Raw genomic sequence first — 141,043 nt, 5'->3', positions numbered from 1 at the left:
GTGGCGATAAAATGAGGCTGTATCATCATGTCCACAACTTTTATTAATAGCTAATATTTATTGAACAATGTTCAAAGACCTTTACATCTATTAATTCGTTTAATTCTCAAGATAATCCAATGAAGTGGTTGTATTTTCACACTTCCCTTCTTACAGAAGAGAACACGGAGGCTCAGAGAAGTTGCCTAACTTTTCCCAAGGTCACACAGCTAGTAAGCAGCAGAGCCAGGTCTTGAACCCAGGCAGTCTGGCCCCAGAGCTGGCATTCAGAGCTGAATGAATATACATTCTGTATAAAGTACCATATTGCACTGTCAGCTGAGGCAGGTCTCATGGGCCGGGGCTAGGGACCTGTTCAGTTCAGTTTGGTTCTGCTCCCATAGAGGTGGGAGCATTTACCGAACTGACTTGGCATCAGCTCACATTACCATCTTTGTTGTGAGAATGGTGCTAAGAATACCTTTGTTACATCAGGGCTTGGTGATGAGGACCCTTAGGAAAGTCTCTGTCCAGCCTTGGTTTCCAGAATGCTTGGGCTTCCAGGATGGATGAGTTGGGTCTTGTCTCTTCGACACTAAACTGTCCTCTAGGAAGCTTAGCCCCAAATCTGGGGTTCACCCCCATGGCAGAGTGGAGTCCTTCGGGCAGAAGATGTTGCATAAGCCCCAGTCTCAGCTGTGTTTTATCACCCTGCCCTTGTTTTTCTTTCTCCCTCTTCTGTCCTGATGCCTTGCTGTATAATGTGTGTCTATCTGTCTGCCTCTGCAGCTGCCTGAGTGTCCCCTTTTGGAGCAAAATAGGGATAAAATTTCTATAGTAACTAAACTTTTCAAAGTGTCTCTCCCCTCCTTCTTTCATGTGTGGACACCCTCAGAGACCTGTCCGTGGACTGGTGGTGATGGGCTGGTTGCATCGTGGCACCTGTGGAACTTTAAAACTCACCAAGGCTGACTCCCCTTCCTGAAACCCTGATGTGAATCCCCGTGGGTAGGGTCTGGCAGTGGGCTGTTTAACAAACTCCACAGCTGACAGTCCCTGAGACAGAGACAGAGGCTGTATCTGTTCCCCTGAGCCTGGAGCATCCTGTGCAATTTACCCCAGGCCCCTCGCCTGAGTCCCTAGCAGTGCTTCAGGGGCCAGTGGTGGCAGTCACGAGGGTCACAAGGAGTTGTCAGTAAAAGTCCTACCATGCACCGCACAGTTTGAAAGTATGGGAGAGTTAAAGAAGGGGAAGCAGTGGGATTTAGTTTTTTGGAGCAGGGGGTGTTGGGTTTTGTTTTGGTCTTGGTTTTGGTCTTGGTTTCAAACAATAAAATCAACTGAGATTTGCCATCCAGAAGAAAGGAGGTTTCAGCAGAAGCTTTAGGAATCCTTCTCCCACCTCTTTTGGTTGGATTCTGCCCCTCCCAGAAGCAGTCTTGTGGAGTCCTCAATAAGGAAAGGAAGTCAGCTGGTTCCTCCAAGGGAAACTGAGGCCTGGGTGTGGGGAGGGGCTGGGAGGGCCAGGCAGGCAGGGGTCCTGGCTCTCCTGGGTGTCGCCTGCATGGAGGGCAGGCCCCAGCAGCAGCCTCATGTGGCCACGCCCCCATCCTGTCTGCACGCCCCCTGCCCTGGGTGCCGGCCTCCCTTCAGAAAACTCTCTGCGGCCCGAAGGGCAGGGATGGGTCTGCTGACAGCGGGGACTCCCCTGAGCCTAAAAAGGGTGGGGGCAAGCTGAGCACAAAGGGGCGGAACTGCCTGCCTGAGAGGCTGGGAACTGCCTGCCTGAGAGGCTGGGCACAGCCTTTCCGGGGAACGCTGGGCCCCTATTTCCCCTCCTGGAGGCCATTATGGGTTTTCCCAAAATCCTGACTGGCAGGAGGCCACACGGGCTGGGCCTCCCCAGCCCCCTTTCCTGTCTTCGGACCCACCCGCAGCCCCCCAGGCCTCCCCGATGCGCACAGTCTTGGTCTTTCCTTGGCTCAGGCATTTCCCGCTGTGGCCAGCTTGCCCAGTCCACCCCGCCCCCCGCCAGGCAGCTCATTCCTACCTGTTTTTTTTTTTTTTTGGGGGGGGCCGCACCACATGGCATGCAGGATCCCAGTTCCCCAACCAGGGATGGAACCTGTGCCCCCTGCAGTGGAAGCACAGAGTCTTAACCACTGGACCGCCAGGGAAGTCCTCTACCTGTTAAGTTCAGCAGGGGAGACCCTGCTGCCCCCAGAGGACACATCTTCCCCCCAAAGGCTGTCACAGGGCCTGGGATTCTGCCATCCAAGGGCCTTCATACCTGAAGTCACCTGTTATGCTGCAGTTCCCCTGTGAAGGTGCCTCTTAAACCATCACTTGGAGGTTTCCTGCATCGGGTCATGCTTTGACAAGGTGACCTGTAAGGCAGGAAAGGAAAGGTAACCTCTGGCGACAGGGAAGCAGAAAGGGGGCTGGTTAAAGGGACATTAGCTGAGGCTCTTCCAGGAACAGCCTTAATGACTTCTGTGTGACCTGGCACTGAGGTTTCCCAGGCGTAGGAGGAGACTTGGTGACATGGGAGGTGAGGGTGGTACTGCCACCTCCAGCGTCTCCCCACTCCATAGAATCAGAGTGTTGGAAGGAAAGGCGTTATGTGCTAAAAGGAATCCCCCATAACATCCCTGGTTTAGGTTCTCAGGCTTACATACCCTCAGTGACAGGGAGATCACTACCTTACACAGCTGGCTGTTCCCTGATTAGCCGGCTCTGGCTGTAATGTTGTGTGTGTTCTTCATCTCGTCAGAGCTCCAGACCCACTCAACACCTGCCATCCCACTCCTCCAGCATGTCTTGAAAGCACCTCAGATTCAATGTCTCTAAGCTGAGCAGGACGTCTGGCCCTCCCGAGCACCCCTGCAGGCCCAGCACTGGCGTCCAACTTCACTGACTCCAGGCCCTACCAACCACACCTTCTCAGCCTCCCACACACCTGTCTTCTTCTTGGTCTCCTGCCTGCACTTCCCCACCCGAGCTACCCTTGGTTCTCGCAGGCCACGGCAGGAACCTCCTAACTCATCTGCCCCATTCACTGTGCTCTAGCCCTTCATCATCCTCATGGCAGCCAGAATAATCTTTCAGAGACTCTAAATATGATCACCACATTTCCCTGATTACAGCCTTTTCGTGGCTTCCTATTGCTTCCTAATATGGTCCATGAGGCCTGCAGGGTGGGGCCTTGCCACCCTCTGTAGCCTCGTGGCTCTCCTTCACTCACTTGTGGAGTCCAGCCATATGGTTGTACACGGTCATGGCTAAGAGCACAAACTCTGGAGTCAGATTGCTGGGTTCAAGTCCAGCTCTGCTAATTACTGGCTGTGTGACAGTGGGCAAGTTGTTTAACCTCTCTGTGCTTTGGGTTGTAGCTCTACAAAGTGGGGTGATGATGATAAGAGTATCTCCCCCTTATGAGTGTTGCTTTTAGGATTAAAAAAAGTTAAAACAAGTGCTTTGAGCAGTGCCTGGCACTCCAGTGATAGATGTTGCAATCTCCCGAAAAGAGCCAATCTCCCTACTCCCCCACCCCGCTAGGCACAGGCATACGGGGAGGGTCATGGGCTCAGAGCCAGGTTCAAATCCTGCCTCTGCCTTTCTTGGCTGTGTGCAAGTTAATTCACCTGTTTCTGTCCTAGTTTCTGTGTTCATGAATGGGTTGCTGTGAGTGCTGAGTTAATATGTGTAAGATTCCTGCCTAGTTCACAAGAAGCACATTATTATATGAGATCTTAGCCGTTTCCCCTGTACCTGGGCCCCTCCCCTGGACAGTTACTGCTCAGCCTCAGATGTCAGCTCAACTGTCACTTCCCCACGATGAACCAGCCTAGTCTGTGCCCCAGGACTGGCTCTTAGCACCTCTCCCCTCTTGGCCAGCGTTCTGATGACAGTGGCTGCTTCACGTTTCTGTGTGTGGTTGGGAGGCTCTTGTGTGCCTCTCCCTAGAGAGGAAGGTCCGTGAGGGCAGCCTCCATGTCTGCTCTGCTCACATGTGGGTCCCCAGGACTCTGCATGGCTCTGCAAACACAGATGCTCAATACCCATTTGTGGAAGGGAAGGAAGTGGGGGAGAGGCTCTGATTTCCATCCCAGCACTCTTGCCCCCAGCCCCTCCCCCTCCACTGCAGGGGACCCTGCTTCATCCTGCACTGGGTCCAGGGATGACCTCAGACCCCCTGAAACTGGAGGCCCTAGGCCCCATGCTAACCCAGCTCCCACCCACGTCCACATAGTTCCAGGGCCCAGCTCCTGTGTCCCCTGAGGCATCAGCAGAGCCTTAGTTTAGCTGGAAGAACTTTCTCATGTGAAGGCTGGAAAGTTCACACCAGGGTGGGCATCTCCTTCCCCGATTTTCTCATGTGCAGAGCCTGGAGCAATATCTCTTTGTGGTTCTGGTGAAACGGAGGGGCAGAGGCAGCTTGTGGCATCTGGAGGATCCTCCAGCCCGTTGCATGGCCCTGGGAGTCTACGATCGGGTGCCAAGTCCTTTGCACAAAGAGAACAGGGGAGGGAGGGAGAAGACAGTTCCTCTGGCCCCCCCATGGCACCCTCTCCGGGGCCCCAGCACACAAGCTCCCAGAGCAGACGGGGCGAGTCCAGTTTCGGTGGGTGTGGGTTGAGTGTCTCGATTTCCTCCGCTTTGATTCCACCCCGCTGAGCTGCCTGCGCTCGGGGGCATGCAGCCACACAAGGGCCTGTCCCCTTAACAAAACCCATCTGTCCCTCTCCTGTGGTCCCTGGGATCCGGCCCACAGAGCCAGCACTGTGCGGCCCCTGCCCTGCCTCCGTGCCTTTGCTTCTCCCTGGATTGCCCTCCCCCACCCTCATCTCCATCCATCTGAATTCTGCCCAAACCCAGGCTAAAGCCCACCTGGGACCACAGGAATAGATCTTAGGGAAACAGACCTAAAAATAACTAATTTGGTTCAGGTGTGAATCAGAGACACCAGACCAGGCCCTGCCCTCAAAAGGCCAGCTCAGTCTCCAACGGGGCGCCGGCCCAGGAGCAGCTGTGGCACAGGGTGACGAGAAAGCCCCAGCAGCTGGGACGCGGCACCCCCTCGCTACCAGCATTGTGATCACAAAGCGCAGGGACCAGAGCTTTGCCCAGCATGGTCATTTCAATGGGCAACTCCTTCCTTCAATTTCTAGTTCTTGTGGTCAAAAGGCAGGGCTGCAGACAGGACCCTCACTCACCCTCCCCGTTGTGGGAAGGGGATCTGAGTTTCCCAGGACGGGGAGGGGCACGACCACGCGTCGGCAGCGGTGCACGAGGGAAGGCTCCCCTCACCGTGGCAGGTGGGAGGAGGCAGGCCTGGCACCAGCTCAAGAGAGAAGTGGCCTTCATCTGGCCGCTGAGAACAGGCTGGCATAGCAGGTGCTTGCCCTTCTTCACATCGGGACCCCCCTTTCTGTTTTCTGATCTCATCTCATTGTCCCCCTCCAGCCGTCCTGTACGGTCCAGCAGACAATTGCTATTATTCCTGGTTTATGGATGAGGAAACCAGGTCCAGAGGGGTTACATCTCTTGCTTAGCATACAGCTAGTGGGACTCCTGGGACTAGGCCCCAAGGTCCTGGCACTCCCAAAGGTAGCTCAAGCCCATATCGACACCACCAGGCTCCACACAGAGTGATGCTTCATCAAGGTGTGGGGGCCAGCTGTGCTACCCCAAAACAGAATCCCATTGTAGCCTCCAAGGGCAGGTGGGTTCTAACGGAAGTCATAAACTAATATCAAAAATTAATTACTAAATGCTAAAGCACTTAGCACGGTGCCTGGTATATACTGCTCAACATGAGTAGCTATTATTAATATTAACTCATGTGATAATTCCACCTGATAAGTTCTTCATGGTTTCCAAGGCACTTTCCATGGCAATACTTAAGAGGTTGGCAGGTGGGTAACATCCCCATTTGGCAGATTCTCCGAGAGGGAAGGTACCAGCCTCAAGGTCATGGTTGCGGAGTGTGGAGCGCACCTGGCCTCTGCTCTGGGCTCCTTCCCTCACACCACAACTTGGACCCACCCACATATTACAGAGGCCCAGGTCGAGCCTGAGCCCTTTAAGAGCCCTGGGGCTGAGCATGGGGAGGAGTGGGCCCTAAACCCCAGGCCAGGCTGGAGCCACATTCTCTGGGGAGAGTGAGTGGCTGCTTGGCATTTTCCCTTTGATACTGATACAGGCATTTTAATAGCTGCAGTGATCAGGCAGGTGGTATTTCAGCTCTGGCGGTGCGGGGCATTCCAGGAGGCCCTGGCTGCCTGCGGGGGTGAAGCAGGAAGGCTTTTCTGTCCAGGGCCGCTGGGGGTCCATCCCAGGGCCTCAGAAAGTTTTATACCTGCCCCGAGCCTCAGCCTGGGGATTTCAAACCAAGGGTCTCAAACCCAGATGTCTAAGGGGGGCAAGCTAGTGGCCTCGAGTTGGCGAGACTAGCCGGGGCGGGGGGGGGGGGGGGTACTGTGGTGACCTGGACAGCACACGCCCACCTAAAAGGGGCAGCCGTCACTCAGCACCACCCAGTTGTTACCACAGCCCCGTGCTGCCAGATCTTCCCATCAACCAGAGAGATCAGAAATCCAGACCTAGGGAATTCCCTGGTGTTCCAGTGGTTAGCACTGCACGCTCTCAGTGCCAGAGGCCTGGGTTCAAGCCCTGGTTGGGAAACTGAGATCCCGCAAGCAGCACGGCACAGCCCCCTCCAAAATAAAAAGAGAAGTGGCCTGCCATGTGCCAGGCCATGTTCTAGGCACTGAGGATACAGCAGTGAATGAAACAGGTCGAAATAGTCACGTCCTTGTGGAGCTTGCTTTCTAGGGACAGGGAGAGGCGATAAGCAAGATAAACAAGGCGGCAACAACAACAAAATCTGAAGGAGAAAATAAAACAAGGAGGAAGGCTAGCAAGTATACTGCAGAAGAGCGCCGGCGATAAGGAGGGCCGCATGGAGAGCGAGCCGGGTGCAGGGAGGGTAAGACCCTGGCGGGAGTGGTCCAGGGGAGAGCAGGGACACGCCCACCAGGAGGGAGTTTTTCTAGGGAAAGAGCTAAACAGAGTCAATGAGGATTTTTCATTTCTTTTTAGGTGTTTTTTTTTTTTTATTATGATGGGAGGAGGAATAGCATGTTTGCATAAAGATTGCATCGGGGTGGGCAAACGACCACTAAATCCCACTGGCAGGCAGTTTTTATAAGTACGTTTTTTATGGGAACACAGCCGTGCTTATTTTGCTTTTCGCCTACGACAGTAGAGCTGAGTGGTTGTGACAGAAATCATCTGGCACATATAGCTGAAAATAATTACTAGCGGGCCCTTCACAGGAAACGTCTGCTGACTCCTGGTTTAAGTGACCCAGGTTACTGGCGGGAGTGGGGCTTGCCTGCAGGCTGGTGGACGGTTGGCCTCACCTGGGAGCACAGATGCAGGTTGGGCAGGTGTGCCTGGGGTTGGGAGCCTCTGGAAGGGCTCTTCTTCTGCTGCTTCTGTTTTCTATTCTCACAGGGTCATCAGGTGACAGTGACATTGGGGTTGGGCAGAGAGAAGGTGTGAGAACTACTAGGACAGTGAGATGGAGGGACTGGGGTGGCTTGCTGGGCTTTCATCTAAGATAACGATCATGGAGTGAGGCCAGTCAGCAAGGCTGGGCGCTTTCCCCAGCTTCATCTGCTGCTCGGGTGCCTGCGTTGGGTAGGTGGAAACATTGCACCTAGCAGGTTTGTGGCTTGGCTGGGAGCACATGCTGAAGGGGAAGAGTGTCAAGACAGCCAAGGGTGGAGCCTGGGGAGTGATATAGTCACTGACCACAGAATTTGAGCTGGGAAGGAGAGAAGTGACACATGGCAGAAGGGACAGTAGAAAAGTAAAAGGACTCATGGACTGAAGGACTGGGAGGCTGGAAGGATCCCTGGGGTCGAGTATTAGAAGGAATGAGTTGCAGATGAGGGTCAGTGGGTGAGATCGAAGCCCAGACTCTGAAAGGGCTGAGGTGATGTTCGGATTTAAAGCTTTTCAAAAATAACTACTGGGCAGGCCAAGAGAACACACCTGCAACCTGAACGTAGCCAGTTTCCCATCTCCGTGTCCCTGGTGGCTTTACCCTCTCAGATGTCTCCTGCCCCTCCTGATGGATGCTCCTGATTCCCGGATCCGCCTCTCTCCCCCCACTGCCCTGGTGTCTCTCCTGGGTGCCAGAGCCACATGTGCCCCTGCCTACCTGGACCCGTCCACTAACGCAGCTTGTCCTCAACCAAAGTCAACACCTTCCACAAGCCTGCCCTTGCCACTGTCCTGTCTCTGTGGGGGCATCTCAGCCACCCACGGCAGAGCCTGGGCCCTATCCCCACACCAAGTCCATCCTGTGCCCTGTCCGTCCTTCCTCCTGCATACCCTATCCCCTTGCCCGCCGCTCTCTGTCAAGCTGCCAGGCCATAGCCTGGACCACCAACGTCTCTCGGTTGGATGGGTGACTGACAGGCTTAGGAGAGGATCCTCAGCCTGCAGCCTTCTCACTGTCCCTGTCTATTCTCAACATGCTGCTGGAGGGCCCTTTCACCAGCCAGATTTGACCACGTGCCTCCCCTGCTTCAAACCCTTGGTTGGCTGCTTTGGGCTGGACCCTTACCTGGGCACACAGGCCCCCATCACCCACTTAGCACTCAAAGTCTGCAGTCTGCTGGACACTTCTCAGTACGCTTCTCCCAAGTGAGGCACAAGCCCCTTTGCCAATGGGGGCTATTTCTTGTTCTCCATCATGCAGTCTCACAATTAGTAGAAGCTCCATATATAATGGGATGGGTTGAACAAAGGTATTGAACTGGAAGGTGGAGGACCTGGAATTTAAGCCCTCTGGCTTACCTGTTCAAGGCAATCCCCCTTCCCTCTCTGAGTCTCAGTTTCCTTTATTATAAAATGGGACTGCTTCGTGGCCTGTCTGTTGCACAGGGTGATATTGAGGGTCAGGTGAAGGCTTGGAAAATGGGAAAGTCACTCGCAGATCTGCCTTCGGTCAGGTCCCAAGGAAACCTCTGAAGTGGAGCTTCGTGAGCAAGAGGCTTATTGGGATCGATATTGGAGAAGGTGAGGGAGACAGGGTGGGTAGAGGGTTGAGCTGTGATGTGATCACGACAGAGGCCTCAGCTGGTCCCCTGGGGCTCGCATCCTGAACTGAGGCATAGGGGCCAGACGGTATCTATAAGTAATTGGGTTGCCAAGGGAGTGGACACGCCCCTGATCAAGGCAAGTCCTTCAGCTGAGAGTGGATCCTGGCGAGGGCTGGGCCACCAGCAGCCAACCTGCCCGGCAGCTAAGGGCGAGTAGCCTGACCCTGACCGGGAGACCCGGGTGGCTCACCTCAGCATCCGTACTAGCTCTAGAGTTGATGGCCATCAACAAGCCGTGGGAACGTCAGGAATCTGTGTGCTGCTAAATTCGAAGCCTCTGCCCGTGCCCTACTGATCTGCCCTCCCCCCACGTTCCTATCCCTCCTCCCTCACCCGAGTCACTCCTGCCACTCCGTCCCCTTTCCTCTTCCTTGAAAGCTCCACACACAGTCCTGTCTCTGAGCCTTCGCTTCTGCTGTTCCTTCTGCCTGGAACATGCTTCCTCCAGATCTCTCTACAACTCATTTCCTTACTTCCGCCAGCTCTCTGCTCAAATGCCCCCTGCACAGAGGGAACGTCCCTGACCCTCGAGTTTGAAATACCATCTTCCATCACTCTCTGTCCACTTATCCTGCTTTATTTTTCTTTATAGCACCCATCACTGCCTGGATTATACATTCATTTGTTTCCCTATTCATTGCCTATCTCCTCTACTGGGAGGTGAGCCCAGGAGTGCAGGGCTCCTGTCCATCTTGAGCTGCATTCTCTATCTCCAGGGTCCAACCTGTGTTTGGCATCTTGCTGTTACTGAATGAGTGACAACCCGAATGGTTGCAACCTGTAGCCAAAATGCTGCACACTCAAGCTGGCCTTGGCTTGTCAGCCATTGACTGGCTCCTTCATTTAGCAGACTTGTGACTTGTGTCACACACCTACCATGTGCCAGGCACAGCCACAAATAAGTCCCTTGGAGAGCCCACAGGTTGTTGGTGGGAAGGGATGTGGAAGTAGTTATGTACAGTCCCTTCCTGGAAGGTGGTACTCGTGAGCTAAGCTCAGAGCTGGGCATCACAGGGCCTTCCACCAGACCTTGTCCGGGGACGTCCTTGGTTTCCCTGGTGGCCACTCTGTGCCCACCTCAATATGTATCCACCTAGTATTGTGTGCCAGCCTCCCTTTCTCAGTGAGGGGCTCCCCTTTGGCACATTCCTCCCTTTCTCCTCCTCCTGTGTGTTTTGACCTCCAGCCCGCTTCCGCCCTTCTCCCAATACTGTCATCTGCCCCCTCCCCCAGCACACACACGCACATACTCTATGACTGAGCTCCCTCTCCCAGGATGGAGTAGACTATATCCCCTGAGTTCTCATCCCACATCTACTGCATACTGGCTGTGTGACCTTGGGCAAGTCACTCAGCCTCTCTGAGCCTCACTTTCCTTTAGCAAGAAATGAGGTCACTATTTAACCTACCTTAGAGTTTGATTATGAAAAATAGATGAGACTGCCCGTGTAAAAGCACCCAGCTCAGCACCAGTACACAGTGGGGGCTCAGCAGACATTAGTTTGATATGAATCCTCAGGAAGCTTTCCTGACCATCCCTCTCCACCGCCAAACCAGAGGTGACACCAAATCCTGGGACACCTTCCATGTGACTTCCTTCACCTCTCACCCTGAGTGGTGGAACTACACAGTAGTGAGGAGTGCTGGGGAAATGCTTGTAGGGAGCCCGCTGGCATCCTAAGTGGTCAGCACGTCAGGGTGGGACCACAGTGCACAGGACAGTCAGTCACAGCCAGGCACAGAGGACAGGCCCCAGGAGGCCAGATCGTCCAGTTTTTCAAGAGAGTTTAGAAACACGGACTTTCATGTGAAATCAACCTCTTCAAAATATTGGCGACAAATTCAGTGAAAAAAAAATCACTGTGAGAACCAAATAAAATACATCTAAGGGCCAATTTGGCTGTGGGGCTACCAGATTCTAACTGCAGCACTGGATTCAGAGAGAGGGGGTCCAACTCCCAGCCTTCCTCCCCATGACCTTGGCCAGGTTGTCTCCTCTCTGTGCCCAGGTCCCTCCCTGTTAAATGAGTGTAATAATAGCTAACATTTATGGATGCCTCCTGGGCATCAGGCTCCCTTCTTTCTATGCACCAACGTCTTGAATCCTCTCCGTAACCAATGAGGTTGGGACTGTTATCAGCTCAGGGTCCGAGAAAGGCCAGGAGCGCAGCAGTTTGGCCCCAGAGGCACACCTGTTAACCTCCATCTTCCCTCCAGCCCCCTGCCTTGGTGGTGGTGAGGAGGGAGGCACTCAGTGGCAGGCCCTTTCCAGATGTCAGGGCTGGCAGGTGTGTACGCGTCATCCGTTCATCTCCATGGAAGTGGCAGCTCCTTGAGGGCAGGTGTCTCAGTCTTCTTGTTGCAGCATCTTTGGGGCCTTCCAGATTGGTTCAAGGACAGGCAAGCTGGTGAGGGAAGGGGTCTGATGGAGGAGCAGAGGGCCTGCCGGTGCCTGGCTCTGAGAGCGACATCAGAAAAACAGAGGTCGCTGTCCCTGCCCACCCCCCATCCACGGGCGCCCAGAGCTAGACAGGAAACAATTAGCAGAGAGCTGAGAAGAGCAGCTCGTTGTGCCCCTGAGTGTCGGGTGCAGGAAGGGCACACTGCTTTATAGGGTCCTGTGCTCGAGTTAATTTCCTTCAGAGCTCTCCCAAGACATCAGACCCCGAGGTTACCAAGATGGGACCTCTCCATCTGCTTCTTATTATCCAGACACCCGGTGGCCAGTCTTTGATCCAGGATCAGTCCTCCTACCAGCCCCCAGACAGCTCCTTTCCCCCGTCCCCGTGCCCACCCCTCCACGCCCGCCCCCCAGCCCACAACCGCTTTCCAGGGCTTGGCATTTACAACTCCCAGTGACTCCTCTTCTCTGTCTCCTTGTGCAGAAATGGAAGCTTCACTCACGGAGGCGCCGGGAGACCCTGAAGACGTCTCCAGGGTGTCACTGCCCGCCAGGTAAGGAGCCCTGCGAAGGGGTGACAAGGACGGGGACACACCAGAGGCTCTCTCAGTGGCCTGGCCACACCCTGTTCAGAGCATCACTTTTCATTTGGAAGATGGGAATGACAGTGTCCTTGATGTTCACCCTCCATGTAACCATTGATTGGCCCAGAACCCCAGCGTCATTCATTCACTTATTCAAGCTTTCATGTATTCATCAGCTCTTCTTTGGGCCACGTACTGTGCACACCAGCCTGTGAAATCAGATAAGATAATGGGTGTGGCAAATTGTGAGATGTCACACAGAGTTGAGAGGAGAAGCCCCTGAGGGCAGAGGCCTGGCTTATGAGGTTCACCACTGTGTCTCCTGCTCCTGACACATTGTAGCTTCAGAAGCGCTTGCTCCCCCAATGAGTGAGTTACCATAATTGCAAAACCTTGCCTGCCCAGCTAGGTGGCTTAGGGGGCTGTGTGTTCACTGTCTGGTGTCTAGGCTGCACGCGTGCACATGAACACACACTTGCAAACAAGCTGAGTGACCACGCTAACCAGTCTGATGAGGATTCCGAGTCTGCCTTTGCCGTTTCCTCCCCTGTTGGGCAGCTCCCTACTGAGGACGCCGTTCCAGTGCTCTTCCCCTGTGCCATGTGGCCCGCTCCTCACCACGTCTGCTCATTCGGTCCCAGCTGTGTCCTGAGTCCCTGTTCCGTGCTGTGTCCTGAATCCCAAGCACAGAGGTTTAATTGCATTTTCTGCAGTTAGTCATACTGACAAATCATGGTCAATGAGGACTTTTCTAGGTTGCGCACCATTGTTATTAAGCTATGAGAGTGACAGATGGGCAAGTTTCACTGTTCCCATGAGTAACCAGAATGAGCTGCACCCCTTTGGGGGTGAGGGAGGAAGCTCCAAACAAGGGTGTGGGAGGCAAGGTAACACTTTCACGGAACCGCAGAGGGTTTGCCCTGCTCCAGGCCGCTGCCGACTCAGGGTGTGGTCCCTGGATGCCTGCTGTGGCAGGACAATCCCTGGGCTCTCTGGCAGGCCCTCCACTGGACACAACGGCTGAGGAGCCCCCACTCAGGGTCCCCAAGCCAGGAGGAGAGGCCAGCAGATGCTGAGCAGGTGGGAAGTGGAGGGACCACACGCGCTGGAGAGTGAGTGGGCTGAGTCACAGTTGGGAGTCACAGTTCAGGTGCCACGGGAGCTGGTGAGACCGTGACGGGCTTCAGCTGGCCTCAGTCAGAAGAGGGTCGTCTGGGTTAATTAAAAGGGTGTCCAGAAGCCCTGGGAAGCTCCCTCCCTCCCTTGGGGCCCCGGAGATTGAGCACTGGGATCTGGGATAGCTTTTAGGAAAAGAATGCCAGGATTAATGAGATGAGATGAAGGTGAGAGTGTGTTGACGGGGCCTGGACAGAGCGGCTGTGTGTGTCTGGGTTTGTGAGGCAGCCCAAATTTCACATCACTGTGTCCACTGTGCTCATGAGTCTTGGTCCATTGCAATTGTTCTTGCTTGAAATATAAAATGCTGGTGAAGGGCAGGAGATTTGGAACCATGGAAGATATAGGTTTGAATTCCAGCTCTGACATTTACCAGCTGTGCGACCTTCAGAAAGTTATTTAACCTCTTTCTGCCCTGGTAGCCTTGTCTGAGAAATGAGGATAATATCCACCTTGCAGATATATGGTGGAGGTTTAGTGATCTCATTGTGGAGAGTACTTAGCACTTTCCTGGTTCCTAGTAAGCACTGCTATTATTATTTTTCTCCTGGATTCTTCTTGCACTTTAACGATGCACTGAAATCCTCATCCAAAACAGTGTCCTGGTGTTGGGGGTGCATTTCCAGGCAGACAGGTTCATCCTTCTCCCTTCCCTGCCTGATTGGGTTTCTCGTATCCTGCCCGCCATCAAAGTGCGGGCCTAACCAATAGGTATCCATTTTGTGCTTGGGAGAGTTTGGCTCAGGTGGTCCTGGGAGGCTGGGAGCTAGGAAGGGATGTGGCAGGAGGGAGGAAGGATCTGGAAGAGTGTTCCAGTTCTTGGATGGTGAAGAGGAAGCTGTGTAGCAGCATCAGCAGCTCAGAGGTGGTGGGGAGGAAGGATGCTCAGAGGTGCTAGGGAGGAGGAAGAGCTTGATGCAGGCCCTCTGTGGGAAGGGCCACCAGCAGGGACTGAGTTGGCCAGGAGACGGGAGGAGAGTGAGCAACGACACATGCGAGGGGTGTCCCAAGGGTTGGAGAGTTCCCTAGACGGCAGTTTGGCCCAAAGTATAGATCAGAGCCAGGTGGACAACACCAGGGGAATTTAAAGGCCCCAAACTGAGGCAAAATCAGAAGGAGGGTAAGATGTTCTCCCAGCTTTTTGGAGAGTCAGCAGAGAAAGACTGGAGGACTGCACAGAGGCGTCTCAGACCTCGGCCCTGCAGAGTAAAATGCATCTCCTAGGATGGGCTGGGTCCTGCTGGTCCCTGAGCCTGCCCCCTCTGCCCAACCTGAGGCTTCTCACCCCATGGTAAAGATACCCCTTCCACATTAAAGCCTGGGCCACATGGCTGCCAACCTGTGCTGAGTAACAGCGGTCACTGCCGCTGCCCCTCACTGGGCACCCACCCTGTGCCGGGCACAGTACTGAGCACTTGACATTGATCGATGACCTTCCCAGGATGCTGGAAACAAGCACAGTGGAGTTCTGGCCTTCTGAAATGTCTGCAGTCCCCAAAGTCAGTAAAACACCACTCTCATTCTTGTGCCTGAATCATGCATCTCCAATGATTTCCTTAGGGTCAGAGTTTATAAACTGCTTTATGAACCACTTTAAGGCTCCTGGTGCTTGCAGAAGGACTTACACAGTTGTAAAGTGCCACAAAGCATTACTCACTTTTTTCTTGCCAGCACCTAATGTTGTGCTCCACACATAGTAGATGCTCAATGGATGTTCAATCAGTTATCATCAGAAACTATTCCTGGATGATTGGATGCTTTCGGATGTTTTCCATCTGACCCCCTGTTGGTTTCTGACACCTCCCCCACACCGAGACCACTCTTTGCTGATGCTGAAATCACTTGCTGTTAGGACACAACAAATAAGCACACTCTTCCTGCCCACTGTGGCCACTAGATTTGGAACCTAGAGCCCCAGACCTGTGCCTGTCCCCAGTTTGCCCCTGCGGCCAGCCGGGCCGAGGCTGGAGCCCTGTGGTGGGTGTGTTCTTCCTTGTGGCAGCCTCGGGCCCCTGGGCCGCATCCAGAGGGCTTGGGACACATAATCGTGGACAGAAAACCCACCTCTTTCCCTTCCTACTCTGACCTCGCCAGCATCCTCCCAGGATCCTCCCTGTCCCAAAATAGCCATCTACTGGCTGAGATTTGGCTGCATCCTGCTTCTGGGCTGCGTGCACTGTTTGCCAGGGGACCGATGGGCCGGCAGCCCTGGGACGGGATGCCAGAGGTCGGGCCTTGTTAGAAGGGTCACAGTGGTCAGAAGTTCAGAGGAATAGGTGTGGGCCATTTGCAAAGCATATGGCCTGGTGGGACAGGAGAAGGGCCTCAGAACAGATATACAGGCCGTGGGACTTTCTAGGCCACTTGAGAAGAATACACAGATCGGGGAAACTCCCCATTCTCTGTCCCTGTTCTCAGTAACAAACGAGGATCAGAACAATATAGGCTCCAGCCAGCAAGGAAGCAGCTCCTTCAGGCCTGCCATGCTGGGGCTGGGTGGGGCGGGCAGCGGGCGGGATGGCCCGCGGTTGCACACACAGGGAGCTGTGACCACTGAGCCGCTGCAGCAGATCCCTTCACAGGCTGGGCCTCATTTCTAAGGCGAAGAATAGGTCAGAGTCACGTGCTGACCACCAGGCTGAGAGGTCTAGACTTCAAGAGTAGGGGCAAGAGGGTGATATGGTCAGGTTTGGGCCTGAGCGCCATCGCCAGCCCTGGTCCAGGGGATGGATACAGGGAAGAGACATTGCCTTCAGCCAGGCTAGTGGGGGTGGGCCACAGCCGTCCTGGGCCAGCGTGAGGTTGCACGAAGTGCAGGACATGCAGAGGAGCCTGGAACTCTGGGTAGACTTCACTGTGGAGGTGGCACTGGCGGGTGGTTGTAAGGAACAGGAAGCAGGCGGGAGGGCGTATAGTCATAGACTCCGCTGCCACCATTACCAGAGACACACATTAAGCTCCTCCCCCCACCCCCTGCCCCCAGCCCCTACCAAATATGGGGATTCCAGCAAGGTCTCTTCCTTAGCAGGCCCAAGGACCGTGGTCGAGGCTGGGAGGCTGGCCCTGCCATCTTCATCGTGTGGCTTCCATCTCTGGGCCCCTGGCAGCTGCTTTGCTCTCACATCAAATGGCCAGTGTGAAAGGGAAGGGGCCCAGGGGAGTATATGCCCAAACGCTTAAGAGCAAAACTTGGGGAAAAAAATAAAACGTGCATGATTTCTGCTCATATCCCAACGGCCAGCACTTAGCACACGGTTACCCCCAGGTCCAAGGGAGGCCAGACAGTGTTTTTTGCTGGGCGGCTGTATGCCAGGTACAACTTTACTGTTACAGGAGGTGGAAAAACAGATACTGAGGAACAACTAGCAGTCTGCATAGAGGCCATTCCAGGCTGAGTCACAACACAGACAAAGGCTCAGAGGGTGAGAATAAGTCAGGTCTGTTTAGGAATGGCAAGCAGCTGAAGGAAGCTGGAGGTTAGAAGCAGTGATGGGAAATATGGGTGGGAAAAGACAGCAGAGGGACAGGCTGAGGAGCTCTGGCTCTCTCTGCTCAGTGGGAGGCAAACAGTTGTCATCCTGGGGGTGGTAGTTGCTTGGTAATGGCTGCCTGCAAGGCTTTGCTGAGTTAGATTCTGCGGCTGCTTCCAGGCTCATTAGAAAATGTGGTAATCGCTTAATGATGTCTGCCATGGGTATAGGCGTGATGGACTGCTATGCCTGTGCCCTGGCTTTGTTACCCCACAGGAGATCATGCGGTGTCAGAGAAGGTTTGGGGAAGCGGCAGTGTGACCTGATCCAGTTCATATTCTAGAGCCATAACTAGCAACGACATGGAGGATGGCTTAGAGGGCAGAGAAACCGCTTCCAGCACAAAGTCTGTGATTCTGTGAACAGAGCTTTATTTTCTCATGTGCTGCTATTTGTGTTGAGGTTGAAACTGCCTCTCGGGCTTGGTTATTTTCCATAAGTGGTGAGAGCTGGTGTCCACATGTCTTGAAGTCTTTCCTTTGTCTAGCCTGGCTCTGTTTGTCCTGGCACCAGATTTCACCCCCAAAAGCCTCATGGCATTTACAAGGGCAGAGCCTAGGACCAGAGCTTCTATCCCAAATGGGGCTACAGTAGAGCAGCTTTATAGCCTCCCCCTTTCTTTGTGGTTCTCCTTGTTTTAGACTTGGCTAACGCAGAAAAGGGAGAATTCAGACCAAAGTATCCTTTACTGCCATTGGTGAAGAAAAGGATTGCAGAGCTGGTGGTGATTTTAGGGAAAACATTTAAACTAAAGAAATACTGTTTTCAGGTACCTCAGAAACACTGCTTTACATGCAAATAATTGATGGGTTAATTCTGAGGCATTCTTGGCTACTCCTTAAAATGCATCCCTGAGGACCAGTCTGGGAAGAGACCCTCCTATTCAATTCAGACTCTCCCTGGTCCTGCTTTCACAGGCTGTGTTAGCTTTGTTCCCCCCTCCCCTGTCCCACCTCCTCCTCCTGACTTTGCAGTCCTCTGCAGACCCGTCTGACCTCCCAGACACTCAGGCTCTAACCCATTGTGGCAGCATCAATGCCCCCTCCGCCGGCACCCACTGAGCTCCATGGGTTGCTGGGTTCTGTCAATTCCACCCCTCTGCTCAGAAAGCATCCACAGCTCCCTAAACACCCCCTACCCCAATGGTAAGCCCACCTTATCTCTCTAGCCTAGTCTCTGACCAGCATCCCACCGTGCTGTACTCCTTTTCATTCAGTAAAATTGGGCTGCTCACCTGTCCTGCCTGTACACTGGTGCCTCACCTGTGCACATCCACTCATGCTGTTGTGACATCTTTGTTCTCTGTTTCTCCCTGATGAACTCTTCACCCCTCCAGGCCTGCTACAGCATCCCCGCAGCTCTTTCTGTCCCTCTCTCCCACCATAGTTCTGCTGCTCAGCTACTATGTTAACATAATGCCTGGTGTGTGCTCAATGGATAATCCAGCCAAAACCACCGACTGGGACAAGTAATTTGTCTTCAAATGAGAAGTGAAAACAGACCAAATATATACACCTGCAAAGGTTTCTCCTTGGCCATGATCATTGATTTGATTTAGATTCTACAGGTGCTTGACAGCAATCCTCAGTGTGAGGCACTTACATAGTGAGAGGAGCCTTTGTGGGTTTCCAGCCAGGGGGAACCTTCCCCGCCTACGAACCCCACCAGGCAGCCTCCTTGACATCTCCCCCGGATGAGCTACAGGCCACCCATCCTCAAAAGGCACACGGCTGAAGCCAGTGTCTTTGCCCCGCATCTGGCCCTTCCCAGTATTCCCTGCCCTGGGGGTTGAGGCCATCAGCACACCTAGGCTGGAACTGGGCATCAGCCTGAACACCACCCTTTCCTTCCCATCCCCTGATCAGTGGGTCTCAGGATCCCACTCTGCCAATTCCCTCCATCTCCACCACCATCACCCTTGTCAGGCTGCCATCATCTCTCACCTTACTCGCTGCAATAGCCCCTAACTGGCCTCCTCCAATACCCCTTCACCCAGAAGCCAGAATGGTCTTTGTAAACGTAATGCATAACCCTAGTTAAAGCACTTTCTATCACCCTTAGTATAAAGGCCCAAATCCCTAATGTGACCTGCCCACCCCCCAAGACTCCCCTCCTGCCATTCTCCATTCCACATGCCCAGCAGGCTCCCTGGTGACACCCATGCTGCTGGTCATCTGATGGCATTTGGATGGACAGGCTGTAGGTGAAGGGAGCTGCAGCCGCAGCAGGGACGTTGTGCTTTAGAAATCAGACAACTAGTCAAGAAAGCTCGGACCTAGGCTCCAAACGAAGGCACATCCTGGAGGCTGTATGGCCCATCAGCCACAGCTTGCCCCAGAAGAGGCTGACTGTTGCCCTGGAGAGGACACCTGGCTGTAAGGAAACCCTGGCTCTCAAGGCACGTCCTGGAGGGTCAGGGAACAGGCATGGGAAGGGCCGTAGAACCAGGAGCCAGGTGCTGCCCCCAAAGAAAACACTGCCCCCACCTGCCCCTGGAAGCGCCTCTCCTCTCAAGGCTGTCAGCTTGGAGTTTTAGAGCTGCCTGGGGAATTCTCTAAAGTTAATTTCTTCCCCATTTCCTCTCGAAAGCAATTCCAGATCGCCAGCCCTCCTGGACTACGCTGATAATGTGTTTCTCCTAGATCGGCTCTGATAAGGCCCACCCGGGTGGTCGCGGCAATTTGTAGAGAAATAAAAATAAGGAAATGGAGGGTTCCGGACAGGCAGTGTGCTGCGCCCGGAAGGGCCCTGGACTGGGAAGTGGTCCTAGACCCTAAGGACTCCGAGCAGATCTCTGCCCTGTCTCTGGGCCTCAGTTTCTTCACTTGTAAAGAGAGGTGAATGCCTTTGAAGAACAATTTGGCAGAATCTGGTCAAATGTGGGAAGCCACCCCGCTCCTGGCCACATCCTAGAGAAACACTCACGTGCATTAGAGAGGGAAGGGTGTCCACCTTGGCACTGTGTGTGCTACTGACAAAAGGAAAAGAAAACCTAAATATTTGTCAGTAGCTAAGTGAAGACACGTTGTGGGATATTGAATTGCGGTACTTTCATCAGTGAAATATCTTACACAGTGAGCACGGATGGACTTGACGTCCAGACCAAGCAATGCCATGGATGAATCTCATCCTATTGAGGGAAAAAGCAAATGACAAGAGAATATATGCAATATAATTTGTATTGTAAATTTATGTAAAGTTAGAGTTGTATAAAACAACACCATACATTGTTCAGGGAATATGTGCATAAGTAATAAGTATGTAAAGAAATACATGGGAAGGCAGTGATGAGCATCAAACTTAGTGGGGGGGGGTGAGGAGGAAGGGGAGGAGGGGGAGGTAGAGAACAGGGTCCCCGGAGGTTGGCTGTATTGGTAACTATTAAGCTGGATGGTGGGTATGCCAGATTCATTATATTTTTTTGTAAACCTTTTTTTTTTTAAACAACTGTTTGTCCCTAGGCATTTGCTTGTTTATTCATTTATTTATTTATTTGATTGGTTGCACCGGGTCTTAGTTGCAGCAGGCAGGCTCCTTAGTTGTGGCATGCAAACTCTTAGCTGCAGCATGTGGAATCTAGTTCCCTGACCAGGGATCAAACCTGGGCCCCCTGCATTGGGAGTGCGGAGTCTTAAAAACGGTGCCCCTAGGGAAGTCCCTGTAAAACTTTTTAAAGATATAATTCACATATACAATTCATCTATTTAAAGTATACAATTCAATGCTTTCTAGTATATTCACAGAGATGTGCAACCATCACCATAGTCAATTTTGGAACATTTTTGTCACCTCAAAAAGAAACCCCACACCCTTTAGCAGTCATCCTCCATTTCCCCAACCTTCCCAGCCCCAGGGCGCCACTAAGCTATTTTCTTTTCTATGGATCTAGTGTAATGTTTTCAAGGTTCATCCATGTTGCAGCATGTGCTAGTTCGTCATTCCTCTTTATTACTCAATGACACATCATGGTAAACCTTTTTGAATATCTAAAACATTTCAAGATAAAACATTTTTTAGTCATAAGGTTGATTAGAGGTTGTTGCTAAGTTTAGAGGGGGTTGAAGGACGCTTTGGTACCAATTAGGTATGACTCCGGGATACCTAATTGGCATTCTTCACCAATGAGGATGGGCTATTGCTTGGAGCTTAAGTCCCATGTGTGGGGCCTTTGCCACCCCTGGCAGCAGTAGTGCCAGCCCTACCAGGATGCACGTCTAGAGGGCCAAGCCTTGCTCAGCTGGACTCCAGCACCCAGTCCCCTCTTGATGCTGTACTGCCCCCTTTCCCTTCCTTTGCCCCACTCAGTGTCACCACCTCTGAGACGTTTCCCATGACTCTCCCCAGCACGCTGGTGGCCCTGGGAGCAGCCAGGCCTTGAGGGCTGACAGCCCTGCAAGGTCCTTATCTTTTCTGAGCATCTGTCTCCACCACTATAAACGGACGTTACTAGGGCCCGCCTGACAGAGATGAATATTCAATGAAATGTTACGTATCTATTATCCAGACTCTTGTCTTTGTCAGGATTTGCTTTTATATCTCTGTGTTCCCCGTTACAGGAGGATGACCCTGGGCAGGGCTGTGCTGTCTGTAGGGAGAAGCAATTGCCCGGCTTCAGTAACCATGGTTCCCCGTTGACCTGCCTGCAAGAATCAGGCTAACCAAGCGCCAAGTGTGGGCTCTAAGTTCCAGCATCCCCAGCGTCAAGTCCCAGAAATCCCATTCGACGCCTATTAGTCGAGGGACCGTGGCTGAGTTACTCTCTTGACCTCATGTAAAGTGGGAATAATGATAGTGCCCACCTTACTGGGCTCAACATGAGGCCGGACGCATACTTGGCTCCTGGTAATTGTTAGTTGCCGTGACGGTGATGGGGAGGTTGAGTGGAAGGTGTCTTTGCCCAGTTGCATCCAGCCATGTGAGGGCCTGGAAGAGAATGCACATCAGTCACTGAATGCCACAGGGGAATGTGGCTGCGGCTGCAGAAGGTGCTCGCTCATTCCCACTTCCCTCTCTGCCCTGCTGGAGGCTAAGTCATTCCAACACTGACTTAAGTTCTGGATGCCTTCGTACAGGACAGCGGGCTGGGCCCTGCAGGAGGCACTGCAGGATGCAAAGCGGGTGTGCTGCACGCCTGCCCTCAAAGAGGTGATGGTGACATTTGTGGTGGGGTGGGAGCCCTTAGGGGCAATCCCAGCTCTCTATGCCTTGCTTTTCAGCATCGGAAAGGCCATTTAACCTCCAGAGCTTCCTTTAGCTTATCTCTTATGTAAAAACAACAGTCTCACCAGATCACTGCAAAAGTTGTTGGTCAATTGTGGGATTCTGTAGAAACGAAAGATACCAGAAGGAAAGGAATTAGACGTGCCCACAGTCTGGTGACTTAGTAGAAGGGAGACTGTCGAGTGCTGTGGGATGTAAAGAAAGGGCCGTGGACAGTGACAGAGAGAAGCTTACTAAAAGTGCGGTGATGGTTGGCTCCTTGGTGGGGGTGTTGAGGTTGCTGCTGCCGCTGGTACTTAAGACCAAAGGGCCTCGAAACCTGGTTTCTGAAGCAAGACTCCCCTTCGCGCCACTCTTTCCAGCCGCAGCCTGGAGAGGGAACCACGGGGCAGTGGGGTTTTTCTGAAGGGTTGTGTTCCTGCACCTTATCCATAAGGGGTCAGGCAGTCAGCCTTCCTGAGAAGGGGAGGGGCCCCATTTGTAGCAGCTTTGGTTGGGATAGGGGCGACTTGGAATTTTGCAGGTACTCCAAAGAACAAGGGACCTCTGTCTGGCTGGGTGGTCTCGCAGGAAGATGGTAGCACTCGCTGTGTGTTCATTTCTCCCTCCCTGTCCAGCTTTGCCTCTGAGAGGCCGGGGAAGGAGACGAGGAGAAAGAAGAGACCGTTTGGTCCCGGGTCCCAGGGGATCACCACTCCTGGGTTGATTCCACATGTTTGTATCATACTCACCTGTCAGAGCCCCTTCTTTAGAACCTGCCCTGTGAGGGCAGAAATTGTGACCAGAGGAGTTAAGTAAACCCCCATCTCCCACCCCCTTACCTCGCCAAGCAGAGGCAGGCCAGGCACCAGTGGCCAGACTTCCGGGCTGGCTGTGTGCTCTTTGGGGCTCCAGGCTGCCTGTGGGCCACATCAGCAAGGGGATGTTGGCCCACCAAGGGTAAACAGGGCCTGATCCTGTCCGGGGTTAGGTAAGTGCCAACCAGAAGCATAAGCATCACATTTGGAAAGTGAGAGAGAAGGAGTGATACTTTTGAAGAGTGGAATCAGGAAGGGCTTCATAGAAGTGGCATCTGAAGCAGGCCTGGCAAGACAAGTAAGATGTCAGTAAATGAAAATGTGTATAAGGACATTGTAGGTAATGGTAATGGTGTAATAAAAGTGTATAGAAAGTGTTTTCCACTCTGGAAAAGGAGGAATAATCTAGAATGACCATAGCAATCTCACATGAAGGGGTGGAGTAAGAGAAAAGGATGGGAAGAAAAGTTGGGGTTCCGGAGGCAGACCATGAAGGGAGTTGGACGGCACACCGAAGATGCGTGGAAGATTTCTCAGAAAGGGTGTGACTTGAGCCAGCTGAGTGCAGCTGCAGTTTGGAGGACAGTTAGTGTCAAGGAGAGGAGCCAGGAAGAGGCTGCGATGACCCCGCTAAGAGAAGACAAGGAGCATCAGGTGGAAGAGGCCGAGGGGTGGTAAACTTGGCTACTGGTTAGGTGTGGACAAAGGAGGGGTCAAGGCCGTGCTGAGCCTGTGAGCCCAAGTAACCAATGACGGTCATGCGTGTGTTTATGTTAACAGAGGTACCACACCTCACGCTTACTACAGTATTGCGTATATTCCCATCAAGCATTCTGGGCTGTAGGGCTGTGGTTATCCCTGTTTTGAAGATGAGGGAACAGGCTCAGAGATGTTCAGGGATTGCCCAAAGTCTACAACTAGGAGACAGAGCCTGAGGCTTCCAGTGCCAGCGCCTTTGCCCTCAGGGATGAGGTTGAGCAGAAGGGAGTAGGGTGGAGAGGAAAGAGGCAGAGATCTATTTTGGACAAGTGGGATGGGGCAGATGGGGATGCAGGATGTTACTGTGGAGGTGCGGAGGGTCCTGGGAGGGCTTATCCCACGGAGAGGGCGAGAGAGAAGCTCTGATTCTGTGGCCTTAGAAGAGAAGGGCCTTGCCTGTGGCTGGCAGCTGGCTGGCAGCAGAGGCCACTGCTCAGGACATAGAGGGCAGGGCGCACCTTGCTAGAGATCCTGCTGGAGGCATCCGAGCTGGAGACTTTGTGTCCCAGGAGTCGTCATCTATCCCACGGCGAACCCCAGCCCCATGTGCGCTGAGGACACAGGGCTCCCTGCCCCACACTCAGTGGAGGGTTCCCTGGTCTAGCCTCTGCCCACTCTGCCCTGCAGGGTCCCAAGAGAAGTTTCTACTGCAGTGATGCTAAAGGAATGCCAGGTGCTGCTTTGCAGGAAAGGGGCAGTAAATGGGAAGGGCTGTGGCTCTTATAAGAGGCTAGAAGGTAGGGCACGCTGGACATGCGGGTGCAGCCCTCAGTTCTTCCCAGAGCCACCCCACTGCCCACTCCCTTGCTGGAGGCCCCACTCCTTGTCACAGCCCAGCCAGCCTCTCAGCTACTCCCAGACCATCAAGGAGGCCTGGGTGGTCTCTGACAGCAGCGAGTCTGACTGCCCACTTTGCACCTTGCCCATCTCACTTCGTCCTCCCAGCCTGTCTCTGAGGCTGAGACCCACATGGCGCCATCTTCCAGGTGAGGGCTCTGACGCTCTGGGCACTCTGATAGAGGACACAGGGTTAGGAGGCGGCAGGGTTGGGACCTGAAACAAGCCCTGAAACGTCAGAAGTTACTTGCTTCTGATGTACATCCTCCAGCCACCAGAGTGCTCCTTGAGAGCAAACTAAGGCCTTGGCAGTGGCCATAATGCTTGTCCAGGGAGGTGGTGACAGATAAGGCTGGAGGATATTAATTGATAATGGTAACGACATGTACTGAGGGCTTACTCTGTGCCAAGCTCAGGTATAAGCGCTTTATCACATTATCTCACTTAGTTCTCATGATTACTTTATGCGGCAGTTACTATTAATATCTCCATTTTACAAATGAGAAGACCAAGACCCGAAGAGGTTCTGTAATGTGGCCAAGGTCACAGAACTAGCGTGTGCTGGAGCCAGAATTATTTTACCCCAAGAAGTCTGACTCAGTGCAAACCAGAGCAGTGTCAGGGTGCAGACGTGCTCTCCCTCCCTCCGTCTCTGTCACTTTCACTCACTCACTCACTCAACAAACACTGGCTCTGTGCCGTGCCCTGTCCTCAGGAGACTGGGAGGAGCTCACCATCCAGGTGAAGGGATGCACAGGTAAAGAGACCAAGGACTCCTGTGGGGGCAGGCTTGCAGGTGGGGGCAGGTGGGTGCTCTGTGTGGGGCAGTCCAGCTGCAGTCCTGGGGGCACCTCTATGAGGCGGGCCCCAAGCAAGGTGGGGACCAGTGCTCTCGACAGTGGCCTGTACAGCTGGCATTTGTGCTAAGGCCCTGGCCCAGGGAGGTCAGAAGAGACCCAGTAGCTCAGCTGCACTGGGCTCCTTGGTGAGAAGCAGGAGAGACCCCCAGCTCTGCATGGGGGTGGGGGGTGGCAGAGGTTGGTGGGGGCCGGGCAGGTGGGGGAGGGAGGGAGGAGAGGCTTCCAAAAGAGTCTGACCCTGCAGTAGCTGAGGGCAGCAGGGCTGGCTCCGGGCCTGCCTGCTCATTCGCTGCAGCTCACTTCACGAACTCCTTTGCAGCCCTGCGCTTCTTCCTGGCCCCTCTGGCCTTTGCCATCTGCGTGTATGTGGCGGGTACGGCAGGCAAGGCACGTGGGACTGTCTCCGGTGGGCAGGGCTGCAGCGAGAGGAGCCAGGGATGGCAGGTCCAGCACCCGCGGCACCACATCCCTCGGCAGGCAGACACCTCCGCCCGGTGGAGACCCTGGGGAGGCCCTTGGGGGCTGGCTGAGGGTCGCGTGGGCAGAGGGCTCCAGCAGTGCCACCTGCCGCTCCGGCCAGCCCGAGCAGGGAGGAAATGTGTGACCGCCTGGCGTGGAGCCGCAGGAGCGGGCCCAGCAGGCGTGGGTGCCTGAGTGGACGCCAGCTCCCCACATAGCTGTGCGCGCTGTCACAGGGCAGCCTGGCACACGGGGAGGGAGGCCGGGGCAGGTCCCAGACCTCTGAGGGTGGCGTGGACAGGGCAGGGGGCCGTGGGCTCCCAACATGGTGGCGTGGAGGGCTCTCCCGGCCACTCCTCCAGGCTCCCTCTTGGACACCTAGGGCCCCAGGGCTTCGGCTGCCGGGATGTCCCCTTCATCGCCCTTCAGGCTCAGAAGCTGGTGCCAGTCCTCCTTGGAGGAGACTTTCCTCTCCCTCAGGCGCTCATGAGTCTGGACACTGGCCGCAGAGACGCTCCTGTGGCCTCTCCCAGTCGTCGCACCGGCATTGGTTCTGATTGGCGGGTCTCCGTGTTGCTATAGTTCCCAGTACTTGCCAGCATCAGCCCGGCTGCTTCTCTCGTGTTGATTGGCACTCAGAGGTGCTGCCTGGAGCACAATGTTGTGTTTTCAGCTCAGGGAGTGGGGACGAGGAAGGGGCAGAGGACTCACTGGACTGAGTGTACGCTGACTCTGAGAAACAACGCCGGAAGCTCACAGAGATTTTTTCTTTAATCTCTATCATGTTATTCTTGTGAAGTCATGTGCCCTTGACTCTGAAAAGTCTACTCAACTCTAGAAGAATCCAGCTCCCAACTCTTACAGTTATAAACCTGCCATCTGCCAAGTGCTTCCCAACTTAGCTGAGGAAGGAGCAGGAGGGGCACGCTGGGAGTGCAGAGCCTTAAGGTGCGGGGTGACATCGGCCTAATTCTGGATGCTGACCAGGTGTGGAGGCGGGCGTTCCCGCAGGGATGGAAGGGGGCATGTCTCCTCTTCACAGCTGCCAAACCCAGAGCCCGACACCAAAGGGACGTCGTCAGAGGCCACTTTGGACAGGGAGGCAGCGGCAAACCCTTTCTTTGAAGGGCAACTTCCCTGCAGTCCAAACTTTACCCGTCATGTAAACACAGGAGCAGAGCCCGCAGGTGAGATCGGGTTGTCCCACTGGTGACCTCTCCAGGCACCTCGAGGCTCTAGGAGAAGGATTCAAAAGCCACTGGTGTCATCCAACCTATTCATTTTGTAGTTGGGGAAAATGAGGCCCTAAGAGGAAACAAGGAACTTGCCCAATCTGCACAGCCAGATGGGGAGTGACTGGGCTCTCTCCACCATGTCTTATCCTCCAAATGGGTCCCCAGAGGCACTCCTGGGGCCACAGGGAGAGAGGACTTCTATAGAAACTGAGGCAAGGCGAAGGACTGTGAAATAGCCCAGTGGCCAGTGTCAGCCAACACTGTGATGCATCCTGAGGCCAAGAGTTCCTGCCAAGCTGGGTATCTGGTTCCGGATTCATGTGTCCATTAGACAGCCTGTCCTTCCTGCCAGAACAAAAGATGCTGTCATGTCCCTAAAGCTGATTGGCCCCTGAAGCCACCACCCACCACAAGACTATTTCCAGGGATGAAGTCAGATCCGATCTTCTAGACTCCTCCCCCGGGGCATGTCTCACTCACTCTTCTTGCTTCTGTGGAGGGGGTAGATCTCTTGAGAATTAGAAATGAGCCTTGACTCTCACTTCTTCTGCATCCTCTCTGCCCATTCCCCTGTAGGGTGGACACATAAGGCAGTAGGATCATGTTTCCACAGAACAACAGACTCAAAGATTCTGCTTAAAAAAAACAGAGACATATAGAGAAGGAACAAGAGTTTATTATCCAAAGGAAGCCCAGGTTGGGGACCCCTTTCTGATGCTCCTTGTAGCAGCTGTGTGGTGGGGCTGGATGCACTCGCAGCATTTGCCCACCGCGACCATCCCTGTGGCTAAGATGAGTCATTCTCTTAGTCTTGGGCAGCTCCAAGATCCCCCGGCCCTTCTCCATTCCCGCATGACCTGGTCTTTGTCATCCAGCCAGCAGAGGAGATCAGGGCCCTGGAGATTGGTCACCCCTGGGCACTCCATCCACCAAGTCCTGGGCAAGGTGGGGTGTGCCCCTGCTCCAAGGCATCCAGCCAGCCCCTTCCTCGTGTTGCAAGGGGCCACACATCCTGCTCTTGCCCTTCCCAGACGCGTGTCAGAGCCGGACAGGTCCAGACAGGATCTAGTTTGAAGTTGGGCTTAATAGACAGAGCCTAAAACCCAGAGAAGGCAGAAAGTTCCTTCAGCTGTGTGTGGAAGCATCTGGACGAACAAGTGGCAGGATTGTCTGCTGGCTGAGTTCCAGGACTGTGTTACAGTTACTGGGCAAGTGACTTAACCTCTCTGAGCCTCAGCTTTCTCATCTGTAAAATGGGGATAATGACAACATCTATCTCATTGCACTGTCATGGGCACTGAGATCTAGGTAAAGCCCTTGGCACAGTGCCGTGCACAGGGGAGGTGCCTACTAAATGGTATTGAGCTGCTGTTACTCAGCTCTCCTGAACCCCCACCCAGTACTCTTTTGACTGCCCACATTGCCTCTCCTCCTGAGCCTCTGAAACACCACTGCCCTGGGACCAGCCCTTCCAGAGGAATCTGTTTGAACAGCTGCCTGTTGGCTGCAGCAAATGCAGAAAACTCCACTGAGCCCTGCTGTATACAGAGGCCTGTGCACTCAGGTGGATACAACCTTTGTGAAAGCTTCAGATCTGCACAGAGTCCTGGCTCTTGTGAACACGGTGTGGCCCTGACTCTCTGGGCCTTGGCTCTCCCATCTGTAAAATGGAGCTATGGCAGTCTCACCGAGTCTCTCAGTGAGTTCACGTGTCTGCAACCTCTTTGAAAGCTCTGAAGTGAACTGCCATTTGCTGTGAACATACCGGTTGTTATTTTCATAATTTACACAAAGACAAGCAAGACCTTGTCCCCACCTTCTAGAAGGTCATCTCCTAATTGGGCCCTAAGCAGGGTCCACAGGAATCATTTCACCACTTATATCCTGCAACGTGTGCATGGCGTTTAGAGAGTGTGGTAGTCTTAGAAGCCTCTCTGGGGCAGGGGACCCCCTTCATTCATTCATTCTCAGGGGGAGGCACTATGCTAGGCTCTAGGGATATAAGGGTCAAGTTGACTGATAGGCCTTGCCCTCCTGGAGCTTCCAGTCTAGAAGAGAGAGCTAATAAGTATAATAAAAAAGTAAATAAGAAAGTATCGATTGATTATTATGATGAAAATGAATCAAAGGTATATTTTCTATGGCGCCTGGTAGTGGGGGCAATGGTATCTGCTTGATAGTGGTCAGGGAAGGACTCCATGAGAAGGTGACATTTGAACTGACAGGAGGGACCCAGACTTGTGAAGAGTTAACAAATGATTCAGAACTTGAAAAGTGCTTAGACTAAGCCTGGCATAGAACAAAACACGGTAAAATTGTCTATTAATTGATCAATCGACGGATTAATTCAGAGGATGGGGTGTGAGCGTTCCAGTCAGCAGAAAAAGCATGTGCAAAGGCCCTGAGGTAGAAATGAGCTTGGTGTGACTGAAGAAGAGAAAGACGGTCAGAGTGGCCTGATGGAGTGAGTAAAAGGGAGAGAGGTCATGTTGGCAGCCCTAAGTTACCATGCACAACTCTGGCCTGTGGGGTTTGTAAATTTCATCATTAGTGAACCAGGAAGCCACTGGAGGATTTTAAAAGGGGAGCCACACACTCAGAGTACAATTTACCTTCCTCTTGGCACTGATAGAGAATGGATTACAGGGGCAGGGTGCAGAGGTAGGGAGAGAAAAGCCTGCTATGGGTGTCCAGGTGAGAGGCATTGATGACTTGGAGATGGGAAAAGTGGAGCGGCTTGGGCTATGTTTCGGTGGTGACATTGGCAGGCCTTGCTGCTGGGCTGCCTGCAGCAGGGAAAGACAGAGAGAAGCCAGGCAAGACTCAGAGCTTTTTGGCTGGAGTCATTGCCTGGCTGGGCTGTACAGGGCGTGGGGCTGGAGCACAGCTGCAGCACAAGGTGCCAGGTTCCTGGAGGCATGGCAACAGGCCTGGAAGAAGAGGCCGGAGGGACAGTCAGCAGCACTCAAGGCACCAGTTACTGCGGGGTCCTGTCATTTACACACACACACCCACCCCCCACCCCACCCCCACCCCCAGCTGTGGCATCTGTTGGCCGGAGTGAGAAGTCGGTGGAATGGCCTAGTTTCACTTCCAGTTCATCGGTTCATGCCCAGCTTACTCGGCACGCAGAGGGGCCCGGTTTGGGGAGAGGGAGATCAGGCCTGTCTGTGTGGTTGTGGGAATGCAGTTTGTTGGCTGATGTGATGCAAAGGGCCCCCAGAGTAACGATGTCCTGAGTTCCCCTTCCCACCACACAGCTCTTGGTGCATTTCCTTCTCCACTGACTCCCGACAGGCTAGGATAATGGGTTCCCTTTGAAACTTGAGCCAGGTAAGTTTAGGACAAATTAAGGAAGTCCTGCTTCTCACGTGACTCGAGAGCTCAGGGGACTGGTTACCCATCGAGGTGGTCCAGGCTGGGAATGTCACAGGATCCCAGAGGGACCTGGGGAGAAGGACAATATGTGGAGCACTCAATGTCTCTGGAGAGGAAACCTGGGATCTGTGTGACCTTTAAGCTGACGTCAGGGAGGAAACCAGTCCCTTGAGGGCTGTGCTGGCCATGGAGTCAGGAACCTTCTTAATCTAGCTTTGTACCCCCCGGGCGCCAGAGCTGGAGGGGCCCCAGACTCTGCTGACTCAGTCCTCTCCTTTTACCCAGGAGGACACTCCTCTGTCGTCCATCTGCTGGAAACCCCGCAGCGGCGCCAGCGCCTTCACGACAAAGTCCACCTTGGCCCCATCTGGCCGCATCTCTCCCCACTGCCCCCCGGCCCACCTTGCCGCCTTGCTAGGGCTCTGTCCCCCTCGCCCTGCCCTCTGCCAGGAATACTTTTTCTCCATCTTTGCCTGTTAACTCTCTCTTACCCTTCAGATTGGGCCTTAATTGTAATCCCCATCCCAGGAGTCCTCCCCGACTTCCAGCCTCTTTGCCATCAAATGCTTCTGCAAAAAGCTTCCTTACAGCCTGCTGGTCCTCCAAGCAGACCCTTATTCCTCTGTGGCATCATGGCCTGTTTAAATGTCTGTCTCCCCTCTGCACAGCCAACTCTGTGCCCTCCCCGGCACCTGGCATGGAGTAAACACTCTACAAATCATCATTTAAGGTATCAGGCCCAGAGAACAGAATTGCCTCGCACACAATCCCAGTAGCATCCTTGGTTCATTCATTCCTGCATGCTTTCAACTCATGTTACTGAGCCCCCGCTCCATGCCAGGACTTTCCTAGGTGCTGGGGACCTGAGGGTGTGCAAAGCAAGTCCCAGAACTTACCGTCGGGTGAGGGAGGCACCTCCATTGATCGCACTAGTAAATGTACCATTGCAGTGGTGACCAATCCTTCCGAAGGGAGTACAGGCTTTCATGACAAGCTAGGAAGAGTCTTCAGGGTCAGGGAGGTCCAGGAAGGTTCCCCTGAGGAAGTGACCCTGAAGGAGTAGAAACTGACCAGGCAAAGAGGAGAGGGAGAGCGTTCATTCCAGGCAAAGGGATCAGCATGTGCAAGTACCCTGAGGTGGGAAGGAGGGTGGCAGGAAGGAGGAACAGGAGGAGCCACGTGGCCAGAGCAGGGACCCTGGGGAGACAGTGGCACAAGGCGAGATTTGGAAGGCTGGCGGGAGCTGGAACATGGCTTGTGGACCATGTTAAGGTTTTGGCCTTTCCCTTGAGAGCAGTGGGGAGCCGCCAAAGGGTATTGAGCAGAGCCATGACCTGATCATATTGGTGCATTGAAAAGCTCAGACTGGTTTCCATACAGAGCAGGGACCAGAACCTGGGTGTCCTCACACCCAACCCCCAAGTGTTGTCCGTGTTCTGTACCCCCACTCCCTGAGGTCACTGCACCTGTAAGGATTCTCTCCCGTTCTCCCCTCCCACCTCCCGAGCATTCATCTGCCCGTGCTCCTTTGGGCACTAACATCCCCACCCTGAATGCTGGCTTCCCATGGGGCCGCAGTCTCTATGCCCTTGTCTCCAGCAGCCACAGCAGGCTGTGGGTGCCCAGATGCTGACCCCAGTGTGCTGCCAGGGGGCCAGCATCCCCAGCAGCACCCACAGGGCAAGGACTGCATCACCTAGGGCTTGTTCCTTCCAGGTCCTACTGTGCAAGCGTTTCAGACAGGAGCCACAGTGATTGGCCAGCGACATTGACTCCAGAGCAGTGGCCCTCACAGGCCTCAGGTCTGCAAACATTGGAAGTCGGTGTCAGGACCAAGCAAGGTTAAATCTTCCTCATTGCCTGGGCTGCAGAAACGCAGTGAGAGTAAACTGTTTATATTCTCCAGCTGCAGAGCCTGTGACCAGAGGCCTCCTGCAAAGAAACTGCGCTTCGTGGGATGTGGGTGCCGGAGGATGTGGGATCATCTCCTCCAGTACTCACTGTCACAGCAGGAGAGGAGGGCCCCGGGGAGACCCAGGGTCTCACACAGGGCAGTCACGCTGCACAAACCGCCAGAGGATTCAACTAGTGGTCACAGAGGTCACCAGCCTGCATTGGAGCTGGTATGATGATGCTAAGCTTCTCCTCACTGCACCCACAATCTGGGGCTGAGAAAAGGAGATGGAGTTAAAGCCTCGTGGCTCAAAGCATGGGTTCAGGGCCAGACAACCCTGGATGCAAGTCCTGCCTTTATCACTTGCCTGCTGTGGGTTCTTGGGCAAGTTACACAACTCCTTCCATCTGCCTTCATTTACACTGAAATGTCTACTGTGACTGCTACTAGCCACATGTGACTATATTTAAATTAATTAAAATTAGAGAAAGTTTAAAATTCAGCTTCTGGGTCACACCAGCCTTATTTCAAGTGCTCATGCAGCTTGTGGCAGTTGCGTTGCACATTTCCATCATTGAAAAATATCCTGTTGGACAACTTTCATCTATAAAACGAGGGTGATGAGGAGACTTATCCTACGGATTTGGATGAGGATTAGATAAGATAATGAATGTCAAGCAACCTGACAGCACTCTGGGTAGAATATGTGTCGACTAATGTTTACTGTGACGGTGAAGGTGGTGACGGGATTGGTGACAGTCTGTTCATTTCCATGTACATTCTCAGTGTCCTGCTGCATCCACCAGAGAGGGGCTGCCATCCAATAAAAAGGTACTGGAGCTAGGCATCAATAAACCTGGGTTTATTTGTCAATAAAAGAGTGCTGATCCTTTACTCTGAGCCACGCTCCGTAATAAATTTTCGATGGGTCACAAACTGGAACAAGAAATGGTCCTCATCCTCCAGGAGAGAAGCCCACAAATAAAGTGTAAAATGTAAAAAGAACCCAAGGAGAGTCAGAAGCAAAAAGCCCTGAGGGCTTCCCAGAGGAGGCGTCATTGGAGCTCGGTCTTAAAGGAGGAGTAGGGCTTGATTTTTGGAGAGCAGGAGCGCAGCCCGTGCCAGGGAGCAGCATGTGCTAACACACGGGCCATGAAAAGCACGGCTGGTGCGGAGGGCATGGGACACAGGCCCCGTACTCAAATGCCAGATACTCAGGACTTGTGGGATCAGTGATCCGAGGGAAGGTTGTAACTGTGCCCTGCCTCCCGGGGCCTCACATCTGCTCCAATTACACCTCCTTCTCTACCTGGAGTTACTGGACCCAAAATGAAATTCCCCATTTTCCTCTTGAACCCGCTTGTCTCTCTCATATCCTCAGCCTCAGGGAGAAGCAGGCCTCGCCGCCCACTACCATCATCGCTGAAACTTGAGAATCGTCGCTGCTTCTGCCCTCTCCCTCACCCCTTGGTCTACCAGCCACTATGACTTGGCCTCCTTGGCATTCCCCATTGTCTGTCCTTTTCTCCACACCTCCTGCCACAGTCTTACTCCCACCCTCAGATCCTTGTCACAGCCTGCTACCAACTGCCCCTCCTCCATTCTGGTCCCCTCTCCCTACTCTCCACTTTGCAGCTAGAACAGTTTCCCAAAACTGCCAACCCAGTCAAGACCTTCCTTGCTGAAGACGTTCACCCGCCCTGGGACGTGCTCAAGATCTCACTTCTTGCTCAGCCTGGTCTTTCCCTACGTTCCAGCCACAGCAACCTAGGCTTTACCCAGGCCGCAAGCCTCCTTTACCTCTCCCTCTCCCTCAGCCTGCCTACCCTCTGCAGCAGAAATCCGCTTCAGGCCACCACGTCTAGAAAGCTTTGCCTGCTTCCTGCATCTGTCCCTACACGCTTTCTCAGCACTACCCCTGCTCCTCCATTCAGCCTTCCTCCCCGTCAACTCTGACATCCACCCGCATGAGAATCACCCACTCTGCTTAACCATGCAGATGCCCAGGGCCCACGAGGACCTACAGCGTCAGAATCCCTGAGGGTATGGCCTAGAACTCTGCGTTTAGAGAGGCATTTCCAGGTCATCCTTCTGCCCACTGAGTTCTGCCACTGCTGTGCATATGCTTCATTTTAGCTCGTTCGTTTGTTCTCCTCTCTCTTTCCGCCACTGGACGGCGTGTTCCTGTGGGCGGGAGCTGGGGCAGGGACAGGAACGCTGCCGTGCTATCTGTTTCCCCAGTGCCCGGTACAGGGCCTGGCCCAGAGCCCATCCCAGGCAATTCTGAATGAACCATTCCTGGATGTGGCATGGCTCCCGTGCCCCACTCCTTCCAGCTCGTGCCGGAAATAAGCTTTTATGAAACCTTTTGTGAGTGGTTTGTGTTCTCTCTGGGAGGCCATGCAGGTTTCCCTTGGTTACAGGGGAACCTAGATGAGGGGTGGTCCAGCCCTTGGTGACAAGGCACCGGGGATGGGGGTGGGGTGGCCCCAGGACAGGGAGCCAGGATGAGGCAGGGGTCTGGTCATGCTAAAGGGGGTTGGGGGAGAGTGTCCTGGTTCTTAATCAACAGGAAGGGCCTTCTTCCTCCAGGATCACTTTTCAGCCCAGCTGCTTGGACATAACCTGAGCTGGGGTTGGGGCTGTGGGGGGAGGGGCAATGACAGACAGGCCGATAGGGAGGCCAGCAGCTGGACAGACAGCACGTGGCCCTGCAAGCCTGCCCAACTCCCGCACACCCCCAGTTCCCGGGGAAAGGCCAGTCCAGGGAGAAAGCTCGGCTGGTAAGCACATAACCCCCTCCTGCTTCCCTCCCCCAGCCCTCTCCTCCCTTCCTTCTGCTCTCTCCAACCTCAGGGACATTCAATCCTTCCTTTGATGGACAGCCAAGAAAAGACTTCTTTCTTCCACATCCTAAATTTGTTAGCACCAGCTAATCATCTTAACCTTCCTACCTCCTGTGCTCCCAACAGGGGCCTCCTTAAAGACATAGGGTGGTTTTTTGAATCCCAGCAAGGAGCCCCAGGAGGGAGCAAATACCCTATCCCCAGCCCCAAGCATCCCTCCTCGCTACAGGGGCTCCTGGTGAAAGCTGGTGTGCAGGCATTTGGGGTGGGGGCAGTGGCTGCAGCTCTGCTGCCTGGAACCCTCTGGTTCCCACTCCCTTATTCTTCGCTGGGGCTTCCGGGCGGGAGTTGCCGTTCTCCTTAGGGGCTTACCCGCAGGGTGCTGCCGGAAGACGGAAGACGGAAGCCAGGCAAATCTCAGGCAAGCAGATGAGATCTCTTGCTCAGACACTCCTCCTTACCTCTCTCCTATTTTCTTCTCTTCTCTCTCACCCCTCTTCCAGCCTCTCCCTCCTCCTCATGACAGCCACCGTCTACTGCATGCTGTCCAGTGTGCCAGGACCCATGCTTGGGGCTTAGCCCCAGCTTCTCTAGAACTCCAGGAAGTAGACATTCTTATCCCCATTTTACAGATGAGAAAACTAAGGCACAGAGAGGTGAAGGAATGTGTGTATATGAAGTCATCCCATAAGAGTCAGGGCTGGAGACTGGACCCAGGCCTGACTCAAGAGCTGTGCTGTTGACCACTGTACCATCCTGTCTCCGAACACACACGTCTGCATTGCTCACACATGCCTGCACTTCAGTTAAAAATGACCTACTGTGATCTGTTCAGTGAAGTCGCCCCTGTAAATACCTCATACAGGACCAGGCACACAGTAGGTCCTCAACCCGTGAGTGCCCCTTCCTCCATCACGGCCCCACACCTCTCTCTCTCTCTCTCCCCCATTCTCCTTCTCTCCCTGCTTATAACCCGGGTGAGAAGAGCCAGGACAGAAGAGAATGTGGCCCCGACCTCATCCTGGCCCTAAGCCTCCCAATAAATAATGGGGCTGTGTATAAACCTCCGGTCCTGCAGCATCTCAGCTCAGGAGGACAGGCGTCTGCAGGCAAGGGATTAGGAGCCCGGGGAGGGAGGGACAGGGGCTCCAGCCAAGGCGGGGGAGGGGCCCTGAATCACTCACCCTTTACCCTCCCCATCTGTGACACATAAAAGCAGCAGGCAGGCCCCACAAAACCAGCCAAGAACTTAAAGTTCAGTAGGTTCTTCCCATCAAGGTCCTCAGTGGGGGTGGGGGCCCTCAGGGGACCACGGAGGAGGCCCTCTCCCTGCAGAGGGCTGCATCCTGACCCACAGGAATGGGAGCGCCTTCTGAGAGTCAGTGTGCTCCCAAGTCCAGCAGGAAGCACAGCCCTTCTAGTCCCCTGGCTCCAAACGCCTTCCCCTTCCTAGCCTGTCTGGGTTCTGAGAGTGGGGTTTGTCTCGGCCTGATGGACTCTAGGATCATTTGCTAAGGCGGGAGGTGAGGGAGCCCACGGGAGCAGCTGAGACGAGGAGCTCTGGGGGAGGGGTAGGACAAACGCAGAGGTGGCCAGAAGGGTGGACAGAGGGCTGGAGGGTATCCCGAAGCCGGACAGCTGGGGGTGCTGGCAAAGCGGGAGCACACTGTGGCCTGAACTGAACTGGAATTGCCCCGCGGCAAACATCCTGAACCCAGATGGTGGCGGAGTAAGGACAGCAAAGGTGCCATTCATTGAATGCTTACTCAGTGCAGGACGCTCACATCTGTATGTCCTGCCCTCATGGCAATCTTGCAAGGTGCGACTATTAGCTCCACTTATAAATAAGGAGACTGAGGCCCTGAGAAATTAAAAGAAACTTGTAGGGGACTCCATAGCTACCGAGAGTCACTGGGATTTGAACCGAGGTCTGTTTGGCTCCAGATCTTATGTACGGTCGCCCGCAGTGATATAAGAAATGCTGGGAGAGTAAACAAACTCCCCTCTGTGAAAGAGGCGAGAGCCCAACAGGTATGGACTGATTTTCTGTCTCACTTGGACGGCATCTGACTCACCTGTCTTACCTGCCTCAGACTTCCGTGTGTCTTTCTAGAGACAGATGAACAAGGATGTTTCATTGGACCAGGAAGCGCTCCCCCTCCTCTTATGAAAACCGAATGAAGCATTCCCCATAGAGAAAACAAACAGCACCGGGGGGAGCTTAAGGGCAAGAAAGGCTACACCACAACCCCCCACATCCACCCCGCAACAGCTCACCTTGCACCTACGTGTCACGGGCAGTGCGGACATTTGTGCAGCCAAGAGCTGCCACATCCAGCCGGCATTTGCTCCTGCAACACCATCCCCACGGGGTATCCTGCTGTTGGCACTGTCCCCAGCAGCCCAAGGTACCTTCCTCCCCTTTCTCTGCCTGAGCCATGCAGACAGTTCATCTCTGTATTCCCCTCCGCTCGGATGGACTGGAATTGCCTTAACAATTTTACCAAAAACACAGAAAGGGAATTCCCTGGTGGTCCAGTAGTTAGGATTCTGGGCTTTCACTGCCAAGGGCCTGGGTTCGATCCCTGGCTGGGGAACTAAGATCTGATAAGCCGTGCAGCGTGGCCAAAAAAAACTGCACAAAAAACAAAGAGAAGTATTAAAACCATTATTTATTTATTTTAAATAAATTTATTTATTTATTTTATTGGCTGTATTGGGTCTGTTGCTATGCACGGGCTTTCTTTTAGTTGCGGTGAGTGGGGGCTACTCTTTGTTGTGGTGCAAGGGCTCCTCATTGTCGTGGCTTCTCTTGTTGCAGAGCACGGGCTCTAGGCGCGTGGGCTTCAGTAGTTGCAGCACATGGGCTCAATAGTTGCGGCTCACGGGCTCTAGAGCGCAGACTCAATAGTTGTGGCGCACACGCTTCGTTGCTCTGCGGCATGTGGGATCTTCCTGGAGCAGAGATCGAACCCGTGTCCCCTGCATTGGCAGGTGGATTCTTAACCACTGCACCACCTAGGAAGCCCCTAAAACCATTTTTTAAATGTCTCAGAATGTTAAAAGATTCTTAAATCACAGTGCCTACAAGGAGCGGGTTCATGACCCTTAACCCACAGAAAGTCACGTGCAGGCCTCAGCCCCATTCTCTGGTCCCACCAGAGACAAGATGGGATTTCCTTCCTTTTGAATTCTTTTTCTGCTTCCTCCAGAATGGGGGCTGAGGGCCGGCATAGATGCCCTGGTCCCCTGACCAGGTGCTCGAAGGGGACTCGGGCAGCAGCGCTAACGCTCCAGTTTCCTCCACGCCACCACGGAGCCCACGGGCTGGGACCAGCCTCCGCAGCCCTTCTGCCCCGTTTTTGGGAAGGGTTGTGGGAATTTGCCTCTCAATGGCAGGTTTCTATTCTTACTTTGTTTCATACGAGGAGAGGATGCGGTTTCTCTTTTTCCACATCTCTTTTTGATCTTGGCGCCAGCCCTACCACCCCGCACCCCAGCCCCAGCCCCAGTTCTGCAGACTTTCTGACCCTAGTAGCATGGGGGCCCTATTTCTTCAGAAGCCAACTGTGTGATCTTGCATCATGTTCAGGGGCTGGTGACAAGGATAGTGTCTCCTGACATCTTCCCAGGCTGCCTCAACCTGTCCCTGGGGCAGGTCACCACTCTTATCCCCAAGTGACTCTTTTATGGGTGTTTTTTCCCATTTGCTGAAGTCACAATGTTCCTGGCCTCTTTCCAGGCCTTGCCCACTGTGCACTGCCTTCAGGGGATTTCAGCTTCCCTGAATTGTCCTGCCCCAGTGCCTGGGATATGCAGTGGTCCCACAGCCAGCTCCTGAATGAGGTCAGAGGTCAGGAGAGTAGCTTGGATGGGCCATCCTGGGCTCCACTGAATGGTTTACTAACCACTGTCTCCATTAGGGGCTGTTAGCACATCAAAGCAGTATTTTTAGAGCCTGGAAAAGTGGTGACTATGACAGACATTACATGGTAGCTGTAGTTACACCATGAAGCCCTCCTTGGGTGAGGCGGGGGTGGAGGGAAGAGTGTCACTTTGGTTCTTGACTACAGCAAAGGCAAGACGAGACCCAGGTGGCCACGTTCCTTAGCATGAATGTGTGCTTCAACACATGACATCCTTGAGTTCAGAGCTCTGTGAACGTAGGCTGCCCAGTGCACTACAGGCAGAAGAGTGGATTCTGGAATCAACAAGATCTGGGTTCACATCCCAGTTCTGGTATCTGGGAGCTGTGGGAAATTGGGCTCATTATGGAGTCGCTCAAAGCTCAGGCTTTGCTTCCAGAAGGAGGAGGACTACAGGGCTGCTCTTAGAGGCCTGGTAAGGGAACCTGGGACCACACATGGAAACTGCCTGGCACAGGACGGTACTCAGTGAATATGATTTCTCACCCCCCGGGGCATGTCCAATGTGGGGGCCCTTTGGCGACTTTCTGGTGGCCACCCCCACTCGGAGGAGGCTGCCTTCTGGCCAGGGCTGTGCTTGACTTAGTGCTGTCGTCATGGCGACTACTTTATGTTCTGACTCCTCCACTGGCTCCCAGCAATGGGCAAAAGGACCGGCTGTTCTCCTGTGATGCTGAGGGGCTGAGGCAGATGGGACACCCTGGGAAGCTGACTGTGAAATGAGTGAAGGGAAGGGAAAGAAGCATGGGTGGACAAAGGGAGAAGGTGCGCTGTAGTGCCGTCTCAAGGAAGGCCCAGCCCACCCTGGGGAGCTCTGGAGGTGGGATGGCCCTTTAGCGCTGTCCCAAGTTGGGCTTGGTGGCTGGCCCGCTGTGGGGGGGCCTTGGACAGGGATTCTCTTCAGCCAAGGCAGTTCGTGAAAAGAACTGACAGTGCGGGCTGTGTGTTGGCAGTACCTCTGCCTTCATTAAGGGGAGCCAGGTACCCCCGGGGGAAATACTGGGTTCCGGGGAGTTTCTGGGACATTCTTGTATACTCTTCAGAACGTGTAGATTTGTCAGACTCGGTCAACATGTCTGTTCCCCTTCGGTTCTGACTTTGGAGGATTCCTCAGGCTTGGAAAAATGGGAGAATCCGAGGGAGCTCCTCCCTACCCCTGATCCAAAGTTTGGACGCCTCAAGGGTTTCCCTGTGCACTTAGGACAAAGGCCAAGCTCCTTGCTCTGACCTTCCAGATCCTTTGAGGTCTGGCCCCTGCCTGCCTTTCCTGCCTCATCTCATGTCAATCTCTCTTTTTTTTTTTTCTCCTGAAGCTCTAGGGCAGAGCTGCTAATAGAACTTTCTACAATGATGAAAATATTTTTTACCTGTGCTGTCCAATACAGTAGCCATTAGCTATATGTGGTATTGAATACTTGAAATGTAGTTAGTGAGGCTGAGGAACTGAATTTTTTATTTAATTTAATTTTAATTGTAATGTTCACAGGTAGCTAATGGCCACCAAATTAGATATCACAGCTCCAGCTACAAGGCCTTTTTTTCTGTTGCCCAGACACCCAAGCTCGTTCCTACCTCAGGGCCTTTGCACTTGCCGTGTGGCCTGTATGGAATACTTTCCCTTGGATCCCCTCACACTGGCTGCTTCTCAGTTTTTAAGTTCCAACTTAGTATCACCACCTCAGAAAGGCCTTCCTCTACCACCTAAGCTGAAGCATTTTCTCAAATTCCAGCCTCTCTCCATTACATTACCATATTTTAACTTCTTCATGGCAGTTATTGATGCCTGGATTTTTCTCATTTATTTCCGGTTCTTTTATCTATTGCTTGCAACTAGAAAGAGTAATGACAATGTAAAATCCAATATTTACATATCACTGACTGTATGTTGGGTACTGGTTTAAGCACGTCACATATATGATCTCATTTAATTGTCACAGCGCCCCCACGGTAGGTATTGCTTTACCCTCTCACCCCTGCCCCCTCCATTTTACAGATGAGGATACTGAAGCTCAGAGGTTGACTTGCCCAAGGTCACACTCCAGGACTGTCTTTTTCACCTCTGTAGCCCCAGCATCAATGTAGGACAGTGCCAGACACAGAAAGCAAGGGGTCCATAAGTAACCATTGACTGTGGGCTGGCTAGGACTTTGCTGGGTGGGGAGGCTGGGCTCGTGTGAGCTCAGGATGGCCTCCAGCTCCGGGTGTAGACACTGGCCCTGCAGCTCTGTGGAACCCCAGGCTGGAACAGTGGGCTGGAGAGGAGGTCCTGGGGGGTGCTGAATGTGGCCTGCAGTCATACCCACCCAGTCCTGGGAGCCCCCAGTGGGCTGGGTGGGGAGAGGAGTGGGGCCTGGCTGGGCTAAATTGGCAAACATTTCTCCTGGGCAGTGATGTGATGCTCTTGGCCAAGGTGGACTCTTAGCAACGAAGGCAGGGGCTGGGCTGGGAGGGGCTGGGCCTGGGCCAGGGACTGGGGCTGGACTGGGGCTGAGCTGGGGCTGAAGCTGCTCAGCCTGTGTTTATTGTGCTTTCCTGGTGCCTCGGGCAGAAAGGGACCAGAGCTCTGGAGACCACCCAGCCTTTCCCTCCACAGAGAGCTCTCACACCGCCTGGCCTCCCCACCGAAGCCCTGGCCTCAGGCTGTCCAGCTGCAGGGGGTGGGGTGGAGGGGCTGTGTACAGTGGGTAGAGGCTTCTCTGCTGTGAGTTTCCTCATGGGAATCAGCACCTGATAAGACAACCTGGGCTCCCAGGGTGCCCTGCCCTCTCTCAACAGCATCTTCTCTTCATTAAAAAGTCAGGCAGGGCCTCCTGTCGGGAAGCAACGTTCCATGAGGAGGGGACACTGGTGGCCACCAGAGAGGCTGCACCCTCCTCTCGATGCCACGTGCCTGTTTCCCGTGGGCTGTGCAGCCCACCCCTCTCCATGTGCAGCCCCCCACCCCTACCCCCCCCCCCCCGCCCCTTCAGGGAGGGCTTATGGGCACGCAGGAGCTTTGGATGAGGAGCCTAGAAGGCAGGCATTGGTTCCACCGAGACCTCTTTTTTGCTGGGTGACCTGGAGTAGGCTTCTTAACCTCCCAGCTGAGGTACGGTGCTCTGAAAACTCTGAAGAGTTTAGACACATGTGAGGTCAGAAGCAAGGGCAAAAAGTCCGAGCGATGTTCAGACAAGGTTTCTTGTTAACCCAATAGTCTCACTTCCTTAGCCTAAGAAAATAATTCATCAAAAGAGAAGGGCTAGATGCACAAAGATACTTGTCGTAGCGTAAAATGTAAAAAACATAGAGACTTCCAGATCGAGTAGCCAACAAATCTAGGCCAATCATAGTGTATTGTGCTGCCATTTACAAAACGTCCTCTGGAAGGCTCACAGGGTGGGAGTGCAATTACCTTGTCGTGTGAAATGAAGAAAGCAGCAGCTCCTATTGCGTGCTTGCTAATTTCAACCCTGCCTAGGTATGCACCGTGGAGGAAGATCAGAGGGAAGAAGGGAAAATGGAAACAGTTGTGTGAGAGCAGGGGGCTGGGGGATGATGCTTTTCTTTCACAAAATGTCCTTTAATGTTCCTAAGGAGCTGTTTTAACAATAAATACATGTCAGAAAAACAAACCAAACTTTTTTTCAGAAAGCAAAGCCAAATGCAAGATCCAAAGCGTTTTCACTCTTCTCAGCTCAGATGTATCCAGTTCCTTGGCCCCTCTTCACCGCAGCACCCCGCAGCCCCAACACAGACACACAAGGTCACCCAGCGCGCCTTGCAAACCAGGCGGGCCCCCTAGCCTGTCTGGGTTGGAACAGAAGACCACGAAGCCCAACTTCATCCTTTCTTTTTCCTTCTGCCTCTTTTCCTATCACATGTTTAAGGCCCTCTCAGTGGAAAAGATAGTGGTTTCCATCTATCTCCACTTGCCACCAGACTCTGGTTAGAGTTTCTACATCCTCAGTTTATGAAAGTTGTTTGACTTGCAGTTGTGCTAAGACCCTGGCCAAGGATGGCAAATATGTTTCCTCATGGGAACCAGATGTGATTGATTGGTTGTGGCTGCCGCAAGTACAAGAAGCAGCATAGAAATAGATGAGTTATGTCTGCCCGGGGCTCTGGATAGATGAATAGTGGTATGTACCCCAGGTATTGCTACCCCAGAGTAGTCTGGTACTACAAGTAGGGCACTGACATCTGGCCTTTCATCTCAACCCTGCCAGTACTTTCCTGGAGCATCCTGGGTACTAAACAGTTCTGTCCCGTTTAAGGAAGAGTGGATGTGCCCGGTTCTTTAGGCAGCGTGCTGGTGTGGAAAGAGGATGGACTTTGCAGTCTGATGGACCCAGGAGAGAATCCCACCTCCATCATTTGTTAGCTATTTGAGCTTGGAAGATCTGTTTAACCTTACTGAACCTTGGTGTTTCATCTGTAAATGAGAATACGTGCAGATAAGTTGTGTTATGAGGATTGGAAATAGTGAATAAGAAGTGCTTAGTCTACTGCCTGTCACACACTAGCAGTTGTCCTGTTCAGTGGGTTTGGTGGTACCATCCAGGCAGGTGGCATGGAAGAAGGCTCATGCCAGATTGCCAGGCTGCTGCCCCTGAGGCTATGTAACTATTTCATCACGGCTAACAGGCCCACAAGTACATGTGCACGCCCTAACCATGACCTTGTGGGCAGATAGCACAGCTGCTTGAGACATGATTAATTAAGAGACAGAGACAAACAAATTTTCCACTTGATTATGCTATTATAAGGCAAAACACTCTGTATTATTTCCAAACATTAACATTTATTAATTGTTCATCACAGTATATATTTTTAATTGCGTACAATTTAAAGTAAGATTTAAGAAAAATAGATACCCAGGGCAATTAGGCACCTCGCTAATTGTTAATCTCAGTCTCTGCTCAACATAACCCTGCTTTACCTCCAAGTGTGAGTAAAACTCAGCTTTTTAACTCACCTGCCACCCTGATGCTCAGGCCTTGTTCAGTGCTAGTCTTCAGCTCTGGGCTTCCACGCCCAGCAGGAGGAAGGAGGCAAAGGGGGAGGGACATAAACATGCTTGAAGTTGGCATAACTAAACACTTCCGCACTTGGTTAAAGCTAACTCTCAAACATAAGCTCAGTTTGCAGATGCTGTTAGGACACTGTTTCTTCATAGACCTCTAGCTTGGTGTTAACCAGTGGACGCACCCATCCACCTATTCATGTCCTCAGCAAGGATCTACGGAGCACATATCCTGGGCTGTGGAACTGGAACACATCAGGCCTGGAAGGCTTCCGGAGGTTATGTATTGTGAATTAGCAGCTTGAGGACCAAATGCAGCTTTGTTTGGCTTGCAGAGTAGTTTAAAAAAAAATTTTTAAGTTAGTATCAACGTTTAGAAATCAGAAGATTTTGCAGAAAATATCCAATTTTGGCTTTTCTTGACTATTTTCAAGATCTGACAATAGTGTGTCTGCATCCCCACCTGGCAGTACGTGGTTGAACTGATAGGCAGTAACTCCATTTTAGGCACACAAGCAAGCCCTTAGCACTTTGCCACAGTCTCTACCACTCCCTATTGCACTACACCTGGCCTGCTTCATTCATGTATTGCTTGTCTGGCTTTTCATAGGCATTGGAGTTGACAGCATCTAATCTCCCTCAACTTCTCTTAGAACAGTGACCGAAGAATGAATTATTGCACCCATCAGAAATCGTACAGTCTAATAGAAAAGACAAGAAAGAAAAACATGGAATCAGCATTCTCATATAGAAATGAGAACAATAACTAACTGAATATTTTGAGGGCTTGGAGAGAATTATGCATAGTACTCTGGGGTTGTGGTAAATCAAAGCCAACTGCCTGGAGGAGGTGGTGTGGAGCTGGTACATGCTGTGATCTTTGCTGGAGAACTCTGCGTGCCTTTTGGATGTGGCAAGGGAACATCGCTTGCACAACTGCCGACTTCTTGGGAAGGACCCAAGGTGAGAGGTGGGGGTGGTGCAGGAAGTAACTCTCCTTGGGAGATCTCTCCAGAGCTGTGAGGGAATCTCACTGCTTCTTGGAGATTCAGTCAAGGGCGACAAGTTCAAGTGAGGCTCCAGATCCTTATCAAAATAGGGGTCAGAGCCAGCAGAGTCTGAGGGGTGCCCCAGCCCTGACTGATTTCCACCACGACAATGCAGGAGGTATCTTGATAGAAAACCTCTCCCCATTCCCTGGGCGCCCTGCCCCCATCGGTGCTCAGGCAGCCCAGCCCCTCTGCCCTGTGCCGGAGGCCACTCCAGGAAACTGGCTGCCAGAGAACAATGCCTGCCCTTGGCCTCAATCTGCAGAGTTGGGCCTGCAATCTCTATCAGCAAGACCTATCCCAAGATTTCCTCACTCAGGACTTCTGATTCTGACCCCAACCTGGAAGTGTCGGGGCCCAAGGAAGCAAGAAAATACGTAATTTTCCCCACAGGTTCAACGCTGGTGACTTTCATCTGTACTAGTTTATTCAAATGGCAGCCCAGCCCTATCCATCCTGCTCTGCTTATCTTAGCTTACGCTGACCCCTGCCTGTTTGTTCTTCGTGGCTTCCAGAGTTTCGGGGGCTCATCTGGGAGGCAGTGCAGCATGGAGGCTAACAGCCTGGGCCCTGGAGTCGGCCTTCCCCTTGCCAGTTGTGACCCTATGCAGGACACACCACCTCTCTGTGCCTCAGTGTAAAATGAGGGTCATAAAGGTGTCCATCTTATAAGGCTAGTAAGGGCTGAATATGGTCATGTCCATAAGACGCTAAGAACGGTGCCTGGCACATGGCAAGAGCTCTCTGTGTTAGCCGTACTTACGATTAGGATGGAGGGAGGTATACCTTTCTGGGCTAGGATGTCATTTTTTCCAAGTTCATAACCATAGTAATCATCCCAGCTATCGTTTACTATATGCTTACTCTAAGGAACAGTGTTAAACCTTTTACTTGTATTCTCTCATTTACTCCTTGAACTCTAACAAGGTAGATACTATCATTACCCCCATTTTACAGAAAAACACACCGGAATTCAGAGAGGTTAAGCAACTTGCCCAAGGTCACACAGCTAACAAGTTGGAATTTTAACCTGTGACTGTTCGGCTCCAAAGCCCATGCTCTCACCCATGATTCTGGGCAGGAGCCCAGTTTGATAAGTGAAAAGTGCAAGTTGTCAAGTTTCTATCCCACTACTTCTAAATAAAGAAAGGAAGAATGAAGCCATGAGACCCAGTGTGCGTGCGGCTGGCTGTAGTTCTTGCTCAGACAGGCTGTGTCTCAGTGGGGTTAACAATCAGTCCTCCATGGGGGCACTCGGGGAGCCAGCTTAAAGAGAGATGGGAGTGGTCTGAAGTTAGACCACGGATGAGGCCACACGGTCCTCAAAGGGACTAGAAAGGACTTATTGGAGATTTTCATTCTCAACAGTCTAGCCCTCTCACCCTACCACCTAAGTCTTGCTGATTCATTTGCTTTCACGGAAGCAATAAATGTAGGGGTTAAAAAGGAAAGCTTTAGGGTATAAGTGATTCCAAATGCCAGCTCTGCTTCTTACAGCTGTGTGACTTTGGACAAATTATTAAACTTCTCTGTGCCTCAAGAGCCCATCTGTAAAGTGAAGCAATAATAGCACTGCCTGTCAGGGTATTCAGTGAGGTAACGCATAGCTTTGCAGCAAAGGACATCCCTGGGATCCAGTTGTACGACCATGGGCAGCTAATGTAACCTCTCTGCCTCAGTTTCCTCATCTGTTAGATGTGGATAATAGTAGTGTTCCCTTGCAGGGCTATTGTGAAAAGTAGATGAGACGATCTATAACATGCTCTGCTCTTGATAGAGGTTGGTGAATACTTAATAAATATTAGTGTTTATGACAATATGAGACAAAAGACTCAGGATGCCAGCCCCATAGTGGGTTGTCAATAACTGTGACTTTAATATAACAGAAAAGGTCATCCTTGGAAGGTACAGGCCTGGTTGTAAAGATAAGACCTATGAAGCCTGTGGCCTCTCCCAAGCCTCTGGGCTGGGGGCGGGGGAGGGGCGGGTGGTGGTGGTAGCATCCCATGTGGGTCTCACCAGGGTCTCGACCCTTGGCCAACCCCTCCCCTCTCCCCCTCCTGTAGTTGCTTGCTGGGGCCCAGCCAGCAGAGCTGTGACGTTTGAGCTGCCCCGAGCAGGGCCTGCCACAGGAACATCTGATACGGTGGCAGGATACGGTGGCCAGATCCGGTGTCAGGAAGAAGGTCTGGGGTCAGAGGTGTGGTGCCACAGAGGCTCGTCCTCCTGCAGGACCCATGTGACAACCGAAGGAAAAAAGCAAGCCCCGGCTCAGGGCTCGAGTACAGGGGGGTGGGAGGAGGGTGGCAATCAAGGGTCTTGTTAAGACCACCTGCCGCTTCCAGTGCACTCACTGGTCATTGCACCCAAGTCTGCAGGCGAGCCAGCTGCTCAGGGGCTGCAGCCAAAGGTGGAGACCGGAGTTTGCTGGGCAGCACTTCCCCTGCCTGTACCTCAGCCCCCCGCCCATAAAATGGGGCCACTGACACCTGCTCCAATCTTTCAGGGTTGTTTTGTGGATCAAAGAAGGAAAGATAAAACAAGAGCCTTGAGAGGGTGGAAGGCTGAGTGTCCATGGGACAGCCCAGTGCAGCCACATGGCACCCCAGGCAGGAGCTCGCCAGGTGGGAGGCAGCCTGAGGGAGAGAGGACAGCATCCCTCCAAGACACACAGCAAACCCGGCTCTAATCTGAACAGAAGTCAGGGTCTGGCACCTGAGCCCAGGGGGACAGGCGCAGTCTGACTCTGGGGGTTCCTGGCTTCAGTCTTGAGGAAGGAGCTGGCCAGAAGCTCCAGCCGAGGGATGGAGTATCTGGGTGTCACTTGGAGTGGGGAGGCACCTCCTGAGCTAGAAGAGCCCCCGGGAACAGGGGCGGTGTCTGCCTTTCACAGCATCCAGCACAGCATCCCAACACGTGGCTGGTGCTGAGCAGATGTTTTTAACAATAAACACTCATGCAGGGAGCATGAAGTGGACACAGCTCACATGTGCAAAGACACAGTCGTCTTCCCCTCCTAATACTGCGCTCAGCTTTGCTCTCAAGCCCCTGCCTCTGCTGAGAGGGAGAGAAATAACCCAGAGAAACTCAGCCACTTCCTGTTTAATACTTAGCCCTTCAGTCTCATCACTTGGTCGGTTCAAGACACCGTCCCCTTCTCTCTCATCCTCCCAGGATTACAGCTTTCGTGATGCTGGGGAGGGGACACAGGTGTGGCCATCTTTGGCCTCCGGCCATCTTTGGTTGGATCCATTGTCCATTCTGCTGGTGCTGCTCTCTGTCCCCTGGGCAGAGCCCCTGCAGCCAGGTCCCCACTCCTACTCTCCCTGTCTGTGGCCTCCTGCCGGCCAGCAGCCCTCGTGGCCATTTCCTAGAGCCTCAGGGCTACTTCCCCATCACCAGGCATGTGGGAGTCTGGGGTGGTGGGAACTGAGGTGGTTGGCATGGGATGTTCCGTCCCTCAGCATCCTTGGCCGTGGGCTTCCTCTTTGCCTGCGCAGACTTAACCCCCACCCAGAGTCATCTTCTCGAGGGTTCCTGGCCCCAGACACTTACCCTCACCCATTCCCAGCTAGGCCTGGGACTGGCTTCCCTGGAGACACAGCACTGGGTGAAGAGTGTGCGGAGACTAGAACAAAATCGGGGTTCTGTAGGAAGGAGGAAGGGAGGACGGGTGCTGGGGAGACAAGGAGAGAGTCTGCTACCCAGGCACCCCCCTCCACGTCCAGAAGTGCAGTGCAAGGCACCTGAACCTCCCCCGTCCCACCGCCTCCACCTGTCCCCAGGCCCTCACCAAAGAAGATGAGGAGCAAGGTCATGAAGGGTGAAGGGAGAGCTTTGCCAAGGGCAGAGGGGTCCAGGAGCCCCTGGAGCTGGCCCTGAACCCAATCAGGTGGGAAGCCGACTTCCATGGTGTCTGCAGGAAGGTGACCACTTGAGTTGCCCTCCGGTGGCTCCAGATGTGGCAGCAGTAGGTCATCTGGGGACCTCCTGGGGCCAGGACAGGAACTAAACCGGAAGGGATGTTGCTGGCTCTTTTTCCTTTTCTGTTCATACCTCCCCAGTCCCTCTGCCAGTCGTGACAACTGGATGGGGATGGGGAGAGAGGGCTGTAATTAATGCTAGTTCCTACCCCTGGCATGAAGTACAGCTGGGGAATCCACCTCTCTACATCTGCTGCCCCTCAAGTCTAGCCCAGTCCTCCCTGGTAAGTCAGAAAATGACCCTCGTACTTTGCCTACTTGTTTCCCTGTGTCTCACCCCCCAAACAGCTCTAGTTCCAAAAGGACTAATAGATTTCATCTCATGTGTCAGCTTCTGCAGATTGATAGTGACCAGGTTGGAAAAAATTGTGAAGCCTTGCCAAAGTGCATTGGGGGAAGCCTAGCTGTGATTGATTAGCAATGTCTGCCACGAGTGCAGGAGTAGAGAGTGTGGTGGGTGTGATTTTAGCTGCTGCCAACCCCTCTCAGGACCTGTTACTCTCCATCAGCCTGAGCTGGAAAGGTCTGGGGATGTCTTAGGGCTGACATCATCATGGGACAGATCAGAGTCGCAGTGTGCTTGAAAATGCTTAACAGTTGGCTCTTGGGGTCACAGTGAGGCTGCTTTGTAGCTTTTGCCAATTTCTGTGGTGTGAATCCTCCCACCGTGGCTGATTTCTAGCTGCCAATGTGAAGTCGCTGAACGCAGAGTTGGGAAGAGATGAGCACAGTCGGCCCTCACAAGACACCCTCTGAGTATTTGCATATTTTTTTCTAAGAACTGTAAAGACTGCCACCCCTTAAAGCTCTGCCAGTGGTGAGCTGTTCCAGGAAGGGCACTGGACTAGAATTCAGGATCCCTTACCAGCCATGTACCATAGGCAAATAACATCCCTCCTGAGCCTCAGTTTCCTCATCTGTAAAATGGGAGTTGGGTTGTGGTGAAGCTCCATGAACTAAGATACGTGGAAGCATTGGTCACAAAGCATAATTTGTCAGACATGCTCCTGGGGCACCAAATCCAGACACTCTGCCCAGAAATCTGCCGTGACCCTCCCTGGAAAGCCAGTATCCCCACCATGGGGCTGCACGGGAGGAAGGCTTCCTGTTCTCTTTGATGTCAGCCTCAAAGGGCAGAGGCTGCCTCAAAGCTCGTTCAGTTTCCCTTAACAGGCCATCACTCCTGTCACTGATGAATTTCTCTCCATGGTTTTTGAGATACTAGTGTTTCCCTCCTTTGCCACTCCTCAAGGCAGTGGTTGCTCGCTTTATTTATCCTACGTGTGTGTGCCTCCTTCAGGCACGGGGCCCCATGATCCTGGAAGGTTGTACCAAACTGTGTTCACACCACAGTAGTGTCCTGCAGGCCTGGGTTCGAGTACCAGCTCAAGCACACATGAGCTCTGCGACCATGAACACATGCTTAATCTCTCTGGGCCTCAGCTTTTCCATCTGTAGAATGGGACTAATAGTAATAATAGCTACTTCACTGGTTTGTTGGGCGGTACATAAAGTTCTTTGCATAGTGTCAGGCACAGAATAACTGCTCAATACATGAATTATTATTTGTCCTAACAAGATCTTGAGTGGAGGCAGACCAGACCAACCTATAGCAGAAGATCCCCAATGTTGGCAAACCACAGGTGGGATGACAGCCAGGCCTCGACCTAGGAGCACAGGCAGGACTGCAGGCACATGGGGAGCCCAGAGACAGGACCATTTCTGTTAGTCCAGTGCAGGATTTCTCACTCTTGGCAGTACTGACACTTTGGGCCAGATAAGGCATTGTTGCCGGAAGCTGCCTGTGCATTGTAGGATGTTTAGCGGTACCCCTAGCCTCACCCACTAGAGACCAGAGCAGCCTCCCAGTTGTAGCAATCAAAAATGTCTCCAGATATTGCCAACTGTTTCCTGAGGGGCAAAATCGATCCTGGTTGAGAACCCATGTTCCAGCAGACGGAGTGTGACAGGCACAGTTGTTAGCCAGATCCTCAGAGAGCCTGGGATGCAGAGCATCTGTCCTGGCAGGATGGGTGGGTCGGCACGTGGCAGAGCCGAGTGGCAGGTGGTCAGCTGCAGGCAGCCTGGCAGCAGGCACCAGGCAGCGTGGGTCGGGGCTAGGACCCCAGCTGCCGGGAGCCCAGGAGTCAAGCAGAGTCAGATCACGGCTCATATGACGTTGAACCCGGGCACACTCTGTGGTTCTTTACTTCTCTGTCCAGGACAAGGACTGGATCCAAGGTCTGGACGGGGCAGAGCCCTCTGTGTGGGGGTAGGGCAGGGGGGAGAGGGGAGGGGCCGTGGAAGGAAAGGGAGGGGAGGGGCCCCACCCAGCCTGATGACCTTCATGACCTCCAGTCTGGAGAGCACAGGCTTCCGGGTGAGAGACCAAGTTTAAACCCAGGCTCTGCTTCATGGAAATTAAAGCTAAAAAAAATAACAGATGCTGCCATTTAAGAAAGGGAGACCACCTTAGGCAGGTTACTTAACCTCTAAGCCTCAGGTTCTTCATCTGTGAAACGAGGATAACGCCAACCTCATGTGGTTGTTACAAGGATTGAATGTGCTGTTATAATGACTGTATTTAGCATTATGTCTGCCACGTCATAGGCACTCGGTAAGTGTTATCAATTGAATGAATGAATGAATGAATGAATGGGTGAATCCTCCTACAGCAAACCTTTCTCCCTTAAATCCTTTTGTTGGTTTTAGTTCTCGTCTCTGGAATCTCTCCAGCTCTCTGACATAGGAAAGTGTTGATTTCTCCACGGGAGGAAATGAGTTATTCATCTCTGTATCACTAGAGCATCAGGCCTGCTAGATGTCAGGTGCTTAAAAAATGAAGTTTTCCTTCCTCAGAGGGCAAGGACTGTGCCTTATTCATTTTTATAGAACCATAGCCCAGCACAGAAATTGACACACAGCAGGCGTTCATTAAATGTTTGTTTATGTAAATACCTGTGCAGCCAAGGCAGCTAACAGCAGGCAGGGCCATCACCGGGGCTGAATGAGTAAATGAACATGCTAACAAATGGTCGAAAGAAAGGTGTGGTGTAGAACGCTACCTGGGATTCTTTACTGGAATCCATCCCTATGTTTCTCTTCAGGAGGAACGTGACTACCTTAACTGGAGGAGGTCAGCCAATCCCTGGGAAGGGAAGCAGTGGCTTCACTGAGGTGGTAGATGAGGGGATTAGCTACACAGGCCATGAGAGACACTGTAGTTTGTTAGGAAGACCCCTGGAGAGGGATTCAGGAGACCTGGGTTCTGGTCCCATCCGTGTCACCCATCTATGCAGTTACCCTGGGCTTCTGTTTCTCCATCCATTCAGTGGGTACTTGGCCATGTCTTGGGGTGACTGTATCTTTTGGTGCTTGGCCAGGGTGACCAGTCAGTTAATAGCCATGTTACTGAGCGTGGCCAAGTGACCTACTTGGGAAGCTAACCAGTGACATCAAAGCACTACTGATTTCCCAAAACCATCGGCTCCCTGGCCACCTTAGAGCTGCTGGGCATTGAATGCAGCTCCAGGTGAAACATCTGCTCTGAAATCCAGAGGTCTAATGGCAGCTAGCAGGACAGGGCAGCAGTTAGATTTTCCAAGGGGCCTAAAGATTTTCCAGGGGGACCCTTGACAATCATCATTAATCGGGGAAAAAAATGTTAGTGATAGAAACAGTCTTTATTGATAACTCCTCTATCCCTCTTCCCCTTCCTAAGGTACGGAATCAACTAACACATGGGCTTTTCCCATCCTGAAGTCTGTGTGAGTGACAGGTGAAAGAACGCCAGCCTGGAAGAGCTTGGCAGAGCCAAATTCCCTTGCATCAGAAAAAGGGGCCTGTAAAAGAGGGATAAGAGGTTGGGTCCTAAGAGAGGAGCCAGAGGCTGAACACAAGAGGCATCCAGGGAGAGCGCTGGAGAGGGAACAGGTCTGCGGGTGACTGGGGGGTCAGGTGAGTTGCTTTTTGAGTGAGAGGCGTGGAGAGAGGTCGTGAGAGGAAGAGTCAGGAGCTCTGCCGGTTACTAGCGCCTTGTCTTTGGGGGAATAGCTCAGCCTTTCTGTGCCTCAGTTTCCTCATCTATAAGATGGGCATAACAGAATCTACTCTGTAGTGGAAAACACTTAGAATTGTGCCTGGCTCACAGTGAGGACCACAGAGGTGTGTGCAGTGGTGGTGATGGGGATTTATAAAAACCCTTGAAATCGTCAGTAGGATTTACCTCACCTGGGAGGACCCAGCAAACTGCCCTTCAGGGACCCGGTTGAGTGCTAAGTCTCATGCTGGGTGCCTGGCAACATCTGGTGATAGCTGTGCGGCCAAGGCTCCTAACAGCAGGCAGGGCCATCACTGGGGCTCTGCTGTGTCACCAGGGACCCATGCCCCCCGACCCCTGCCCCCCGCAAGAGTATGTGCACTGGGAGCCCAGCGGGTGCAGGACATCTGCTCTCCATGTGGCAAAACCATCCCCAAATTCCCGTGGACTGAACTTTGTCACCAGCCTGTTTCTCACGAGGACACTTCCCCTGGCCAGGAGGCACGGACTTCCCAGCTGGGCTGGCCCCTCTGGCAAGTGCACTCGGGGGATATTTTCAGATTCTGGGTGACATTCCGCTGCCCCTCAGCCTAATAGGTCCCAGATGTCCCCTCCTCCCTTGACCTCCCTCCCTCTCACTGTTCTGAAACCTCACTGTCGGCCTGCCTGGGGCCTCCTTGCCCAAACAGTACACCTCTTGACTCTTTTTTTTTTTTTCCTTTTAATTTAAAACATTTTGTTCCCCCGTAACGTGATGGCTTGACAGAGGCCAGCATGAAAGGCTGTTTCCTCCTGGAAGGGGACCAGGGTGGAGAAGCAGGCAGATGCAGGCGGAGAGAAGGAAGCTGGCTTTGGGAACGTGAGGAGCAAGGAGAAACATAAGGCGTCTTTATTGGCCGAGCATAAAAGAAGCGACGAGAGTAGCAGCTGTGTTAACGTGGCCAGGTCACCAGGGGCTGGGCAGACGCACCGGGGCTAGCTGGGAATCCCACGGGCCCTGGGGCTTTGGTGACTCATGTTTGCAGAAATGCCTTTCAGTTCGCTATCTTTCAGCTGCTGCTTTTTTCTCTCCCTTACTGCGCCACCCATCCTCCTGCCCCCTTTGCGGAACATTTGAATTTGTAATTCTCCGCTGTTGTCAGTAATGAGATAGTGCTCTCGCTAAGGTCTGTGGGAGGGAGGAGGGAGAATGGCCACAAGGAGGAGGAGAGAAAGGAGAGAGGCTGGAGGGAGGCTGGGGCAGGGGCACAGAGCTGGGTGGTGAGAAAGAGGGAGTGGGCAGCGGACCCAGGAGGGCAGAAAGCCCGACTCAGCTTAACAGAAACCAGGACAAGCCTGATAGACATCAGGCAGGGAACCCAGGCAGAAACCTCCTTCGGCCCCTGCTCTTCCTGCCTGTTTTCCGTGGCATTTCGTGGGAGCGTGGAGAGACAACGGGCGTGCTGTAGTCGCGGTCTCCAGGTCCCGTAACACTCTGAGCCCAGGCGAAGTGCCTGGGTGCCCAGAGCCCCATGTTCGGCAAAGCCACCGTGTGCCCGAGCTGGGGGTGGGTCCCACGGAGCCCGTTTTTGGGGGCCGAAAGCTGAGGTGTGGAAGGGACCATTCAGGAAGCTAGGGCCCCAGGCCGGCTGCACCTAGGGCCCAGGCCTCTGGATTTCTCACCCAATGATGAAAATACGGACATGAAATAAAGGGGGAAGAGATTATATTGGTGTCAGTGGGCCGGGAAAATACAGACTTCGAAGACCAGATGGAAACCCCTCAGCAGAAGAATTCCTAGACGCTGCTTCTAAGCAGCCCTTGTGGCAGTGACACTGACCCTGGCTTTCTCTCTCTCTCTTTCAGGACCGCCTGTAAGTACTCCAGCGAAGCCTGGTCTCACACGCCTGAAAGGCCTTGCTCCCTGCTGGTAACCGGGCCCTGGGGGGTGGGACTGAGCCCCCTACACCCTCCCCTGAAGTCTGCAGGGTCCCTCCAGAAGGTGGACACAGCCGTCCTTCTGCTTTCCACCCACCTCTGCTCCCTCCAGGGCCAAACCGTGGCTGTGCCCAGGGCAAAGCCCGTCCCAGGTGCAACTGAAATGCTGGCTTGCCCTATTGTTAGCCTCCTCCTTTATGCTCCAAAGAGGCAAGTGGAGTCAAAGAAGCACCAGGTACTAGAAAGAAGAAAGAGAGAAACTCTACTCAGGTCTGGTCCTTGAAAATCCCCTGCCCTTTCAGGAAACAGGTCGGTGAGCGGCTCTAAGCATGGACTGCTCCTGAGGCCGTGGTGTCCGCACTGCTGTGCGGGCAGCTCCATCTGGCCAAGTCACTTCAGGCAGGTGGTGGTTGTTGGTGGTGGTGGTGTTTTTACGTAAAGAGAATGATGTCAGCTGGTTAGATTGGGAAATAACACAAATTAGAGGCAGCCTGTCGGGCTCCTTCCCCTGGCATCTCCCTAAAGCCCAGGGCAGGACGGGGGAGCCGAGTCATTTCCAGAGAACCTGAGAAGAGCTCGAGGAGACTGTCTCCCCGAAGTAATGGATCCAGAGAACAGGAGCGTGTCTTCTGAGGACAGCATTTGATATCCCAACAAAAGGCCCGGAGGTCGCCAGGGGAGCTGGGGATTGGAGTTGAAAGGGCCGAGCCCTCCGCATCAGATCTTTCTCAAGGATCCTGAAAGCAGCCCTATCGTCATCCCTTCCTCAGAGAAGTCATTTCCATAGCCGTTCTCTTGATCTGTACCGGCGAGAGCAGCGGCCCCATTTGTAATAAGACCGTGATGTTCATTCCATCCGTGTCCTGAAAGGCACAATGAACCCCGGTTGACGATCCAGCCCAGTTCGCTCGCTGCTCAGTCACAGAGAGGAAAATCCTGTCATTCGCCGAAAGGAGGAAGGATGATTTATCATGCATGTTTTGGATGTCAGATCACAATTCCTGTCATCAATCTTCCAAAATAAACTCTGCCATAGGAAACGTCGACGGACCACCTGCTGGAAACGGGCTGCTTTTCCCCTTCTTTTGTGACAAAGCCGAAGAGAGTCCTCACCTCCCCCACTCCACGGACCTCCCCCATGTACCTCGTCCCCACAGCCAAGCTGTGGGGCTAACCAGAGTCGGCTCCGGGTCCCTGCCTGACTTGAGGGCTGCCCTCACCGGGAATGCAGTGTCCCGAGAGCGTCTACCGACCTCAGCCCACAACTGTCCCCAGCCAGGGAGGGTAGTGCTGGGGGCTCTGCAGTGCGGGAGCAAATGAGGGGTGGTGGTGGGTATGAGCCTTTCCTCACAGTGCCTGCCCACCCAGCCACCACTCCCATGGAGTGAGGGAGAGGAGCCCGGGTAGCGTCCCTGAATTCTCAGCCTGAAGTAGAAGACGCCTGAGTCTTCACCCAACTCTGGCTGAAACCGCAAGGCAGGATGAGGAGGAAGTGGGAAACTGGCCAGCGTGGGAATCACCCCCTAGCCCATTCTCTCTGCTTCCTGCAAAGGAAGACCACTGCAGGCCAGAGGCAGGGAGAAGGAGATGGCACCTGGTCGCAATGCCTGTCTGCCACCCTCTGGGTGTTTTTCAGGGGTGAGTCTGGTTCCTGTGGTCAGTGCCTAGAGAACACAACCATGGAGGATGGATTTAAGTAGCAGCAGGAATCATCTGAGCAGTGGGACCCACCACTGCCCACCCCTCCTGCCCAGGGCAGACATTGCTAATCAGTTAGGAGGCTTATTAACAGAGTGCTGTACTCAGTCACTACCAATCCCCTGGAGTCCGCACTCAAGCTGACAGTTGCTGGCTGTTCCTGCACTAGATTTAAGAGAGACTTTCTTAATTATGGGAACTGCGAGGCTGAAACAGATGACCAAGGGAAGTATGCATATCTCTTTCTCTGAAGGAGTATAAGGGAATATATGATGTCCAGCTGCCATCCCTGGTTGGAAGTGTTCCTTACTATGTGTTAGGCACTGTTGTGTTTTTTGTTGTTGATGTTGTTTTTTTAATTTATTTTTTAAACGTTTATTTTATTGTTTATTTTATCGTTGGCTGCGTTGAGTCTTTGTTGCTGTGCATGTGCTTTCTGTAGTTGTGCAGAGCGGGGACTATTCTTCGTTGTGGTGTGCCGGTTTCTCATTGCGGTGGCTTCTCTTATTGCAGAGCCATGGGGGCTCTAGGCACGTGGGCTTCAGTAGTTGCAGCACATAGGCTCAGTAGTTGTGGCTCACAGGCTCTAGAGTGCAGACTCAGTAGTTGTGGCACATGGGCTTAGTTGCTCCGTGGCATGTGGGATCTTCCCGGCCCAGGGATCGAACCCACGTCCCCTGCGTTGGCAGGTGGATTCTTAACCACTGCACCACCAGGGAAGCCCCACTGTTGTGTTTTTATGGACGCAGTGTAGTAGAGTGATTACAAGCATAGACTCTGGAGCCAAGATGCCTGGGTCTGGATCCTGGCTCTGCCACTTCTAGCTGTGTGACCTTGGACAAATTACTTTACCTCTCTGTGCCTCAGTTTCCTCATCTGTAAAATGGGAATAGCAATAGTATCTGCCTCATCCAGGTGTTGTAAGGAATATATATATATATTATGTGTATGTATATGTGTCTATATATACATATGATGCATACAGATATAAATGTGTGTTTGTACATATTTTTTCCATTTAGAATGTATTAACTCATTTAAATTCTAGAAACAGAAGACTTCCCTAGATGATCCCCAAAGATTCTGACAAGTCTTTAATTTTCAGAGGAAATTATTATTCTTTGTATTTTTATTAATTAATTTACTATTTCACTTTATTTCTACCCCACCTTATTCCAAGAAACATTTTGGGGTGATTTACAAACTAGATAAAGAAACAATGGAGGGGGTGTGGAGAGCAGAAGCAAGAAAACAAGGAGAATCCAGAGCTGATGACACCCCAACCTCCTGGGCAGATGAGCCACAGACTCAGCTTTGAGCTTCCTGTTGGTCAGAGCAAAGAGAGAAGCAGAGTTGTTGCAAGAGCCAGGGGGCAGTAAGGTGGGAGCGCCCCTGGCGGTTGGGTGAAGCACAGATTTCCCTGGCGCTTAGACCCTAGAGAATTCCTCCCGTGTGCAGGTGATGTCAGTGGTCAGTACACAGGTGCAGTTGGTAAACTGCCCCTCTGTCCCTGTCCGGGTTAGACCCCCTGTGTGAGGCTGGGAACCCTCCGCAGGCCTGTCTGCCTCCTGGGACAGGAGGGAGGCGGCCGCCCCTTGTTGGCCCACTCTCTGATAGCATTTAGAAATGCCAGGAAGAGGGATTGGCTCAGCATCACAGCTGTGGTTTGAGGAGGACACTGGGTGCCCAAGCTGTCCTTGTGGAGCTGGGAAAGAAGGGCCTGCATTCCCAGGTTTGTGGTACCCGCCCTCAGGTTCATTTGTTCACAGACATGAGTTACAGACCTACTAAGAGCTCAGCACTTCTTAAGGCACTGGGGACACATCCGTGAACAAAACAGAAAGTGCCCTGCTTGCCTCGGGAGCTTATGTTTTCGTGCCCTAGGGGCAAAACCCAGCAGAGTGAAAGGCTGGGCCTGGGCCCTGTGCCCACGGGGCCACTGACCAGTGTGCCCCGAGCTTGGTTGTGTGCGGGGGCATCACTGCACCCTCTGCCTCCTGGAGGTCCTCAGGAACGAGGAGTGAGGGTGGGGTAGGGGCAGGGGGCGTGATCCCTGCCACTGCCTGCGTTGCCTCAGCAGCCCTGCAGTGGACAGACTTATCTCCGGGTGGGCACCCTGAGACCCACTCCTGTGGCTGCCGTGGGTTTATGGGAAGATCAGGAAGGAGAGAAACGCACCTGATGGCAGAGCCTCTGGAGGGAGAGACCAGAGCCCGCTCCACGCACCTCCCGGCCAGTCCTCTCCTCTTCTAATGATCGCGATACTTAGTGCTCGCTCCATGCCGGCGCCTGTGCTGAGTGCTCCACACACGTTATCTCATTCACTCCCAAGAGGTAGATATGATTGCTCTCCCATTTACAAGATGAGGCAACCTAGGTACAGGGAGGCCAAGCAACTTGCCCTAAGTCACCAACGAGTAAGTGACAGCCAGGCGGGGCCGACTCCAGAGCCCTGCTCTTAACTAAAGCCCGCTTCTTTCTCTCTTACCAAGACCCCATCTCTCCTGACCCCCGGCCCCGGCCGCGCCAGGGTGGGGGCTCGGCTCCAGAAGCTCCCTCCAGGTGGCCCTACCCCTGTGCACGGTGCCCCACGACACCCCACCAGGCAGCTCCTAGAGCAGTGTCTTGGCCACCTTCTTGTGTCAGATCCATCTGGAAGCTGAGGGCCAGAGTGAAAAACACATGACTTTCTCAGAAGCTGCTTTGTTTCTGAGCCGCCTCCTGTGCATATACGATGAGAATAACTGTTATGATCGTCACTTTGTTGACTGTTTTCCTCTTTTCAATGGGATTTCAGATCCATCATATGGCGTCTTTAGTCTACACCCAGAATTGTGCTAGGCAGGAGTCTCGGGTTATAAATAAAGGGTTTGAGAAAGACATGGCTGTGGTCAGTGAAGGCAGGCTCCCGGAGCCACGCGGGGTGGGGTCCAACCGGCCACCTCACCCCCAGTGCCGACTCATTGTAGGGAGGGTGGCCTGGAGCCAGTTAGAGACCTTAAAGGAAGGAAGTCCCACTACCACCCTCACCATCCCAACAGAGGGGAAGAGGCCCCCTGGAGAGGCCCCTACCCCTTCCCACCCCCTGCTCCATGGTCACGGTCCATTGGCCCAGATAGGGCAGGTCCAGCAGAAGTGTCCCAGGCAGACCGGCTCCCTCAGTGCTGGCGTCTGGCTTTTCCTGTGTGCTAGAGCAGGGAAGACCAACGGCCAAGCCCTCAGGCCCTTCCCCAGGCCAGAGCCAGCGCGCATGAGTAAGGGACACTAAGGCGCAGAGGCTCAGAGGGAGGGGACATGCTGGGGAGGCCCAGAGCCCTGAAGACCCTTCAGGGACAGATATGTAGGGACATTCTTGTCTTTCTGTTCCCTGCACCTGCCCTGGGCCTGGGACAGAGGAGACCGCTGCTGACTGCTCTTCTGAGTGAGTGAAGGAGTGAAGGAGTGAGTGAGTGAAGCCATGCTGGAACTGAAAGCAAGCTTAGGGATTACGGCCCTCTCTTCATTTGGTTCATAAAATCACAGAGGCTCGTAGAGCACGGGTGACTCCAAGGTCACACAGCTAGTTGGACTTTGGAACCGTCAGATACTATTACACGGTACTCTAGCCTTCCTAAACGTCACTCTTTCCCTCTTGATTTCAGGGTCCTGCTGGAAGACCCGGCCTCCCGGTAAGTACCTTCTGTGTCTTTTTTCCTCTGCATCTCTCTCACAGGCGCTTTCTCAATCTAAGGACGGGAAAGGTTGGGTGGCTGCTTTCCTCCAGGTGTGTCTGGCTGGGAGTCCTCTCTCCAGTGTCGCTAACCTACAGCTGAGGCTGAAGCCCCTTGGCGCCTTTCCTGGGGCCCCAGGAAGGCATATGACTGCATGCAGGCACATCCAGGGCCACACCTGACTCCCAGACTGGTGACCCTGCAGTGGGGGCTGGGTGGGGAGGCGGCCCCCTGGCTAACTGGGTAGTCTCCTGCATACCAGCTTAGTTGGCGGCCACTGTCCTCACTTTGTCCTGTGTTCCCTGGTAAGAGTAAACTCAAAAACTTTGTTTTCCCCCCAGTTACCATTTCTGAGTGATAGAGAGACTAAGTCAAGTAACCATGGGGGCTCTGGGACAAAAGCAGCAATAATACGAATAGCCATCTCTCACTGAGACCTTAACAGGTGCCAGGCACTATGCTAATCCCTCTTTATACGTTTGATGTGTTCACCAGCTCAGTGAAACCGGTATTATTATCCCATTTTATAGATGAGGAAACAGAGCGGTAAACGCTCTGATTGTCCAGGCTCCAGTTGTAGACCTGTTTGAGGCCCCATGTTATAACACACCATCCCATACTGCTGTTTCCTGTGGTCTATACTCGACATTTGAGAGCCATCTTTAACGTCTTCAAAGACATTGCCCTGTGGGCTGTAGCCTGGGGCACAGATGCATTGAATACTGGCTACTGTGGGCCCTCGGATGGATAGTGGCTCAGGCAAGATGCTCTAGCCAGCCAGAGGGCCAAGGTGGGCGTGGAGGGGGAGCCAGGGCTGGCACCAGGCTGCCTGCTCTCCCTGCACTGAAGGCCACATCCATTGGCTTCCTTCTGTGCATCCCTCTTATCCCAGTTACTCCTCCTCTTTTAAACATGAATTATTCCGTAACCTCTAGCAGCTTCTAGAGTTCATGTTCAGCAGTGACTTTCCTAATGAAATGCATGTGGGAGAATGTTTAGCCTTGAAAATGAAAACTTTCCCAGGAAGTACAAGCCCTGGAGCAAAGGAGGACGGGAGGATCTGTCCCATGAAATCCAAGGAGGGGAAAAATCAGATGACTGGGAGAATGTGGGCAGACTTTGTTTTTTTCTGACTATGTCCACCTTTAAAAAGCATTTGGGGGCAATTCGTAGAGCAGGGGCTGCTGCCCAGAGTTTCCAGTCTCTGGCCATCCCGAGCATTTTATGGCCAGGACTGCAAAGAACATTAGTTTTAAAAAATAAAGGAAGAGAAACCAAAACACACATCCTGCAATATCATTCAAAAGCCCAAGAGTGAGTGGGCCGTCGGGATGTCACAGCCAACGACCAGCAGGCCTGGCGTCCTCAGCAGGAAGGGTCACAGTCCTGCTCATGCTTCCGCATGAAGGGACCTGGGAGTGACCCACAGAAAGATTTGCTGATGCTGGTCCCTTGTTGTGAAATGCAAAATGTGAAGTCCACACATGCTTATAAAAATCACTTGCCCGTGGCTGTGCTGGGTTCACTACCTGTAGATGCAGTTTACATAGCGCTCACCAGGTGCCAGGCTGTTCCCGGAGTTAGCTTTCCAGAGCCATCCTCTCTTGGCACCCTCCTAGCAGCCCCGGGAGAGAGACCTGGATGCTCAGGGAGGTTCAGAAAACAGATCCATGTTTATAAGCATCGCTATAACCCTGCCACCCTCTCCCAGAGTCTGAACGCTTTACTAAAGACACCTTCAGTCTTGACAGTGCACGTGTAACAGGAGCCTAATTCCGAGCTGGTTGCTGTCTCCTGGTGCGCCCACATATATCTTGGGATGCTAATTGTCCCTCGGGGCGTGTTCCCTAAGCGGGCCAGCAGACACAGAATCACCCCAGAAATGCCCACCCTTCACGGGAACCCACAAACCCAGCTCTCTCCTGCCGGGACAAGCACTGTCTGATTTTCAGCCCCTGTTGCTTTCCAGCTTTCCAGGCTCCTAGCAAACCCCAAACCCTACCCCAGATTTTATGAGTCTGCACATATATGATTACAAAAAAATATTCTCTACCAAGAGAGGGAGGAACAAAACTTAATAAGCAGATTTCCCGAGGGAGAAGATGTAACCCCTGGCTGCAAAACAAAGCGGTTCCCTCTGAGCAGCTGAAACTCGTGATGCAGCCGAATCCCCATGGCACACTGTTGGCGCAGGGGGTGGCGGCGAGGAGGGCAGGACTCCGTCGGTAGCCTTCGCAGACAGAGGGGCTGGGAAAGAGCTGGGGCACGTGGCAGAGACAGACCAAGGGAAGTGGTCCATCCATCTGCCTGCCACCCGTGAGTGGCAGGGGAGCTGCCACTCACCCTGCTCCATGCCTTGAAGTTGAGCGTGACAAGGAAGCGACCAAACAGTCTGTGGGACTGAAAGGGGTGAGTTCACCCACATGACACCTGGGAATCATCCCAAGTGCCCATGCAAACCAGGTCTTGGGTGTGTAGCTAGCCATGGGGTCCTTCCCATGCTGGCCCGGCTCCAGTCACATCTGTATGTTTCTGCCTCCTTCATCAGGGGGACAAAGGTGCCATTGGGATGCCTGGACGTGTGGTGAGTTGGAGCATCTGTACCTGCTTGGGTGGCCATTGCTTGCTTCCCCGTGCTGGCCTGTCCTACAGACCATGGTGAGGCGTTGCCTACCCCACCCCAAGGAGGGGATGGCACCTCTCCCCTCCCCCGCCCAAGTTTGCTTCAGAGAGGGACACCCAAGGAAGAGGGATAAGTTTTATGCCAATCCTTCAGATCTTGCAACATGGCTTTACTCTCCAGAGAACTGCCACGGCAAAGGAAAAATCCAAAAATGGCATGAATAAAGCTCTTTGCCAATCGCTACTGAGGACTCCCACCCGCTCCACTCCCTAACCTCCCGAGGCCGGCAGCTCACCCTCAGATTTATAGCTGCTCCTGCAACCATCCCCTGGCAAGAGCAGTGAAGGATGGCAAGAAATGCAAACTGAAGCTGCTCGACAGAAACAGCAGTGGAGCCAGCTTCCGGAGGCATCTTCCCACTAGACAGAGGCTAGTCGTGAAGACAGGGCCTGCTTCCAGGCAGGGTGTCCAAATCCTTGCCAGGAGGCTGGGGGTTAAAACATTTATCATTTCCTGCTGAAAAAAAATAAGATGATGAAAGGGAATGTTTGATAGAGAGTGTATATCTCAGAAATGGGAAGGTTGACACTAGGCTTTGAGGTCCCAGCACCAGGGTTTTTCCTTGTGGCTTCTAGCCTCCAAGGAGCTGGAAAGGGCAGCACCTGGTGGCAGCCTAAGGCAATGATGGCCACACGCCGGCCTCACCACTCCCTAGACTAGTCTAGGACGTGGCCGGAGCTGCTCTCCCTGTCTGACCTCTGACTCCTCACCAGCCGCCAGCCTCAACCTCCAGCCTGGCCCCTGGTGCCCCCTGACCAGTTCCGTGCCATCCCTCCACATCACTCACATGCTTTGCCTCGTAACCTCACCTCCTGGGCTGGATTGGCCTTAGGCCTGGGCATGGCATCCTGCTTGAGTTTGCTGGCCTGACGTGAGCCCAGTGCTCAAAGAAAAGGCACCAAATCATAGCTAACACTTGAAAGTGCTGCCTGTGTGCTGGACATTGTGCTAAGGGCCTTCTGCATATCCGCTTATTCGGTCCTCATGAGAACTGCATGAGGTGGGCACGGTTTCCACCCCCATTGTTCAGATGAGAAAACCAAGGCTCTGATGTTGAGTGTCTCTCCTCAGGGTCACAGGTCCAGGAAGTGGCTGATCAGGGACGTTAGTCCAGGCAGTCTGACTCCAGACTGTGCGCTTGACCCTAATAATGAAACCCTCCTGCCCCCATCACTGGCATCACAGCTCTAAGGAGGGTCTGATCCTTACGATGAAGCCACAGTCCAAGGCCTAGGACCTGGGACATTTCAGAAGCTCAGGACACGTGTTCCATGTCACAGAGCTTTGAGCTGCCCAGGGCCACCCAAGAACTGTCTGTCACAACATGGAGGCTGGGAGCCCTGGGCCCCCCCACGTGCGGCTCTCCAACCACGTCCCAGAACACAGCCCTGTGGAATGCCTTCCTGATGCTGTCTTTAGGCTTCAAACCCTGGAGTTCTCTAACTCCTAACCCTGAGTCTCCCAGGCTGTCACTGGGTCCTTCCCTGTGTAGATTAGGGAGACAACAGTCAGCCAGCCTTTCTCAGGGGCTCGCTGTGGGTGGGCCTGGGCCAGACGTGTTCTCCACCGAAGCCCTCTGAGATTCCGTTTATCAATGAGCATGTTGACACGCATTTTGTCCAGGATTAGGGTGGCATTGGGTCTTGTACCCAAGACACCAAAGCCCTCGCTCCGGACAGGGAAGCCTCGGGAGTCTCTACCCTGCGTGCAGCTGCCAGCCTGCAGAGAAGGCTGCAAACGGCAAAGCAGTCACCCCAGGCCTGCCCCCTCCTGCCCTCCTTCTTTGGCCCTGTGGGTGTGTGCCCCCGGGAGGTGTGCGTCTGAGCCTCCTTCTGACCACAGCAGTGGGGCAGGAAGGAGAACCACAGGACATCTCCCCATTTCCTTCCACACAAAGCTATTTTCAAACCACTTTGGTGCTTTCGTGCGGCTTGTGCTATTTTAAAGGTGACAATGGACCCATTGGGCTGCCCAGTGGGAGGCCTGGCATGAGCCACCTGATGAGAAGTGGGGTGGCCAGGGGGTGTGAAATGCCTGAGTTGTTCTCGTGATTCACCGGAGGTGGTGCCACTGGCTGCTGTGAGAGAGGGTGGATTGGGACTGTCTATCCACTGGTCACTGCGGGTACAGCGGTCTTTGGCCATGACCCACTTTTCCTCTGCGTCCCGGACACATCCTCCGTCCTCCCAAGATGTGTGCCTCCTTCTGTCTGTTTTCCCATGTTCCTTCTTGCTTCTTGGCTGGCCACCCCTAACGACACCTGTCGCATCTAGCTTGGCAGTTTTGTGCTTGGTGTTCAGTTGAACCTTCAAAACAGTTAGACTCCACCTTACCACACAGACCTTGGGAAAGTCTCTCCCACGCCCACCCCCTCCTCAAATGACCCAGGCAGCTGGGACCACAGCTCCTCAGGAGATTTTCTGACTTGGGTGTGTTCTCCATCTCTCTGGCTCTGTCTGTCTCACACACAGAGACACACACACACACACACACACACACACACCTGTCGAGAGGGCCTCTTAAGGCCGCTGCCACTGTTGCCTTCTTAGTTATCTGGCTGGGGCTGGCCCTCGGGCTGAGACAACGGCCGCCCACGTGCTGTGCTTGTTGGGCTCAGGACCTGTTGTGTGTCAGCATCTGTGTTTTGTTTTGTTTCTTATTTCACCGTGATTTCTTGTGTTTGGTCGTTGTGCCATTAACACGAATCCTCGTGCCTGTGCCTCTCTCTCATCCTCTCTTTTTTCTCTCCCTCCCTGTCTCTTCCCTGCACCCCGTGTTGCATGTGGCTGCCCCAGGGAGGAAAGGGCCAACCAGGCGAGAAGGTGAGTCCACACGTTGCCCTCCATGCTGCCACCCCAGCCTCCACCTCTGCCCCCTGGATTCCTTGGGGGTCTTTCAGAGGCCCCCATCCCAGCGCTGCTCTTGGCACGCAGGCCCCAGCGGGGCGCGCCAGCCCGGCCTGATCTGCCCTCACAGCCTCTCACGGCCCGGCTGCCTAACAGCTTCCATACCACCAAGCAGGCGTCTTGGGATTCCTGGGCTGAGGTCCCAGCTTCCCTGGCTGAGGGGGTCTCGCCTGCCTGCAGAGGCTGCGCGCAGCCTGCTCGCACTGGTTTCAGGCTCAGGCAGCCACCCTCCCCAGAGGCCAGGAGAGCACGACTGCTGCCCTGCACAGCTGGTCCTGGCCCCGCCCCAGCCCACCACCACTCCCGCAGACGCAGACACTCTATTTGTGCTGCTGCAAGGAGAGGCCCTCAGGGAAACACCCAGGTAGACTCCCGGGGTTATGGAGCGGAATCTCCCAGGAAGCAGAAAGCCCGCGAGACGGTCCTGGAACACCAGCCCCAGTGGGTTCTGAGGGATTACAAGAGCAACACGCTATCCAGCTCCATCTACAGCCCAGGAACCTGAGGCCCGGAGGGTGCGGGGTGGGGCTCGCCCAAGGTCCCACAGCAATAGGGAGGACTGGGTGCTAGGAGCAGACCTCCTGGTGCCCAGCTCCATACCGCCGTGCCTGGACACTGCCGTGTGTATGTCTGCAATAAATAGCCTCCCCATCACCAAAATAACAATGACAGCAGTAACAAGAGCAACTACCATGTATTGAGCACACACTGTGTCAGGCGCAGTTGTTAAGTGTTTTGCTCTGTTCTCCCAAGTAACACTGCCATGGCCCTTCCAGGGAGGCTTTAGTAGTCTCATTTCCATGAGAGCAGTCACAGAGAGGCAAGGTCAGGTACCCAAAGTCACAGAGCAGAAAGTGACAAAGCTAGAGAAGAGCCCCCGGGTGCCTGACTCCAAGGCTGGGGCCCCGACCGCTGTGCTGTGCTGTCCTCCAAATGGAACAAAGACGGTGGGTCTCACCCTCACAAGGGGCTAAACCGCCCAGGAGAAAGGCAGGGGACACAATCACTGTATAAGGACAATAGCTAACACTTGCTAACCCCTTCTTGGACCAGGCATTGTTTTAAGCACTTTACACCATTATCTAATGACATTTTCACATCCACCCTCTGAGACAGCTGCTATTATCCCTGCATTACAGATAAGGAAACTGAGGCAGAGAGAAGTTAAGTAGCCCAAGGTCAGCTGGCAGGGAGCAGAGCTGAGCTTCAAACCCAAGTGTTCTGACTCCTAACCCTCACACTACACTGCCTTGTATAAGTTATTGCATAATTTACATAGTTATTGTATCATTGCAATGGCACAAAGTTACTAATTTGAAATCACTCCTCCCCTGCATTCGAGGCATGACATTTTACAAATGCATTTCCATCCCTTGCCCCATAAGGGCAGCAGAGTTGCTCTCCACATCCCATTCACAGAGGAGGTATGTGGGCTCAGAGAGGTTCCACGACAGCAGAGCAAGACCTGGGAGTGCGGCCTGGGTGTCTCCTCTGCGAGGAGGAGTGGGCTTCTGGTGGCAAGCAGCATCTTGCCCTCCTCCAGCTGGGCACAGTCTGGATCCTTCTGCCAGAGCATCACCTGTCACCCCCACCTGTGTTCCATACACCCTTCATCCTCCTTCTGTCATCCTTCCCAACCCCCCATGCAAACACACACACACACACACACACACACACACACACACACACACACACACACACACACACACGGGTTTATCTAGGCAGCTGGACCACGTGGCACTTTGAGCCCCCAGCCCAGCATCCACCATCCTCTCTGGGCTGAAAACTCTGCCCCGACTTAACCCACTAGGAAGCCAGGGCAGCTCTAACCTTCAAGCTCAGGGCTGCTGGGCCCACACAGCTCCAGCCCGGGGCGGGCTGCTGCTCCGCAGTTACAGGGTGTGCAGCTGCGTGGGCACTGGGGGCTGGGGAAGAAGACCTCAGGGGGTGTGAGCCTTGGCTGGGGCTCGGGCAGGTTGGCGAACATCCTGAGTAGGGCCCTGTGGGGATGCCTCTGGAGCCTGAGCAGCCATGGCTGAGCTGAGGCCCCCTCCCTCCCTCCCTCCTTCCCCCCACCTCCCTGTGCGGCCCTCTTGTCCATCACTGCACTGAATCTTCTTCTCCCCGCTTCCCGGCCTGGGGGCCCACCGCCCTCTTTCCCTGGTCCCCACATCGTGTGCTCTCACTCACATCTCTTCTCTCTTTGTTCCTCCTGCTTCCGCACTGCCCTTTTCAATCCTTTCCGAATTCTCCATGCATCCCCTTTTCATCGCCTCTCCTCTGGGTCCCTCATCTTCCTCCATATCCTCTGCCCCACTTTGTCCTCCGGCCTCTGGCTCTTGGGGGCCCCCCCTTACCTGCTCCGCCTTCCCCACCTGCCAGCTGCTCCCTTCTACTCTTCCCCCCTCCTCTCCGCTCCAACCCCTACCCCCCTCCCTCTCCCCTTCCTCCCTCTTTCTGTCCCCCACAGGGGGCCCCAGGAGATGCCGGGATGTCCATCATCGGTCCCCGTGGCCCCCCTGTAAGTGGTTTTTACCCTTCTTTGGGGTGGAGGGATGGGTGGGGAGGGGGAGCGCAAGCCCGGGCTGTGCCTCTGAGTATCAAGGTCACCACACGGGATGCGGTCCGCCGGCCGGGCCCCAGTGCTGCTGTTGCTGTTAAAGTGACCGGACTAAATCTACCTCAATTACAGCCTCTTGGGAGGGTTCACAAGGGCCTACCCTCTAACCACAGAACGACAGCAGCTGTGAGGCGTCCCTGCTGTTTACAGGCAGAGGGAGAAGGTGCTGGCCCCTGGGCTTGGGGCGGTGGGAGTGGGGGTGGGGATGCTTCAGCTTTCCAGGGGACAAGCCTTGTTTCCGGAAGCCCATGAAGCAGTTCCTCGAGAGTCCACGTTTCCTGACCCAAACACCTCCTCCTGATCTTGGCAGCGCCCAACCCATCACCACCCTCAAAGGCTCTTTTTTTGTGCTCAGTGCTGGGTCCCAGTACCCTCCACCCAGTGGCTGGGGGTTTGGGAAAAGCAGAGGCTTCCCCTCAGATATGCTTCCTTAGGGACCAAAAGGGGGGCATGGGTGATGCTGCGGGAAGATATTGTGACTATGGGAAGGAGGACTGGCTGTTTTTCTCAGAGTGTCTGACCCACGGGGCGTCAATAACATCGCCAGATGTCAGGGTGGAAAGGACCTCAGGGATGGTCTAACGCAGCCTTCTCAGAAGGAGAAACTGAGGCCCAGGGAGGGGAAAGGGCTTGGCCAGAGTCATACATAGAGGCCGAAGCAGGGTTAGAACCCAGGACCCCTGGCGCCCAGGGTTTCCCCCACAGCAACAGGCTGCTGTCTCCATGCTCTGCTACGCTCTTTTCCTGGCTCGTGAGAGGGGAGGGATGTGGAGGCCTAGCCTCAGACTCCCAGAGCCTAGCCCGGTGGGTGACGAAGCCCCCCTGCCCATTCCCCTGCCTTCAGCAGGAAGCAGGAGTCTCCTACCTGCGGACTAGGGAGAGGGGTCAGAGAGCAAATTGCTAAGATACCTCCAAGAGAAGGGGCCCTGATGGCTCCGAAGCCGGCGGGGGTGGGGGGGGGGGGGCGGCGGTGTATGGTGAGAGCTGAGAGCAGAGAGGGAGAGCCCCAGGAGGTCAGAGAGGGGAGCTGAAGGATGGAGCTGGGGAGCAGGGCTGGCGGGCAGGTCAGGGGCCTGGGCTGGAGGCAGGGCTCGAAGGGTCCTGGGCTGCATAGACAGGCCTTCTCCACAAGGTTTCTGCCAGCTCAGGCCACACGATCGTGCTGAGGGCTGGTGCTTTGCACTTACTCTGTGGCAGGCAGTACCCTAAGACCTTTACACAGAGTAGCTCACTGAAGCCTCACGAGAACCCCACAGTGAGCTACTGTTAGCACCTCCATTTTATAGTTGAGAAAAGCGAGGCACAGAGAGGCTGAGTGACTTGCTGAAGGTCATCCATGAGCGTGTGGCCATGCTGGGATCTGACACTCAGCCCAGGCCGTGTGCTCAGAGTCCGCACTCTGACCCTGCTGCTGTAGCAGACTACCTGGCTGCGGGCTTCCCATCACCTGTGCTTCTGGGCTCACGTGGCTGCCACCCCGATGGGCTGTAAGCCCCCTCGTGCATTGGGGGAGCCACAGCACGGATGCCCTGAGCCCGTGTTCATGATGAAGGTGGTGCCCAGCCAGCGGGCGACTAGAGGTGGGAAGGTCACAGAGAAAGACAGTCCCCCAGGTTCCAGCAGCTAGGACTGAGCCTGGGGTGGGTCTGTTAGGAGGACGGGGAGTAAAACAGAATACAGGTGCTACCCTCTGGTCACCATCTCTGTCTGCCTCCACAGATGCTCCATTCTGTGCCGCAGGCGGGTCCTCTCATGCCCTCTTAGCAGCATCTTTCAGAAGTGTCATGTCAGCAAGCTACCTGGAAGTGGTTGAAAAGGCCCCACTTCTGGAGAATATGCTTGTGGTCATGGTCTGCCTCAGTTCCCCTGCTTCCAGACCCGCGTGCGTAAATACATCCACCATGCTGGACATGGTTCCAGTGGTGAAAGTACCTTTTATTCTGGTAACAGCAGTAGCTTCTACCTCCTGGACTCCCAGGAGACATGCTAGGCCCTACGCTGAAAGCCCGTGTATGTGCCAGCCTCCTTCAGTGCTCCCTGCCCCCCCAGGAAGGCTCCGCCAGCCCATTTCACAGAGGGGTAAACAGAAGCCTGTGACTGGCCTGTGGTCTCCCGGCTCCTCAGTGCTGGAGCTTAGTTTGGGCCCGGTTGGCCTCATTCCAAAGCCAGCATTCTTTCCCTAACACCCGCTTCCACGTTTTAAGCTCTACTGTTTAAAAAGGATATTTACTTTGAGAAAAGAAAGCCTCCCTGTGGGTGTCATGTTGATGTCAGGAGAGGCTTCATGGCACCAGGAGGCTTGGCCGAGCCCAGGGCCCTCCGACTTCGGCCTGTGTGTGTGACCTTCACCCAGATGGCTGGGCTACCCCTGCTGAGTCCTCGCCGGACATCAGGACAGTCCCCTCACCACTTCCCAGGAAACCACCTGGAGCTGGTGAGAGCAGAGGACCGCAGAAGACCAAGGGACCGATTGTAATTAAGGGGTAAAGGTCAAGTGGGCAAGCCCTCTGCGGCCCGCGATGAGGGGGAACACGTGGCTTTCCACTCAGCCCGGAAGGGCCCAGGATACACGTTGCTAATGAGAAACAGCCTTGCAGCTCTCAAGGGCCACCTGCCTCCTTTCTTGCAGCTTCATAAATGGCCCGTGCAAAGGGGGCACTGTCTGGGCACTTTGGAGAAGGGCGGTTTACATTCTAATGAGACAAGCTGCCAGAGCAGCGGGCCCCATTAAACTGGGCAAGAGGCTGGGACCCCGAGATGCTGCTTGGCCCCGCAGACACTGGGAAGGTCATCTGCCAGACTAGGAAATGCCCCCCATATCAAAAGGAGCTCATTCTTTCCCGGAGCCCCCAGCTTCTCTTCAGGAGCCAGGAGGGGCTGTCTGAACTTGCAGCCCTCGTTCACAAGGAGACACCAGGTCAATATACCTGCTGAGTGTTTCTTCGTTTATTCATCCCATTAATATTTGTCAGGCACCGACTGTATTCTAGGTGCTTGGTAGACAATGAAAACCTGACTGCAGCCTCTTGCCCCTCTGCAGAGAGAAGCCATCCCATAGTGATTATAGTACAGACCGTCAGCGCTCAACCAGGGACGGTTAGGGAACTCTGGGGACATGGAGGAGGCACCTGACTTAGGGTGAGGGCAGGCAGGGAAGGCTTCTGGGAGGAAGAGGTAACTAAACTGTGATCAAGGAGGAGCAGAGGTCCCAGATAACAAGACAGGAGGAGTACTGAGCCTCCACGTAGGAGTGGTTCCTGTAAACTGCTGGAGAAATGGGGAACGTTCTTTCCAGAGCAAAGCAAGAGCAAGGGTGATGAGAGGGAGGTTGGCGAGGTTCGTGAAGGACGCAACGCCCAGGAGTCGGGACTGTATCCTGAGGGCAGTGCAGACCCCTTGGGTTGTGTTCTGCTGAGGAGGGATACGATCAAATTTGCGGTTTTAAAAGCTGCCCTGCTCCTTCCTGCTCCAGCACGGAGCGTGTTTAGAAGAGGCTGCCGGTGCGGGGCTGACTGGAAAGAACTTGTAATCATTAAGGCTTGGACTGGAGCACAGTTGGTGGGGCTGGTGGGAGGGCTGGACTGGCAAGATGTATGGGAGGTGGAATTGACGGAATTTAGTGATGATAAAAAGTGAGGATTGACGGAGAAGGAGTTGTGCAAGGTGACCCCGCATTTTGGACTTGAGTACCAGAGCACGTGGTGGTGCCCTTGCCCAGAGGGAGAAGCGGACTTTGCCAGGGGAGATGAGTTTACTCTGAAGGTGATGGATTTGAGATGTCCTTGTAATGTCCGAAGAGAGATGTTTGGCCCTCCATTTGCTGCTGGAGGTCAGAGTGAGTGGACGCGGCTCACCAGGATGGGTCATACACACCCCCTCCCAACTCTGTGTTCAGTGACATCACTTTTCAAGCTTAAAATGGGCTGTGGTGGGAGTATTTACAGAATCTCAGATTTACAGAAATTGGCAAATGCTGTACAAAGCAGGGCTCTCCTCCCCAGCTCTCCCCAACGTGATTAAGCAGTTACCAGCACAGAGTCTTGTTTAAAAGACAGTCAGCACTGACTTGGGGTAGGGGAGGTAGAATAAGGCAGGCTCTGGACAGATCCACGACTGACCCTCTTTCAGGGGTCAAATAGGAAGGAAGGGAGAGCTCCTGGTATCATCTTTCCTACCAGAAACTTCACTTTGTCTATGCGGCTTTACCCCACACAAATACAGGCAGGAAGAAGGCAGGGAGGAATAGACGTAGGGGTCCACTTCCAAAAAACAGGGATCCACTTGGCTCCCTCTATTCCCTGGCCTTGAATTAAAAGGAGAGATTTTAGAGAGCAAAGTAAAACTTATTTCCCTTGTTCTTGTATGGAAGGACATAACATTAATCCATAAATTAATCTACAAATGAATCTATCATCCGTAATTTTAACATGATCCTAATACCAGTGAATCTGGGGTATGGGGTTAGAAGTCCAACAAAGTAATATTCAGTCTCATTTGGAAAAAAAAAAATGTGAGAATTTCAGAATATTTTTGAAAAATAGATTAAGGGGGGGTAGGGGAGGAGGGGTGTAGTTATTCTACTAGACATCAAAATTATAGAAAGAGCAATTAAAACAATAAATAGAACAGAAGTAAAGCCAAATGCATCTGGAAATTTGGTCCATGATAAAGGATTCATTTCACAACAGAAAGAGAATATAGATTGTTCAGGAAATGATGCTGAAACAACTGACAGTTTAGAAATCAGAATTAATTTCAAATGAACAAAATACTTAGATGTAAAACATGCAACCGTAAAACATAAGGACAAAGCATGAGCAAATATTTATAATTATGAACTGAGGAAGGCCCTTTAAAACGTGACCTTAAACCCAGAAGCCATAGGAAAAGATTGATGTAGAACTTCCATATGGCAGAAAGTATACCACAAAAGAGACAAATGACAAATTGGAAAGAATATTTGCAACACATATGACTCTCAGTTACTATTCTTGATGAAGAGCTTTACTCAAATCAGTAGGAAAAAGATAAACAACGTAGTAGGAATTTCTGGTAAAGAGTACAAACAGGCAGTTCACAAATAAATGGGACCGGTCAATAAACACTGAAAGAGATGTCCACCTTCAGCATAGATATGAAGAGATAGAAATTAAAATCCAGTTCCAAGCCTCTCCAAGTGCCTCCCCAAGGCCCATTCTCTCCAGGAAGTAGAGTCCCAGTTTCCATGGGGTCAATGACAACATTCTTCCCAAGATCCCTGAAAAAGCCTTGGTTAGCCCTGAATTTGGCTCTGGGTTGGAGAGATGCGTCCTGCTACCAGGGACGGCTCTGTAATTAGCCAACCATGTGATTATCCCTACCATGTAAACATTATCCAGAGTGGGACTTGAAGATGTTTCTTGGAATCCTCTCCTCCTGACCTTTTCTGCAGGCCTCTCAGCATTCAGCGTAGTTGAAAGTTTACACTGGGAGGTTTCCGGGTTTTCTCCTTACTGCTATTCTTAGCATCACTTATCCTGGAGAGGAGAGAAGCCTGGGGCCCTTCTGGTACACGAGTGGCGTCTCCACCCTCTTGCCCTTTTGGGTGCTTGCCACAAGCCCATTCCAGGCCCGCAGCATGCTCCAGCTCACTCCCTGCCTGACCAGTGCACGGACCCTGACAGCAGGGACCCCATCCCACCCAGCTTTGTCCCCTGAGCGTGTTCCCCGAGCAGAGGCCTCTAGGCACTCATGTCCACAGCTTCAAGGAGGACCCAACCAGCCTGGAGATGTTTCAGGTTTACAGCAGATGGACCCAGAGAAATCTTCTGGATAGGGTCTGACTTTGAAACTACTGCTTGCCAAGGACAGACCTCCATTGAGCCTAAGACACATTGGATCAAAGGTAACCTTGCTTTATTCTGGTGCTCCTGGGCTCGGTTCAATGTAACAGACATCCGACGATAGCAGATGCCATTCCAACAGGCTTTACAAATATAGTTGAATGACCCTTTGAGTCTGTACAGTTATTCCCATTCTATAGATGAGGAAACGGAGGCACAGGGAGGTTAAGCAGCTTGCTCCCCGTCACACAGCCATCGGTGATGGTGAGACAGGATTAGAACTCAGTCTGCCAGACTCAAAACCCCAAGCTTGGGAAGAGACTGAGGCCCTCTCAGTCAAGGGGAGACTCCAAGCTGAGAGCTAATTGTGTGAAAGATGTGGTGTGTCCAGGGAAAGGCAGGTGAGCCCGGCCGGCTGAGCAGGGAGTAGGTGGGAAGATGAGGCAGAAAAGGGCTAAAATGGAGGATTGGGATGAGATTGAGGCTGACCTTGAATGATAAGTGGGCAGAAGGGAACCGGTGCTGGTTCCTGAGAAGGGGAGTGACAGGACCCAGATTTCTTAGCTCTCCATCACCCTGGACCTCCTGGTCAGCCCGCCCCAGCCCAGGATCTGCATAACCTCAGGCTTCTTCTTGCTTCCGCACTTCTCTTTTGTCTTGAACCTGGACCATAAACCACTGGGCTGTGGCCAGTGGACCCGCTTCTGATCTCCAGCCTGAATACCCATGTGTGCTCTCTGCACCTCTGGGAAAATGGGCCTGATTGCTCTGCCTCCCACAAAGATTGGGGGACCCAGAGATTGCCCACCCAGGAGAGCCCTGTTAGCCAGGACGAGAGGACTGTGAGCAATGTGACCTGTTCTGGCCTGAAAACACATTCCGAAGGCCAAGTTCTTATATCCAAACCATCCTTTGGTAAGTTGCCGTGAGCAATGACTGTGTAAATGAAGAGGACTTAGACAGTCGTCGTCTAGGAGTTCCGCGTGCTGTCAGCCGAGTCTCCACTGTCCTTGCTCTCCTGCCCGTTCCCATGCTGAGGTTCAGAGCGTCCAAGCGGGCAGTGCGGAGCTCTGGGAGGCTAGTTCCCAGAAAGACCCAAAGGATCCTGGCCACCTGCTTCTCCCTTCCCCACCCCGCTCCCTGGAGGAGATTTCCTGTGATGGTCCATCTCCATCTTTCTCTGTCCTGCCTCCCAGCCTGCGTCCCACACGGACAATCATAGAGGAGTGGGAAGGAAACTAAGGTCCTCTGGGAGCCAAGGGGAACCAGGGACTAAGGTTTGGCTTCCTCTCTCCCTCCTCCCTCCTCACTCCTCTCCTGCTCTTTTCAGGGTCAGCCGGGCACTCGAGGTTTTCCTGGATTTCCGGTAAGTGGAGAGGACTGGTGAGCTGTGTCCCCAGCCACCCCTGGGCCTGGCCGGGTCAAACCTCAGGCAGGGCCTGCCCTCGAGCTGCTTTCGCCATTCCAAACCCCCATCCGTAAGGCCCGTCTCCCGCAGCCTTTCGTGGAGAGTGACCGAGGAGCGTAGCCCAGCAATTGGCTCACAGTGCAGGAGGAAACAGGGACATCGACACGGAGCTAGAGGGGTGGCAGACAGGACAGGCTGTGACGTCACACGCTGGCCAGCCCTGCAGGACCCTGCGCTGTGGGGCAGGTGATGCACTGCAGGAGAGCCACCTCTGACCTGGCCTTGAGAGCCGATCCGCCTGGAGAGGGCGGTCACGTGGCCACCTGGATGTCCTGGGAGCCCTGCCTCAGGCCTGAGACAGCTTCTGAGAGTCGGTTAGGGAGCAGCCGGCTCCCCTTTCCCACAGGCCTCGGCGCCGGCCGGCCCTGCTTTCCAGGACGGTGGCCATCCGCTCTCCACTCGAGGTGAAAAGGACTTTGCCACCATGGCGACTGCCACCTGTCAGGTTCTCCCTGTTGCCAGGCACGGCGCAGGTGGCATTTTGTTCACTCCTCACAAAGACCCCTCATGGGAGATTCTTTGACTCCCCATTTTAGGATGGGAAACTGAGGTTTACGCTTTACCCATGGTCTCGTAACAGCACGTGGTGAAGCAGAGGCATGAGCCCGAACTTGTGACCGTCCAGAACCTGTGCCCTTAAGCACCCCCCAGGCGGTCTCTCCACCAGGACAGCTGTGATGCTCGGTCTTTACATCTGGCCTCTTTCTCTTTCAGGGTCCCATTGGGCTTGACGGCAGACCGGTGAGTGGACCCTCTCGGGCCGTGGGCTTCTCCCCCTCACTTAGTCCAGGTCACTAACCCAGGGTCTCTTAGTCCTTCTGTAAAAGCCTGACTTCTTGAAAGACACAAGATAAAAATGCATGTTCTTGAGGTAGAAAGCCATTGCCAGTGGGAAGGGGAGGAGAGGCCATTAGAATGAGTTGCCCTGTCTCCCATGGGCCTCCCCTGGGTGCAAGTCCACGGCCGCCCACCTGTGCTGTCAGCATCTGGAGCAAGAGACAACCTAGAACTTGCTGATTCCGGGGCCTCCTGAACGGGGCTGGGAGGGAGCGAGGTGAGGAGGCAGCGGGAGAGGAAAGGGCTGGAGAGCTCAAGCTGCTCCTTCTGAAAGGAGCCTGGGCTCTGGTTCACACCCTCATCACGAGCACCTCAGGGTGCCTCCTGTGTGCGCCTGGGACGCTCCCGTCCTGGTTGAACCCCTGCACATGCCCAGGTCCACATGGTGGCCGCTTCCCATGCAGCTCCTCTCTGTTCATTTCAACCCTTTTGACTTGGCCCCAGACACAAACGTTCATGGGAGGAGCCATGTGCAGCTGGGGGGGGCGGGGGAGGGAGGGGGCTGCTTCTGGGTTGCAGACAACTTACCTAGCACGCGTGCTCCTCTCCTTCCAGGGTCACCCCGGACCAAAAGGGGAGATGGTAAGACCAGCTTTCCTGCCTTCCCTCAAGGGGTGGGGTGTTGGCCTGGCCCTCATGGGCCACACAAGCTCTGCCCGGCAGCGGAGGCGGCTGCCCCGCGGTCACTCCCCAGCGGGGTACAACGCCGCCCCCTAGGTCCTCACGCAGCACAGGGAGGAGACGGGGGCAGCAGGCTTCTCCACCTGAAGATGAGGAAGGGGAGGTCCAGAGGATGTCTGCGCCTGGCCAGCGTCACACAGAATTAGCAGCTAGGGTTCCCAAACCGCCGCTCTCACCCAGCACTCACAGTGGGGGCGAGGGGCGCCCATCCAGCACTGCACCCTGAGCCTGATTTCCTTGTGTTCCCAAGGCTCCGGGCGCTCCTGCCCCAGACAGGCACAAGGCAAACCTGGAGACGCAGACCTCTGCCCCCACCTTCCTCCTGGCCCCTTCCCACCTTCTGCAGAGCTTTGACACAGCCCGTGCCACCCCAGAAGTCATAGCGATGGCCATCAGTGGGCACTGCTCCAGAATCCTCATAACAGCTCATCATCCCCGTTCTACAAAAGGGGAGGTGGAGGTTCAGCGTGGTTGAGTGTATGGCCTGAGGTTACACAGCTCCTAAATAATAGAATATGGATTGGGACCCACGTGGTAGGATCTTACCCTCCACCATGTCTCCTTTTGCTGCCAGGCCCTTTGTTTAGAAAGAAAAAGACACTTCTAGGGGGCTCCTCTTCCTGCCGTTCCTCTGCCCCACCCCACGTAACCACCCATGAGTCTTCCCCGTCTGTTCCAGGGTCCGAACTAACTTGCACGGGGAAGGGGGGGCCATCTCTTCTCCCACGAGCTCATGTCAGGATGATAGATCCCCCATCCGCCTCATAGTCATGCATCAAAATCTGACAGGCTGCAGAGCCGTTAGGCTCCTGTTTGGCTTGGCACAGGGACCCCGAGCTATTAGTTCAACGCACTGTCTGGTGTAGTTATCTTGGCTGCTTGTCATCTGTCCATCTCCCCCTCCCCTTCCTTCCTGGATGGTCTCCCCTCTGCTGGGCGTCCAACACGGGCGGCTGGGCTCACCCTCACATGCTTCACCCGTGTCCTCACATGGCAAAAGTGGGTCCCCTCTGCCCTCAGCCACCTCACAGTGGCCCCGAGGACCTGACGTAAGGCACAGACCGCACCAGGGTCCCCCAGGCGGCGTAGAGGAGAACCAGGACTCCGGATGCAGGTCTTGTCCCACCACTCACAGGGCTGTTCTGAGAGTGGGAGCAGTAAATTCACACCAAGGGCTTAGAACAGTGCCTGGCACAGAGGAGGCAGGGCGGGCGCCCTGACCGGTCCTACGGGGGCGGCCGCAAGGGCTCATCAGTGCCATGTGCTGTTGGACCTTGAAATCCTTAAAAGAAACTTGAAATTCAGATGTTTGTTGTACTCTCCTTGCTCTTCAATATTTCAATTAATTGAAATAAAACTGTGTGGGACCAACAAAATATGTTGGGGACTGCAGTTGTCCCATGGGCCACTCTTTGGGACATCTGAGCTTAATCCTCCCAGTCTCTGCAGTCCCAAGCCTGTGGGTTGATTTTCTGGGCCCCTGCCCCTCCCTCTCTGGTCATACTCCTCTCTCTGTCCTGAGAGAGGGTGGCCTGGTCCCCTGCAGTCTTGTTCCCTGCCAGATGCATCACATTCTGCTCAACCTGTTACTAAGCACTTGGTCAACCACATGGGCTGGGGTGCCACACGGATTGTGCCAAAAACCACTTGTCCCTTCCCACAAACCTCCTGGGAATTTTTCAGTTTGGTGGTTGGTCCAGTTGGCAAGTCAGGGACAAAAGAAGGCTTTCCTCCCACCCAGATAGATCTGCCCTGGGATTCCTGAGGTCTTCAAGCCCCAAAGAGACTGGTCTGGCCGGTGGGTCCTCACAGGCCCTCAGGATGGTGACTGGAAGGGACCTCAGGGCCCCAGGGGCTGGGGCACTGCCTATGGCCCGAGCCAAGTTTAGAAGCCCTGCCCCCCCCCCCAAGGTCCAGCCCAGTTCAGAGCATGTGACAGAGTGGACACAGCTGGACCTTCGAGGTCCCAGCGCCACCGCTCACGGAGCCGCTGGGCCTTGTCTCCATCGCCTCATCCAGGAGGTGGAGTGAAGCCAGCGCCTTCCTCTCAGGCCAGCGTGAGTGTGAGCTCAGCACACGCCGAAAGCCTGCCTCCAAGGGGGTCCTCCAAACAAGGTGCACCATTCTCCCCCATCCCCTCCATACCAGCCGAGCGTGAGGTCCCCTCAGCCCCGGCCTCAGGTCAGGCTCCTGAGAGAGCCTGGGTCCTCCTCAGGGACCTAGGGTCCACCCTGAACCCAGGCTCCTTTCTCATCCCTGCAAGCTCCACAAGACACCCTGGAAGGAAACCCCAAGGCCTCTTACGTTCCTCCGAGGAGCCCAGAACATGGCTTAAGTTGCCCACTTCCTGCTTCCTCTCTTTGACCAAAGGTTTCTCCAAAACCCCCAATGTCTGCAGTGCTGCCTCCCCCCTCATGTCCCCAGAAGGCCTTCTGGCTCAGTGGGATGGATGCTGAGGCTGTGGAGGGTAGGAGTCAGAATGGGCTTTTGGCTCCACGAGGACATGGCATGAGAGCACAGGGTGTCCCACAGTAGCAGAGCCCCACCTGGCATGTGGTTGCCGCCTCCTCTGTGGCCAGCCCCCGAGATGCTGGTGGGTGCAGCAGTGAATGAAGGATGGCACCTGTTCTTCACTGTGGCCACATGCAGGGGGCAGGGCATACCTAGTCACATCCATGGTGGATGAAGAAGCTGGGCCACACCAGCTGGAACCTCTCGGGCACAGGAAGACCAGGCGTGGGTGGCCAAGCCCAGCCTTTGGGACTCCTGGCTTTCAAAAAACTTTCTTGCACAATCCCATGCAGGCCTGCATCTCTGACTCTGCCCGCCTTCTGTGTCCCACTGGCTTGTGTGTGTTTCCTTCCCACAGGGCCTGGCGGGTCCCCCAGCACAGCCGGCTGGTACCTCACCCCAATGTTCCCCGGCAGAGAAGCTTTGGGCCTGAGTCCTTAGCCTCGGTTCCTAACTCTCTTGTGTCTGTCTCTTTGTAGGGACCTCCAGGACAAAAAGGAGAAAAGGTAAGCTGATGGAGGTTTTCTAGAATCTTCATCTCAAGAAGCAGCCTTCCAACAGGTAGAAAGGGTTATTTTCAAACTTCAGTTTTTATCAGCAGAGCCAGGGAATCCCCCGTATGTGGCACGCAGTACATGAGGGAGAGAAGGGAAGCTGCCCTGGGTGGGGATCTTTTCTTGCGGGGAGGAGTCTGGCCCTTCTCAGCCTCTTCCTCTGCCCATCCTGCCTGCCACCCCTATGCTATTTCCTGAGCACCTCCATAAGCCCCTAGGATTTTGAGGTGTCAGTTTGTAAACCACTGGCCTGGACCTCTTCCTGGCCTCCTGCATTCTCTGTCTCTTTGAATTTCTGATGGGGGCTCTGCCGGGCTTGCCCCCAGGCTGATGGTGCAGGGACCTGGCACCCCCGGTTCAAAGAAGGCATCTCGGAGGGCCCCGTTGCCCACCGCCTGCCTCGGTGTCCACTGTTCCCTTCCAGGGGTTCCTGTTCAGGGCCATTGGGTGGACCCACCCAGAGGATCGACCTTTCCGGAAGATACCCCCAGCCAGGCATGGAGCGTAACCCCTCACTCTGCCGTCACGGCATGTGGTGTATGGTGACAAAGTCCTGCCCGTGGCTCTGTGGGGCCACGTCCAGGCAGGCCCTGGGGGTTTATCTCCTACTGTCAGCCAGGCTCAAGGGAGGGAATCAGTTCTCCTGCCTCAGAGAGCTCAGCCCAGGACAGAGCAGGGCAGGCAGGTAACGCGTATGCGTGGTGTGTCCCCAAGTCCTAGGGCTGCCCCCTAGTGACAGCCCCCCCACAAGCATCTAACACCTGCTCTCCTTCCCTCTCTTCCCCAGGGTCAGTGTGGAGAGTACCCGCACCGGGTAAGTGGAAGCCCAAAACTGATCCATTCCTGAGGCACAGCCCCCGGATCAGCCTCATCTTCCCTGCAGAACTTGGGGCCCAGGAGCACGTAGCCTGCTCTGGGCTCAGCAGCCAGAGTGGTGCCTTCACTGTGGTGGTGTGTCTGGCCGGCGTCCGGGGGCGCGCCTGGTGGTCAGTGTGGGTGTGTTTGTGCAGACCTGTGTGTCTTTGTACATCTGCCCCTGCTCTGGCTGGGCCGGCAAGCCCCCAGTATGCATGTGTGTGAACTCCGCGTGCCTGGGTGTGTGCTCCTTTGCACATGGCCTTCAGCATAAGGCCATGCGGCTTGTGCCAGTCTGGGTCTGGCTCCCCACCCAGCACGTGCGCGAGTGTGTGTGTGTGTGTGTGTGTGTGTGTGTGAGAGAGAGAGAGAGAGACAGCTTGTGTGTGTCCGTCTGCTTGCCCTGGCAGAATCAGAGGGAATTTTTGGTTAGTCATTGTTCCAGATGACCCAAACCTCCGTGGTGGGAGATAATTGGAGGCTGACTGTACCAATTCAAGGGTAAATTCTCTGCTTTGCTTCTTTAAGAAATAAGGAAGGCCCTCCAAGGAAGATGGGGGATTCCAGGGCTGGGACAGTTTCCCACGCTCCCCCAGCCCCCCCTCCTTCCTTTCCCTTGCTCTCACCTGGGATACAGAGCCCAAAGCCCGCTGGAGTCCTGTTGGGAGCCCTCAGATGTGTGCCAACACCAAAGAGCCATTCTTGGGGACCAGGTGTGGGGTGGGGGAGCAAAGGTGTGCAAGAGCCCCAGTGAGCTGGGACCAGAGAAATGTCCCTGGTTTTGTGTATCGGCCTTGATGCTCTGAGACCTGGGCAGTGGGGGCAGGAAAGACACACATCTTTAGGTGTCCATCCGCCGTCGTGGGCTGCGTTGTGCCCACAAGCACCTACACAGTGTGGCCGCCCCGGCCGCCCACCCCTGCCAGGCAGGAGGCTTTAGGGAGTGGAGAGAAACACAAGCCAGGCTCAGAGTCCATCAACCTGGCTCCAAAAGGCCACTGGGAGGACCTTGGTAGCAGAGTCCGGCCACTCAGACTCGGACCCTTGGTTCCCAGGCCAGGGAGAGGCCGGGGTGGCAGGGGGGTGGGGGCGGCCTTGCATGTGAGTGGCTGGGGTCAGGGCGAGGCCAAGGCTGGGCAGGGGGCGCAGGCCGGCAGCAGCGCAGACAGAGCCAGCCTGTTGGCGGCATGTGCTCCAGGGAGTCAGGGGCCCTGGTGTTCCGGCCAGCCTGATCCTGATACAATAATAGCAGGTCAGCTGTGTTTATTTGGAACGATGGGCTCACAGGATTGTTATGTTACCCGAAAGAAAGACAGCATCCCTCCAGCACAAAAGACAACACAACTGCAGCCGCTTTGACAGTGTGTCATCCGCCCCGAGCGGACGCGTGGGGGTAGGAGGAGAGGAAGGCTCTCTGCCCCTCAGCCCAACCCAAGAAGATGGAGCCGGCAGGGACCGAAGGCTCCAGAGCACCATGGCCACAGGGTGCAGAGAAGCCCAGGGTTATGACTGCACCAGTGTGGGTCACAGTCAGGTCGGGTGAGGGTGGATGTGCGGATCCAGCCGATGGGCAGGCCAAGGCAGCTGGCACCTTCTGTTCACCTGGAGGAGGGTAGAAGGCAGGGTGCTTCTAGGGGAAGGGGTCTGTTGGTTTTCTGAGGGATCTGCAGGCCTGATGGGGGTGGCAGGCCTCCTGGCCCACAAGATCCAAGATCCAGGCAATCTGGGCCTCTGTCCCCGCCTGCAGCATCTCCAAGGGAGGGAGGGGGAGGAGGGTGGGCAGTGGGTGGCTGGGGTGCCCTGGGATGGGGAGCTGGTGTCTGGGCCCGACACTCACTCTCCGCATTGTCCTGTCTCCGCCTCCACCTTCACCCCACACCAGGAGCACCTAAGCAGCTCTCTAGCAGCTCTGCGCTCCAACCAGATAATTACCCTGAAGGTTTGTAGGTTCTGGAAGGTCTGTGGGTCCCTCTGCGGAGAGGCTTCCTGGACGCAGAGCCCAACATTGCATGTCCCCAGGCCCCACAGGGGGAGGGGTGGGGCTCTGTGAAGGCAGCAGTGACCCGGAAAGGCCATGATTGGGCTCCCAGGTCCCTGGCTGGGGGTGTCCTCAGCGCAGGCGGCCCCCGCTTCCTGATGCTCATCGCAGCGGCCTCATGTGAGTTACAGTGCTTTCAAAAACAAGAGGTGGATTATATGCCGTCTTTGTTTCCCCATGTGTTCTAACCTCTTTCTAACGCCATAGGGTGCTCAGCACTAATGGGTAGAGAGACTGGAAACAGCCAGAATTTCCAGAAATGAAAATTACATTAGGTAACGTGATTGCAAGCTGCCTCCCCCCCAGAAAAGGTGGTTGAGCACTGCGGAGACGTCTTTGTCCAGCCCCTATGTTCCAAGCTCCTTAGCCCCAGGGTGAGACCTCGGTAGCACTTGGCTGGTGCCTGCACTGGCCACACCCTCCTCCCGCTCAGCCCCCCGGAGCCAGGCTTGGCTCTGCCCTTGACCACCCTCCCCAGAGTCGCTGACACCAGCCCTTCTCGTTTAGCCAAAAAAAGAACCCAGAGGTTGCCGCACACCAGCCTGGCTTCAAGTACCCATTTAGGCTGGTCCTGTGGCTCCCAAGCCAGAGCCTCGGAGTCTGCTGCTTTCAGCCCAGCAGCCTCTGTCCACGACCTGGGACCAGCGGGGCTGACAGTGCAATGTTGGGCCGCGTGTCAGGGGGCCTCTGTGGCCCAGCGTGTCCGCGGAGGGCAGTCCTGGCCAGGGGGTCCTCTCCCAGCCAGGGAGTGTGGCTGGCCAACACCCCAAGGGCCCCCCTCCTTCCAGGGATGGGGTGCCATCCCAGGGCGAGCTCAGCGCTGCACCCACAAGCCTTGAACACCCCATCCACGCCCTCCCTCCTGTGCCTCACGCTCACTAATCTCTCTTCTCTCTTCCTCTCCTCCCTGCCTCTTGGCCACCCTGCCTTCCTGGCGGACTTTCGACCCTCCTGAACACCTGTGGTCTTTGGCCTTGGCCCTCTGGCCTTCCACCTCATCTTTCTTCTCAGCTGCTGCCTCTCCTCAATTCAGTGCGGCTGGCTCCACCCCCAGTCATTAAAAGGCGGACCTTCCAGGTAGACACCTCCCTTGCCCAGACCATGTGGGGCTTCCCAGGGGCTGGCGAGTCTCTGGGCCCTGACAGGCCAGCTGGGGCTATAGACGAAGCCAGAATCTCACTGCACCCCCATTACATTAACTGAGACAAAAATGGACCCATGAATGCCATAGATGTGGAAATACACGCCACCCAGGCCCAGGGGCCACAACCATTACCTCACCATTACTGCTCACAACAGCCACCACCAACAGCCATCTCTGTGTACCAGCCACTGGGCTATGTGTTTTACAGGCCTGATTTCATTTAATTCTCTCAATGGTTGTATAAGTTAGGCATGATCATCCTTATTTCACAGATGAGGAAGTCAGGCTCAGAGACATTAAGTAAGTGGCCTGAGGTCATATAGCCAGTAAATTTCAGAGCATCCAGGTTCTCCTTCTCTTACTAGCTGTGTGATTTGGGGCAAGTTACTTAACCTCTCTGTGCCTCAACGTTCTCATTTGTAAAATGAGGATAATAGCAGTTCCTACTGCATAGGGTTATTGTGTATGCAGAGCACTGGGAATAATTCCTGGCATAGTTTAAGTGCTGTAATTAAATTGAGGCTCAGAGAGGTGAATTTGTCCCCACGGTCGCACAAACAGCAAGAGGCAGCATTCTGGCAGACTTGGGAACTGGCAGCCAGGTCTTCGGATCCCACATCCAGGGCTCTCTCCGTTGGACCTACACCCTTTATATTTAGAAATGCAGTTTGCTTAGCATCTGATCACTTGTAACCTGAGTTTGAGAAGCAAGGGAGTTTGCAGAGGAAATGTAGCCCACAACCAACAGGTGTAAACACTGTGAGCAACTGCTTCCTTCTTCCTGCCTTCCTAAGCCAAGGAGGCTGGGATAGGACCAGATCACAAAGAACAAGAGACCACAGACCCAGGGATCTAGGCATAGGCACTGCAATTTGATGCCAGGCCAGGAATTCCATGGCTGCCACCCCCGCCCCTAGGCTCCCTTACACTGGGGGTCAGAGGTTATCCCCAAAGCCACAGGGGTGCTGGAAGTGGCAGGCTCTGAGATGCTCTCTGAAAACCTGACAGCAGGGCCTGGAGCCACCACCTGGCCTGACTCAGGAGCCCAGAGGCCTGCATGTTCAAGCACCTGATTGAACAGGGCTGAAAAATCGCTCCAATTAACAGCTAAAAATACAGAGGGACATGTGATACGTGTGCTACCCAAGCCTACATATCCCATTACACCAGCCAAATCCTCGAGAGCCTCCACGTGCTCCAAGTGCTCACCCCAAGCCCGGCTATTCAGGCGGCCCACTGGCAGCTCACGGAAGCACCAGGGCCACCCCGCACTCAGCCACACATCCCCGTGTCAGACCCCATTTCAGGAGAGCTGAGTCCTTGCTCTCAGAGTGGCCGTTGGCCTCAACCCCCAACAGCCACCTCCTGGCCTTAGTGGCAGAAGCTGCTGTGTGTTGAGCCCTCGCTGGGTCCCGAGCGCTGTTGTAGGAATCCTAGGTGGGCTGTCTCATGTGACCCACACGGGCCACCTGGCCCTGGAGGTGGCATCACCATCATCGCCACCTTACAGATGAAAAAGCCGAGAGGTATGTTACTGCCTCACTTTTCAAGAGCGAGAGGTGGATGAGCCAGAACTTTCGGGGCTGCTCTGACCTGATTTCCAAAGTAGAGAGAAGAATGGGGGCCCTGTTTCACCTGCTACAGATTCTGCCTAGAGAATGAGGTTTTTATGCTGTCAGCCATGGTGAGACATAAAAAGGCTTGTCCATTTCCTATCAATAAACCAATATTGATTTCACAGGCTCTATAAGATGCTTAAACATTGGGTCTAACATTAGGTGAAAGAGGAAACTTTATATGAGATACGACGTGCTTAGCAGATGGTGTTGGAGGTCATTGCCTAAGTGCAGAAAGTTGGACTGCGAGCAGTTTTTGCTGGGGGCTTATTTGAAATGAATAGGAATAGTCTGGTATTCTGAGTTTAGGTCCTAGCTCCCCCCAAATTCTCCATGTGACCTTGATCAGGGAACTCAACTTCTCTGAGCCTGTTTTCTCTTCTGTAAAGTGGGACTTGTGACCCATTTCTGCACCTGCCTTCTCCATCATGGACACTTGGAGCCCTTAAGTGGCTTCTCAGAGGGTGTGGCAGGTTGCAGCCCAGGCCCCAGAATGGCACTGCTGGTGGCATCTGCCCTAGATGTCCCATCTGAGAGATGATTCAAACAGGAGCTGCTAAAGTCTTAGTTCTTGTTCTGAGGTTGTACACTCCTGTCTATAATCACCATTTCCTCTATGGAGTTTGCAGCAAGCATCATCAGCTCCCTTTCTCATGTAGGGAAGCAGAAGTGTCATAAAGGATTCCTGAGATCACACTGAGAAGGCTGGGCTGGCCTGGAGTCTGGCCACCTGAGTCCCCCTGCATCCCAGCCTGGAGAGCTCACACCTGCCAGGCTGTTCTACTTTAGTCTGCAGGGCTGAACCCCTCGTCAGGAGCTGAGCCCAGAACCTCCCTGGAAAGGTCACGTAGAAAACAACCTAACGATACTGGTCTGCAGAGATCTAGGGTGACTCGGGCCGGCCCCCAGCCCCAAGATCTGGGTCACATGGGCCAGGCTCTCTCCTCCTCCTGAGGATCCCACCCCTACCTCCCTGGGCCCCGGGTCCGCCCTGGGCACATGCTCGATGGGTGACAAAGTCTGGGGGATAAGGCAGAGGAATAATAATAGCAACTCCAGAAAGGCATAAAGCTCTTTACACTTTCAAAACTCAACCAAGGGAAGAGTTGCAAACTCAACTGTCCTCTGAGGTCAGGCCCAGATCACATCAGTGACAGAAGCAGGCTGCACACAGGAAGGATAGGGAGGGTGGGGCCTGAGGCACCTGGAGAGCCCAGTTGATGGCTGCCCCCCGAGGATGTGGCCCTAGCTGGCCAGGGCTCCAGGTTTTCATCAGAAGCCACCAAGCCAAATTGTTTACATGAAATCTCTTGCCCAATTGTTTGGTGAGCCAAACAAAATTCTGTGGCCTCTGACCTAAGGATTTCAGTTGATCCTCTGGGCCAGATAATTAAAGACGGCAAAAAGCGGTGACAGGAAACAAGGAACAGCTGTTCTCATTTGATGGCTGGGAGGCCAGGGCGCAGAGATGGTAGACTCGCCGCCACTCAGAGGGAGGGGCCGAGGCAAGCCCAGACTGCTGGCCACCTGAGCTGGACCCTGGCCATCTGACCAGGCTGAGAACAGGCCTTTGTTTGGGCCAGGGGGCATCTCACCCGCTCTTCTGCCTCTGCCACCGCAGCAGGGCTCTGCCCTGGGGACCAGCAGCTCGTGCAGCGTGCTCTCTGGAGGCCCCTCCTCTGGGGGCCTGATGTCTTGGCTGTCCCCTCACTGCCACCGGCCCCTGCATGTAGTCACCACCACAGCACCATCACTGTCATGCCACCACCGCCTCCCCAGAGCCCACAGCGGGGCCTCACTGGGTGCATGGCACGGGGGTGGGGCCGCTCTGCAGCCCAGGCTCTCTCTAACACTTGTTTCCACAAACCTCAGGGTGAACAGGGCCAGGCTGGCATCCAAGGCCCACCAGGGCCACCAGGCCCTCCTGGACCGGGCGGACCTCTGGGGCACCCAGGACTGCCAGGGCCCATGGGGCCACCCGTAAGTATCCCTCCCGCTCTCCCCTGCTTCCTCTCCTTCAAGGTTTGTCCCCAAAATTCTCTGGAAGCTTCCAAATCTTGCATAACCCATGGGAACCTTGGTCCCCGCTGAATGAGCAGATATACCTCGGCAAGGCCGGTGGATGTGGCTGGCCCGTGCAGGAGCTGCCTGTCCCTGTCATACTCACCTGTTGCACTCTTGTTCTGAAAACACACATCCTGGGACCATGTGCTCCACTCCAGTCATTGCCTCCCAGGGAGGAAACCATGAACAGGCCTCACCTCTCCCAGGCTCAGCAGAGAGGAGCTTGGAAAGAAAGTTCCCAGGGCTACTCTGATGGCTGTCCCCGACCCCTGGGCTTAGGAAAACCTGAGTTGGGGGCAGTGTGTTCTAAAGGAGGTAGCAAGGGGGCGTCCGGCTGCCTGGCATCCCTAACAGACATGCCTTTGCTGGTAAATGTGTGTTTCACACTCCTGGGCCACCTTGCAACCAAGTTACATGTCCGCTTGGCCAGGAGAGCCCTGCGTCAAGCCTGGGGATTGGACCACTGTCGCGAGGGCTCAGGGGGGCCAACAGACACCCCTCCAGGCAAGCACACGTAGGCAATAGTTCGGTTCCAGTGTCTACCGGTCATCTGTTTGCAAGCCCTGGCCAACCCCTGGCTCTTTCTCAGCCCAATTTAGGGCAATAAAGCACCAGAGTGGAATAATTTAGCAGGCCCCTGGACTTCTTCTTTGGAGAAAACGGGTTCTCCATCCAGAGCTAAGACGAGCGTCAGCAGTTATTGGAGGGACGGGGTTAAGGACATAGCCTGTTTGATGATGTTTTTTCCACGTGGCTTTAAAAAAAAAAAGCGCCTTTCTCTTTTATGACAAAAGCATCATACATCCATTGTGAAAAATGTGGAGCCTAGACAAGGAAACAGTTTTACACTGCGTGCCTTCCCATATCCAGAGTTCCCCATCATTAACATGGCGGCAAGGTCGTCCCATTCTTCTCCTTAGACTTCCCTGCGCACAAACGTTTTCCAGCTTGATGCTGTTCTGAATAATATAACAGTTTGTATCCTGTTACTTTTTTCACTTAATATCGTAAACCATGCCCCTTCCTACGTCAGGAGTCTCCCGTGATGTGGATTTTGGGACGGCTGGGTCTATTTACAAGGTAGTTAATGCGTTTCCTTCTGTATATCCTTGCACATAAATGTTTGTGCACATCTCTGACGTTTTCATGGTGATAGATTCCCAAAGGTGGAATTGCTGGGTCTGGGCCCTCTGCTACCCCAGCTGCCAAGCCCAAGTTTCAGTGTAGCGACCCCCTAGGCTGGGCGACAGCTCTGGCCGACCAGGGCAGCCAGCTTGGCCAGGAGGCGGCACAGCAGAGTCAAAACCTAACTTGCTGGGAGCCAGCTCTCCTGCTCAGCTTGATCCCCATAACGAATTTTAAATATTTCCGAGATTTCTCCCCAGAACCCTGGGGAGGGAAGTTAGTCTCACTTCCATGGGTTTCTAGATGGAAAAACAGAAAACCTGAAAGGAAGTGAAATTTAGGGAATTGAACCAAACAAACCAAGCCAAGAAAAACCAAAAAGAAAAAAAAAAGCTCAAAATTCACTTCTTTACTGACGGCCCTTGCCCAAACACACTGGGCTCCCCATCACTGAACCCAAGCCAGGTGGTTTTCTTTGTTAGGTTGTTTATAGAGAGAAAAACCAGAAAGCGTGTTTTTAACGCAGTTGAAACAGGCCAGACTCAAGCATCATGGTTTTCTCCAGCCCGTGTTTGCTGTCCAGACCCACGCCTGAGACCACGCTGGAGCCTGCCTTCCCTTGAGCCTCCCTCGGCCTCCCACGGGGCCCACACCACCTCACCTGCGCTGGCTGCCGTGGTCACAGGGCCCCAGGGGTGGGGGAAGGAGACAGAGGGCTCCCCCACAGGCTGGCAGGGCCAAAAACAAAACCCAGGCTCTGCCGGGCAAGGTGGGCTTTCCACGGAGCCGTTCCAGTTAGGAGGTGGGTGGGTGGGGACCTGGGCCAAACCACACTGTCAGTTTCACATGATGCCACTGACCTGTTTTCCAGCGGGCAAGCACAGCGTGGATGCCCACGGCACCCATGTGGCTCCAAAGAGGCTCCACGTGCCCTCAGCAGGTTTCAGATACCCTTCCAGGACCCTCTAGATCTGTTCTCTAGCACGTCCACTGTAAATGTAACTAGCCCCCACAGTTTGCCAGTGCAATCCATCTCTACTCACCTTTTTTCTTGCTTCTGCAGGGCTTACCTGGGCCTCCTGGACCAAAGGTGAGGGCCCTTCTGGGTGATGCATCAGATGGGCGGAAGTGTTCCCTGCAGGAGGGAGGGGGAGGCAGCACTGAAGGGTACTGAGTAAGGAGCTGAGAGGGATCTCGGCTGAGAGGAGGATCAGGAGTGGCTCATTTCCAAAACGCCACTCAGAAATTGATTGGCTCCCACAAGGACTGCACTTTTGTAGGCTCAGGCCACGCGAGTGCTATGGCTGATACGGAAGATGCGGCCCTGCCCTCCAAGGAGGTTATGGTCTAGTTAGAAACAAAGTTGATGCCCAGGACGCCCTCACAACATCCCAGTAAAACAGTGTTTCATAAGGGGCCAGACCTGGAAAGGACCTTCGGGGTCTTCCGGTTTCTTTGGAAACCTTATCTGGAAGCCCACAATGTCAAACAGAATCTCCCTTTGAAGCTGGAGTCCCTGCAGCTCGAGAGAGGAGAAGTAGCAAAGCACTGATCCCAGCCAAGCATTTCACAAATGCGGAAGCTAGAGCCCTGGGGAAAAGAGACTTGTCCAGGTGCCACGGAGAGTCCGCGGTGGAACCAGAGCTGCCCTTCAGGTGTCCTGGGCCCCTGCTGAGTTGACTCTTCCCACCTCCCTCTGCCCCTGCAAGGCAAGGACTCATTCTGAAGAGTCGGACAGTCCCTGTTGCTGCCCCAGGGATGGCTGGATATGGGTCAGAGGATTTGGAGTCATCGGGAGGAGGCGGGATGGTAATATGAAGGGAGTGGCAACAAAACCCCTCTAATGGTTTTCTCTTGATTCCCCCAGGGAGACCCGGGGATCCAGGGCTACCACGGCCGGAAGGTGAGAAGGAGGGGGATGGGAGGACCCCACCCCCAGTGACAACCCAAGTGGGGCTTCAGCACAGTACACACAGGGTCCGGACTCGGTCGTGCACACACACTTTTGCACACACACCAGCCGGAGCCTTGAAACTCTTGAAGTGGGCTGAACGTGGGTTGGTGTCTCCACTTGGGGGAGGAGGAGGCTCAGAGGAGGAAGGGCCTTGGGCAAGTCAGTGGCCCCGCTGGACCTCAGACTCAGGAGTGTGTCTCCCACCAGCCAGGGTGGCTGTGTCTGCACAGAGGCAGGCCTGGTTCTCTCTGGCCCCCTGAGGGCCTAGTAAGTGGGAACCAGGCAGAGCTTCTGAGCTTGGTGGGGGATGTGAAGGGGTCCAGCCCTGCTCCCTGGCAGCTCACAGGCCAGAGAGACAGGATTCCCGCACAGTTAGCCCCGATGACGGCAGGCTGTGCTAACCGCTACCATCGCAAAGTGCTGTGTCAGTATGGGGGGGCGGGGGACGATGCAGGCAGATTAATTCCAGGTTGGGAGGAGTTTGGTCCGTCTTATGAGAAAGCACAGCTCAATCCTGGTGAATGGGAAAGTGTATCAGTTATCTATTGCATGTAACAAACCATCTCAAACTTACTGTCTTGAAACAAATTCTTTCTCAGGATTCTGTGGCTTGGCCACGTGGGAGTCCTGCAGTCTCCTCTGGGCTCACTCACGCGGTCACATGAGATGATGGGTGGAAAGGCTTGGGGTAGGCAGCAAGGTGGCCTCATCCGCACGCCCGGGGTTGGCGCTGGCTGTGGGCTGGGTACCTCTGTTCTCCTCCACATGGTCTCTCAGCCCCCTTATGGTCAATGGGTTTCCTCCCAGCATGGCAGGCCCAGGTCAGCTTTCAAAACAGGCGAGTCCCAGTGCTCATGTGCTTCTCAGGAGCATCCCTTGCATCACATTTTCTGAAGTCCTATTGGTCAGAGCAAGTCACACAACCAAAGCACGCAAGTCAGTGGGGTAGGGGGACTCAGCCTCCGCTTCTTCTTGTGGGAGGATGGCAAAGCCTCTGTGGCCATTTTTAACCCACCACTGTGGTCCTTCAAGCAGCAAAGTTCAAGGGAAATGGCTTTTTAGACAAGGAAACAATTTGAGCAAAGGCCCAGGGGTGGTCATTACAGTAACTATAATAACATAAAAATAATTTTAATACTAGGCACCACTTATTGAATGTCTACTATGGGCCAGGATGTCCTTCAGTGTGACCCACATCGTATCCAATCCTAAGACCACCCTCGGAGGCTGGTACTATTCTTCTCCTATTTAACAGATGAGGAAATTGAAGCATCCCCACAGTGTCATAGCGGCAGAGCAGGAGCTCAAGGCCAGGTCCAGGTCCTTCTCATGGTGCCACCTGCCATGAGGGGCCCATCCTGCTCTCCAGGTCCCGGCTGGGAGGCTCTGGCACCTTCCAGGAGGAGAAAGGAGACAGGAAGAAAAGGCAGGACAAGGAGGCGGAGGGATTCTGGAAAGGGAAGAATCACTCTGGAGAAGCACATTCCGCACACTCTGTAGCTCTGTAATCAGGCGGCTGCCGTCACCACATTGTTTTATGGGTGCTTGGTGGGTGAAATGGCAAGACCCAAGAGATCTTTCATTAGTTCTGCATAAACTGCGAAGTTTGTACTGTGTCAGGAAGTGGAAATTACAGCCCCCAAGGTTGCCTCCATCCACTCATGCAGACTCACAAAATTTACTGCCTCCTGGTGCAGCACAGGGTTGGCTTTCCTGTTAGCAGCCAGACCAGCTCTTTCAATCTGTGAAGAAACTTCAGGGCGGCATTTTCCCCGGGTTCATGGGGATGCCTGCGGCTGGCATCCATACCATTGCAGACGTCTGCATTGTCCTGCCAACTGAAAGTCTAGTTCATCCAGAAAGGAGGTTGGGGGTCTGTTGCCCTGAAGATGGAGAGGTGTCAGCTTGGGGCTGGAGCGTCATGATGATAGAGGCCCTGGTTCCATGACTGTGGCAAGTCTGGGCTCAGATTGTGGGAAGAGTCATTCAGCCCTGGCTGCATTGAATTTACAGAGAAAACTAGTGTGGTCCTGCTGATGGAAGGGCAGCTTCTGAGCCCTGGGAAGCCTGCTCTGGGGAGATTAGGCTCAGGGCTGCTAGAGAAGGCTCGAGTGTGGAAGGGTACATGACCAAAGGTAAAGCAAGTGCAGGTGGCTATCTTGAGAAGGAGGGAGCTCCCCGTCACCAGAGGTCTTCAAGGAGAGGCTGAATAACTATGGGTCTGGGATGTGTTAAGAGAAGCTTCTGTATTAGATGGGAGACTGGATTAAAATCCTTTCCAGCTCAGGGGAGCTACAGCTTCCTAAGAACAGAGTTGGCTCCACACCCACTAGAGAGGAGGAGCCCCCCACGCCACCCTGGCTTTATGAGTCAGACCCCTCCCGTCTTTGTCCAGGCCTTTCTTCATCTACATCCAGGGCTTGTCAGGAGCATCACTGCTCTTAGGTCTCTCGAGGAATGAGGAAGGCCCTTCTCCTTCATGCTCAACTCATGCTCCCCACCCTGTCTTTCTCTGCCGGACCGCCCCTTGCCCTTCCACAACAGCCCCTTCTCATGGAATCCAGAGGGGCTGTGAGGCTGCTAGCCTCTCTGGGTTTCTGGAAGTCTCCTGCTGCCTCCTATTCTCCCAGCCTGTCCTTGAGACTTTTCAGTAGGCGCTCCTGGAGCCATTGGGTGGCCTCAGTGCCCTTGTCTCTGTGCTGGCCCCTCACTCTGCCGGGACCTTGTCCTGTCCTCATTGAAGCCACAGCCTCCTCGTCCAGCAGAGGCCCGAGGGCGTGCACTGGAAACCGATGGCCAGCAGCAGAGAGTCCGCCCCCCAAGGACTTGGGGGTCATTCCTCAAGGTCAAGCAATACTCAGGAGGCTACGAGTGCCTGTCCCACTGCCCCAGCCCCAGTCATCACCATGCCCAGGCAGAAGTTTACTTTCCCATCAGAACTCTGAGATGAAGAGTCTGGTGCCCAAGGACAAGGGCAGCAATACTTCACATCTCTGGTTTAGCCAAAAAGTCCATTCACTCCCTCTCTCACTCATCCTCACCATGGCCCAGTAGTCTAGCATCCCCACTGTCTAGATAAGAAGCTCAGAGAGGTTAATACTTTGCCTAAGGTTTCACAGCTGGTGAAGGGTCATGCTGGAATGGGAAGCTAGGTCTCATGAGTCTGAACCCAGAAGCTAGTCTTCTTGCCCCTGCGCAGAAGCGAATGTCTGCTCAGGGCGTCTCACCCCAGGCTAAGCTAACTGTACACAGACCACCCTCCCTTGTGGTTTCTCAGGAATGTGGAGGGTTAGCCCCCAGGCTCTTGTCTTTTGTCCGTCAGATCTGTTTTCCTCTCTCTTCCCCCTCTGTTCTCTGGTTGGAATGAGACCTGGGGAGGAGGTACCAACACACATGGCACCTTGGTCGCAGATGCTGGGAAGACAAGTTTGCTCCCACCTGCCATTCCGTACCGGCAGGTGGGGACACTGAGCTGGGACAGAGGCCACAGGGAGCCCCTTGCGTTCAGGGCATGAGGGGACCCGGAGGGTAACTGATGGACCTTCCACATCTGCTTCCATTGCTCTGTCCCGGTGACTTAACACAATGCCGGGCCTTTCTTTCAATAAGGGGTGGAATTTAACTCTCAGCAAAGACGTTTCTCGTCCTGTGAGGCTTGCTGATGATGGGTTCCATCCACCACCACCACCAGCACCACCCCAGCAGCTGGTCCCAGCCTGGCATCCTCTCAAGGGCCAGCCAGGCCAGCAGGCCGGCATCTCCACCAGCCCCTTGAGATCACAGGCCAGTGTAGCAAGCAGGCCGTGTGCTGCCCCAGCCCTGCTCGCGCCCAGCCTAGACACTGTGAGTATTGTTGTGCGCCCATATGGTACCTATTGGATCCAAATTTATGACGCCAATCGACTTTAAATATGTTGCAAGATGCAAAGTGTGTTTAAAACATTACAACCTTGGCTCTCTTTCAAGAGAATTGATGAGTATTGTCAGACTGTGTGTGGATCACAGAACCTGGTGAGAGCTTATCTCTAAGCACGTCAGAGATGGTCCGTCTGTCTTGGCAGCAGGGGTGGGGGGTGCATTTGATGCATGTGGTGGTCCAGGTGTTAAGCCTTGGGGTTTGCAATGAAGGACCAGAGCCCTCCTGCAGGCTGCAGGCTATGCATCTTCAGACCAGAGGAGGTAGGATGCGAGAGCCTCATGCTAGCTCAGCTTGTAATCACGGTTGCTCCTCCTAGAGGTTGCAGGGCTCCTGAGACACAGGGTACGAGATCACATGGGCCCTATGGTCGTCTGGTTAAGGCACTGGAGCGAGGGTGTGAGGAACAGAAGCTCACCCACCTGGCCCATCTCCTCACCCCTCCTCAATCCTCCTACAGAAGGGTGGGATCATTCTGACCTGTCCATCAGAGCAAATGGGTGCACACACTTCTATAGAATGCTAACTAGTATTATTGGATCTACCTTACTGGGCCTCTCTGTGCCGAGCTGTACAGGGGCACTTTGTTTGCCCGATCTCATTGGATCCTTATAACCACCCTGTGAGGTAGGCTTTACTTACCCCCAGTTTACAGATGAGCAAACTGAGGTTCACAGAGGTGAATGCTCAAAGGGCCACAGCTACAGAGCAGTGAGCCCAGATTTGTCTGACCCCAAAGCCTTGTTCTGAATGACTATTACCTGGGACTTATGAGCCTGGGGGGACCCATGATTTCCAAACATCTCCCCTCGCGCCCCTCACTCCCTCTACTAGAAGGAGAGAAAGAGGGAGTTGGGCTGTTTTCCTTCTTGTGAGAGGGCTGTGGCTGGATTCAGGCCCTCCTCTGAACCTCCCAGGCTCTCTACGAGCAGGACCTGGAGCATCTAAGGCAGAGAACTTGGGGTACTTGGTGTGTTTTAGTCAAAGAACCAAGAAAGGGGAGTGCTTTGCCCTTTGGCACTGATTCCACCCAAATGCTTCCCCAGGGAGCTAGCATGGTCCTGGGACATCCAATAAAGCCAGGAGAAGGCCGCTGTCTCAGCCCTGCACCCCAGTGGAGAAATCTCCCTGCACCCCCTGGCTCGCAGAGAACTTGGGGACCCCCAGGCTCCGTGCTGTGCTCACGTGCAGCAGAGCACTCCGTGCAGATGGGAACCACAGATGCGGGAGCCTTCTGGAATGGGGACAGCACTTGCTTTCAAAACCATGAATTCCCAGCAGGGGCATCCAGACCATTTCAATTAAAGCAGATCAGGGAGCTGAGACACAGGCCCCAGATCTGAGGCCTCGTGGGGGCTGAAGGGACTCCCCCTCCGCCAGTCTCCATCCCCCAGCCTCTGCTCTCTGGGCCCTGTTTCTCCTGCACTCCAAAGTCCCCAGATTAATTAGAGCTGACTTTTCTTTTTGGAACTAGCTACAAAATCAACCGATCTCAAATCGAGATTACAAGCCAGCCGCCCTTCCAAAGCCCTGGCCTTCGATGGGGCGCCTGACCCCGGTAATTCCCTGGATCACTTCCTGCCGTCCCTAATTACCGGAGGACCTGGCGTTTCCGAGGTCCCAGCCCTCTCCAGTCTGGAGCTGGCGGGCCGAGAAGAGGGAGCTGAGCTGCCTTTCTCCCGGAAGAGAGTGCTGGGAACTCTTTAGGGGAGAGAAAGACATTAGCCCTCCTCGCCCAGCTTTTCCAACCCGGGAAAGGGTCCTGGTCCAGACTTAAGGCCTGAGTCACCTGCTGGCCTCCCCCCACACTTCTCCCCTGCAGAGAACAAAGAGTCTGTGCGGAGCTGCTCGGGCCCAGGGCCCTCCCCACCCGCAGCCGGGCCGCAGCGGGAGCCTCATGTTAGGGAGGTCCACTCACCTCCCCCTGCTTCTCTGGCCTGACCTTTGCTCAGCTGGGGAGCTGACCTGGAAGCCCCCCACCTCTTTCGAGACTGTGTCTTCTTGCCAAGTCCCTGCCCCGCTTGTTCAACAAACAGTAAATCACCAATTAAGAGAGCGGAGTACGCCCAGTTTACGCTCCAAGGAGGTCCCTTCGATCCTGTCATCTGGGTAAAGGATGGGTCCTCCCACCTGGAAGCCAGACCAGAATAGAGAACCAGCTGATGCTGGTGTGAACTCTGCGCAGGGGCTGCTGGAGTCAGTGGCATCGTAAAAATGGGGGCTTGGATGGCCTTCAAGGTCATTCAGGGCAGCCCCCTCTCTACCCACCTGTGCTCACCCAGCACTTTCTTAACCACAAAGACTGGAATCTACCCCTTCCAGGCCAGCCATCCAGCGTCCTCAGTTCTTGGCACCAAGGTTAAAGAGCCAGCCTCCCAGGTGGTAGGCAGGGCCAGCCTGGGGGTCACAGGCCTGGTTCCACAGCAGCGGCCACCACCCATGCTCCATGCATCTGGGCCAAGACCCTTTGTCATGCTTGGAGCGCCCACTTCCCCAGCTGCAGGATGGCTGGGAGCCCCCTGGGGGAGCCTCCAGGCTCCCTGCTGGGAGGACAAGAGGTTCAGATGATAAACTGGGGCCCTCGGGTTTTGGCAGACTATGAGTGCTCCCTCCCCAGCTAAGACATCAGTGAGTTAGTGGATCTAAATTCAGCACAATTCCACACTTAAACCTTTGAAACAAGAAAACTTGTATGAAGGGAAATAGGAAAGAAGGAGCATCTAGATGTGCTCTCACAAAGACATACCATGAGGAAAATCTCTATGGACACAACTGTGTCATTGTCCTCCCTTTAGCAATGGGAGGACACCCCCCAGCCCTTGCCCAGAGTCACCCTGGAGGCCTTGATAATGACTCCCAGCCTGCTCTCACCTCTCCCACCGTCCAGAATCAATGTTTTCTGGTGCAAGACGAGCCCAGGCCTCAGGTCAGAGGTCAGGCTGGGGCATGTCCCTGGAGACAGGTCCTGGAGGAAGAGACTGATGAGAGTGGAATGAGCCCGCAGGGTGGGGTCAGCCGGGGGCATCCCTGCTTCCTGCCCAGCAGAGGGGTGGGGGTACCGGAGGCCCCAAGATGGGGATCAAGGGAGTCCGGGTCACTTGCAGAATTAAGAGACGTGACCCAGAGGGGAGGGAAAAGGCAAAGGTCAGCCACCCGAACGAAGAGGCTGCCTCCTTATGGGCTCCAAGGGGCCCAGATTTCCCCAGAGTGTGCGGTTGTATCTTTACACACAAACCAACATGGGCTGAAGACAACGCTCATTAGCCCAGAAACCCTCACTCCCAGGGTCCTGCTCTGCACAGCTCATGTGGAGACAGAAGCCCAGAGATGGAGCGTGAGCGGACCCCAGCCTCCTCCGCTGCTGACGCATCGCAGGCTGGCCCTCAGGGCAGGAGGAGACCCCTGAGCCCCTCGGAGAGCCGCCGTCTTACCCAGAGCGGATCTCGCCCCCTCCCCCCTCGGCCCCCACGGAGCCTTGTTCTAGGGCTGCCGACACACCCAGGGTCCGCTCCTTGGCTTTGGCCTCTCGGAAGCAGGGGTGGGTAGGGGGTGTCTCGTCCAATCTCTCTGTGCAGATGGGGATCCTGGATCCAGAGAGGGAAAGGGACTTATCCAGGGTCACACAGTCAGCCTTTCCTGACTCCCAGCCCAGCTCCCTCAGTGGAGGTGGGAAGGCGAGGGCAGATGCGCTGGGGGAAAGCTGAGGGAAAGACGGGAAGAGTAAGCACCAGACAAACAGGAGATCCCTGAACAGGCAGGGACGCCCAAGCTAACCTCTTACCTGTACCCCCCGCCCCAGGGGACTCTGTCTGGTGTCCTCAGGGCTGAGTTGACCCAGTTGGGTTGTTTGGAACATTAGCAGGGGTCCTCCAAAGGGAAGAGTGACGGGCCCTGCAGCCGGCACAGTTGCCAGATTTCTGATGACGTCCTGTGGTGCCCCCTGCTGGCTGTAGAGCAGAACTGTGCTCGCTAGCTGGCCGGGCTCAGCTCTTTCCTCTGGTGCCTGTGGTTAAAGACACAGCCCTGGGCTGAGCGCTGACTCTTCACCCCTGTGGGACACAGACCTGAGGGCCCTCCAGAAGAGAGGGCTTCGGCCCTGCTTTCAGCCTGCAGAGGGTGTTTAATGGAAGCGATGGAACACCAGCCCATCTGATGCTTAGGGTTGGCCGAGAGAAATGGGTACCTGGGCGTTAGCAGACAAAAGACCTGTGTCCAAATCCTTGCTTGTGTGACCTTGGCAGTCATACCTGGCCTTCCAGAGCCACAGTTTGCTCACCTGTGAAACAGGGACAACATCCACTCCCACACTGATTGGAGGGGATTCTTAGAAAGTGAATAGAGGAAGGACATAAAGGCTTAACTCATTGCCAGACACATAACAGACACAGTAAACGGCTATGCCTTTTTCTACTCTTTCCCACAAGAGGGATTTTCCAGAATTTAGTACCTGGGGCAGACCTAGGGCACCAGCTTGTCTGCTGTAGTCGCTTCTGAGTTCAGCTCTATCACCCCTGTCACAGCTCAGGGGTCCTGCTGGGATCAGGGTGAGGGAGGGCTCCTGCATTGGGAGCTAAAGTCTCTGGACCTTTTGCAGAATTCAGAGACTTGGCCCAAAGAGGATGGAGGTGAAGCCATCCCCGGCAGACATGATTTGTGTATGCAGGTTGCATACACACCGTGGTTCCCGCTGCACTGAGGAACCAGCACTGGGTGACGGGCAGAGCAAAAGGATTCATAGAGGTGATGGCACTTGACCAGAACCACAAGGGTGAAAAGAGTTTTGAGTGGAGGAAATAGCAGAAAGGCAGAGAGTTGTGAAAATGGGTGGTGTTTTCAGAGAAACAGTAGGTGTCAGGATGCGAGGCGATGAGGCCAGGAAGGAGCGGGGTGGAATGCCATGCCCGGGAGTCTGGCCCCTCTTCCGCAGGCAGTGCCGGGCGGCAGCGGTTTCAAAGTAGGGGAGTGTCACTATGCAGTCTGTGTATTGGAAGTTGGTCTGGATGCCAGCATGGAGGCCCGCTCATGGAGGGGAGAGGTTCGAAGTAGCTCCAGCCTCAGCAAGAAGGACGGACCGGGGCTTCCTGTAAGATGGCAGGGAAGGGACAAGGACAGCTGAAAAGATGGAGGCCACGTGGGGCCACGTTCCCCCCCCCTCCCCCCCCCCCCCCCCGCATGTGGGACCTGCAGCCAGCATGGCCTCCGGGCCACAGGATGAGTCCTGACTCACCTACTCTCAGCTCCCATTTGTCACTGGCTGTCACCTACAACCCCATTTCCTCCTGGTATGTCCTTCCAAGGAAGGAAGGATACTCTCTGTCCTTCCTGAGCTCCACTCCTCTCCTTAGATTTAGTGTTTTCACTGGGATGTAAAGAGGCTACAGAAAAAGACAGGATGCTGCTGAGATGGCAGAGCTCACCCCAGGCATGGTCGCCTAGAGAAGCGACCACTCACCTGGTGCCTCTGGTTGGGCAGGGTCAGAAAGGCAGAAAAACGGGTGGGCTCGGGGGCTCCAGGCAGCGCCTGCCTCCGTCCATAGTCCCCCCCCCCCCCCCCACCGAAAGCACAGGCTGACCCTCCACTACATGGGCCAAGGCCCACATGTCCTCAGGAAGAGTTAGACCCAAGGAACCTGGAAGGAAAAGGACCCCAGTGAAGAGGAGAGGCCGCAGCCCCGCCAGCAGTACTACCCGTGCAAACTTGCTGGAGTGAAAACGGGGCGGGAAGCACCAGGTGGGGAAGGGAGGCGGGGTCTATGGGAGGCAAGTGGCCGAGTGGGCAGCTCAGGCCCATGGCCCTACCCCGGGCCCCTGTCAGGCAGGAAACTTTGAGCCAGTCCCCCCTCCCCCGGACTCAGGCTCCTGGTGGGCCTCCCTCTGGGGCTCTTTGCTGCTCAGTGGTCTGTGACTTGGGCCCTTGTGAGGGTCTGCCTCACTGGGAGGCGTGACCTACAGTGGCTGCAGGCAGTGGTAGGGTCCCCAAAGCTCTGCGTGGGCTAGACAGTCATCCCAGCTTCCAGAGCAAGCACTCTCGCTGACATCCTTGCAGGCCATGCTTCCAGGACCAAGACCTTGGACCCTGAGTCTGGTCCTCTTCTCATTGTTTCTCTTGTTGCTTCCTTCAGGGAGAACGGGGCATGCCAGGGATGCCAGGAAAACATGGAGCGAAGGTACGTCACACCCCAGTCCCAGCCCTCTCTCCAAGCACCGCCTCCTCCCCTAGTCCTGTCCCCCTGTAAAGACAGGAGACAGGGTGCACATTTCTTCCTGTCCTCTCCCCTTGCTGCCCAGCCTGTCCTTCCAGGCAAGGGTGCTCCTTTTTGGCCCACGAGACGTCACTCACCAGTGCCCTCCAGACATCACCAGGCCTCCTCCTGGGCACCTGTGGGTCATAAAAAGCCTCTCAGGTACCCCCAGCTCTGGCTGCCGTCCTGAGACCCATGTGGGAGTTGGGACGCCCCGTAAAAATCATCTTCACTTGGAATGTACTAAGCGGTGTGCTTGGCAGCCTATTTACCTCAAAGTTGGTGGTCTTGGGATGATCAGGACGTGGGGTTCACTCCCAGTCACTCCCCAGTGCACCAGGGCTTCAGGCCAGAGAGCTCCCCTGAGCAGAGTCCCACGGGCACCCTCAGGGCCCGTGAGCTTGGTGAACTCAGCCATCTACGGCTGTCCCCTTCCCCGCGGCTCTCCCTTCCTCCCCTTCCTCCTCCATCCCCTCCTGCTCCTTTCTTATCCCAAGAAGCCCTTCCCCCACTCCATCCAGGGATGCCCAGTCTAGCCCGGCCGTGGGCTGCCCGCCCTGGGGCCCTCTGAGTCCCCCAGAAGGGAAGGGGCTGAGCAGGCGGGTGGGAAGCCCAGGGAGCCCAGCTGAGCTGTGCAGAGCCTCTTCCTCGGGCCCACCGAGCGCAGCAGCCCCCTTCCCTGTGGGCCTGGGGGGCAGGCAGAAGCCTCCACATCTCGCATCTCTCCAAGAGGAGGCTGGGAGGCTGGCCACCTCCTCCGTGCTTCCGCCTGGGTGAGAAGGTCCCCGTACCTCTCCTTCTCTCTGCCAGGGGGCTGCTGGAATCGCTGTGGCCGGGATGAAGGTCAGTGGACATTGTAACTCAACACCTGAGGGGCAGGATGGGAGGGATGGAGAGAGGACAGAGTTGGAGGTTCAGGGGTTCAGTGGGTGGCCACTGGACCAACAAGGGAGCAGACAGGATTCAGAATCATTTCTCTTAAAGCAATATTTATGCCCGATGCACAGCTTGAACAACAGATGTTTAGTTGTTTAAGCCTTGCAAGTTAGTGGCAAAGGTTTACCAGCCTCAACTGAAGGTCCCACGAGCCTGCCAATGTGAAAGGAACCTAGTGCTTTCCTTCACCATCCAGGATTCAGCAGATGGGCAGATACGGTGGAAGCACAAATGCTCGATGTGGTCAGGTCACTTACAGCGACACCGTTTCCGAAGCAAATGTCCGTTCCTTCGTCTCCGTCCTCTTGGGCTGCCTCACACCTGCCACCCCTCTCACCTCCAGGAAGAATAAGGGAGAGTCCAGGAGGGGACTGAGTCCTAGGGAAAGGAAAGCTCTGGGCTGACCAGACGCTTCCCCTGCCCCCAGATGCCTTCACTCCTCTGCTCCTGGCCTCGCTCACTCTCACTCTCTCATTTCTTTACGTGATTCTTTTTTTCCCCACACAGGGTGAGCCTGGAATCCCAGGAGCCAAGGTACTGACACAGAGGAAATGTTCTGGGCTGCACGGAGCATCCGGGATGGCGTGGGGGTGGGAGGGTCTGCTGTTGTTTTGCTCCTGTCCCCCCAAGGCTAGCCTGGGGCTGGAGACCTGACTGGGCAGAGGAGAGCCTGCCAGGGAGAGGCTTACTCGTCAGGAATGCTCTGCAGGTTCCCCTCTCCCTGGATCCTGGCCTGGGCAGCTGTCTGGTTTGCATTCACACCAGCTCCAGCAGGCAGTAACTATTGTCCCCTGCACGTGCAGGGCTCTCTCTCTCATCCAGGACAGTAAGAGTTGTAACATGAGAAAACGTTTCTATGGTCAAATACGTTTGAGAAACACGAGGTTAAAACTGTTACATAGGTTTCTTTACTGCAGGCCTTCTCAGAGCCTTTACTATGCTAAATATACATTGGGAAACTCTTAAAAAAAAAAAAAAAAGGTAGTATCTTGTGCAGCATTTATCAAACTTTCTGACCAGGGCATTCTTTTTTTAAGAAGAGCATCTTATGGGGCAATTATTCTGGAAACACTGCTCTGTGATTACTGCCGCTCGTACCCTTTGCCACCCCCCCCATCCTCTTATCAGTGACTTTCTCTTCTTACCCCAAAGGGAGACCCAGGAGCAACAGGGAAGCCGGGGCCCCCAGGTTTGCCGGGAAAGAGGGGGCAGAGGGTAGGATATTGTGTCTTTGAGTGTGTGCTCCCTTCATGCCAGCCTCTGCTGGTCTCCTGCTCCCTGCCCCAACCCCATGGCTGGCGTGCTGCTTGCAGTGTACAGTGGGTGCATGTGTCCCCAGGAAAAAGGGAGTGCCAGGAGGGCCTGGCAAAGCTTCAGAAATTCACACCCTTCCTCCATTGGGTACCCAGGAGGAAAGCCCAGCAGAAGGAAGGGAGGCTTTCCCTCCCCCCACCGCCATCCCCCAGGACCACTGTAGGGCAGGATCGCACCCTTTCCCTTTCCCCAGCTAAACGCACCAGCATAGCCCAGGCACAGCAGGGCCAGCTGGGGCCCCAGGATTCACATTCCTCTCATCACCTGGGCCCTTATCTGCCCCTCCTCTCCTCCCTTAGCCAGCTTCAGACCATTTTGTCATTCGGCTTCTACGCAAGGGCAGGTGGCAGAGGGAAGACAGCTAAAGACTTGGTGTGGCACCTTTTGTGGCTCCAGCTGAAAAGTTCATTGAGACATCTGAGCACATTACGACCCCAGGGTCCTCAATTTACATTATTACCTATGAGAGCCACCAGCCATCAGGCTATGGAGAATGGAGCTTCTCATGCTGACCTGGTGGGGTGCTCTCGCGGGGCCTTCCTGATACTGGACACTCTGAATCAAAGCGAAGTCTTGGTGGCATAGAAGGCGGGGCATCAGGAGACCTGGGTGCTGGACCTGGCTCTGCCACTGCTGCAGTGAGGGGTCGTCCACAGTCACGGAGCCTCTTCATCTCTGCAATGAGAGCGGGGCTCTGGGACTCATGCCATAAGGGAGAAGAAGTGTTCTTCAGTGATAGAAGAAGCTGGTTAGGGAGAGGCACTCGTTTACTAGGGCCGCCCTAACACAGGACCACAATAAACTGTGTGACACCAACAGCAGAAATTTATTGTCCCACAGTTCTAAGGACAGAAGTCTGAGATCGAGGTGTCAACAGGGTTAGTTCCTTCTGCGGGCCATGAAGGATAATATGGTCCGTGCCTCTCTCCTAGTTTCTGGTAGTTTGCTGGAATTCTTGGTGTTCCTTGGCTTGGAGAAGCATCGTCCCAATCTCTGCCTTCATCTTCAGATGGTGTTCTCCCATATGCACGTCTGTGTCCAAATTTCCCCTTTGTATAAGGACACCAGTCATATTGGATTAGGGGCCCACGCTACTCCAGGATGACCTCATAACTTAGCTGATTACATCTCCAGTGGCCCTATTGCCAGAAAGGTCATGTTCTGAGGTACTTGGAGTTAGGACTTGAACATGTGAATTTTCATGGGACACAATGCAACCCATGATGGGAGACAAACTTCTCAAAATATTCCTCCAAAGGAGAAGTTGTGGTTCGATGGTTTTTGTCCTCCCTAGAGGCAGGGAAGAGGTGTGCAGAAAGCTCTCCCTAGAGACTAGGGACATCTAATTACTAGACATTACAAACAGGAAAAGAGCAAGGTGGTTTTTAAAAAGCCTTTCCTAAATACTGACATTCTGAACTGCTTGCATCCACCTAGGAGACCCCCAAAAGGGACTAAATGCTCGTGGCTCCTTTCCTTGTGAGAGTGCTCAGGGCCCCGCCCAATGGGGCTGGGAGGACGGTGACACCAGTGCGACGTGTCCCAAGGAAGGAGTCAGGTCCCTGATGGGGTCTAGCAGGAAGTGGCGTTCTTCAGGGAATAGCTCACGCAGGGGCAGGGAGACGAGAGAGGAAGGCCAAGGTCTGATGCTGGAGGGCTGGTGCCTTCGCCGACATCCTGGAGAAACAGTTCCTAACCCAAACTGTCTGCATTTCCTCCACAGGGTGAGAAGGGGGCTGCGGGCTCCCCTGGGCTACTCGGCCTCCTGGGGCAGAAGGTGGGTAGCGACCAGCGCTGAATGGTGGGTTCTGTGTAAAGGGCCGGTGGCCACCCCCACCCACATTCAGGGCCCCCCACGTTCACACAGGCCCCAGCATTGGAGATATCCCTCCCAGGCTGGGGAAAGCGGCTGGAACATAGCCAGATTCTGTTCTGGGGGACAGAGGCATGGGGTACCACATAGGAGGCCCTGGTTAGCCCCCAAAGTGCCCACATTCAAAACATTTAGTAGCTAAGATCTGGTCTGATTTCTCTGCACCAGCTCTGACAGTGTGTTCCACAGTACATGAGCTCCATAAGATATTACACTTAAAAAAAAAAGAAAAAAGACTTGAGGTCAAATAAGTTTAGGGAGAGCTGTATAAAACAGGCCCCTCAGAACTCCACTCAATACTCTGTCATGGCCTATACGGAAAAAGAATCTTAAAAGGAGTGGATATATGTATATGTATAACTGATTCACTTTGCTATATACCTGAGACTAACACAGCATTGTAAATCAACTAAACTCCAATAAAAATTTTTAAAAATAAATAAATAAATAAAGCAGGCCCCTCAGAGAGACATGGGCACCTTGACCTGTCTAAGATGCTTCTAGCACCCTGCAGTGAAGGAGCCTGCAAGCTTCATTTCACTTCACCTTGCCAACGTTGTTTGGCCACCAGACCCTTTTTTTCCCCACGTTTTGAATATTTCCAACCTGCTGAGTGTTCCATGGAACACACTTTGAGAAACATTGCTCTCGCTGCCGGTCCTGATTGATTTGTATCTTAGTCTAGCTCTGCACCCGTTCCTCTTCAGTGACCAGCTCCCTTCTCCCCTCAAACCCCACGGCCAGGCTTCTGAAAGCCTTTGGTCCCCAGCCTTCCTGGAGCCCTACTCCCTTAATGTCCCCCAACATTCAGCATAGACTGAGCGGCAGTCAGCTGCCTTCACTCCTTCGAACTGCGAGGGGAGAAGAGACAAGGATCAACCACCTCCCTCCAGAGTTAGTGATGGTAACTCTGCCTTCCACCCCCAGGGAGAAAAAGGCGATGCTGGCAACTCCATTGGAGGAGGCAGAGGGGAGCCCGGTCCCCCAGGGCTCCCTGGGCCTCCAGGGCCAAAGGTGAGTCTTCCCCTGGGATGAGTGCTCAAGGCAGATGTTTGCCTGTGGCCTTTATCCTTAGTCTGTTTTGGGGACTCTGTGTCCTGGGCACCTTGCCTTCTCTCCTGCTCTAGTTGTGTGGTTTTTCCAGTGGATTCTAGAAAGCTCATTCGGACCAAACTCCTGCTTCCAAGCATCTCTCAGGAGATGGATGGTCCCATTGATTCAAACGGCTATGATGTAACTGAGTCAAGGACCAATGGCTGCAAGGTCTTAGGACAACCAGAAAGGCCCCAGCCCGGCTCTGAATCGGTTGCAGGTCATGGATGAGCTGGGCCCAGCTGGTGTGGCACACTGAGGGGACAGGGTCGCAGCAGTGGGGCAGCTGCAGATGGGGCTGCCCACACTTTCCTTGCATAAGGTGGAAGCTGCACTGGTAAGATTTGAGTTCTCCAAAGCAGACGCCTCCTGCACTGCTCTGTTTATTTTAGCAGGGCAGGGAAATAAGGGGGTCTCTTTCTTAGCTTAGAAGGAAAGGATTAATTACTCTGCCTGATTTGAGGCAATACCCTCATTCATTCCACTGACATTTATCAGGGACCTGCTAAGGGCTGAGGCTACAGAGAACCTGCCCTCAGCTTACCCACCATCCAGCAGGAGAAGCAGACCCACAATTCACAGGAATATAGCTTAGGGAGCCATGAGGAACCCCACAGACAGGCAAAATGAAGTGACGGGAAGGGTCTTGGGCTCAGCCCCACGTTCCCACGTAATTGTGGTAAGACTAGAACTTCCCTGGCACGAGCACCCCAGGCTCTGGGACATCCCTAGTGCTGAGTCTGTCCTGCTGATCCCAAAGGGCATGGATGCCAGGCACATCCTGGGTCTTGATTTGGGGTTGGGGAAATCTGGTCACTGTTGTCCCCGCATCCTGGGACAAAAGGGACAAAAAGCTAGAAGACTGTCCCCACACTGATGTCCTCTTTCCAGGACCAGGCAAAATGTTGAGTAAGTGAAGTATTTGGAGGGGGCTGCCTCCTGCCTCTCCCTGCTCCCCCTGTCCTAGGCTTCCTGGGACCCCTCCCCACGAGCCCAGGCCCCTCCCACTCCCCTCTGTCCCCCAGTCAGGACCTGCTGAGGCGTGTACGTGTTCCAGGCTCCAAAATGACCTGCCTCCTGCAGCCAAAGGCTGACAGCAGTCCAGTTAGGGGCCTCGACAGAACTGGGCACGTGTGTGTTGACAGACCTGGGGAGGGCCTGGCAGCCCTCAGAGGAGGAAGGGAGTAGTCAGGGAGGGCTGCTAGGAGAACGTGAGACCTGGGCGGGACCCAAGGGTGGGGAAGAGTCAGACAGGTGGAATGGGATGAGTTAGTAGAAGCCATCAGGGAAAGAGACAGAGGCCCAGAGACACTTACTGGAACATCAATAGCAAGACCATCTTTTGACTCTTAAGCAGCTGTCCCTCCTGCCCTGTGTGTTCTCACCCATCTCTCTCCTCTTGCCCAGGGGGAAGCTGGAGCTGATGGCCAGGTGGGGCCCCCAGGACGGCAAGGAGACAAGGTACAGAAGCCCCCAGATCTAAGAGCTGGAGGCTGAGGATCAGCTTGGGAGTTGAGAGAGAGAGAGTCTTGGCCGTCCCTGCCACTGGTCCCCGAGCACAGGGCTGACGGCCATAACTTGTGCCTACCATCTCTCCTGGTCACCTCGGGCTTTGGAGAACTTCCACTGAGACAGCAGCCAGGCGGAGGCAGGCCCAGGGCTGGGGGGCTGGGGCTGGGGAGAGACCCAGAGCCGTGCTTCTGCTAGCTTCCAGGCCACTGGTGAAGGCGGGGCCCCACTTCTCTCCAGCTATTCCCTGTGGACAGGTTGGCCTGGTACTGCTGTGTCCTTCACAGGTGCCCCGTGACTGAAAGGCTGTGGGTGCAGGGTGGGGGTGCAGGGCAGGTTAGCTGGAGCTGGCCCACTGCAGGGTCAGCAGGAGCTGAGTTCTATAAAAGGGTTTGTTTTCCCTTTATTTTTACTTTGTCTTGATTTTTTTTTTTTTTTTTTTTTTTTTTTTTGGGGCACACGGGCTTAGTTGCTCCGCGGCATGTGGGATCTTCCTGGAGCTGGGATCGAACCCATGACCTCTGCATTGGCAGGCGGATTCTTAACCACTGCGCCACCTAGGAAGCCCTGTCTTGATTTTTTAAGTTGTGTTCAATGTTCTTTTTATCCCAGATCAGTTGGAACTGTGGTTTGCTTTTCACAATTTACACACTGTTTCATTTATTCCCCCACAGTTCTGTCCTGTTTCCAACAGGAACAAATCCCCCCACCCGACCTGTTCCAGGAGACTGGGTGTTCCTAATGCCTCACCCTGGCCCCCGTGGTTCCTCCCACAGTTTGGGTCTTTCAGCAGCAAACAGGAATGGCCTGGGCTCTCCATGGCGATTGCGACCACCCAGGCAATTGACAAAAAGTTTCTGAACCCTTGCTCCTAGAGTAGGATGGAAATAAAGAAGGGCAGAGGGTCTGGTCCCTGCCTCCGAGGAGGTGGCTGACTTATGGGACTGGGGAGAGGTGGCCAGAGGGTCATTGGTGGAATCACCAACAACTAATGCAGGACACAAAGAAGATCTTCCAGTGCGAAGCTGGACGGAGCTGGGAGCGAGAGGGGCGTGCGGGCCAGCGGAGGCGCTTCCTGAGGAGTGGAACCTGCTCCTTCTTGGCCTGAGCTGAGCCAAGCCTTCCGGCCCCTTCACGGCCCCTAACGCATGGCCCATCTGGGGACGTCAGATTCTCTGTACCCAGCTTTATGCCTATTTCACTCCAATTTTATCGTGCAACAGGGGGAGCCTGGAGCAGCTGGAGAACAGGGACCTGCTGGCCCCAAGGTACGTGCATCTCTCATCCGGAGTCACAGCACCACATCTCACCTCCCTGGGGTCACAGCGTGAAATGGCTCGTCCCTGGGGCCTTGCAGGTGGAATGGGAAGAGCATTCTGGCCCCAGATAGGGGGTCTGACCTTGCAGCCACACTCGGACTCCACGTCCCCCAGGTCTGTCTAGTCCAGGGTTCTTACGTGGAATCTTCTCTGTTGGTTCAGGAGCCCCTGGGCGTCCTCTGAGAGGTCTGGAGCGCCTGATAGCTGCCCCGCAGCTACTCGGGATCCAGCTGTGAAGCCAGTGTCAGCTACGGTCCCATTTGGTAGAGAGCAGAAGGCACCTGTCCTGAGGGCTCCGCTGGCCCAGGCCCAGGGTGCAGGTCTCGTTTGTCTCGTAGGGCTCCAAGGGTGAACCCGGGAAAGGAGAGATGGTGGACTACAACGGAAACATCAACGAGGCTCTCCAGGTGAGCGGGGCCCTCCCAGAGACCAGAGGTCTGGAGGTGCTCGTGAGCCTCCGGGCTGTGTGATGAGACCGCTGAGTGCTCCACAGCCTGACTCAGGTCCCTGAGGCCAGGCCGCTGGGCAGAGCTTCCAGGAAGTTACCCCCTCGCCTTCTCTGCTTCAGCCTCCCCCATGCAGCCCCCAGGCACACGGCTTCCTCATTTGAAATGCAGGTGGCCCAGCTCTGGGTCTGGGCAAAGCTGGCCGGGTATCCTGGCTCTGGGTCACCGAGAACCATAACAGCGGCATCCTGGTGCCTGCGGGGTGCTGGCCCACTTGGCGTTCTAGGACCCCATTTCTTCAGCACACAGCCTCCCCTTTCACGTGGTAGAATCTGTCCTACTGGAACACATCTACCCTTGTTGCAGTGTAATCATATTTCAGGTGCATATGGTACCCTCCTTTAAAAGCGGGGCTTCTCAACCTGGGCACGCCTGACATTTGGAGCTGGGTAATCTTGGTTGTGGGCAAAGGCTGTCCCGTGTGCTGGAGGGTGTTCCGCAGCATGCCTGGTCCCTATCCACTAGATGCCAATAGATGCCAGCCCACTCCCAGCTGTGACAACCAAAATATGCCTCTGCACATTGCCAGATGTCCCCGGGGGGACAAAACCACCCCAGATTGAGGACCGCTCCGTTAAAGGAAGCTTTGTATCTATGTGAACCAACTTACAAGGTGTACAGTTGTTTTTTTTCAATGCCAACATTTGTCCCTCTAATTTATTTTTCCAGTAGTTCTGCATTTTGTTCTATTGTGTCTGTCTGTCTAAAGGGAGGTACATCAGAGCCTTAAATCTGGGTTCTAGGAGAAGAGGGAAGATCAAGGGTCCCAGTCAGCGATTAGAAAGAATAGGAGGGACGTCCCTGGTGGTCCAGTGGTTAGGACTCAGCGCTTCCACTGTGGGGGGCATGGGTTCGATCCCTGGTCAGGGAACTAAGACCCCACATGCTGCAAGGCCAAAAACAACAGCAATAACAATAGCAACAAAGCAAACAGACAAACAGAACCAAAGAAAGAACAGGAGATGCTGCTCCCCTCCCTCTCCTGTAAAGGGAAAGTTTGCAGTCCATTTTAGGGCGTGTCTGAATCTGTTGTAGGCTAGCATTTGGTGCTCTTTGGGTGTTCCCTGTCCAGTGATTACAAGCCTCTGGGAGAGGTGAAGGTGGGGTGGGTCTGGAAGGCACGGAACCCCCCAAGAGGTCTACCCCAAGAGCCCAGCACCCATGTTTCCAGGACTGGGTGGAGGGCACCCTCCAGGTGGCTCTTGATTTGCTCTTCAACTGATCTCATGGTGTTGGTTTTTAGGAGATCCGAACACTGGCTTTGATGGTGAGTCCTCCTTCCTTGATTTCCCCGGGCACTGGGCTGGGGGCTGGGGGAGGGCAGCCTGGAAGCCAGGACTGGAGGTCTCTCCTCCAGAAGGTTAGGGTTGACCCTGCAGTGTTGCGGCAGGGCCTGACCTGAGGCTGAGCAGGGGTCATGGCTGTGGTCTGGAGTGGCTCTTCACCGACTCTGCGGTGCACTCCTGTCACAGGACAAATGCTCATTCTCGTTGCAGCTGTGTCAAGGAAATAGCAGTCTAGAGGAGGGTATTTGTACGTTTCTCCGTTACCCAACCTTTTGTTAATAAAGTGCATAGTCCTAAAAAAATCAGTAGCGACCCTCCACCTTTCCCTCTTCCTTAGAAATCAATGTCATTCTCTGCATCTGGAAAACCAATGAATTCCAAGCCTGGATTTTGCACGTGTGCCTACCAGTGAGAGGCTAAAATGGGTACCCTCAGGTTTCACTTCCAAGGCAGAGAAGAGGGAGGAGATCACAAAGTTCTCAAACGACCCGCATTTGATGTCATTTAATATTTCTTAGTGGCCATGTGCCACAGGACTCACTTAGGGATGACGCAGACCCAGAATTGAGCTCCAGCCATATGACGCCCCAATCCCAGAAACTGGTACTAACCACAGGATTCTGGAATCAGTGAGCTTCCTTTGGAAACATTAAAATATATTATTTGAAATAGCTCCTAGAAGCAAAACTTTCCTGGAACTTTTTTTTTTTAATTTGAAAAATCAACCTTGAATTACTCATTTACAGACAATAAAATGTACCCATCTTAGGTGTAGAATTTGCTGAGTTTTGACAAACGTATATACCTGTGTATCCACCACCCCAATCACTTCGGGAAGTTCCTTCATGCACCTCAGGAGTCAGTCCCACACTTACCCCCAGCCCTGAGCCACCACTGATCTGCTTTCTTTCCCCGTAGCTTAGATTTGTCTTTTGTTCTAGAATTTCTTATGAATGGAATCACACAGTATGTAGGCATTCGCATCTGGCTTCTTTTGCTCCAAATAACGTGTCAGGGTTTCTTCCTTCTATGGCATCGCCTGTGCAGTGCTTGGTTCTTTTTTCACTGCTGCATAGTGTTCCATTGTATAAATTCCACTGTATGAATATACCAGATGTTCACCTGTTGATGGACATTTGGGTTGTTTCCTGGAGACATGTTTAAATCACTGTCAGGGATGGTCAGATTTATCTTCTTGGAGCCCAAGGAGCCCCCAGGGTTAGAGCGTAGGGTGTAGGGGAAGGAAAGGCTGATAAGTGTAGCTCTAGACTCCTCGCCCCCCACTTTAACCCAGACACACTCAGTTCTTATCTGCCTTACACTGTGGGGTCTCCATATTTCCTTTGTAAAAAATAAAAATTTAAAGTTTAAAAATTTAAAAACAAATTTTAAAAAGTGTCCCTGCTGCTGCTGAAATGTTTGGAAATGACCAATCTCTATAAACTACCCTCCACAAACACCTCTCTAGAGACAGGCCACCCCTCTTCAGTTGGAAAGTTCTCCCACATGTCTTTCTTTCATTTCCTAGGGGCCCCCTGGTCTTCCTGGGCAGATCGGCCCCCCTGGAGCTCCAGGAATCCCAGGCCAGAAGGTAACACTGTCTTGAGAAGGGGATGCAGACCCTGCAGAAGCCCTGCGTGTGTCCCTGAGCACACGACCCCATGGCTGCCCCTCCGCTGTGTCCTTCTCACCTTCCCAGAGCCACTACCACACTCTAGCCTGTAATTCTCCCCAAAGCTCCAAGGCACCGCCTGCCCACCCACATCACCGCACTTCACTCCCCTCATCCACCGCTCTGCCATTCTTCCCTCGCTGTCTGTCTCAGGCTCCTGTAATTCACAGACCCCTCTGATGTGGCGGGGACTGGGTCTAGACGAGCCCCTGCCCCAGCCAGACCCGCAGCAGAGACCCAGCCCACCATCAGGGCACGTGGCGCTTGAGCTCCTCCCCAACCTTGCCCCTCCCTTGATTCCTGCCTTGGCTCCTTTTTATCCGCTGCCCCCAACCCCTGTGACTTTTCCCAGAAGGCCAGGACGTTTGCCCCTGTCCTCTGCTCATGAGACCCTCTGCCCTGAAATCCCTCCCTGTTTTCCCTACCTTTCAAAGTCCTCATATTTCAAGCCCAACTTGAAGGCCACCTCCTCCCTGAAGCCTTCCCTGATCTATCAGGAGGAATTGGCTTGCCTCAGTGGTGCAGCTGGTTGTTTACCTGGCCTCAAAGCAGAGGCCACCTCCTTTATCTCCCTCCCTGACTTAAAGAAGGGACTCAGGTTCATGTGAAGTGAAGGGAGTTTGGGTGGGGACAGGTAGGCAAGCACCCCTCCCACAGAGCAAGTGTGGGGCGCCCAGGGCTGTCAGAGGCAACACGTGAGGCTGTGGCTAAAACATGGACTGTGGAGCCAGAATGCCCGGACTGGGATCCGCGCTTCACTAACTGCAGGCCTTGGGCTCACAACTCTGCACTGGGGTCCTCGCCTCTAAGACAGAGTCACTAAGAGTACATACCTTCTGCGTGAGTGTGAGGATGCCTGACAGAGGAGGTGCTGCATAAACTGCAGTTATTGCTCTTCTCTGGCCTGAACATGACCTTTAGCTGTTCTGGCTACAGGGGGAGATTGGACTGCCAGGCCCTCCTGGACACGACGGGGAAAAGGTAAGGACGCTTCCAGACAAACCTCTGAAGATAATCTTTGCCCTGAGGGTGCAGAAGGCTCTGGAAGAAGCCCGGGTGTGTGCCTTGTGGGGAAGGGGGAGGGGAGGAGAGGCCCACCTACAGAAGCCCAGCCGAGCCCCACTGCCGACCCCAGGAGCAGGCAGGCAGACCCACACTGGGCTGAGCTGGGGCTGGCGGCCAAGGCCCCTTGGGTTCTCACAGGGAGCTGGACAGGCTCTCTGCTGGCCCAGTCAAGGGCCAAGGGGCCCGCTCCTTTGGACCCACCCCACCCCCACCACTCTTTCACGTCCTTGCCCCTCGTTTCTCCATCAGTGTATCTAATACATGTTGTTGATCTTTTCTCGAGGGACCTCGAGGCAAACCAGGAGATGTGGGCCCTCCTGGTCCCCAAGGCCCCCCAGGAAAGGCTGGGGTTGCAGGAATGAAGGGAGAAGATGGCGCCCGGGGGAGTCCAGGAGAGAAGGGGGAGAAAGGGGAGACGGGGCAGCCAGGCCCACCGGTGAGTGCCGGGGCCCACCCAGCATGACACCCGCTGTGCGCCGTGCCCGCTGCAGCTGGAAACTGGAGCCAGGAGCTGGGGACAGGGGGCTTACCTGATTTATCCTCAAGCCTTACTTTATGAAGGCCAGTTTCCTGCCTCAAGAGACCTGGGTCCTGTGCTGTCATCACCGGTCTGTGTCTGCGGCAAAGTCACTGAGCCTGGCAGAGCCTCAGTTTTCTTATTTCTAAAAGGGGGATGATTGGGAGTTCCCTGGTTGCCTAGTGGTTAGGATTCCAAGCTTTCACTGCTGTGGCCCAGGTTCAATCCCTGATCAGGGGACTAAGATCCCACAAGCCACATGGCCAAGGGGAAGAAAAAAGATTTCTTAGCTACAACACCAAATGTCTCATTAAGAAAAAAATTGATAAACTTGACTTAACAAAAAAGAATACAATTTAAATGGGGATGATAATGCCTTCCCTGGATACCTCATTGGGTTGTTGGGAAGATGAAGTTGTGGGTGTAAAATTGCCTCTGGGGATAGCATACCTATACCCATGAGAGTACAGGGACGGCCCTATACCCAGGAGAGGTACAAACAAGGGACCTTAGCCCAGGCCGCAAGGATTGACTTGAGAGGCCTCTTAGTCAATCCTAGGCCTCCTGCTTGACTTGGGAGCCTTCTCTGGGCCTCATGGTTTCCATCTGTGAAACGGGCAGCACCCTAGACACCTGCCCTTGGAGGAAGAGGGCCCCACGTGCATGCCACGGCTGGTCCCAGACCTCAGTGTGATGACCTTGCCCTTGACTAACAAAGATCTTTGTCCATCTGCAGGGTCTAGACGGCCCAACTGGGGAGAAAGGAGAACCAGGTGACCAAGGGAAACACGGAGTGACCGGATTGCCTGGCCCAATCGGGCTCCCAGGATTTACAGTAAGGCGAGGGGGGCTGAGCATCGCGGTCTCCGCAGGCCTCTGCTGATGAGGGCGAGCACGTGGGTGCCCTCACCGCGGTCACCTGCCTGGCGGGGGCCTGGTGCTGTGACGAGGCTGCCCTGACCCGCAGCCTGCCCGCCTGGCCCGGGGGTTGGAGGGTCCTCTGGATGAGCAGCTACTCCCTAAGGGGCAGTTGGGTGTCAACAGGGGTTCCAGCTCCCTCTGCTCATAGCACGGTGGTCTCCATCTCCGGGGCCAACGTAGTTCCAAGGTGCTAGAATCTTGGACTCAGAATTCTCCTCTTAGAAGTGGAAAGAACCTCAGAGGTCAACCAGTCCCACCTCTGACCCAGTGCAGGATCCCTTGAAGGCCACTGACTGTGGCTGCCCCACTCAGCTAGGATAGGCAGGCAGCTGGTGGCCTCTGACATGTCCCATCCAAGCTGGAGGGAGTGCTCCTGATGTGGTGTGAGGGTCCCTCATCAGTGCCCCATGGCCCTGGCTTTGCTTCTAGAGCCATATTCGCTTTCTGTAGCTGCATAACGTCTCAGCTGGGGCCTCTGCCCAGCACCTCACAAGGCTGCAGTCAGGGTGCCGTCCGGAGCTGGGGTCCTCTTCCAAGCTCGCTGCTGCTGGCATAATTCAGCTCCTTCTATAGCAGCCCTGAGTCCCTCAGTTCTTAGAGGCCACCTGGAGTTCCCAGCCACACGGCCTTCCCCATAGTAGGCAGATCACGTTATAGCAGCTTGCTTCTTCAAGACAGAGGCCAGCAGGAATCTCTGGGTGCAGGCTAGCAAGACAGGGCTGTGTGTGCGTGTGTGCACAATATACTTGTAACACACTCTTAACCTGCTATCAGTTGTATAACGTATGTATAATTTGTAACATGAGATTGTAACATAATCACCTTTGCCATGTGCCATATTCTATTGCTTAGAAGCAAGTCCCAGGACCATCCTAGGGCCTCTGTCCTGCAGGATCCGTACAGAATATCAGCCTCTCCTCCCACATGCTAGAACCTCAGATTCAGGAAGTCAGTAATCACAGGCTCCCTGCCCCAGTCTTTGCCCCACAGCCTCTCAGGTGGTCCTTATTGACACGTAGGCCTAGTCTAGTATTTGTCACAGATTTGCGGGTGTCTGTCCCAGGCTCCCCCGAGTGCTGACATCCACACTGTGTTGTTTTGCGCCCGCAGGGAGAGAAAGGAGAACCTGGGGAGAAGGGTGACCCAGGAGTGGAGGTAGGTTGTGCCTGCTCTGCAGCTTGTGTCACAGGGATTATTTGACAAGGACTTTGTCACACCACAGTCTCTCCAGTGTGCACAGCATTTCCGTGCTCTAGAAAGAAACTCACAACTGCCTGGCGCAGGAAGAGGGCAGGAAGCTGAACATTTCCTGAGCATCTCAGGGGTCAGCGTGGGCCCACAGGCCTCCCCATTAATCGAGTCCCTCAGCAGCAGGGCACCTGCCATGTTCCATTCCCAGTGCTAGAGCCCGGAGATGGGAAAATAAACGGACTGTCCCTGTGCAGCGAACAGTCCCCATTCATGGGCACTAGAATGGCAGCAGCTCAGGGAGTTGGGTGAGCACCCCAGAAGACGGGTCATTGGAGCAGGGTCTTGAAGACTCTGTAGGAGTTTGCCTAGAGGCTCCAGAGGTAGGGTTTCCAGAGAGAGGCATTATACTTTTGAGAAGTATGGTGTATGGTAAAGGGAAATGGAGAGAACTGTGGTGTGAGAGGTAGTCAGGATGGAAGCCAGCTTCTCATAAGACAAGAGGCAATCGGGCCCAGGGAAAGAGCCAGGAAAGCAACAGAGGACGAGGATACGTGAGGGAGAGGTTATTTGGTGAGAGAGTCTGGGCCACCCACACACCTCTGCAGAGAGAGACCACCAAGCCATTTCAGTCCCCAGAGAGGTCCCCTCGGTCACCCTTCAGTGTCACCAAGCCCTGTCTGCATTCAGTAACACAGACCTGATTATATAACATGTATGTGATTTATTTGGATAGCTTCCTAAGGAAATGCTCTGAAATTCAGGAAGAGCATACTATGCAAAAATGTTCCTTCCAGATGTATTTAAAGCAAATTGGAAACAGCCTGCATTTCTAACAAGAAGGAAACGATTAAATAACTTACTACAACAATACTAATGGTAATAATAGTCCCCATGTCAGAGAGCTTTCCTCATGCCAAGCCCTGCTCCAAGCCCTGGCTGGGTAGCAACTCATTCTTATTCTAGTCAATGAATAGCACATCAACGTTGAAAGGAGGCTTGTGGGGAACGTACAAGAAATGGAAAAATGGGTTTTGTGTTAAGTGAAAAAGAAAATAGAACCAACTTTTATTTATATGTATATAAATAAATATATATCTATATGATATCATAAGTGTAGACATACCTTCAAATATACTTTATGCATCAAGAAAAAGTAGAAGGAAATAAAGCAAAATATTAGCATTGCTAAGAGATATTCTTTTTTCTTCTTTCAATTGCCTTTAATTTACTAATATGTTAATGAATTTGTATTCCTTTAATTTTTTTTAATTTTTTAAATTATTGTATAGTAAAAGTGCCTTTTTGACAGTTCTTTGAATTTTAATACACACACAGATTTATGTAACCTCTACCCTAATCAAGATATATGAATTACTTGTTTATAATAAGGGAAAAAAAGCAGTAAACTTTTTTTTTTAAGAAGGTAGACTTTCCAAAGATTGAGTTCCCTGCACAGAGACTACAGTGTTATGGAGTTAAAAAGCCCACGTGTCCAAGTGACAACAGGGGTTCCCTGTCTGCCCAGTTCAGAGGCTCGCTTTATAGTCACCTGGCAGAGGGTCTGCATGCTGGCCACACTCCAGGAGATTCTGTCCCTGGGAAGGTGAGATGCCCAAGGAGTGTCCAGAAGCCAAAGTGGGGGAACCGGCTCAGAAAAGAGCAGGCAGGTCTCCTTCCTGCCTTGTGGGTGGCTGACTGTGGACAGATGGATGCCCATCTTCACCAGAGACAGAATCTACCCTGCACAGCATCCTCCAGAGAGGGGAACTCGCCTTGGGTTCCTTTGTGTTCGCTGCCCAATCCGACTCTTTTTGACTTTAACCTGCCCTCAAGGGAAATGGAGACCCACAGTCCCCATCCTGTCTGTTACAAACCCGGGGAGCTTGAGGAATATTCTTCGGAAGCATCTCAGTCTCCCCCCATTCCAGGTAACCAGTCTCTGTTCCTTTAAGCTAAAGATCTCAAACTCAAATGCCAACCAGGACCAGGCTTGCAACAAAGACGTCTGGGTTAAAAACAATAGGGAAACAAAACAAAACAAAACAAAATAGGGAGTGGTGAGGACTGAGGTAAACGAAGAACTCAAGCCCCACCCAGAAGGGAAGCTCTCATTGAGCTCCAGGCGATTGTTGCCAGTCAAGAACAAGAGCCTGGGGCTGCCAGATTTTCTAGTTTTTCAGAAACATCTAGAAGAATAGACATTTTGAGGATATTTCAGGGCAATGTTTGATTTTTCAAAACATTGTGCAGGCTAATGAGTTGCTATGAGTTTCTGACCTGTTCTGAGCCTTCGTTTGGGAGACTGTGTGCTGGTAGTTCTGTCCTTCAGCCTTGAGGTCCCTAGCTGGACCCCAGGCTATGGCAGAAGGCAGGACCACTTAGAGTATAACAGGGGATGAGCCAACTGTCTCCGTTTGGCTTCTAGGTTTCTGGGCCACCAGGGCCAGAGGGGCCTCCTGGACCTCCGGTAAGTTTGGAGCGCTTGTCTGTGTTTCAGTTCACTGTGATTGGGTCCCTAACACGCCCTCCCAATGGCAGTCACTGGGCTTAACCTCAGCCTTAGGTCCCTATCACCTCCTGCTTCCACTGTGGGATTTTCACATCCACAAGCCCTGCCCTGCTCCTCTTCCCTCCCACCTTAAACAGGTGCCATCTCTGTGACACCAAGGAGCCTGGGCATTGCCTGGTTTCCTAGAAACAGCTGACTGGCATGCCAGCCCTGAAGTTTGGTCCTGGTCTGGCCCCTTTTTGCAGGAGTCGGAATCACTCTGTCACTCGGTTCTGCCCTTTGCCGTCAGACATCTGCTACTCTCCTTTTATTTCTGCAACCAGCCAGCAAGAAGATCAGGGTTAAAACAGAAAGTGATCCTTTTAAAACCAACCCCGCTGGATTGGCCTTTCCATGGTTACCGATGATAAGGCACCTTTAGAGGGACCCCTATGCGCTGAGCCTAGAGGGTCCCCAAGCATCCTAAACCATGATGCTGGTCCTTGCCTCTGCAGGGTTCGCAGTCCCCGTGGTGATGGGCCACTCATTGTCATTGATACAAGTAGTAGTAGTACTTACGTAGTAATAATAGTAGTAGTAGTAATAATAATGACAGTAGCAAAGTTTATTGAAACTTACCATGTGCCAGATGCTGCTCTAAATACTTTGCATATATTAATTTATTTAACTGTTACTGTGTTCCCTCTGAATTTTGCCTTCATGAGACACAATCTTCTCTCATGAGTCAGCCGTGAAGGCCACAGAGAGATTCTCTGTCAGTCCCTGGCTGGGGAAGCCTGGCTCAGACTCCACCCCAGGAAGCCCCAAGCAGGACTCTCCCCCCACCCAGTTAGTATTTCTTTCTACCTCCCCTGAACCGGGGCCCCAGGCTAGGCTCCATACGCTAAGCCCTTGCTCTTTTGTGGTCCAACCTGTGGACAAGGAAGTTGACCTAACCAGAGGTACCTTGTTTTGATTCCAAATGCAGGGGCTCCAAGGCGTTCCTGGACCAAAGGTAAGAAGAGGTCACGTGACAGGTGCTGGGTGAAGGGGTCGGGGAGGGGGCTGTGTCAGTGAGGACAGAAAAGAGAGAAGGTGCTTCAGAGGCAGGGGACCCAGCTAAAGTGCCTAAACAGAATCATGTGACACTTCAGCCAATGGGGCACAATTAAGACAGAGTGAAGTCCTATGGTCCCATCAACATACGTCATTGACACTGTGCAGGCTTTGGATTTAGAATTTTCCCATACACCAGTCGACCCTACAGAGTGACAGGTGAGATTCTTAGCAAATGATGAAATCCTTTTTCCAGGTAATCTGCCCCAGATGCTTCACTCACCCTGAAGTGTAGGTGGGAGACAGAGGGTGGCAAAGCATGGGACCCCTTCCCAGGACCAAGCCCACTAGACTCAGGCCTGGGACTCTCCCAAACCCGCCCCAGCCCCCACCCCCAGCATTTCAAATGGAAAAAAAGAGGAGCTGGAGGCTGCTGGCATGACAACAGCCATTACTTCCTGCACTGACATTCTCTAGGGGACTATTGGGCAGTTTCTTCTCCCAATTAGTTTGGGAGCCTCAGAGCTCCAGTAGTGGCATTTCAGGCATTCGCTAGCCAGTATCTGCAGGGCCCCAGGTTTTCTGCTATGCAAATTGTCACCTATGCCAAAGCCTAACCTGAAACTGACCTGTGGGTTTGTCTCTACTCCCAGCATCCCTTTTCCCTTTGGGGACCTCACAGTTACTACAGAGATACAAGGGACCTTAACTGAGGCAGAGCCAGGCTAAGAATTCAGCGATTCTTGGAGTCCCCAGCCTGCCCCCCCCGGGTCAGCCTCCTCCACCTCCTCCCTTCTCTATCTACCACCCCTCCCCACCACCCGCCCCTGTCCCCAGGACCCCAGAATGCAAGAATGAGTTGTCTGGGCCGTGCCCTTCTGTGATCTCGCCCATCTCCCTTTCCTTCAGGGGGAAGCAGGACTAGATGGAGCAAAAGGAGAAAAGGGCATCCAGGGAGAAAAAGGAGACCGAGGTCCTCTGGGATTACCCGTAAGTATGCGGACCCAGCAAACTGGTGTGAGGAGCCCAGCCTGGGTGTCCTGAGGAGGTGCTGGGCAGGACCTCCAGAGAAGACCCCTGGAAGACTCGAAGTTCTAAAGTTCTGAGAATCCCAGAGCTCTGTGGGGTTTTGCTTTTCCACCTGGACAAGACCAAAGGCTCTAATTCTCTTCCTGAGGCCCTCCTCTGGGCCAGTCCTGGCCTAGGTTCTGGAGGAATGTAAATGAGAATAAGACAAAGCCCCCCACCCCAAGGAGCACACAGCTGGAGAGCCAGAAGGGGCCCGAGAACAGCCTTAGGCCCTACTTGTGCTTGTTTGAGGCAATAAAAATGTGCATTTATTGGGGCCAAGCTTAAAGGACTTGGGAGCATTGGGACAGTGGAGTATTCTCCATCTCTCTCCTGCTTTCCCAGGCAGGCCCCCAAGAGAGCCCCTGCTCTCTGCCCTTAAGCACTGGCCACAGCAGAAAAGCTTGCAAAAATTCAGATCCTCCTGTCCCAGCAGGCTAAGGCCACTCACGTCTTGATTCCCTGAGATCTCTGATCTCAGCTAAAGGCCCCAGGTCAGGGCAGGAACTGCTCAGAAGGCTTTGGCATCTCCGGATGTGGGGCCTGGACTGGGCGAATTCCTTAGCCCCAAGCCCCAGTGGCTGTGGGTCTCATCACTGCCTCACCTGTCTCCAGGTGAGTGCATCCCACAACCCATCCCGGAGCCCTGGGCTCCATCCTCCTTCACACCCCAGTGAGGTTCGCGCTCTCTTTTTGTTTGTTTTTCAAGATCTGTAAGGGACTTTAGTATTCCCTATAATCATTTTACTGGTTGGGTCTGGAGAAAAGAATGAGTCACTTGAGGTCACATATGAAGTTGATGGCCTGGCTGGGCCAGAGGCTGCTCCTCCACTGAGGCCACAGCCATGCAAAGAGCTCTTTCCAGCCACTAGGACTTCCTCTGTCCCAGGCAGGAAGCCAGTTCCCACCCCCAGGAAGCTGTAAAAAGCAGGGGGACGATAGGAAGCCCAGTTGCCCCAGCTTGGCAAGGCTTGAAGTTCTGGTTAATGTAATCACAGTGACCAAACAGCAAGAGCAAAAGGTATGATTACACCTCATTAGTGGATCACATGTAGGAATATTTAAGGAGCTGATTCGCTTGACAGACTACAGTAAACTGATGACTTTAGCAGACACTTTCCCATGTCTTCAGCTGTGTCTGGAATGATTAAGTAGTTTTTACTATTTAAGAGGCTTCCTGCCCCCCACTCAACCACAAACCTCTCCTTGTTCACCTTCATGGCCCCAACAACCCTAGTGAACATTAGGGAATTCAGTCAGAGGTTGAAATGAAGACCAAACAGGTAATATAAACAAAGAAAGTGCCAGACAAAAGACAAAGTACCCAGTCTATTTTTAAGTTTTCAACTTTTGATAGAGTACAGGTAAGTACTTTTGCTAGCTTAAGAAAACAACAGAGCAAGCAGTATTCATAAAGGGCAACTAACATGGACGTCAGAGGGACAATAAGGAGTGGTGGGGACTAGGGTGCACTGGAGACCGTGTGTCCCTTCTTAAGGGGGACAGCCCCTACTCGGTTCAGCCTTAGGGGAATGCGGTCCAGTATTTCTGCATATTCTAAGTTTTCTAAGGAAGCTAGACATCTGGCATTTGATGGGCTATCTCCTCATTTTCTAATATTAAATCAAAATTATCTGCAATACTGCAACCCATACAAAATATGTCAGTGGCCCACATTTGGCCCCCAAAACTCCAGGTCATGCCCTCTGCTCCAACCTCTCAAGATAACTCAGTATTAATGCTGCACAGACAGAGTATACGGATGTTTCGCCGAAGTTCTGTTTTTCGGCTTCACCTCTGTGTTTTACTGCATATAACAGCAGCCTGTGTTTCCAGGCACATCCTATTGAGTTCCTCCTGTTTGCCCTACAGAAGAGGTTCTCGGTGCTGGCTGCACATTGGAATCCCCTGGAGCTTTTCACGCATGTCATTCCCAAGATTCCCTTTGGAGATTCTGTTTGAATTTGGGCTGGGGTGGGGATCAAGCATCTGTATTATGTAACGTCACCCCAGGAGATTCTGACGTTGTAGCTGGAGTTGAGAAACACAGCTCTCTAGGCCATGAACGAGACTGGTCCCAGAATCATGTGGTCCTAAGACTGAGAAGCGAGGCCCTGTAGGATCCTGCTACCCAACACCCTTCCCCTAGGAGGAAGTAGCTCCCCACCCTCCCTTTCTTGGGGGTATTCTCCCACGTTTAAAATCCTGAGGCCTAGGCTCATTTCTGAGGCTCGGCTGGAAGCAGTTTTCAAGAGCTCAGTCCTTACTGGCCTAGAGAGTCCCAGCTGCTCTCTCCCTCGTTTGTCGTAGTGGAATCATCAGGTAATTGTACCCCCGTTCTCCTAGGTGGGCTGTAGGGGCCGCCCTGTGGCCCAGCACTGGAGCAAGAGCTCTAATCCCCGCTGGATATGTCACCGGATGCTGCACAGTGAATGGGTCTTAACAGCATCCCACCCGCCAGCCAATTTATTCCAAGGGATACATGGCCTTAGACCTCTGTCCTTGTCAGCTAGCTGCTCCTGAAGCCTTTTTCTCTAAAAATTTGTCTAGGATAATGAATGGATTGAGTTTGTGTTAAGCTTTATAAACTGTAAAATGCCAGAGAAATGTCAGGCATCGTTAGTATTATTATTCAAGGCCCAACTCCTCCCACCTAGCTGAGGTAGGCCAGCTTCTACCCAGGTTTCAAAGCTGGATGTTGTAAGTCAATGCTGAGCCTCCTGGGGTCCCCCAGCGTGACCTCACCTCAACAGGTATGCAAAAAAACTGGGAAGACCATGCTCACCTAGGCCCCACCTGGCGTGTAGACATGTCTTCCCTAAGTTAAGACTAGTCCCAGGAAGGATGCACTAGCTCTGGTTCCAGACATCTCTCCATGAGTTTATTTTCTGTATCTCTTTCCTCAAAACACTGAAAGTCCTTAGAAGAGGGGTTTCTGAGAGAGGATGAAAGGAGCGAGGGGAGCAGGGGGCACAGAGGATCAGAACGGCCACCTGCACTGATCTCCACCCGGCTTGCTCGGCAGTTGGCCACACTGCACTCAGTGTCTCCATGTTTTTGTTGGTTTTCATGTGAATACATTACCTGTCCTCCCAAGCTTATTTCTCCCATTTTGTTTGATGACCAGCGTTTATGTCTGTCCAGAGTCACTGCTTCACTCACCTCTTCCCTCCCTGGTCCCTTTTCTCCCTCCCATTCCTCCCTTCCCCTTCTTTCGGTCAACCTGTTCCCTTTGTCCAGGGAGCTTCAGGTTTGGACGGCAGGCCTGGGCCACCGGTGAGTGTCACGTCTCCATTACCCCTCAACCCATCTCCACCCCACCCCACCCCTGGCCTGTAATCCCTTTTCGTCTGTCCTGCTGTGGCCTCATTTTTTTCGGTGAATCATGGCTTACCCCACCACCACCATCAGAAAGTACCATCTGCGCTCAGTTCAGAAGGGCTTATTCAGGCCTCTTGACCAAAGACAACTGGCCTTCATCTAAACTTCCCTGTCCATAGTATTCACACAGGGTCCCCAAATCGGAATTTCTAGAACACTGGCTGTGGGGTGGGAGGCTGCTCCAGCAACAAAGACTCTGTTCCTAAAGGAATGCTGAGTCAGCCTGGGACCCCAGCCCTGGGGGTCTGGGCCGTGACGCATCCCCACCAAACAACAGTGTCTGTACGTGCCCGTCATGCTGTGTCGTCTTCATGCTGTGAGCTCTGTCCATCTCCTGTCTGCCCACAAGGGCTTTCTAGTCCTGTGCGGCCACCAGTCTGGTGTGTATGTGGGTGGGGACAGCGCTGATGGGTAAGGGCAAGTGTAGCACCTGGGAGCACATAGGCAAGGCCCAGCTCCGTGTTCTGAGGGCACGTTGCAACCACAGCTTTCGCTTCCTGGGGCACCACAGCTGCCCTCCACCACAGTCCCTTTCTTTCCATCCTCCTTGCACCTAGCACACCTCTCCCAGGTGGCCAGTCTGAGCTAGGGGGATTATCTGTGGTTGGAATCAGAGAAACCATGACTTTCCTCTCGACTACTTATTCCGTTCATATCAGACAGGGGAGCAGTGCACGTTCATATATTCTGTCCCCTTTGGACCTGAAGGGTTTTTTCTCACAAAATAAATAACACCACCTTAAAAGAAAATGTTTACAGGAAACAGTGAGCCTACTCTGCCAATACTAACATGTACTGGGCACTTCCTAGGTGTCAGGTCCAGCACCAAACGCATGACATGTATTCATCCATTCTAACCTGGCAGCAACCTAGAAAGCAGACACGCATGTGATCATTCCAATTTTACAGGCGGGAAAAGTGATCCTTAAAGAAGCCAAGAAACGTCTCCGATATCGCAGAGTTTATAGGGCTTTGAGGCAGGACTTGAAGCTGCTCAGTGACGTCAGAGTGCTATGCTGACACTCTGTCATGGATGTCCACAGCTTTCCTTCTTCCCTCAAAGGGGCCACCAAGAACATCTTATCGCTCTTTTTTTTTTTTCATGTAGAGTAAATCAGCCTTTCCCCACTTGATCCTGCCCCGCCTATCACAGCTACATCCAGAGCACCTCTGGGAACCACCCACAGGCCAAGCCCAGTCCTCATGTCCTGAGCAAGACATATCAACAGAGCAGAGCAATAGGAAGCTTGGAAATATAGACTTCATCTAGTCAGGCTGTGAATTAGGAACCTGGAGAAGATGCTTAATTATGCCGCAGCAAGCCCCGCGCTGTCTCTAAGCAACACAGCTCTGATGCTCCAGCTGCCCCACTGGGCTGCGGCCCCGAGTCAGGAGGGCTTAGGACACACCTCCCCGCCAGGCCAGGGTCAGCAGACATCCGAAGCGTACGAATCCACTCTCAACCCAGCCTGTTCCCGAGGGCCCGGGATGGGCACAGAAGGCCCGGCCAGAGGCTGAAAGCCAGTAGGGGAGGGTGGAGTGGGCGGTGGCTGAATGACCCTCCCACGCCTGCCGCTGTGTGTGCGCGTCTGCATTGGTCTCTGTGGCATGAAGACCCTCCCGCTGCATGTGGAGCTGCGTCCGCAAAGGGATGCCCGCCCTCGGCCTCCCCGCCCCGGGATGGCGTCGACTCCCTCCCGCGCGCTTCTGGGAGCACACTGAGCCTCTGTTCTCCTGCCGTTTTCAGCCTTGGCAAGCTTGGTTGTGAAGCCAGAGGGTTTCCTTCCTCGAATCTGGCTCTGAGGCAGGGGGGAGGTGCTCTCTCCCCGAGGCCCCCAAATCCAAACAGGAACGCGGCCCAGTCCGATGACCGCCCTGAACGTGCCTGGCCTCGCCAACCCTGAAAACTGGGCCTCTGGACCTTGCTCATCTCCAGGCAGCGGGCGGGGCTCCCGGGACGCCCCTCAGCATCAGGACCCTCACCGGTGCGTTCTTTCGCCTCCCCAGGGTACTCCAGGACCAATTGGAGTTCCAGGCCCAGCGGGACCAAAGGGAGAGAGGGTGAGTGCTCAGTGAGCAGGGGCCCGGGCCACCAGGACGAGGGCCCCTGCTGTCCCTCCTCAGCCTCGAGTCCTCCGCCCTGGAGCCTGCGACCCACAGGGCCGCCGCGTCAACCCAGCCACTTCAGCCCCCGTCCGTTCCGCCTAGAGCCAGCTGGCGCCTCAGCCGTGTCCTCTCCGGACGATCCTCCCAGCCCATGGGGGAGCAGGCAGGCCTGGGGTGCTCATTTTGTAGCTACGAGTGGACAGACACTTGGAGAGCTTCCTCCCCTCGGCTTCTGGTCGCCTGGCATTGGTCACAGGTGACAGGAAAGGCCCCAGGCCCTGCTGTCACCAGAGACGCCTAAGTTCTGCAATGATTTAGGGAGACAGCATGGAACGGGGTGCCAGGTGGTGTCAGAAATCCCGGGAGACACCCGGAAGCCAGGAGCCCCGTGCGTCAGGCCGGCTCCCATGGGTCCCATCTCCCCCAGCCAGTGAGGTGAGCGTGTGCAGCGGGCAGAGGCCGGAGGGTTCCCTGCATCAGCCCCTCCCAGCCGGGCAGGTTTCCACACCCCCAGGCCTAAGCTCGCTGGAGGGCTGGCTTGGGCACTGGACCTCTGAGCCGGCATCTGCTGGGCCCTCTGCCTGCAGGAGCAGCTCTCCCTCTCGCCATTTGCCCACCTTGCTGGCGCTGCCCCCAGGGGAGGCTCTGTCCCTGTGCTCTCAGACCATACAGCTCAGGGAGAGGAGGGGGAGCGGGCGGGAGGCTGGGGAGCTTCTGGGGAGGGGCGTGGGCTTCCCTGAGGTCACCAGCCACGTGGGGAGCCAGGGTGGCTGCTTCGAGGGGTGACGCCGCTCAGAGAGAAACCAGAGCTCTCTTTCTCTCCCTGCTCTCCCCTGCCTGCCTTGCCCATGCGCGTTCTCCTCCCCTGCTTCTGCCTCTGGCCAGGCCGTAACTCCCGCAGACACTGCCCAGCCCTTCCTAAGGGCCTTGGGGGCCAGGCTCTGGGGAGGGAGGGTAAGAGGGGCTCCCAGGCCCCCTCCTCGGGGCAGCGTCCACACCAGGCGCCCTGCCCTCGGCCCACTCTCCACCCAGCCCTTGCTTCCTGGCGGGGAGAGGAGGGGGTGCTCTCTGAAGAAACTGGAAAGGTTTCCCAGGTTGTGTATGAAAACAGAAAATGGCTGACAGAAGGTGTTACCAAGTGAGGGCGCGCTCATGTGTTATTTCTCCGGTTTCAGGGCAGCAAAGGTGACCCTGGGATGACAGGACCAACGGGAGCAGCTGGGCTTCCTGTAAGTCTCGTGGGATCAGAGGTTGCTCTCCACCCGCCCCGGCCCCGCACAAAAGCACTGTCAAAACAGAATTCCCAGAGCCTGGGGCAAAAATCTAGGGCCAAGGGATGATTCTCATTTCTGTGACAGAGGAGGCCGCCAACGGCCACTGGCCCACTCTCTAGAACGTCCCTGCTGGGCAATGCTCAAGGCAAACGCTGGGGCACACCGCCCCCGTTAGGGAACCAGGTGCTCAGCCGCGTGGACCATCTGACCGGATGTAGCCAACACAGATGAGCCCCCTCGCCTGTAGGCCTCTGTGTTCGATGCAATGGGCGTCTCGCGGGTAGGTACCTGTGCCGCAGCCCCTGCCCTCGCGGAGGGACAGAACCAAGTCCAGATCACCATCAGGCAAGGAGACGTCTCCTGAGATGGGCAGCTTCCCACGGGACTGGCTTTCCACTCGCAGCTGACATCTCCTTGCTGGGTTATAGAGGTCAGCTGCACGCAAGAGCCAGGGCTTTGGTTTCCCACCCACTTGAAGGTCGTACACTTGTTCGTGCGTTCCACGTTCGGTGGGGCTTCGGCTGAGTAGGTACCTCCGGCCAGTCTTTGCCTTGTGCCCACTCCTCCGCTAAAGACAAGGGGAGCAGCTTACACCTTGAAAAGAGGGGCTCAGGAGCTTTGGAGTCATTTTTCTAGCAAGAGGCTGGTGGGAGAGCCACGCGAACACCTGCCCTTCCAGGAGAGGGCTCTGCCCGCAGACTGTGTCCTCAGCATGAACCAGCTAGAAGAACTTGGCCGCAGGCCAGGACATTGGCTGCAGAGTGAGAAAAGCAGAATTGTGTTTGACTTTACCCATAACTCCTCATCTGTCTCTAGGTCAAGTTCCTTGAGTAGTTTTCTCCTTTGTCCCCCTTCTGTAAAATGGGGATAATTAAACCTGTCTCCAATGAATTAGGCACCAGTAAAGAGCTTTATGAGCCTGGAAGGAAGGACTGTATGGCCATCCTGTACTTTCTCATTAATGTGTCTTCGTTTCTCTGATTTATTCCAGGGTTTACACGGACCACCCGGGGACAAAGGAAACCGGGTGAGTCTGAGTCCTCGCACTTTGGCTCTGGTTACTAATGTCTTCATGGTGAGGTGGAATGACCAACTGGGGATTCCTGACCCCACACGGAAATACAGTTTTTCCTGATAAATCATCCTAAATTAAAAGGCTTTATAGTGAGGGGTTTAATCTGTGGCATGCAGGGAGCCCGGGACCTAATCCTGAAATTGAAGCACGTATTTTTCCACGTGGAAAGGGGAGGCTGAATCCCAGGGCGGCCATCCAATAACAGGAGTCACGTGCCCGGCTCTCCGTAGGTTGCCCTGATAATGGACCCCTAAATGATATTTTTATATCCATCGTTGCCGAGTCCTAGTCTTCTGACACTTAGTTTCACCAGGGATCCCAGGCCACTAGTGAGAGAGAAAATAAATCCCAGTTCCAAGAACAAGCAGACAGCTATTGTATGCAGCCAACCCTTTAAAAAACTATCCCAGCCATTATTCCTCTTGGAATGAGTCGGCAGGACTATGAAACAAATCGTGCCTTTCGAGGCCCCTGCTCTGCCTTCGGTTCTCCCATCTTCACCAGGACACAGTCACTGAGTGTCCACAGCACCCACAGCCGCCTAAAGGCATATGACACGTGGCACATTTGCACCCAGCAGGGGTCATCTCACTCCATCTGACCAAGGATGGCCTTCGGGTTTCTTTCTAGAACGTCTCATTGGCTGCCTCATCACAATGGTTCTCAGTCAGATGCACATCCCCTAGAAGCCCAAGAGCATCTTCTAGTGGGAAGAATACCCAAAGACCTTAGAGGTAGAAGAGGAGTGGGAAGAACCGATGGAGAAACAAGGCCCCGAACTATGATAACATGCTCGGAGTTCCTGTGAGAGTTGGAGACAGAGCAGGTGGCTTCCAGAACCCAGGTCTGCTGCTGCTCTTTGAACACCAATAGCCGTGTTCATGAAGAGAACCTGCCAGAATCTGTACGTTTATATCTGACATCGATGACGGTCTCTTCCATTTAAGATGGATTTATTGAACACTTTCATATTCCTAAGTTCTCCTTTCTGGCAGCTGGTCAAAAGCAATCAATTTGTCCCATATATTCTATGAACAAGAAGGAAGAGGCAGAGCTACCCCTCCCAGGCTGTCCATGGGAAGACGAAGTCTAGAAACCACTGGAATAAACAGACCTACTTCCAGAAATGGGCCAGCCTGTTAAGGCAGCCTGGGAAGCCCACCTTTGTTACTGTGACATCCAAGAATTTAAGCCACTAAAACAATTGATCATTCCACCTCTCAGTCGGCATACTAACCTCCTTTATGATTTATTTCTAAAGTGTTCTGGTTTTCTTTGTTACATTCGATTAATACTCATTAAACCTATTTCTTAAGACTTCTTCAGTTGGCTTAAGGCACTGGGCCATTGGAAGGCTACAAAACCAGTCCTTCCAGTGGTGGTGATTGTGTTGCCCTAGAGGTGGAGGCAGGGCAGGCAAATGCCCTTGTCACAGGTGGAGAGGAGGTGGGAGGCTGGTGGCTCTGGCGCTTAAGGGACTGAGGTCCTTGAATGAGCCACTGAGGCCCCACAATTCAGTGGGAAAATATTTCTTCTCCACTTTCTGTTTCTAAGGTTTTATAGACATCCACCCCGTCCCTTCAGTCCCACATATAAATTAACAATATGTCACTTAGTAAAAATCTAGTGCATAAAACAGGCAAGGCACATGAACCTTCCTTTGAGTGCACCATAAAGCACCGATCAACTTCTTCCAAAGGGCAGGTTTCCAAACCAAGGACCAGCTTATTCTTCCATCCAAGAGATCTGACTCTCAGGATGCCAGAATGTTCTAGAAGAGCCCCCCTACATCTCCTCTCCTCTTCCGGACCTCTTTATACCACCGGCCCTAACAGGACTTCTGAGGGGAGAGACCAGGGCTTGGCAATAAAAGCCTCTAAAATGAAGACGGTCCAAGCAGAGCCAGCGCTGCGCCTTAACTAGTTTTTCTGGTGCCTGGGAGCTCAGAATGCTAACACTTTGGTCAAGGTAAAAGGCCAGAAGTGCTTAGATGACATTCTGGTTGGAAGCTTCGTTGTTGTTTATGGAAGTGAAGCTGGAGATGCTCAACACCCCCGCGCCCACCGGGTGCGGAAGGGAAGCTCCCAAATGTTGCCCCATGTCACACCCCACGTCACGCCCATCAGAGACTCAGGCGGCCACCCCAGCATCTGTTCTCCTATCTCACAGTGAGCCAAGACACAGCCTTAAAACCATGCTTCTCCGAGTCCCACCACAAGATGGTTTTAGAGCCTCTTTCCTGCTCATGGAAGGAGTATGGTCCTCACAGTGGTTGCCAAGGCCCAGAGCCCAAGACAGGCAGTTTTCAAAGAGGCATACATTGCCGGGGAAAGGTGTCTATCCTCGTCACTAGGGGCATTCTGTTTGTCCTCTAACAGCTCTGTGAATTTGACCCAAGAGCCACTTTTAGGATGAAAAAGGCCATCAAAGGATGAAGGGTGGTGTGAATTTGGCAATTTGGGAATCAGGAAAATTGGGTGTAACTGTGGAGCAGCCTGCACGCCAGCCAACTGAAAGGTCTGAGAACACGCAGTGAGGCTCCTGTCACGCTCCAAAAGGTGCCATCTGGGCGGGGGGGGGGGGGTTGCCTGTGTGTGTGTGGGAGAGTGCACGTGGGCACATGCATGCATGTGCATGTCTTGCATCCCCAGGTCCCCTTGCCTCCTAGCTCTCCCTCCTCTGCTCTTTCTCTCTCAGCCTGGGCCTGCTTCTTTTTCCTTTACTCCCTCATTATTTCTGCCTCTAGATATGTTCATCCCATTATAATAATCCCATAGCCTTCTTCCTTTCCTTTCCACTCCCCCAGCTTCAATTTTTTTGCTCTAAAATCAATTTTGTACATTTATTTATTTTTTAAGAAACCCCTGCTGCTTGCCTCTCTTTGCCCCTCTCTGGTACCAGCTAGCATCCCCTCTGCACCAGGGCCCTTTTCATGTCACTGTTTGAGGGAGGGGAGCAGGGAGGATATAGGTGAAGTCACTACTGTGATGTCTTCAAGGGGCACCCAATTAAGGCCATTTCCTGTGCCCCTAGAACATGATGGCCCAGAGTGAAAGCTTCCCATCCTGAAAGGACCACAGCCGGCCCTCTGTTACCCACAGGCCCATCACTGGGACCTGCCACCCCCCACTCCTCAGGAGCTTCGCTCACCCTCTGAACTTAGGCAATTGTGCTCACTTTTGCACTGGCCTGACCCAAAGAAAATAAGGGGCCACATTCTTGAGAAAGTTTCCCGTGGGGCTTCTCCCTCCAAACAGCTAGTGGTTTTGTTTGTCCACTGTCTGCAGATTAATTGAGCCAACCTTTCCTCCTCATTGGTGAGCATATCTTAGAGCCAATGCAATGACACCTTAGATGCATTGCATTTCCTCTTCAACACATCTCATTTTCTAAGTAAGCATTCGCATTTTAGAACACTCATTTAGAACCATGTGTTGGCCATTGCAGGCAACCTCTGGAATCAAGAAATGTAGGTAATTTCCAAAGACCCAGAGAAATGTCAAAAGTATTCTTATCCCTCGCCTCCCGCTGAGGAAGCCTGCAGCCTCCCACTGTGGGAACACGGCAGACACAAGACCATGCCTCCAGTGGCAGCCTGGGCTCCCGTACTGGCTGGCAAGATGTAACGATCATCACTGCTATCGTTATGAAGCCGCTGTCATTTACTTAGCACATACTATATGCTGGTGTGAAGCACGAAATGTGCACAAAGACCTTGAAACAAAGTTTTGAGGGGGGTGTTATTATCCACATTTTACAGATGAAGAAGCCAAGGCTCAGAGAGGTTAAGTAAGTTCCCAAAGTCACGCAGCTGATAAGAGGCAAATCCTGTTCTGGCTCCAAGCCTTTGCTCTGACCATTAGGCAGCCCACCCCGAGTAACACGGTGGAAGCCCCCAAGCATTAAATAACCGGCCTTCTGTAGAGGAGGAAAGTTCCCAGGAAGACTCCCCAGGGGCACACTTGGCCCCTCCATAAGGAAACCTAACGTATAAAAATCCAAACTCAAATTCATTACTAAGACTTTCCCACAGCCCTTCTTTAAATGAAGAGTGACCCTGACACATACAAAACAGGGTTCAGGGGCTTCCTAGGTGGCGCAGTGGTTAAGAAGCCGCCTGCCAATGCAGAGGTCATGGGTTCGATCCCAGCTCCAGGAAGATCCCACATGCCGCAGAGCAACTAAGCCCGTGTGCCAAAAAAAATAAAAAATAAAAAAAAAAACAGGGTTCAATTTAGAAAGACGATGTGTACTGAAGCTTTTCATTCCTTGAACCAACCTACCCATACACAGATAGCTGCCTATGACTTCAGAGCAGGCGGGGCCAGAGACACACATAAAACCGGAGGACCCAGCTGAGAACCAGGTGCCACCTATGCGCTCTGGACACACACATACACACATGCACTTGTACACACGTGTCCAAGCACACATGCATACATGCACACACTTGCGTACACATGCACAAGCTCACAGACACACATGCACAACCATGTGTGGGCACACAACTACACACCACGTTCACATACACACGCACGCACACACCCTAGGGCTCCAAACAAAATCACCTTGCCTCCTCATAGAACATCAAAGGGATGAAAACCAACTGGGGCAAAAACCATCAGGCCAGACCCTTTTAAAAATGGGCCCTCCGAGAGAAGGAAGTGGGTCCCCCTGTTCATTATAGATGCACTCGGCTCAGAATTAGCAAAACTGGCCACCAGTCTCATCCATCTGCATTTCCTCCCGCCTCTGGCCCTCAGCCCTACTGCTCCCCGCCCCCTCCACACCTGCCTCAGCCACATTCTCAGGCTCTTCAAGGGGTGGGGTGGGGACTGACCCCTAATCCTACTGGGGAGAATATCCTAATTGAGAGAATCTATGTTTTCCCTCTTTCTTTTTTTTTTCTTTCTTTCTCTGTCTCTAACTTTAACACATGAATGATCCTAAAGTTTTGATGTTATGTTTTTTTCTTGGACTAAACCGTTATTTACAGGGGGAGAGGGGGAAGAAAGGCTCTAGAGGGCCTAAGGGGGATAAGGGAGACCAAGGAGCGCCTGGATTAGATGCCCCCTGTCCATTGGTATGTTTCCATCGATTGCTTGGTTGTTCTGGGTTTTCCCTTGAGGTTTGCAAGCTGGAAACAAAGAAGGCAAATAAACTAAGATGAAAACCGAATGACTCCACCGATGCTACCAAAACTGGTCTGTTCATGTGGCCGATGAAATTCTGCCTGCTGTTGGTGTTGCCCTAAATCCACAGCTGCAAGTCATTCCCGCTAAACCCCTTTCCTTTGAAGATGCCGAACAATTGATGTATGGGAATAGAGACACCACGAGGAAAGGGATTTGGGAGCAGGCCTCAGCTCTTAGCTGCAGGATGGCTTTGGAAGCCAGTGTAGCGTTTGTGAACCCCCAGCCCTCATTTGCCTTCTTTGTTTTGTGGCTACCTCCGTGGCCAGCAGTTCAAGCCGTCTGAAATCCCTCCTGGTAAGGATGCAGGACACAGGGGTTAACATCTCCTAAAGGCCACCTGTGCCCAAACCTGGACAGAATGAGGCCAGAGAGGGGGCTTTTATACACAGCCTCCCAATCCAGCTAAAACCTGCAAAGCTGCAGACCAAAATCTGTAGAGAGACACCCCCACGAAGCCTTCCCAAACGAGCCAACGAGGAATGATTCGTGGCACATCTGCCGGGCTTCTCAAGTGTCCTCAACCCATTCGAAGGTCTTGAAATTAGTGATGCACTAAAGTTGAAGTTCATCTGTGTCTACTGCAATTGAGTCTCTACGTGGAGAGGGGGCTTCATGTACACATGCCAATTTCAACTCAGAGAGCACAGAGGCTGAATTGGAAAGAGGGGGATCAGCTGGGATCTGGGGTGTACTCGCAGATGCCTCGAGGGTCCTGCATCCTGGCCAGGGCAGGAGTGGGCCTCTCCACGCCACAGTCAGAGCTGGCCAGCCTTGACCTAAATAATCATCATGGTTGGTTTTGTGAACAGGGACACCGAGGTTTTAAAGGAGAGAAAGGGGAGCCGGGGTTACCAGGGCTGGACGGACTGGATGCCCCGTGCCCATTGGTATGGCATCACCCTCCCTCACCTGCATGGCCAGTGGGGGCTTCCCCACATGTGCGGTTTGTGCCTGCGTGCCCCTCCCGCTGTCCTCCACACTCCCGCTCCATCCCTCCGGTCTCCACTTCCCACCTCTTCAGTCTGTAGACACCAAGGGTCACCCTGCCTTGGCTGGTCCTCGGGGGCTCCCGCCATGTCCCCCTCTTGCATGCAAAGTCTGCCAGGATGCTTTCTTGGCTTCCTCCTGCAGCTGCTTCCAAAGCCCATCACCTCAATGTGAGCTGGCCCTCCCCACCCAGTGCCAACCTTAGCCGCATCAGACTCTCTTTTCAGAACTGCTTCTAGACAAACCTGCCACCAGAAAGAAAGCCAGGGAAGTGGATTCTCTGGACAGGTTCTTAGGACTGTGACTTCTCTTCCTTCACACACTGCAGTTAGTTGGAGGAGCATTGGCAAAAACATTCGAATGAGATGCCTGAGTTGGCCCCACATCCCTCTCCACTTCAGCATCTCATCATTTAGCAGAGGACAGACGGGCACCCTTATAAACATGGGGCAGAATGAGGAGTTCTAGAACTGAAGTAGAGGAGGGGGTACCTGACTGTTCTTCCAGGATAGATCTGGGACCACTGCCCCAGTGACACCCCAGAACCAAGGGATGGTCCAAAATCAAGACTCTAGATCCTAAGGGATTCATCCTTTTCGCTTAAATCCCAGAAGGCACTACAAGACCCTCCTTTTTTTTTTTTTTTTTTTTTTTTCATCTTTAGGTGGTTCACCACCAAAAAGTCTGGAAGAACCTGAGGTTGAGAATGTGGTTAAGGAAGGGAAGGGAGGAGACAGGAAGCAGAGGAGACATTTAGGACCCGCTCCCAAACATGTCCCACCTAAGTGGCGACAGTTCTGGTCCCGCTGGGCCCAGTCCCACTTCAGGCAGGGACGTTCTAGGCTTCTTCAGCGATCATTTTAATGGGCTGTAGGGGAAGCAGAAGATGACACTTCACTCCAAAGCAACTGGCTCAAAAACTTTCTGCTCTCCTAAATTTCCTGAGGAGGTTTGGAGCTCATGGAGCTATTTTCATACCAGTAATTGTCAGATGAGAATTCCCAGCCTCACACCCCCACCCCAGGGTCACACAGGAATTATCTCTGAACAGAAGATACAGTTATAAGAATAGATGCTGTGTGACCCTGACAGGTGACCACAGAGCCCCACGAAGGGACTTTTTAGGACCAGCATAGACAACAAAAAGAGAGGCAGAGCAAGCAGAGTGGCACGCTCCCTGTCCCCCTGCCCCTACCTCCCCGCCTCGCCTCTTGAACCCCGAGCATGCAGCACGTTCCTCAGCTGCACGGTCTCCCGCATCCTCCACGGTGCCTCCATTAACCATCAGCCAGGCGTCCCCTCTGCCACGACTCTTCCCACGATCCCAACACTTGAGTTCGGCCGGCTGCAGCCCTGGCCTCCCTGCTTCTCACCCACACACTGTCACTCCCCTCTGCCTGCCCAGCCCTCCTCTGTCCCCCCCGCCACTGTCCATGTGCCAATGGGAATGCCACTGTGGCCCGCGGAGGCTCCTCTCCCTTCCAGAGACCATGTGAAGTGTCACATGGTGGCGGGCTGGGGAAGGGGACAGAGGTCTTCATGGAATCCTAGGAGGCACCACCTCCCCCTGCACACCCTCCCTGACCCACAAGGGACAATGAAAGTCATCTTGATTTGACCTTTAATGCAAACTGGCATTTTCTCCAATAACATGTGTCATTTGTCTATTAATTTTACTGTGGAAGTGTACATACCTTCCCTCTCTTGTTTCTCATTGTTGCTGTTTGCCGTCTCCTGCATTGTGTTACTATGGACGTGGGGCGAGGTGGGGGGAGGGGGCGGGGGGAGGATTACTCATCGGGAATTTTAGCGCAAAGTAACTAGACTTCTGCGGCCCCCGTGCAGGGCCGGCTGTCTGCTGGACGCCAGGCGAGCGGTTTCGGCTCCTGTCATGGGTGGCGGTGTAGGTCCAGGGCACAGGTCCATTCCCGCTCCGTGGGGGCTGACCACTTGCTCCGATCCCCTGAAACTATGTGTGCATCTCTGCCCTGGAGCCTGGAGTTCTAGAATCTGGGCTGCAATTCTAACAGACCCAGACTCAGAACCATATCTTTGCCCTGTTCAGCCTCACCCTCCTCTCCTGCCTCTCACTGGTTTCTAGGCGCCCCCAGGGAGTGCCAGAGTGGCCAGGAGAGCAGGGCCCAGGGAGACTCAGGGCATCCTGAGGCTGCAGGTGCTCCGTGGATGCACCGGCCAAGGGGACAAGCAGTGCCCGGCAGATTCCCATCCCACCACTGCCTCTTCCCCCCAAGTGCCCAGCAATTTTGGCTGTGCCAGGAGCCCCACCTCCTTGCTGAAGGCCCATCAGGCCCATGTTGCAGTGCCTGTCAAATCACCCCTCCTCCTCCTTACTGATCACCAGATGGGAATTGCCTGGATGTCCTCCCCCAGCTGCTAAGGAAGAGAAAAAAAAAATCAGAGAAAGGGAGAAGTGGGGGGAGGTTGTTTCATAGAGCCGCACTTTCCCAGGTTTTAATGGAGGAGGAAACAAGCCCCCAAGCGCTCAGTGACTTACCTACAGGCACCCCACACTCAGTACAGCCAGAGCAGAGACCAGCGAGCCTCCGGGCTGCCCTCTCCATGACTTTCAGGTCACCTCTGCTGGCTTAGCTCACAGGCTAGGACAGCCCATGCTGGCCTTGCACTGTAACTACATGTGAGCTTGACCAACGGGCCGACAGGAGGGCTTGCTTCCTGCCTCCTTCCGAGGCGTGGCCCTGGGGTAGAGACAAGAAACAGACAATATCAGGCCGGCCACACCCTGCTCAGCTGCTGCAATGTGTGTGGCCCTTGTTCCCCCTGTCCTGCTGCTTGGTGGGCCATCCTGGAGAGCCTGAGCCGTCTGCCTTCCTTCCTCACTGCAGGGTGAAGACGGCTTGCCGGTCCAGGGCTGCTGGAACAAGGTGAGTCCTCCCGGCATCCTAGTGCCTCGGGGCGGAGGTGTACTTGGGCTCCATTCTCTACGATGGGATAAAGCGTGCACAATTTCCATTCCAGGCCTTTATGTAGATGAGGTAGCAAGACCTGGGTCAAAAAAGGAACAATCCCTAAGGCAGTGTGCCCATTAAATGTCCCACTCACTGCACGCACTTGAGAACATTTGAAAATGACTTTTAAGGCATCAGCGAACCCTAGTGTAAGGAATTTCCATGTAGCCAGACAAATGACATCTTTACGGTTTGTGTGGTTAAATTATACCATACTTCTCCTGCAAGGAGTTCTAAACCATGTTTTAAAATTAGTTATCATTACCTAGTCTCACAGTGCTCATAGGAGGCCATTGAAGCCATTATCCAAATGTAGGAAATCTAAGTTGTTTAAACTGTAAAGTCACATAGATTCTTTACCTCCTCAAAGAGACTGGCCAGCTTACCATGCAACCCTTCCCCTCGAACTTAAGCTGTCAGAGCTCCATGCTTCTGTACATGAGACCTGCAACCCAACCTCTCTTGGGTTCCCAGAATTCCTACCAATAATGAGGTTTCATTTGTTCACACTTGCCTCAGCATTTGCCATCATTAAAGCCATCTGACACCACAGGGCTGTACCCTTGTACCCCACTCATCTGGGGCCTCCAAGATGCAAGGCTCCCCGGCATGACCAGAGCCATAGGTTTGCTAATCCAGAAGCCCAGCTTGGCCCTGGCAAAGGTAGCAGCTGCAGTGCAGTCCCACCCTCGGCCTCCCTCCACCTTCCTCCTGCCCAGAGACTTCTCGCTAGTCCTTTATCACTGTGGGCTCAAGGTGTGGTTCACCCTCATTAAAGGGCTAGAGACCACTACCTGCCTGAGCGTTTGTGCGTAGCTAATCCAGTCCCGCCCAGTGACAGCAGTCACACTCACAGTGAGATGAGTACACTCCTCTAGCTAAGTGCCCACAATCACATTAGTTCACTGGATTCAGTAAAAGCAGTGACACCACCAAGACACCAGGCTGTAGGCTGAGTACTTACTCAGCCAGGTACCTAAAGCACCCCCTAACCAGAGAAAGGGAAAGCTTAGCCCTCAAGAGAGATGCTCCCCTCCCCCAAGAACCTGTCTCTCCTGCTGTGCCAGGTCCTCTTGGTGAGTTCCCTAGACCTAGTTAAATCTCCAAGAAGTAGGAAAGGGTATGTCCCCTAAGAAAAAGACTTTCTTTTTCAATGTTGTTGTGGTGGTTAGGAGCTACAAATGGTTGGGCTTAGCAGGGGAAGAACAGCCACTCCTGAGAGCTACAATGTCTGGGAGAAGCAACTAGAGAGCCTGGTGTCTGTTGATTCAGACCATAAATTCATTCTGGGAAGATGCGGTAATTCAACAGCCAGCCCTCCAAAGGCTGCACAGAGAGAAAGTGCCCTCTAGTGGCCAGGAAGGGGAATGAGTGGAAAGAGAAAGTGGTTTCCCACCCTCAGGATGCTGAGCGTGGGCCCCAGGGTCTTGGAACCAGGGGGGTTCCTGGCTCCCCCAGTTTCCCTACCCAAAGCTCCCATCCATCCTGGGACAAGACCTACTGCATTTCCTATGAGGAATGAAACACTCACAGACCCACTGACACTAACTCCATGTTGTTTTGTGTTTGTTTTTGTTTTGCAGTGATGCCTCTAACCTGGGATTGGCCTGTGTGTGTGTTTGTACATAGAATATTTATTTTTATACAGTTTTCACTTTTGGGAAGTGCCCGAAATATGATGCATCTTACAAATTACTAAAAACGGAAAACCTGCATATTTTGTACAGAAAATACCAACGTCTTCCCTTTTGTTTACAAGCTGTTTTGTGTACACCTGAGACTCTAATACACTTTGTGTTTGTGAGTACAGCTGTGCGTCTGCATGATATTTGTGTACAGTCATTAGATATTGCAGCGTAATAAATTATTGTGTTCTGGTGCCAATGAGGGCCAAACAGCACTCGGGGCTGGCTAGTTTCTGTGTGACTTCACAGAAACGTGGAGGTCCGCGGGGTTTGCTAAGCTAGCTAGGTGTGTCTCAGAACATTTTAAGCTCTTATGGATGTTCATTATTAAAAAAGAATGAAACATGGCAATTCTTGATCCTGATTCATCACTAAACTAAATACATTCTTTTCTTGTGAAATCAGGAAGTCCCAGAAGCAGGGATATAATGGCTTGAACCATGAAGGCCAACGGAGGGAGGGCCAGGACTATATTAAATAATGTGTATTGTAATACACCCCAAGTTCATTACAGTGCCATGTGCGCGTATAAGGTTCAGTTGTGCTGAAACCCTCCAAGCCCCCAGGGTTGCAAAGGGCTACTTGCTACTGCTTTTGGGTTTTGCTGGTTTATTTGTTTTTCTTCCTTTTTGAGCTGTAATCACTAGTAGCTGCTGTTGCTGCTGATGGCCATTCATTTGCGATAGATTTGCCAGGTCCACTCACAACTACCAGTTGAAAATTTTGCCTCATAGACATTCCACTCCAAAAAAGAACATTCAGAAAACACGAATCTGGGCGATATATGGGATATCTGAAGTTGTTTTTATTTTTTAAGAAATAAGAGTTTTACTGCTTTCTGTACTGTTCTTAGTACAATGCTTATAAAGGTCTCACTGCTTATAAATAAAATAAACCTATTTTAAAGACTAAGGAAGTATTACCTATGGGGCAGCACACAGGTTTACTGTCAGGTGTTAGAACATAATTGGTGCTTCTAAAGGGCTTGAAAATAACGAAGTACTTGGGTAATTTAAACGCCCCCCCATTTTGTTAACACTTTGTCT

At 53.8% G+C, this 141,043-nt stretch overlaps 1 protein-coding gene and 1 long non-coding RNA gene across 2 annotated transcripts; both read left to right on the top strand.

The window, feature by feature from the left end:
• The first annotated feature begins 63,011 nt into the window (after positions 1–63,011).
• LOC130854162 (uncharacterized) lies at positions 63,012–75,856 on the top strand. Its single transcript, XR_009053984.1, has 4 exons — positions 63,012–63,042; positions 65,937–65,963; positions 68,518–68,568; positions 75,820–75,856. It is a non-coding gene; the product is annotated as an uncharacterized LOC130854162 (long non-coding RNA).
• Positions 75,857–77,355: 1,499 nt separating this feature from the next.
• On the top strand, positions 77,356–140,771 carry COL13A1 (collagen type XIII alpha 1 chain). Its single transcript, XM_057736924.1, has 30 exons — positions 77,356–77,376; positions 80,466–80,492; positions 81,328–81,354; positions 83,278–83,334; positions 88,066–88,173; positions 90,446–90,472; positions 91,250–91,285; positions 101,375–101,419; positions 102,305–102,337; positions 102,938–102,964; positions 105,468–105,521; positions 106,545–106,631; positions 108,117–108,170; positions 109,442–109,486; positions 109,876–109,944; positions 111,287–111,310; positions 112,858–112,920; positions 113,938–113,982; positions 114,350–114,502; positions 115,320–115,418; positions 116,615–116,659; positions 119,121–119,162; positions 120,172–120,198; positions 121,149–121,229; positions 126,696–126,749; positions 127,970–128,023; positions 129,060–129,095; positions 134,140–134,226; positions 138,190–138,228; positions 139,896–140,771. Exons 1-30 carry the CDS (start codon positions 77,374–77,376, stop codon positions 139,896–139,898), a joined length of 1,551 nt encoding a protein of 516 aa, XP_057592907.1. The 5' UTR covers positions 77,356–77,373; the 3' UTR covers positions 139,899–140,771.
• Positions 140,772–141,043: the final 272 nt, after the last annotated feature.

Source organism: Hippopotamus amphibius, chromosome 5 (genome assembly GCF_030028045.1).
Source record: "Hippopotamus amphibius kiboko isolate mHipAmp2 chromosome 5, mHipAmp2.hap2, whole genome shotgun sequence".
In the NCBI taxonomy this organism is placed as follows: domain Eukaryota; kingdom Metazoa; phylum Chordata; class Mammalia; order Artiodactyla; family Hippopotamidae; genus Hippopotamus; species Hippopotamus amphibius.
The sequence above is the reverse complement of the archived record's forward strand: the minus strand, read 5'-3'. Positions and strand labels throughout refer to the sequence as shown.

Excerpts from the sequence above, each read along its gene's own strand:
- COL13A1 (XM_057736924.1), top strand. Across the intron at positions 81,355-83,277 it reads GTGGAGAGTACCCGCACCGG|GAGCACCTAAGCAGCTCTCT; the intron begins GTAAGTGGAAGC and ends ACCCCACACCAG. Across the intron at positions 115,419-116,614 it reads TCGGGCTCCCAGGATTTACA|GGAGAGAAAGGAGAACCTGG; the intron begins GTAAGGCGAGGG and ends TTGCGCCCGCAG.